The sequence below is a fragment of the Muscardinus avellanarius genome (genome assembly GCF_963383645.1).
Source record: "Muscardinus avellanarius genome assembly, chromosome: 19".
Taxonomy (NCBI): domain Eukaryota; kingdom Metazoa; phylum Chordata; class Mammalia; order Rodentia; family Gliridae; genus Muscardinus; species Muscardinus avellanarius.
Genome location: NC_137805.1, coordinates 32,801,880 through 32,916,955, shown reverse-complemented (window position 1 = coordinate 32,916,955; position 115,076 = coordinate 32,801,880). Strand labels below are relative to the sequence as shown.

Here is a 115,076-nt window from a genome sequence, read left to right as displayed (position 1 = left end):
GGTGGATGGATGGATGGATGGATGGATGATACATACAGAGAGGTCATAAAGGCTGACAGATAACTTCAGGTCCGTATTGCCTCTAAATCCTTGGTATAGTTTTCTTAACTTTCCCCGCCTCATTTTCCCATGTCCATAGGTACAGATAATAATAGCTTTCTCCTTAGGTTATGACAGGAATAAAGTAGATAATACTCCTGGATCCCTTAGTTTGAGGGCCCCCCCCCCTGGCTTGCAGAAAACACTTGGGAAATACGACCTGTGGGCCATCACTATTCAAGGGAAAATTGGATTTGAATTGCATCCTGCCTCCTGGGAGGAGAGGGGGAAGGTAGAGATACCAAGAAAGCAAGGCTGAATGGAAGAAAATTCCTCTCTTAAAATGCAGAAGCTTATAATTTATAATCTCATTAGCATTGATGGAGCTGTGAAACCACCTCCCCCAGCCCCCAGCCCCAGGGACACCCAGCAGAGGCGGGGGCATGGAGTCTGGGAGCCCGCGGCCGCCGTCTGGCCTCACTCCGGAATGCGTCCGGAGTTGACCCTGGGTCTCACGAGGCAGCTCTCACACTGACGGCTGCTTGCAAAACTATCAGCTTCTATTTATTTATTTATTTATTTATTTATTTATTTATTTATTTTGGTGGTACTGGGGTTCCTGGAAGCCCTTCTACCTCCGGGCTACACTCCCAGACCTATTTTTACATTTTTATTTGGAAACAGGGTCTCCTAAGCCAGCGCGCGCGGCTGGCTTGGAACCTGCGCGATCCTCCTGTCTCCGCCTCCCAAGCGCAGGGATGACAAGCGTGCGCCACCACGCCCGGCTAATTATCAGCTTCTTAATCCTCCCAGCGAGAGGTTTAAAATGAAAGTGTGAACGTTCAAATGGGGATTGCAGAGGCATAAACCGGGGCTCCAGCAGAGGAAAAGGCCAAGGAGAGCTGCGTACGGGGAAGTTTCCTCTTGGTAGAGATCCGCCTTCAGTATGGGCGTGAGCTCTGTTTTTCAGAGCAATAAACTGAGAGAAGAAGTGATGGGCACGGGCGTGCAGAGCTGGAGGCCCCAGAGCCAGGATTTGAAACTGAACCCACCCGCGTAAGCCTACCCACTTTCCCTGGAAACACTCAGCCAACAAGCCGGGAGACGCGGTGACAGCCTTGGCCCTCAGCAGCTGTGTGCCAAACGCTGTGTGAAGGAGTGAATGCGTGCGCCCTGGGGACGGTCACGCCACACGATCACAGAGGGCCGGGACGGCACGCAGCGTGCGCACACAGACGCCGCTGGAGCGTCCGCGTGTTCCAACTGGACCCTGCCTTCTGCGCCTCCGAACCGGCTGAGCAAACCTAACCTGAAAACCCAGTCTGAAAAGCTCCAGTAGCCAACACTTTTGGGGGGCAAGATGCCTCCAATTGGAAAAATTGTACACTATGAGGCTTTTCTTTGTGTACACAATTATTAAATATTGTGTATGGCCGGGCGTGGTGGCGCATGCTTGTAATCCCCGCGCTTGGGAGGCGGAGACAGGAGGAGCACGCAGGTTCGAAGCCAGCCGTGCTGGCTTAAGAGACCCTGTTTCCAAATAAAAAGTATAAAATAGGTCTGGGAGTGTAGCCTGGAGGTAGAAGGATTCCATCCCCAGTACCACCAAAATATATACACACACACACACACACACATATACATATTGTATGCAAGTACCTTCAGGCCGAGTGTCTAAGATGTATAAAGCCGGGAGGCCATTCCATCTTGGAACTGGCCGGGCCGAGTGCCAGGGCACCGGGACTGCCTCTCCCTGGCAAAGTGGCTGTGAGCTGTTGTCCCACGACTCCTCCGCTGACCTCAGCCTCGTGGCTACACGCTGCCGTGTGAACCCATCACAGCCTTGACAAGGTTCGTCTCCATCTTCCAGAACAGGTGTGTGTGGGGAGAACGCTGCTCCACTGAGCAGACGCCTGCACACCTGGGGCTCACCTGAGGCGCAGCATAAAGGGCCAGCATCGCTGTCCCTTATCTGGATGGTCCATACAAGGGTCACTTAAGACGGACGACCCAGGAGCTGTGGACAGCCACCATGCTGTGTCCCACCCCAAGCCAGATCCCACGGACGGCCTCAGGCCCGGCTCCTCTGTGCTCCTCTGACAAGCTGCAGGACAACAGCCAAGTGAGCTCCAGGGGCCATCCCTGCATCTGACGGCGCTGTCGAGGCCGTGGATGGTCATTCCCGAGCCTAATAGGAATCTCTGGCGCAGCCTCCGCGCCCCACTGCGGCCCGTCCACCCAGGCGCTGCCCTGCCAGCTGAGCGCAGTGATGAGAAGGGGGTGAAGCTGGCGCCCAGGGGGCCGCTGCACGACACCCCGAGCCTCACCGAAGCCCAGGCCGTCTCCCGCAACACAGCAGCGATGCCCAGCTCCACCTGCCACACGGAGGCTGGCTCTGCCCACGGGGACCACCTTGCCAAGCCCCTTGCTGGGGAGATGATGCTATTTGCCTATGATAGATGCAGGATGGACCGCCAGGCCCCGTGACCTCCGAGGACCGTAGCCCTGAACCAGCAAGAATTCGGGAGGCGGGGGGAGGCAGGCTTTGGTGGCGCAGGCTTGTAATCCCAGCATTCCGGAGGCTCAGACAGGAGGATGGCGGTTCACAGCCAGCCTCAGCTGCTTAGTGAGGCCCTTTGCAACTCAGTGAGACCCTGTTTCAAAATAAAGAATAAAAAAGCCAGCGCTGCGGGTGTAGCTTGGAGGTAGAATGCCCCGGGGTTCCATACCCAGTACTGCAACCATTAAATAAATAAATGAATAAATGAATAAATAAATAAATAAATAAATGAAATTCAGGGTAAGAGGGCGGCCCTCTGCCCTTGACCAAGTCGCATCCTAGGCCCCGAAGGAGAGGAGGAGCCTCCAGAGCTGCGGAAGCCCGGCTATCAGGATCAACAGCGCATCCTCACCAGCCTGACCAGGGAGAGTACAGAGGGAGAGGGAACCCGGGGCCCTTCCGTACATAATGCACTCGTTTCCCAGCGTCTCAATTCGCCCGGGGGTCCCGGGGATGCGAAGGTTAAATGTGAGACAGCAGGGAACAGGCGGAAGACGGTTTTTCAGGAATCACACGGGATGTAAGGCTCCTCGCATGGCGACCGCCCATTTCTCCGCAGCCCTCCTGGGTACCAGGCGGGAAAGGCGCTCGGGCAGCTCCCAGATTCAGGGCTCGGAGGAAGGGAAGCCAGGGCCAGGGGCAAGCATGGAAATCACTGCTGTCACTCCGCGGGGCCGGAAGAAGAGACGCGGCTTCCAACGCGCGGGATGTCAAGCTAGCGCGAGCCCGTAGGAGTTCTGTTTCCATACATTTGGGGTTTTATGAATATTTACGTATTTATTAAAGCAAACGTTTGAAGTGTTTCATGCAGTCATTTACTGCTATCCGCGCCAGAGCCGTGAGCTTTTGCCAATGGTGAGGCCGCCGCTGCTTCAGAACAAGACGCCTGGCCCCTGGTCCTGGGGTCCCGGGGGCGCGATGCTGCGACCCCGCGGGGCCGAGCGCAGGGCACGTGTCCGGGACGCGCCGCTGCTCTGATTTTAGGGGGTTTTGTTGTTGTTAGTGCGAAACATAAGAAATATGTGTTTATATCTCCATCCAACACACATCCATATCTACACACACACACACACACACACACGGCACGTTCTCACATCTATAACTGGACACATTTTACCCAGTTCCTTCCTACTACGGCAGTACACGCTGACATTTTAGATCATATAATAGACAAGGCTCTTTTTTTTTTCAGTACTGGGGATGAAACCCAAGGGCGTTCTACCTCTAAGCTACACCCCTCAGCCCTATTTTTAATTCTTTATTTTGAAACAGGGTCTCTTTGAGACAGACCTCAGGGTGGGAGCAGCCAGGTTCAGAGCGCAGCGTACCCTCCTCCCTCCCGGGTGGCCCCGGTGAGTCCTCAAGCTGCCTGGGCCTCCAGCTTTTCATCCGGGAATGTGATTAGAAGGTCTCACCCTCCTAGGTCTTATATGAATTAAGATAAGTAATACAGCCAGACGTGGAGGTGCACACCTGTAATCCCAGTCCTTGGGAGGCTGAGACAAGAGGATGGCAGATTCAAGGTCAGCCTCAGCAACCTAGTGAGACCCTGTTTCAAGATTATTAAAAAAAAGGAGGAGGAAGAGTAGGAGGAGGGCGGCTGGGGGAGTAGCTCAGAGGTAGAATGCCCTTGGGTTCAATCCTCAGTACCCAAAAATAAAAAGTAATCCAGGTAAAATATTAGGACGGGTGCACATGGCACGTACCAAGCACCCAGCGGGCAGCAGTACCGCCGTCCTCTCTCATCCTCACACGTGCTGTGCTGAGTACTCTTGTCCCGTTGCACGGGAGGCGCTGAGACCCAGGACCTGGGCCACTGCCAAAGTCCAGAAGCAGGAAGGGGCGGAGTAGGAGGCTCACGTGTGTCTCCGAAGTCTCCAGCTCTGAGCTCCAGGCCCTATTCTATTGTTTCTTTTGAAACAGGGTCTTGTAAGTTGCTGAGAGCCTCCCTAGGTTGCTGAGGCTGGCCTCAAACCTGCAATCCCCCTGTCCCGGCCTCCCAAGTACTAGGATTACAGGCATGTGCCACCACGCTGTTTCTCGAGCTGGATTCTATCCCTTGGGGTCCCTTCCTGCACGTGATCTTCCGTGGCAATTGGGTGCTCTTGTGTCCAGCGATTCTCTGTAAGACACTTGCACCTGGAACTCAGGCCTTGTCCTCTGTCTCTGCCTCAACGCCCAAAGCGGAGCCCAAGAGATGTTCCTTCCCTTGAAGTGCTGGAGCCAGCCCCTCCTGAACTCCATTCCCTGGAAGTGGGGACAGGAGGAACCTCAAGGGGCACGGATGTGGGATAATCAAAGCCACCCGGCGTCTCCCAATCTGGCGTTCTTGGGGTTGAACTGAGGCCAGGGAGGGAGGAGCTCTGTCCACGACTGGAAACGGTGGTAGCCTGGTGCAGGCCCCAGCCCACTGCCATCTATTCTAGCCGCGGGCCGGCTCCAGCACACCCTTCCTGTTGCCTGGATTTGGGTTTCTCCACCTGAACAATGGGTGGAGGCGCGGATTCCACTCTTGTGTTCAAAATGTCATAGATTTTTTTTCCCTCGGTGGCACAGAGGAATTGAAACCAGGGGCGTTCTACCTCTGTGCTACACCGCCAGCCCTTTTCTTCTTCTCAGCTTTGAAGCAGGGCCTCGGTAAGTTGTTGAGGCTGACCAGGAGCCCGCCATCCTCCTGTCTCAGCCTACCAAGGACTGGGGTGACAGGTGCACTCCCCACACCCGGCATTCTAGATTCTGTCTCCTTTTATTGAGTACCCGGAGATGCAGCGAGCTCGGGAAGGGCTCTGGACGGCCTAGGACAGAGCTCCGGTGTGGCACCTCAGAGGGGCCCGGCTGCCCAAGAGCCTCCGGCAGCAGCGTCCTCCCTGCCGGGGCCGCGTCTGCAGGAGCCGCGCTTCCGCACAGCCTCGCTGGGAGCCGAACCCCCTCACGGTTTCTCTTTCCCTTCCAGGTGTCTCCAAGCCGGCCCCCCACAGCATACCCCAGCCCTTCGCACGGTGAGTGTCCTGCCTGGTCCCCACCCCTGCTCAGGACCAGAGATGGAGACACCGCCCCTCTCGCAGGGGGCTTCTAGCCTCATGGGGACAGAGCAGGGGCTCGGAGCCACACCACGTGCCATCAGGGCCCAGCACAGGGACGGGCGGACCCTGGACAGACGCAGGAGGCTCATGACGGGCCAGCACCGGGCCTCTGCTTCCGTCTCCCTCCCGGAGCTGCCTGTCCCCGCCGCTGCCGCACACCGGGCCCTGGGTTTTACCCGGCCAGTGCATCCGGAGCCAGACAGCACGCTCCTGGACATCCGAAAACCCTCCCTCCTTCCCACCCAGGAGGAGCCGCTGGAAGGAAGTCGCTTACTGAGCCCGCCCTTGACCTCCAGATGAAGTCTGGGGGGGCTAGGCAGAAGCCCCTGAGAAGGGAGAAATCTCCCTCCTCATGTTTTTTTTTCTTTTTTTTTTTTTAAGGCCTCGGAGTTAGAGTCCCGCCATCCCTTCTCTGGTTTTAAACGTTAGCCCCAGTTGAATCGGAGTTTTTTAAATTGCCTTTGGTGGGAAGCAGGGGTGGAATCTCAGATTTCCACCTTCTACTTTAAGAAGGCCATAGCTTGGGAGAAATTTTTTAAAAAAATAAGGTTCTGGGCCAGGCAGGAAGCCCTGACCCAGCGAGACCCACCCCGCCACCCTGCGGAGCGGGGATATTGCCTGAGGAGCCCCTGCCGGGACGGCTCTGGCGCCTCCAGCTCAGATGGCCTTAAGCATTTTGGAGCAAGTCCCCCCAGTAATCTTTATCACAGTAGCGGAGTCAAAAGGGAAGCAGGGCTCAAGACATCTGTTTGTGATCGTAAACTTCGTGGCCGTCTTACACCTGCCACGAGGCTGTGCAAGGACCAAGCAGGTTTTACGCCTGGATAAAAGAGAGAGAGAGAGGAGAGAGGAGAAAGAGAAAAAGAGAGGGGGGGGGGAGGGCGCGTCCTGGAACCAAATGGGTTTTAATTAAAGTGATGTCATATAATCTAAACCGAGCCAGACGCAGATTCGGGGCTCAGTGTTCACCAGTGTGTTAGGATTGTTAACGTGGCCACGCTGGTTTGCCCCAGCTGTAGAGGGGTGCAGGTGGGGGGCGCTGGAGCCAGGGTGCAGGCTCTGTCCACTGTGTGTTGGGGCCTGATATTTCGTCTCTCTCTACCTCTGTTTTGTTATCTGTGGGGACAAGAATAGTAACTACCTCCAACGGTCAGCAGGGTTGTGGGGTTCAAATGAGCCACTCCGCACAAAAGTAATAATGAGAGCCGGGCGTGGTGGCGCACGCTTGTCATCCCAGCATTCGGGAGGCTGAGACCGGAGGATCGCAGTGGGAGGCCAGCCTCAGCTACTTAGTGAGGTCCTTTGCAACTCAGTCAGACCCTGTTTCAAAATAAAGAATGAAGAATAGGACTGGGGTGGAGCTCGGAGGTAGAATGCCCCTGGGTTCCATCCCCAGAACCACAAAAAGAAAAGAAAGGAATAATGAGGACATAGCTGGACACACGGTGGACTTGGGAATTGTTGGCTGTCTTTACCACCGAGCAAAGTGGACCCCGTAAGGACTGTCAGACAGCGGGCGACAGTCTGGCGGTGTCACTACTATGAGACCCACAGACCCAGGCTTGCTCAAACACCTGCTGTACAAGTCAAGGGGGAGAATAAAAGTACACTCCTGTGTATAATCTCCTGGTTTTAACATACTGACAAGGAATTCTACTTAGAGAGAAAAATAAGTAACTATTCTCCACCAAAGAGACGATATACACGGGCCAGAGACTGCATGACCCCGGGCCGCCACCCCCGTTGTGCTACGACTCGGCCTGGCCGCACTCATCACTGCCCTGGGACGGGGCGCGCCCGCTCCTGTGAGCAAGAAGCTCTGGGCCGGGCGTGGTGGTTCTCACTTGTAATCCCAGTCCTTCGGAGGCTGAGTCAGGAGGATCGCAGGTTTGAGGTCAGCCTCGGCAACTCGGGGAGATCCTGTTTTCAGAGTAAAAAATAAAATAGGACTGAGGATGTAGTTTGGAGGTAGACTGCCCTTGAGTTCAATCCCCAGTATGAAAGAGAGAGAGAGAGAGAGAGACGGCTAGAGTACCTGATGGGATGGGCTCGCTCCCGGGCGCGTGGCGCCGTTGCCAGCACGCGGTAAGGACGCGGCGCTGGGTGCGGCGGTCGCTTTACAGATGTCTTGGGTAAGTGGCCCCCGAAGGCCCAGCCCTGGGTGGGACCTGCTGTTCACATGGAACGCAGAATCCATCTGTGGTCTTTGGCTGCAAAGCAACAGAAATCAACTCCAGCCAATGTTAAGTCTAAAAGGACTTTTCCTGGAAAGATCTCGAAGAGTTTACGGAGTAAACGAAGGGGGAATCATCAGGCCTCGAGGAAGGCTCGGTGCCGGGCAGCTTCTGGGATCCCGGAAGCAGGAAGGACGGGAAGATGGTCTCCGCAGAGCATGACTGTGGAATCAACGTAGTCAGCCCAGGAGTGGAATCCCCAGGGCCGTCTGCTTGGACAGTCCGGGGAGGGTGTACCTGGCCCTTGGCTAAGAGCAGGACATCCTGACGGACAGCCCCTTTAAAGCTGGGAAGGAGTGGACGTGATGGCACACACCTGTAATCCCGGTACTTGGGAGGCCGAGACAGAAGGATCTCAGGTTGGAGGCCGGCCTCAGCAACTTGTTGAGGCCTTCTGCAACTTAGCAAGGCACTGTTTCAAAATTAAAGGATAAAATAGGTCTTGGAGTGTGGTGTGGCTCAGAGGTAGAATGCCCTGGGTTCAATCCTTAGTACAAAAAAAAGAGAGAGAGAGAGAAGGGGTGTAAGTCAGGGTAGGACAGGGTCTGCTGCTGTAACAGAAACCCGGAGGTCTCAGTGGCTTCATATAGTAAAGGATTTGTGTGCTGTTTTCTGTGTGTTTCTTCTGACCTGCTCTGTTCTGTTCTGTTACATGAAGCCCTGTAGGGACCAGGTGAAACGCTAACCTGGAGCTCTCCCTCCGCCAGCAGTCTCAGGGGTCTGGAGTGTGTGTGAAAACCTTCACACCCTTGTCCTCCGCTGTTCCTACCCACAGGGAGAGAGAGCAGGAGGGCTGCAAGCGGTGTTTCTCTCGGTCACCCCATATTGGCTTACGCATATCTGCCCGTGTTCCGTTCGGTTTTGACCTGCCACATCGTCAAATCTTACTGCGAGGGAGACAGGAAAGTGACCTCTCTGATTCCCAAGAAGAGAGAAAAATCAAGTAAACGTAACCCCTAAGTTGCTTTCCCAGGGCAGAGACCTGGAGAAAGATACCCAAGGAAAAATGGCCGTGGCGATGGCAAGATTCAGGGAGGGATGCCGGGCTGGGCGAGGAGGGTTAACCTTCTTCTTTCCTTCCACACAGACCGCGCCCACGTGTCCCGCCCAGCCAGCCTCCCGCAGCCATGGCGGCCTACGGCCAGGCGCAGTACGGCGCCAGTATCCAGCAGGCTGCTCCCTACCCAGCGTACCCGCCTCCAGCCCAAGCCTACGGAATCCCTTCTTACAGTGAGTTCCAGACAAGTCCTCGCTTCCCCCGGGTTCCCCAGCATCACGGTCTGCATTCTTCACCGTCGCCCCAGTCAAATGTACAACGATAAACACGGCCAGACGAGTGCAGATAGAGGGGAAAAGAGGCCATAAACATGTTTCAAGCCGGGTGTGGGGGCACACGCTTGTAATCCCAGTACTTGGGAGGCTGAGACAGGAGGGTTGCAGGTTCAAAACCAGCCTCGGAAGCTTAGCAAGGCTCTCAGCAACCTAGTGAAACCCTGTTTCCAAATAAGAAATGAAATCAGGATAGGGTGTAGCTTGGAGGTAGAATGCCTCCGGGTTCAACCCCTAGTACCCAAAGAAAAAAAGAATCAGGAACCTAACTCAAGATGGTTCAGGGAGGAAGTGGAGCTTTATGATTCACAGATTGGTACATCTGGGGACACAACTGACATCGGGTCTGGCTGGATCCAGGTGCACACAGGAGAATTTCTCCATCTTCAGGTGCTACCCTCTGAGTTGGCTTCAGCCCGGCATATGTCCCCGTGTAGCAGCGGACATGGTGCCTACAAGCTGGGCATCTCCTCAGCCCAACACTCCCAGTGGACAGAGAGTGCATCGTTCCCAGTACTTTCAGGCCAGCCCTCCTGGTCCATGTTGGGCCCCGTGGCAAGGCTTAGTAAAGCCAAGGTGGAGGGTGAGGGAGACAGAGGCCCAAGCGTGTGGCTCGCCCGTGCGGGGGGCATGGTCCTCTCCAGAGAGGACACAGCGGTGCTATCAGAAGAAACACAGTGGGCCCACAGCACTGTGGTCCAGAGTCCTCCCGTCCAGGACCTCCCGTACAGTCCCAGGATGTCTGTGCCTGGACCCTCAAGCCCAGACGCCAGGCAGAGAAGACCGCGTGTTCTGGGTAAACACGTCTGACCACAGGTCCACTCTTGCAGCCGGAGGGCAGGTCGGCTTCACCTGGTACAAGCGATGTGGGTATGAGGGAGGAGGGGGCCGCAAAGGAGGCCCGGGTCTGCTGCGGACGCTCCGGGCTCCACAGCCGCCCATCCACATCCACGGCCGTGCGGGGAACCTAGGGCTGGCGGGGGCAGACCCACCGGTCGGTGCCCCACCGCTCCAGGCCTCCATCTTCTGGCTGTAAAATCAACACATCTCCCCAGGCGTGTCCTGTACAGATGGTGGTCAATGAAGCCTTCAGGGCGTTTACAGTCTAGAACAGAGGGTGAAAACGGAAGAGAGATGGGTAATACAGCCTGTGGGTCGTTTTAGCCTCTTTAATATACATTTTTATAACGAATCGCCAGTTTTTACATTTTTACAATGAATTGCCACTTTTGAAATGGCCGGGGCTTACCCAAGAATTTATCATTCCAACGCCTTTAACCCGTGATCGGGCACGGCGCCGAGTTTTGGGTGCCGGGGGCGTGTGGCTGTGGGTCGGGACAGCCGCCACCCAGCCCGGGCCGCTGCCTCGCACCGTCCACGTGTCCCGGGAAGACGCCGGGGTTTGCAAACCCTGGCCTAGAAGGAGAAAATGAACACATTTAAGTAGTTTTTCTGTGTTTCAAACTCTGATGCGTGATATAAGTGAAGGCAAGGGTCTCCTAAGAAAGGGGGGAACGAGAGAGACCTATGTCAGCTCTGAGAGCCAGGGAAGGCCTTGCAAATAAGCAGCCGGTTCAGTTTCCGGTTCCGGTTCAGTTTCTGTTTCCGTTTCCGGTTCCGGTTCAGTTTCCGGTTCCGGTTCCATTTCCGGTTCCATTTCCGGTTCCGGTTCCGGTTGCCCTGAGACCTGGGAGGTGACTTTGCAGGCGCGGGAGGGAGCGCCTCCGGGCAGAGGCTCCAAGAAGCCCCGGTGGCTGGGGCAAGTGGGGAGGCGAGGTGAGCCTGGGCAGAGCCGTGTGACCCCCAAAAGAACTGGGAGCTATTCCAAGCAAGGCGGGAAGCCATTGGCAAGTCCATGAGCAGAGGGTGGTAGGTCACCGTTTCAGGATTTTTTTTTTTTAATATATTTTTAATTTGGGGTTCTGGAACCCAGAGACATTTCACCTGTGAGCTATAGCCCTTTTTTATTTATTGTTTGGAAACGACGAGGTGGCTGTCTCACTCCATTGCTGAGCCTGGCCCCGAACCTGGGATCTTCCTGTCCCTGCCTGCCAAGGACTTAGACCACAGGCGTGCGCCACCTCGTCTGACTTTATGTCATCCCAGCATTCGGGAGGCTGAGACCAGAGGATCGTGGTTCGCGGCCAGCCTCAGCTACTTAGTGAGGCCCTCTGCAACTCAGTGAGACCCGGTTTCAAAATAAAGAATAAAAATAGGGCTGGAGGTATATCTCAGAGGTAGAATGCCCCTGAGATCTATCTCTAGTACCACACACACACACAAGGAATGCAAAAATAGGGCTAGGGGGTGTAGCTAGGAGGTAGAATGCCCCTGGGTTCAATCCTCAGTACCACAAAAATTATATAAAATAAACTATATCCGCTAATTCCTTCAATCCCTGCCTCAGCCCTACAAGGAAGGTCCCATCCTGATCCTCCCTGGAGGAACAAAGAAACAGGCTCAGAGAGGGTACATAACTTGCCCAAGGTCGCCCAGCTGGATGGTGGCAGAGGCGGAATTAGACCCAGGCAGCCTGGCTCCGGAGTCTGAGCCCTCGGCCATGATGTGACGTCTGTGAGTTCTGTAATCCGGGGGGATTACCTGTGACAGACCTGGGCCAACAGGTGCGGGCATCTTTTTTGACTTTCTGCCTCTCCTGCGCTTGAAGACATGGGATCCGATCACAGTGAATTACCCCGTCTGGCTGACAGCCAAGAAAAACGTACCCGTATTCTTTTTCACATAAAAGAGAAAAGGAGCCCTCGGCCCAGACAAAACACGCCGCGGGAGGGAAATGAATTGGGTTCAAAGTTATTTGGCTGTCTCGGTGAATTTCAAAGTCTGATCCCAGACTATACGGGGTAGGTTATAAGATCACAGGGCCTGGAATTCCACCCCTGCCCTTCACGTCCACCCCTGCCCAGCTGGACCTAACACCTGGGCCAGTGATCACACCTCCCTGAGCCTCAGTTTCCTTGTCTGCGCCATGGAGGTGCTGTTCAGCCTGGCCTTCCCGTGTTTGTGGTGAGGACTAAACAGTCACCTAGCTGGGCTCCGTGGCACACACCTCCAATCCCAGTACTTGGGAGGCTGAGACAGGAAGATCTCAGGTTAGAGGCCAGCTTCAGCAATTTAGCGAGGCCCTCAGCAACTGCGGGAGACCCTGCTTCAAAAAAATATATATATATAATAGAGCTGAGGGTCTAGCTCAGAGGTAGAATGCCCTTGGGCTCTATCCCCCAGTACCAAAAGTAAATAAATAAAACAAAATAGGATCATCTGTCAGAGAGTAAGTAACTTTTTGTCTAGAGGGAGCCAGATAATGATAAAAAGTTTCCACCTTGTGAGACCTGTGGTCTCTCCCACAGTGGCTCTGCTCTGCCACCATAGCAGGAAGGCAGCCAGGCAGTGTGTACACTGGTGGGCGTGCCTGTGTTCTAATAAAGCTTTATTTACACACACAGGTCGGGGGCCAGAGTGGGCCCGAGGACCCTGATCTCTAGGAAGGGCTTTGCTCTCGGGAGCCCCCAGGCCCAGAGTGGCCGTGTCACCCAGGCGGACCGAAACGCCGCTTCCCTTTGTGCCAGAGCAGGCGGTGTTTACTCACCGCCTGGACAAACCCTGCTGGATCTTGTCAGGAATATGTTTTCGTTGCTTCTTGGCAAATAGCCCTCCCTGGCATTGTTTAAACAGCCACAAGGAAAGCACACGGTTGAGCAAAGCAGAGGGCAGGGTGTCAGGCGCACTGAGTCGCTGGTTGTTGTTGGGGTTTTTTCTCTCTCTCTCAATTTATTATGCAATATTGGAGACCTCTGGAAAGGCTTAAGCAGTAATGCTTCCAAGCAGCCATGAGCAAACCATTCAACTGAAAATACTGAAGGGAGGTGGCCTTCCTCCATCCTAAAGATGCCTGCAGCCTGGATTTGAGGTTTCTGAGTCAACCGGATATCTTTATGGGGAACGGGGACCAGCCAACTTTTCCTGTAAAGAATGGGTTAGTAAACAGGTTTTGTCTCTGCGGACCGGCCACGCGATCCCCACTGCCAGGACTCGGCCGGGCTGTCGCCGTGGGAGGACGGCCACAGGCCCCCTGTGAATGAGTGGGTGTCTGTTTCAGTCGCCCCTCGTCGCCAGGCGTGGTGGCCGCACCCTTGTGACGATCCCACTACTTGGGAGGCTGAGACAGGGGGGTCACAAGTTCGCGTCCAGCCTCAGCAGCTTCGTGGAATTCTCAACGCAGAGAGACTCTGTTTTCAAATAAATATTTAAAAAAAAAAAAAAGGTTGGAATGTAGATCAGCGGTAGTATGGAGTATGTCCCTGGGTTCAATCTCCAGCATCACAATAAATAAATAAATAAATAAATAAATAAATAAATAAATAAATAAATAACTGTTCCCTTCCAAAAGCAGCTGGCTGGTTACAGTAGCCCAGGGCCTACAGACTGACCCCTGATGGAGAGTGTTTTAAGTTAAGTTTTAAACTTTATGCTTTAGATCCGGCTACGGTGGCGCACGCCTGTAATCCCAGCATTCGGGAGGCTGAGACGGGAGGATCGCGGTTCTCGGCCAGCCTCAGCTACTTAGTGAGGCCCTCTGCAACTCAGTGAGACCCTGTTTCAAAATAAACAATAAAAATAAAAATAGGGCTGAGGGTGTAACTCAGGTAGAATGCCCCTGGGTTCCATCCCCAGCACTGCAAAAAATAAATAAATAAACTTTATGCTTTAAATATGCATTCTTTTGTTTTGTTTGTCTTGTTTTGAAGCGAGGTCTCGTTGGCTTGCTGACAGTCTTGCTAAGTTGCTGAGTCTGGCCTCGAACCTGCGATCCTCCTGTCTCGGCCTCCCAAGTGCTAGGGTTACAGGTGTCCCCCAGCACCTCTGGCCAGCATGTGCCCTTTTGTGACTTTCTTTTCCCCACCCAACATCATATCATTCCAGCAACGTTGTCCCTACTCCCGCGTGCAGCTACCGCTCACACCCCCCCCCACTACCATAAATTTATTTCTCCAGTCTCCTTTAGACTGTCCTTTAGGATTCGGGAGTTGTGTTTGTTCCCCTTTGCACAGAGGGCCACGGTCAACATCTCTATACATTTCTCAAGTGTGGAGACCTCAGGGTGGAGCTTCCAGGAGCTTCCATTTTCCTGGATAATAGTAAGGCATTCCCATCGCCCGTGGCCACGTTACAGTCATCCCGAAACTTGATGTCTTGACATAACCCTGACTGATTCCTGTTTATGCTTCTCATCTGCTATCAAAGACCAGTTTTTGACTTTTGCCTTAAAATTTCCAATCCATCACATACTGGTACTTTAGTGAAAGAGACGGAAGGGTCGCGGGTTCAAGGCCAGCCGCTGCAACTTAGTGAGACCCTGTTTCCAAATGAAAAATAAAAGGACTGGAGATGTAGCTTGGAGGTAGAATGCCTCTGGATTCAATCACCAGTACCCCCCAAAAATTATAAGTATGAATATAATAGAAATAGTATTTCTATATTATATCTAATATATAGCCTATATACAGAAATATATAACAAAGAATATAATATGTAGTTCTATATGATGTATAATTTCTGCAGAAAAATGTATAATATATATGTTCTGAAGTAATTATATGTCATATATATATTCTGTGTGTGTGTGTGTGTGTGTGTGTGTGTGTGTGTGTGTGTGTGTTACTGGGGATGGAACCCAGGGGCATTCTACCTCCGAGCGACACCCCCAGCCCTACTTTTTATTCTTTAGTTTGAAACAGGGTCTCCTTAGTTGCAGAGGGCCTCACTAAGTGGCGAGGCTGGCCGCGAACTACATCCTCCTGTCTCAGCCTCCCAAATGCTGGGATGACAAGCGTGCGCCCCCACGCCCGGCTCTGCTTATATATTTATATACGTGAAATGGCACAGTTTTAAGTACAGAAGAAGGAAGAACTTCATGATCTGCTGGGAAATGATCATCATCGCATATGAGTCCCATCCCCAGACATAATAAGAGGAAGGAGACTGTGGAGCAGTATGGGGTTGTTCTGGTTTTTGAAAGTGAGGGATGCGTATACTGTCTACAAATACACGCAGCACACGCGAGCCCGTGTACGCACAGAAAGCCCAACGGGAAGGTGTTGCCGGGGTTCCCGTGGGAAGGAGAGCTGTTTTAGGGCCAGGGATGGGGAGAGGCATTTTTCTCTATACTTTCTGTACAGTTTGAATTTTTACAGTACATTCATTGCATTGTTAATAAAAATAAAAGAAATGGGTTCTGGCGATGGGTCCGCCTGCCTCCCTCAACCCAGTTCTTCAGCCAGTTGCGCGTGGAAACGGAGCAGGTGCCTGGCACGGCATGCCAGAGTTTGGCTGGAGCAGAAGGCAGATTTCTAACCATAGATAAAGTCTGGGAATAAGCAGGTCTCCCCAGGGGAAGAGCAGAGTACATCTTATCGTTAAGTGACACCACCTTTGCAAAGAAGGGATGATTTATTTATTTATTTATTTATTTATTTATTTTGGTGGTACTGGGGGTGGAACCCAGAGGCTTTCTACCTCCGGGCTATACTCCCAGACCTATTTTATATTTTATTTGGAAACAGGGTCTCACTAAGTTGCTGAGAGCCTCACTAAGTAGCTGAGGCTGGCTTCGAACCTGCGCGATCCTCCTGACTCAGCCTCCCAAGCGCGGGGATGACAAGCGTCCGCCACCATGCCCGGCTTTATATTTTATTTGGAAACAGGGTCTCACTTAGTTGCCGAGAGCCTCACTAAGTAGCTGAGGCTGGCTTCGAACCATGCGATCCTCCTGTCTCAGCCTCCCAAGCGCGGGGATTACAAGCCTGCGCCACCACGCCCGGTTTAGGACGATTCATTTAACACCCTCACCCAAGATCGTAGTGGATGTTTAAGCCACACGCGGTATTACTCAGTGGGTCAGGGGGCTGCAAACTCGTGTACCCACAGATCCAGGCAGGGCTCACGGCGAGGACTGCTTGTATAAAATGTGAGGCCTTCATGCCAGGCCTTTCCCTTCACCGCTTTTCTTAGTATTCCAGAATATAAAATTATTAATTTAATTTTTTTAAAGTACAACTGAAATGGGGGGAAATCACAGCATATTAACACCAGGCTCAAAGTCACATCCCCGAGCCTCTTACACACAAACGCAGAAGCCTTTAAGGGCAGCTGTTGTCACGCGGGAGCACAGACATGGTGTAGCTGGACCATCCTATAGTCCAAAGACACGGGGCCATATATTTTGGTGAAATCCCATAATCTGTAAAGAAAAGCAACCGATTCAGACCGTCCTTGGAGATATGCAGGCCAAACAGGGCTTGGAGGCGTACACCTTAATCCCATCCTTGGGAGGCTGAGACAGGAGGATCACAGATTTGAGACCAACACACAGTAACTTAGTGAGACCCTATTTCAATTTTTTTAAAGGGCTCAGTGGCTGAACACCCATGGGTTCATTCCCAAGTACCACCAAAAACAACACAAAACAAAAACACAGGCCGGGTGAAGTGCGTCTGAAGGCTCACCTTTACCTCTCCAACAAGTCCTCGTTGGAAGTTGGTAGAATCGTGTGCTGTCTTGACTCAGGGGCTCCCCTGTGGGTGGCAAGGCAGCACCCTAACCCTGTGTCCCTGGTCCTTCTCTCCCCTCCTCCCAAGGCATCAAGACGGAAGACAGCTTGAACCACTCCCCCGGCCAGAGCGGATTCCTCAGCTACGGCTCCAGCTTCAGCACCGCGCCCGCTGGACAGAGCCCGTACACCTACCAGATGCACGGTCAGTGTGGCGCCTCCCGCGGGGCCCAGGGCTCCTGTCTTGGGGGCCAGCTCGCTCACTCACGCTGCAAATTTCCTGAGCGCCTGCCCTGAGCGGCGGAGTGCCAGTGGTGGGGACAGCAGACGTGAGATCTGCCCGCGCGGCAGGGCAGAGAGAGACCGGCGAGAAGCAAGTGGGCAGGTAGACCAGATGGCTCTGGGAGGCGGTGGGCGTGACGCAGTGGTAAGTAGGGTGTTTGGATGGACCACGGTGCGCTCTGCAGCCGTAGATGGGGTCATCGGAGGAGGCTCTTTGGAGAACTGGCATTGGTCAGAGACCCAAAGGCGAGGCGGAGCCAGACGGGAAGAGCATTGCAGGCAGCGGGAACAGCCCGGGGGGACGCTCAGAGGGGAACGTGGCGCTGTGTTGGAGGCACAGAGCCGGGCTGGCGAGGGCCGCGGAGGGAGTCCTAGGGAAAACACAGGGCTGAGTCCTGCTGGGCCCCGAGGGCGCTGGGAAGAAGTTGGCTTGTATTTTAATTGCGATGGGACAAGAAGTCCAGGAGAGCCCGAGAGGCACTCGGAGTGCTGGGAGTACCAGAGCTCTCCTCCAGGCAGCCCGTGGGGCGAGTGGGGAGGGAAGCCCCGGCCCACGTGTCCCTTCGGCCCGTGCCTGACTCCCCACCTCTGCTGACCCTGCTCGGAGCCCCTGGGCAGCGGTGATGGGGGTCCCATCCTGGTGTTCACCCCCATACAAGTGGATAAGAATGGCCATAAGGTTTTGAAAAGTAAAATACAAGCACAAAAGAGTATCAAGGACTTTTCTTGAAAAAAAAAAATCCTGGGAAACATTGTCGCTTCTTTTAGGGGAGACGGGTCCTAGGGGTTGAGCCCAGGGGCATCCCACCCCTGAGCTACGCTCCCAGCCCTATGTCGCTTTGCGTTTTTGAAGCGAGGTCTTGCTAAGCTGCCGAGGCTGCCCTCGAACCTGCGACCCTCCTGTCTCCGCCTCCCGAGGGCTGGGATGGCAGGTGTGCGCCGCCACCACGTGCTTTTTAACTTTGTTTAAATCATATCCAATTGAGATTCCTCTGTTGTGACTTGGTTATTATGTATCTGAAGACTCTTTTAAGTTTTCTCTCCTTCTCTCTTTTTTCCCTGTTCAATTTCTTTTTCATCCTCTAAGGCTTAGTGTCTATATTACGCGCTCTGTGTGGGGGGGTCTCTCTGAGTTGTCGAAGGTCTCTCAAGTTGCCGAGGCTAGCCTCAAACCTGAGATCCTCCTGCCTCAGCCTCCCAAGAGACTGGAATCACAACTGCTACCACACCTGGCTATCTCTTCCTTTTTATATTTTAATTTTTTGTTAATTGCACCAAATGATCTTAGAGATGTGTGTAGAGAAAGGCAGTAAAGAGCATTTGTGGCCCCCCCCCCCGCCCTTGGAATGGCCTCGGGCACAGATCTGTGCCAGAGCCTCACGAGTGACACCATCTGCTCACTTGTCCCAAAGACGGTGTTGCGAGGATCGTCTTATACAACGGTCCTGATGCTCTGAGCACGAGGACTGGTGTTCTTTCTATTTTTATTATTTATTTATTATTTATTTTCCTGGGGATTGCACCCCGGGGGCATTCTACCTCTGAGCTGCACCCCCAGCCATTTTCTCATCTTATCTTTTATATTTTGAAACTGGGTCCCACTAAGTTGCTGAGGGGCTCACTCAGTGGCTGAGGCCGGCTTCGCACCTGCAGTCCCCCATCTCAGCTGTCTCAGCCTCCCAAGTCCTGGGATTACAGGCACGCGCCACCACGCCTGGCTCTTCCCATTTTGCAGAACAGGAAACTGAGGGTGTAGAGGGAAAAGCCATTCGCCCAGCGTCTGGGCCAGGAGTTTAGTTCTGCAGCCCATACAAGGGGAAACGGACTTCGTTGAGCCTCTTGGGGGTGCAGTGGAATCCCAGCCTCACCCCAAGACCACGTCCTTGATGGTAACATGCCCCACCTCTCCTGCGTCTGCTGTTCCTTCTGCCCCCGGCCAGGGCCTTTCTGAGTCCCGCTGGAGGGTGAAACTGCTGGGACCGTCTCTAAACAAGGAGTAAATCATCGCAGCAGTCCCTGTGGCGGCGCTTTGTGAGGACACTGGGGTCGTATTTGGGGCCATCTGGAGCCAGTTTCCTTCCAGCTCTTCAAATAGAATCTGGACTCACTGCCTCGCGGCCTCTCAGGCCGGGAGATCGCACGGCGAATGCGCCCTCCCCATTTCACTCCCTTCCCAGCGCATCTGTGCGCGGTGACCGGCTGAGGCGGACCGTTGCCCCGTTCGTCCACCCGCGTAGCACTGAGCGCCAGCTGTATACCTGGCACCCCTGTAGACACCAGACCACAGGAGTCAACAAAGACAATCCATCAGGGAGACAGAGGCACGAGAGTCAATAACAGATATGTCATTGCAAGGGCTTTGATTAAACCTGGGAAGGAAAAATTAGGGTGTTGGGACGTAGTGATGACCCGTCGACAGAAGGATTGGGGACCAGCTTCAGCCGGTGGAGAGGGGCCTGAGGAGCTGGACACCAGCGTCCAGGTGAGGAGGGGACAGCAAGAGCCAAGGCCCTGAGGCAGGAGCAGGCTCCGGGTGGTGAAGGGCCACAGAGGGACGCGCGACTCTGGAGTGCTGTGGACAGGGGGGCGAGCTTGGAAAGGAAGCCCAGGCCCCAGGGCAGGGGACGCAGAGCAAGGCTTTCTTCTCTGGTCCTCCCAGTAGCCATGAGAGCTGGGCACCATCAACCCGCTTCACAGACGACACACTGGGGCCCAGAGAGGGCAAGTGACTTGCCCAGGGGCACAGAGCCAGTGCGAGCTCAGGGCTGCGGTCCAGACTCCCCTGTCCAGGGCCCCAGGGCCCGGGTTGTAAGCACCATCCAGAGTCTGCATACGCCATCTTCTTGGCCCGCCAGGAGCCTCGACGAAGGCTCTGTTGTTTCCCTCTTACACGTAGGGAAACTGAGTCACAAGGCGGGAGAGTAACTTGCCCAAAGTTGCAGGGCCCGGGCAGGGAGCGGCCACGCCCTCCCACCACGGCTCACAGATCCATCCAGAAGGAGATTCTTGTGGGAGCCTAGAACCCGCCCTCAGCAGCCCGTCATGAACCAAAACCCATCTCCAGCCCCGCTCCCACCCCATGGCATGGAAATGGCACAGGACACACACACACACACACACACACACACACACACACACACACACACACTCTCTCTCTCTCTCTCTCTCTCTCCCTCTCTCTCTCTCTTTCTCTTTCTCCCTCTTTCTCGTTCTCTCTGTCTCTCTGTGTCTCTTTCTGTCTGTCTGTCTGTCTGTTCCTCTCTCTCTCTCTCTTTCTCTTTGGAACTAGAGATTGAACCCTGGGGCATTCTACCTTCAAGCTTCACACACACCCCCCAGCGCTATTTTATTTTTTATTATTTATTTATTTTGTGGTACTAGGAATGGAACTCAGAGGCCCTCTACCTCAGGGCTACACTGCCAGGCCTATTTTATATTTTATTTAGAAGCAGGGTCTCACCAAGCTGCTGAGAGCCTCGCTAAGACGCCGAGGCTGGCCGCGAACCTGCGATCCTCCTGTCTCAGCCTCCCTAGTCCCGGGACGACAGGCGCTTGGGCCGCCACGCCCGGCTCAGGTTGCCTTCTCTTGGTCCCCATGGCCCCGAGGCCAGAGGGCCGGCAGCAGCTGGCCCTGTCCCCACAGCCGGCCTCAGCCTGATGTTGATAGCCACAGACTGCTCTGGACACCGCCCAGACACTCGGAGAGCCTGGCGCTCTCCTCGTGAAATATTTCTTTCAAGCACAAACACCAAAAACGCTCACACACCATGCCCATGTGCTTCCTATTAACGTACTTTTCCAAGCTGCTCCAGAGGAGAACCAAACTCTCGAACAGATCTGAGCATTTTACGAGGAAAGATGTTGGTGGCCTCGGTTGTGCCGAGGAAGACGGGAGCACAGGGCAGGCTGAGGGGGACGAGTCGGGCCCAAGGACGCGCACCTCCTGCCGTCGGTCCGTCTAGACGCTAGGCGGAGTCGCCTTCCTTTCTAGTCATTAAAAACCTGGTCCAGGCTTGGTGGCGCATGCCTGTGATCCCAGCATTTGGGAGGCTAAGACAGGAGAATCGAAGGTTCGAGGCCAGCCTCAGCAACTTAGTGAGACCCTCAGAAAGTGAAAGCATTTCAAAATAAAAAATAACATAGGACTGGGGGGGTGTAGCTCAGAGGTAGAATGCCTCTGGGTTTGATCTCCAACCCCCCAAAAATAAGATCTGATAATTTTTTTTAATTTTTTTTAGATACTGGGGATGGCACCCAGGGGCATATACCTCCAAGCTACATCCCCGACCTTATTTTTTAGTCTTTTTTATCTGTTTGAAACAGGGTCTCACTAAGTTGCAAAGTGCCTTGCTAAGTATGTTATTTGTGTGTTTATTTTATTATGGGCCGAGAAACAAATCCATGCTTAAACTTGGTAGATAGCTCCACATGACCCTCCCCAGGGATTAGACCACTTCAAACTCCCAGTGCCTGCTTCCCTGGGGACCCGCCAGCAACCCAGTGTCCACTACTGGAGCCGTTGCCCACCTGGTACATGAAAAATTATTTCTCAAGCCAGGCATGGTGGGCACGCTGTAATCCCAGCATTCGGGAGGCTGAGACAGGAGGATCGCGGGTTCACGGCCAGCTTCAGCTACTTAGTGAGGCCCTCCGCAACTCAGTGAGACCCTGTTTCAAAATAAAGAATAAAAAATAGGGCTGGGGTATAGCTCAGAGGAAGAATGTCCCTGGGTTCCATCCCCAGTACCACGAAAAGAAAAAAAAATTATTCCTCAGCCTGGCTCTGACTTGCAAGCCCCATCTTGCCAAGCGAGGTGGAGCTTCCTTTTAGATCCTTGACTGGTTGTTTCCTTTTCTGTGAACTAGATTGGACTGGAAAAAATACGCAGAACAAGAATGATCGGGCCTCTTGGCAGAACCGAATCCTAGAGCTGCGGTCACATGCGGGGTGACTGCAGGATGCGTGGACTGACTGACGGTAGAAAACCCAAGTCCAGAAAGGGACGTCACACGGGAGGGCACCTAGCACCCGGCGGAGAGGGTAACCAAGGCCCTGGGGAAACATGGCCCATGTGACGACCAGTACTGGAACGACGGCTTAGCTTTGTGGGAGGAAAATGTTTTCTCTATTACTGTACACCAGATAAAAGAACCCAAGCTGGGCGCGGTGGCGCACGCTTGTAATCTCAGCATTCGGGAGGCTGAGACCCGAGGATCGAGGTTCGTGGACAGCCTTAGCTACTGAGCGAGGCCCTTTGCAACTTAATTTATTTCAGAATGAAGAATAAAAAATAGGGCTGGGGGTGTAGCTCGGAGGTAGAATGCCCCTGTGTTTCAAAACAAAAAAATAGGTCTGGGGGAATAGCTAAGAGGTAGAATGTCGTTGGGTTCAATCCCCAGCACCACACACGTGCACACACACATGCACACGTGCGCACACACATGCACACATGCACACACGCACACACATGCGCACACACACAGACACGCACACATGCTTACACACGCACACACGCACACACATTCAAATGGATCAACAGCTTAAATGTCAAAAGGAAAACCATAAAAATACTAGAACAAGAACAAGCAAAACTTTTATGACCTTGGAGTGGAAAAGTCTTTTCTAACCATGACTTAGAAATCCAAAATCCATAAATGAAAAGGTGGACAAGTTCAACTCTAGAAATGTTTAGGGGGGAGAAGGGCAGGCACGGCAAAGGACCCCAGAAATGAAAGTGAAGTCAAAGAAATAAAAACAAAACAAAGAACAAAGCGGACAGGAACATTGACCCTTCGAATCAAACCACACGGCGCTCTTCTTAAAAGATCCTAGGAGCCAGGCGTGGTGGCGCACGGCTGCCATCCCAGTAGTTGAGAGGCCAAGACAGGAGGGTCGCAGGTTCGCGGCCAGCCTCAGCAACTTAGCGAGGCCCTTCGCAACTGAGTGAGACTCTGCCTGTCATCCCAGCATTTGGGAGGCTGAGACCGGAGGATCGCGGTTCGCGGACAGCCTCGGCTACTTAGTGAGGCCCTTCGCAACTCAGTGGGGCCCTGTTTCAAAAAATAAAAAGACTAAGCCGGGCGTGGTGGCGCGCGCTTGTCATCCCTGCGCTTGGGAGGCGGAGACGGGAGGATCGCGCAGGTTCGAAGCCAGCCGCGCGCGCTGTTTTAGGAGACCCTGTTTCCAAATAAAAATGTAAAAATAGGCCTGGGAGTGTAGCCCGGAGGTAGAAGGGCTTCCAGGAACCCCAGTACCACAAAAATAAATAAATAAATAAATAAATAAATAAATAAATAAATAAATAAAATAAAAAGACTAGCCAGGCGTGGTGGCACATGCTTGTAATCCCAGCGCTCGGAAGGCTGAGACAGAAGGATCTGAGTTCACGGACAGCCTTGGCTACTTAGTGAGGTTCTCTGCAACTTAGTGAGACCCTGTTTCAAAATAAAGAATAAAGCCGGGCGTGGTGGGCACGCTTGTAAATCTCCGCGCTTGGGAGGCGGAGACAGGAGGATCGCGCAGGTTCGAAGCCAGCCGCGCTGGCTTAAGAGACCCTGTTTCCAAATAAAATATAAAATAGGTCTGGGAGTGTAGCCCGGAGGTAGAAGGGTTCCATCCCCAGTACCACCAATCAATCAATAAATAAATAAAAATAAAGAATTTTAAAAATAGGGTAGAGGGTTGTAGCTCGAAGGTCGAATGCTCCTTGGTTCTATTCCAAGACTCGCAAAATAATAATAATAATAATAATAATAATAATAATAATAATAAATAAATAAATAAAAAGACTAAAAAATAGGACTGGGGGTATAGCTCGAAGGTGCAATGCCCCAGGGTTCCATCCCCAGTACTTCAAGAAAAAAAATAAACAAAATAAAAGAATAAAATAGGGCTGGAGGTAGAGCTCAGTAGAACACCCTTGGGTCCAATCCCCAGTAGCACAAAAACAAAACAAATTAATTAGCTAAATTAATTAATTTTAAAAATGATCCTACAGTCCTGTGAATTGAACCTGTTCTGGGAGGTGGCTTTTCTAAATCAGGGCTTCAAGCACAGATAGTACACTGGTCTTGCAGGGACTCTGAAAGAGGGACGCGAGCCAGGTGGGTGTTGTAGGGAGCGGTGGGGACTGCGGCAGCCCCCAGAGGGCATTGCTTGGCTTCCGTCCGCTGCTGCCAACCCACGGTGCACCCAGGCCAGGCAGGTATCCTGGTCTTTCAAGACCGTCCCTAACCCTACGTTTCAGCGTGACACCTTCTTCTTCTTAGTATCAGCAGCTGGTTTCACGGCCGCCTCTGGGCTCTCTCGAGCAGGGCCGCTGTGCCGGGCGGGTCCTCTTACTTACATCTGACAATGTGGCTCAGTGTTCTCCTGACTGGCCTTCAGGGCCTGGGGTCAGCAACAGAACAGGCAAACGACAAGCCAGGAGTGGACCCGGGGAGCCACACAGATGGCCTCTGGGTCCCACTCCCGCGTCCACTCGGCGTGTCCCCGGGATCTGAGCGGCGGCCGGGGCGACACAGGCTGGAGCCCGGTGGCCCGCTCCTGGGGGCGCCCCGTCTGTGTCTCCTGGGCAGCGGTGACTCCCGGACTGGGGCGCCCCGTCTGTGTCTCCTGGGCAGCGGTGACTCCCGGGCTGGGGTGCCCCGTCTGTGTCTCCTGGGCAGCGGTTACTTCCAGGCTGCCCTGGCCCAGCCGGTTTTGAGCGGGCAAAGTCAGTCTGATCTCACTGAGACCATCAAGGCTGGGTGGGGGAGGCCGGGCTCCCCGGGCTGAGGCCGCGTTTCCTGGTGTGAATCAGCGTCTCCAGTGTGGGTCACTCTCGCCCCACGCACCCCCACACCTGGGGGTAGAATGCCCCTGGGTTCTATCCCCAGCACCACAAATTTAAAAAAAAAAGGCTCACAGAGAACTCCATGTTCGCAGGGACTCAGATTCTTAGAACTTGCTGTAGCTGAGGGTTTAACGTCTGTGCTGCGTGACCCGCTCACTATGCCTGGAGATTGGCTGCCACACACCTTCGCCCTGGGCTTGACCTGAATCCTTCCGCCTTTAGGACGCGGGGAGGTCACACGGATGGTCTTTCCTCTGCTTCTGACGAATCTGATTTGCTCAAGTCCTGGAGAGGACAGGAGGAATCAGCCCGGGAGAGTGAGGGTTGATCTGAGCATCGGGGCGCTTCGGTTAACCACTCATTCAGACGATGCAGTCTGATGGAACTTTCCAGATAATGGAAAAGTTCTGCGGCTGCACCCTGCAGTCTGGTGGCCGGCGGCTAGCCTTGGGGAGCCTGCTGAGCACTTGACGGGTGACCCCAGTAAATGAGGCATTGAACTTTAATGGTTTCTCATTTCAGTGAACGATAACGTAAATATGGCTACTGCATTGGGAAAGCAGCCAGATGTGGTTGTGCACACCTATAATCCCAACACTTGGGAGGCTGAGATAGGAGGCTGCAGGTTGGAGGCCAGCCTGAGCCACTTATGTGAGACCCTCAGCCATTGAGTGAGACCCTGTTTCAAAATAAAAATAAAAATAAAAAGGGCTGGAGGTGTAGCTCAGAGGTAGAATGCCCCTGGGTTCAATCCCTAATGACTCTCCCACCCAAAAAAATTTTTACAGTATTGGGGATTAAACCCAGGGGGGGATTCTACCTCCGAGCTACACCCCAGCTGTTATTTTTTATTCTTTATTTTGAAGCAGAGTCACACTAGGTTGCAAAGGGCCTCACTAAGTAGCTGAGGCTGGCCACAAACCTGCCATCCCCCTGTCTCGGCGGATTACAAGCGTGTGCCACCATGCCCGGCAAAAAAATAAATATAAAATTTAAAAATGTTTAAAGAGCCACCTCTTGACTTGGTGAACACTGGGAGGGCAGAGGGTAGCCGTGAATGTGAGGCAGAATAGATCCTCTCGTCATTCAGGACAGACGCCTGGCACCGACAGACGGACGCCCCTGTGTCCCGCACTGACGCGGCCTGAGGGTCCCCGGCAGGTGGCGGGGACCTCGCAGAGCCGGGTGGGCGCGTGGATCGTGTCTGGGGCGCACCAGGAAGCCATGGGGGCTTTAAAACAGGGACGGCGATCTGGTTTGCAGCTTAGAAAGCCCAGCTGCCCGCTGAGCGGTGAGCGGAGGGAACGGGCGCAAGAGCCCAGGAGCGAGTCCTCGGCAGGCGCGACGCTGGCTCACGCCGCCCCTTCCGTTCTGGCGGCACAGAGAGCCGTTCTTGGGCCGCGCCTATGTCAATACCTTCCAGGACCCAGAAAATTCTAGAATCATCCAGCTCATTCTTCCACGCCTGAAGGAACACCCAGGGCCTTCTGTTTATCTTTTATTTTTTATATTTTATTTATTTTTATTTTTTGCGGTACCGGGGATGGAACCCAGGGGCATTCGACCTCCGAGCTATACCCCCTGCCCTAATTTTTATTCTTTATTTTGAAACAGGGTCTCACTGAGTTGCCAGGGGCCTCACCAAGTAGCTGAGGCTGTCCGCGAACCGGGATCCTCCGGTCTCAGCCTCCCGAATGCTGGGATGACCAGCGTGCGCCACCGCACCGGCGAGTGCATTTATTTCTGATGTCTCAATGAAAGAAGAACTTAGCCCACCCCGAGGCCTGCACTCCCAGAGGTGACAGGAAAACACCCGAGTAAATCTCTCCACCTGACGCTGACGGGAGGGGCAGGGCACCCAGAAGACGGAAAACACGAGGAACCAAATGTATTCATTTTTATTAACTAATTTTATTTATTTGTTATTTGTAGTGCTGGAGATTGAATGCAGGAGCATTCTGCCTCTGAGCTACACCCCCAGCCCTGTGCTGCTTTTTATCTTGAAACAGGGTCTCTCTAAGTTGCCGAGGGCCTCACTTAAGTCACTGAGGCTGGCCTCAAGCCTGTGATCCTCCTTTCTCAGCCTCCCGTGTGCCAGGATCACAGGCTTGCACCACCACGCCCGGCAAGGAACCAAATTTGAAAGATAAGGAGGACAAACGCTCCGAAGTGGAGGTCCCGGTTCAAGGCGCAGTCCCTGTCACGGCGGATCAGAAGATGAAAGGAGAGAATCCCGCGCGCTCTGGGCTGTGGCAGCCAAGCCTTCTGTGCAGGGATTGAGAGAAATAATGAAGAGGGCAGGATGGCCCCAGGCAGGGAGCTGCATGCTGGGAGAGAGACAGACAGACAGACAGACACACACACACACTTCGCCTCCACCTCCGTGCAGGAGAAGCTGAGAATGAGCTTTCGTCCTCTCCTCTGTTGGACGGTGGCGACGGGATCGGAGCTCATCAGCCCTGGGCCCTGGACTCCTTGTCCTGAGCCAGGAGACCTGCAGGGAATTTCCGATTTCTGAGGGTGGTTTTATTGTATATTCAGTAGCTTCTGTGTGTCCCAGACAGGCAGCCTGATTCTGCAGACTCAAATCCAGCTGCCTTTTTATACCACTTCTTAAATTTCAGGTATTTATTTTAAATCACGTATGCACATACCTATAATCCCAGTTCTCGGGAGGCTGAGACAGGAGGATCACAGGATTGAGGCCAGCCTTGGCGACTTAGTGAGGCCCTCTGCAACTCAGTGAGACCCTGTTTCAAAATAATGAATAAAAAAGTAGGGCTGGAACGTCGCTCGAAGGTAAAATGCCCCTGCGTTCAATCCCCAATACCACAAGTAGTAATAATAATAATAATAATAATAATAATAGATAAAAAATCAGGCTGGGTGTGTGGCTTGGAGGTAGAATGCCTCTGGGTTCAAGCCTCAACACCACACACACACACAAAAAGAATCTTATATGTGTGTGCATACGTGCATGTGTGCGTGCATGAGTGTCTGTCTCCCTCTGCCAACCAGGAAGCCCTCCAGCTTCTGCAGGGGCCTCGCCAGGTCTGACCAGACTGTGGTCCCTACCCCTCCAGCCCTAATTGCAGCCCCCAAAGCCTGGCTGCTCAAAAACTACACGGCCCCAAACCAGAGCCCAGGCCCCTCCTGGCAGCTGCACCTTTGAGCCCCCGCGGCTGGCCAGCCTTTAGGGCGCTAGGGTCTCTCGCTGATCTAGTGACCCGAAACAGAGACATGGTGTGATAGTGCACGCCTGTAATCCCAGTACTCGTGGAGGCTGAGACAGGAGGATCACGGGTTCGAGGCCAGCCTTAGCAACTTAGCAAGGCCCTCTGTAACTTAGAGAGATCCTATTTGAAAATTTAAAAAAATTCAAAAGGGCTGGGAGTGTAGCTCAGAGTAGAATGCCCCTGGGTTCTATCCCCAGCACCACAAATTAAAAAAAAAAAGGCTCACAGAGAACTCCATGTTCGCAGGGACTCAGATTCTTAGAACTTGCTGTAGCTGAGGGTTTAACGTCTGTGCTGCGTGACCCGCTCACTATGCCTGGAGATTGGCTGCCACACCCTGGAGCTGCTGGGCAGAGCCAGGACCCGGAAGGTCGGCGGCACAGCAAAGGTCCTCTGGTACTTTCATCTCGAGCAGCCTGTGCCATTCCTGCCTCCAACACACACACTTTTACCTTGTGCCTCGAAGTTCAAATTTCCCTCTTCCCATGAGGACGCCCTTATCTGGTCCGGCCTTGTCTCAACTTCATTACGTCTGCAAAGACCCTGTTTCCAAATGAGGACGCGGCCACAGGAGCTTGGGAACGTCTCTGTTCGGGGGACGCAGTCCAACCCGCAGCATCACCCAGCCGGGGTCCCGGGGGGCGAGAGCCCCCGCATGAGGGCCGCGCTCCATCCCTCCTGTGGCTGGGCTTGGCAAAAATTGAAACCACCCAGGCTCAAGGGGCCGGAGAAGGCCCCCCGCGCTCAGCTGTCTCGAATTAGTCTCAGTCTGAGATGTTGGCGGCGGCGCAGGCGGTCCGGACCCGGCAAGTTCAGGGGGAGAGGCCGCCGCCGGCAAAGGTCAGGGCTCCCGCTGTACAGTGAAAATAGCCCTCGTCCCGCCGCCCCTCCCCAAGCCACGCCATATCTCTTTCAAAGATCTCCAAACACGGAGGCCGACCATGGCGAATCGACTTTATTGTTTTTAAAACAGTCCCTTCTGTCCGCCACCGCCGGTCCCCCGTCCCCTGGGGGTGAGGGGGTTCCTAATAGATGTCTCTGCAGAGGACACCTCTGTTCCCCGTGCAAGTGGCAGCCGGGACCCCGAGCAGCTCCGCCTCGTAGTGTGCTGACATCTGCATTGAATTGACAAATATCTAGCGATCTCCAGCTTCATCACAACATGAATCGATGGCCGAGTTAGTGGCAGAAACAGATATCAGAAGTTAAGGATCTGGCCGGGCGCGGTGGCGCAGGCTCGTCATCCCCGCGCTCGGGAGGCGGAGACAGGAGGGTCGCACAGGTTGGAAGCCAGCCCAGCTACTGAGTGAGGCTCTCAGCAACTTAGTGAGACCCTGTTTCCAAATAAAAAATATAAAATAGGCCTGAGCGTATAGCCCAGAGGTAGAAAAGCCCCTGGGTTCCACCCCCAGTACCACCAAAATAAATAAATATACTGCGGCACTGACGGGGCGCCCGGGGCCGGGCCCGCTGAGCCCTGGCCTGCGCCCCTCCGCATGGGCTTCATTTCGCTACTTGGAGCCAGTCGGTGCCATCTGACAGATAAGGAAACTGAGTCTCCAGGGAGGGCGTCACAGAGCCGGGGGGATCCGGGCCGCGCAAGGAGAAGAGGGAACTGGCCCAGGGGCCAGAGTGCCAAAGGTGCTCAGAACTAAGACAACTGTGCTTTGCGTTGTTTTGAATACTAGACATTGAACCCAGGGCCTTCTCCCTCTGAGCTCCACCCCCAGCCCCTTTTTATTTATTTTTGTTTTGTTTTTTTTGAAACAGTCTCACTGGAAGGTTGAAAATAGAGTCAGAGAGTTGAGGAGGGAGGCGAAAACACCAACCGGGTTATCAGAGACCGCTGTTTTATTCGGGCCCGACCCGGCACCTCCAGAGAGTCAGCCGGCCGTGGCGGAAGGGACTGACGGGCCACGCGTTGGAGAGTTGCGCAGAGTCAAGTGGTGGATCGGAGGCACCAATGTTTTATAGGCATGCCGATTCTCTCGCGGCACCTGAAGTCTCGCGATATCTCTGCCTCTGGCTTCCGGGGTCCCGCCTCCTGTTCCCGCTGCGAGATCACATGGGGGAGGGGAGGGGCCCGACTTATCACTCAATAAGTTGCTGAGGGGCTCTCTGAATTGCCAAGGCTGGTCTCGAACCCGTCTCAGCCTCTCAAGTACTGGGATTACAGCCGAGCATCACCGTGCCGGGCTGCACTGCACTCTTTAAAACAAAGTTAGCAGCCAGGCGTGGTGGCGCACGCTTGCAATCCCCGCGCTTGGGAGACCAAGACAGGAGGATGGCGCAGGTTCGTAGTCAGCCGCGCTGGCTTAAGAGACCCTGTTTCCAAATAAATAAGAAATATAAAATAGATCTGGGAGTGTAGCCCAGAGGTAGAAGGGCTTCCAGGAACCCCAGTACCACCAAAAATAAATAAATAAAATAAATAAAAAATAAAGCAAAGTTAGCTGATCGTGGGAGAGCAGACTTAAAATCCTAGGACTTGAGAGACGGTGGCAGGAGGATCACAGGTTCAAGGCCAGCGCACGGTAACTCAGCGAGTCCTTGTTCCAAAACAAAGCAAAACACAAGTCCAGGGGTGTAGCTCAGTGGTAGCGTGCCCTGGGTTTAATCCCCAGTACTACAAAAATAAATAAATAAAAATAAAATAATCAAAGTTAATGCAGGAACTCCCCGATGACCAAAGAATCACATTTTAAAATAAAGACAGGCTGTTGGTGTTCCGATGTGTTACAACCCCGTGTTATTACAATAGAGAGAGCCATTTCCAATCACCCCTCTGTTCCCGGGCATGTAGCCATTGTGTCTCTGCCAGAGGAGGCCAGGGAGCTGTGCAAACAGATTTAGCAATGCAGGGCTTGATATACAGTCATGTTTTTTTGATGAGAGAGCTTTTAGTGTGTGTGTGTGTGTGTGTGTGTGTGTGTGTGTGTGTGTGTGTTACTGGGGATTGAATACAGGGGCATTCTACTTCAGAGCTACACCCCCAGCCCTATTTTATTCTTTTATTTTGATACAGGGCCTCGCTATGTTGCTGAGGCTGGCCTCAAACCTGCGATCCTGGCCGGGCGTGGTGGCGCACACTTGTAACCCCAGCATTGGGGAGGCCGAGACAGGAGGATCGCGGTACAGCCCAGGACTCTGCTCCAGGCAAAGTTCTTGTCTTTATTCCCTTTCAGTGGGCTCTACAACTTTGCACGCCCTACCGCAGGTCACCCGCGTGCCCAGGTGGCCTCTGAGCCCGCTCACCTGAGGGCCCCGGCTCTGTCGGCTGCCTCAGTATCCACGTTTGTCAGATGTGGGCGATAGGAGCCCGCCACCTCGCCAGGAGGTAACAGTTAGCAGTCGCACCCCTAGAGTGTCACCCCTCCCTCCCTGTCTGGAGCCAGCCTCCTCCCCCACTTCTAAACCCCCCGTGATTGAGTGGGGCCCGCCTGCGTGCGCCAGGATGCCCACGCTAGCTAAAGGTCAGCTGATCGGCCACCCCAGTCCCCTCTGCCACTGGCCCTAAGATAGTCACAGCGCAGGGATGCAGACGGGAGGGCCTGCCCCAGTGACACCCCCTCCAGCTGTCCGGTACCAACTCCCAGCATCCTCTACGCTCTGGTTCACAGGGCTGCGGCAGAGACTAAACACATAAACTCTGTACTTACAGGGCTTACATCCTCGCAGAAAGATACATGAGGCCTGTGATGTTTAAAATTGAGTAAAATCCATGGTGTTTCAGGCAGTGGTGGAAAGACGGAGGGTGCTACTTGGCTCGTGGCCATTGGGCACCTCTCTAGTCTATAGCACCAGCGAGGGGCGGGGCCAGGTGCAGCGGGAGCAGGAAAGAGGCTGGGAGGGGAAAGCGGCCAGGAAGGGCAGGAAGGGCATTTCAGACAGGAACAGCCCCTGCGAAGGCACCGGCTCTGAGGAGCAGCAGAGACCAGGGCAGCGGAGCCGAGGGGACCAGGGAGGTGTGGGGCCAGGCGGACAGTCGGGCGGGCCTGCCACTCTCTGGCCTCCAACTGAGAAGGGGCGGGAGGACCAGGGCAAGAGGATTCTCTGAACTGCAATGACAAGCCCCCCACACTGAGGGGCTTAAACTCACCGTCTGAGAGGTCACAGATGTGAAGTGGGGCAATTGGCTTAGGGACACTTGGCTCCAGCCCCGGCCTGGTCCCTACCCGCCCTTCTCCTGTCTGGGTCTCACGCCCAGCTTACCTCCAGCCTATCTGTTTATTTGTTTATTTGTGAAACAGAGTCTCGATAAATTTCTGAAGCTTGCCTCAAACCCGCAAGCCTCCTGTCTCAGCCTCCCAATACTGGGAGTACAGTCCTGCACCGCTGCACCCGGCCCAGGTCCCTTCTCCAAGCCGTGATCCAGCCGAGGGTCCCACCTGGCTTGTGGCCATCATGTCTCTCTCTAGTCTTCGTCTGCCGCACCTGTAGGCTTCCTCACTGCTCACGGCCTTGACGTGTGAGATCAATGGTCGGCTACTTAGGGATCTGCTCCTCCATTCGGGAATGTCTTCTGATGCCCCCTTGTGATTAGCCTGAGCTTGTGTGTAATTTTGGACCAGAAAGTCACGTGGGCGAGGTTGGGCCCTCAGTGAAGAGTTCATCTCTCTCGGGCTCCACAGTGCAGAGGTATCTTATCACCAGTGGTGTGGTCCTCAGCGGGCAGGGCCTGCCCCGAGCCCCTATTTTAACTGCTTTCTTCATACAAAAAGCAAATAGCTAATTTTTAAATTTCATTCATTCATTTACTTATTTATTTATTTATTTATTTATTTATTTATTGTGGTGGTGGTACTAGGGATTGAATGCAGGGGCATTTGACCTCTGAGCTATACACCCAGCCCTATCTTTTTTTTATTTTATTGGTACACTGTATTTATACATCATAATGGGATAAAAAAAAAAAACTTTTGTAGACATACACATCGCCCAGTTAGCCCCTACCCAATCCCCACCCCATTCCCTCCCCATCCCTCCTTCCCATGCTTGGCTTGGTGGTTGACATCTAATATTATAGCAATTTATCCAAAATTAACAATGGTAATCTCAAATAACAGATTCCTTTGTCTGATATCAAGCTTTTTATCACTTAGAGATAAGATTTCAATATTTCTTTTTGCTTTCTTTCTTACCAGATGATATTATTTTCTTTTTTTTTAAGGTGAAACTATCATATATTTATTTATTTTTCAGAAAAAATCTATCCTAACCTGATATATGAACTCTAAATACCCAAAACAATCTCAAAAAAGAACAAAGCTAGAAGATGTACATTTTCTGATTTCAAACCTTATAAAGCTATAATAATTGAAACAGTGTAGTACTGCTATAAAGGCAGACATATAAACGAGTGGAGTAACATAAAAAGCCTAGAAATAAATTCTTCCATCTATGGTCAAGTTATTTTTGACAAGATTTCCAAGAATGTTTGGTGAAGGAAATAATAATCTTTTCACTAAATATTGTTGAAAAATAATAATTACATGAAAAAGAATAAAATTGGACCCTTACCTAACACCATATACAAATATTAACTCAAAATAGATAAAAGACCTAAATGTAAATCTTAAGACTATAAACTTTTAGAAGAAAACCTGGGACGTAAAACTTCACAACATTGAAATTGGCAGTGATTTCTTGGATATGATTTCAGAGGCACAGGCAACAAAAGAATAAACAAACTTCCTAAAAAATAAAAAAAAAATTGTATATCCAAAGACAATGTAAACAGAGTTAAGTTACTGATAGAATGGGATAAAATATTTCCAAATGCTATATCTGAAGGTATATTAATATTCCAACTAGAAATCCTAAAAATTAACAACAATAAAGGCAAACAATACAATTTAGAGATAGGTAAAAGACTAACATAAATAATGAGTCTCCAAAGATAACCAATCTTAGTTGTCTGCTGGATGGAAAATCTTGTTTCTCTGGTTCTGGTGTGTGTTACCTATTTCTTCTTTGTAGTTAATCTCTTTGAGTATTTTCTCTAGCGCTGGTTTTGAAGACATAAATTCCTTCAGTTTCTGTTTGTCATGGAAGCTTCTTATTTTCCCATCTAATTTGATAGAAAGTTTTGCTGGGTAGGAAATTTTTGGCTGGAAGTTGTTTTCTTTCAGAGTTTGGAATATGTTACTCCAAGCCCTTCTGGCTCTCATGACTTGGTTTGGGAAGTCTGGAGTGATTCTAATTGGTTTGCCTCTGAATGTCACTTGGCCCTTTGTTTTTGTTGCCTTTAAGATTCTCTGCTTGGCTTCCACAGTGGTCATTTTGACAATTATGTGGCGTGGGGATCCTCTTCTCCGATCCTATCTAAAGGGAGTTCTATAAGTTTCCTGGACCTGTGTATCGACCTCTTGCTATATGTTTGGAAATTTTTCTGCTATTATTTCTTTGAAGAGATTGTTGATCCCTTTGGTTTCACCTTCTTTTCCCTCCTGTATTCTGATTATTCTTAGGTTAGCTCTCTTAAAATAGGCCCATATTTTTTCAATGTCAGATTCCTGCTGTCTGATTTTTTTTTTAAGTTATAAATTATGTGTTCGTTTTTGGAGTGATCATCTTCTGGGAGCCAGATTCTATACTCCATGTGGTCTAATCGATTGTTTATACTTTAAATTGAGGCCTTTACCTCAATGATTGCCTCCTTTATCTTTTTTAGACTCTCTCTAAATTCTTTTTGAAGGTCCTGTATTATTTCTACTGTTATATTCCTGACTTGATCTTCTGGAGATCTCGGAAATTCTGTGTTATCAGGTTCTGATAATATGGGGTTGTGGGCATTCATTGCTCTATTGTTGTTCCTCTTTCCCATGATTTCAGAATTTTGTGCCTTCCCTGGGTCACTGAGACTTCACTTAGGGTGCTCTGGATCTCAAGTTTGTGGTAATCTCAGCTGCCACTACTCCTTTACTGTGTTGTATCACAAAGTCTCAGACGCAGGGAGTTAATCGAGGCTGCGCAAGACCGTGGGGGTGCCAGGCTGGGCGTTTTCCCACGGGGAGCTGCGACTAGGGTGTGGTATCTCTGCCACTGCTACTCCTTCACTGGGTTGGACTGCAAAATCTCAGACCCAGGGAGATTATCAAAGCTGCGCAAGTCCCTGGGAGTGCAGTGTTGGGATTTCTCCTTTAGGGGCCGCAATTACACTCACGGTTATTTGCGCACTGATCAGGAGCTGTCATGGTGCGCGGTAAACTCGCTGTCCGTGCTGGCAATATGGCGCCGCTACCACGCCCTCGCCCGTGAGGCTGGCGTATTTCTTTTCTGGTTTTGAGCTCCATTCTGAGTCCCTGGAAGGCGTGATGAGCTTGGCCACTGAGAGTTTTAGGCATTCTTTGCACTTAAAGAACTGCTGAATTAAACCCGAATGATCCGCAGCTGCTCACTTCAGCTCCTTGTTTACCTTTCCTCTCTGGAGCCTGGTGCTGTGAGGGAAGATGGTGCCGGCGCGACTCTGCTGCCACATTGCAGGCTTGATTTCTTTTCTGGTCTCTGGTTGTTCTTCTAGTCGTTTTTTCTCTGTCCCTTGTGTTTACATTTTTTATTTCTCTGTTGCAAGTGTTTTCTGGCTATAAAAGAGCTGATTTTGTGACAACAGAGATCGAGTTTTAGCAGGACTCGTAAACGCTGCTTTTATCAGTCGCCATCTTCCCCAGCCCTATCTTTTATTCTTAATTTTGAAATAGGGTCTCACTAAATTATGGAGGGCCTCACTAAGTAGCTGAGGCTGGCCACGAACCTGCGATCCTCCTGTCTCAGCCTCCCAAGTACTGGGGTTAGAGATGGGCACCGCCACACCTGGCAGTTAATTTTAACATTGAAATTAGGTCTCTCTGCCGGGCGTGGTGGTGCACGCTTGTAATCCCCGCACTTGGGAGGCGGAGACAGGAGGATCGCGCAGGTTCAAAGCCAGCCGTGCTGGCTTAAGAGACCCTGTTTCCAAATAAAAATATAAAAAATAGGTCTGGGAGTGTAGCCCAGAAAGAAAGAAAGAAATTAGGTCTCTCTAAGTTGCTGAGAGCCTCACAGAGTCGCTGAGGCTGGCCTTGACTATGCAATCCTCCTGTTTCAGCCTCCCAACTCCTGGGATTACAGGTATTCACCTCCCACCACACCCTGTACAATGTTAAATATCACAAAGTGACCCAGTATCTCTGATGAACGCAGCAAATGCAAACACCCCTCTTAATTATAAGAAGGTTTTTAAAACACCCTCTACTGATGGCTGAAGTGGAGGGACACCCCAAATTCCGGGACTTGGGGAACCATTTACTCTATGAAGTTTGGAAGAGGTGACCAGAGAAGGGGAAATAAATCCAGCAGAGATGAAAGCCGAGGTCCACAGCTGCTCTGACCATCAAACCTTTAAAAGCAAGGTGAAGTTTAAGGGCAAGGAGTGGGTTACAGCTGTTAGGACCCAGGACGAGAAGGCTTTGATCTGGACGGAGGAGACCGCTGAGGGGAGCTGCGGCTCGTGCATAAGCGAAGTCCCTATCCTCCTGGGTGCATTATCAGACCCTTTTGGAATTTACAGGCCTGTGGAGAGAACATTATTCCTAATGGTAAACAGTTGGAAGGAGCGACTCCCTGGCGGAGACGGCGAGCCGTCACTCCCAAAGCCGACCTGAGCACCGTGCAGCCTTTTGGGCTCCTCGCCCGGCCGGGGTGGACAGATGGGAGATTTGTGAGCCTGCAGGGCGTTCACGGTTGCCGTGGGAGGTCACTGTGGTGAGCACTTGACCTCTCTCTTTGAAAAAGTATCGATTTAGAGAAGGCTGTCTTTACTGCCAGGAAACTTTAGACCAGAGACCGGATCACAGCTTTTTGGACGGCCACCCCATCGCCAGCCAGATGTCGGCCTCTGTCTGCCCCAGGGTGGTTCCTGGCCTCTTTGCTGAGCATGGGCTTCTGGGGAGTCATGAGAAGGCACCCCGGGGGCTTTGCCAGTGCAGCACAGATGCAGGCACGTGGCTGGTGTCCCCAGATGCCACCCCAACCAAACGCCTGCAGCGCTCTGATGCCGGGAACCGGAACCCAGTGCTTCAGAACGAAGTGGAGAGGGGAATTCTAGCTAAGTCAGATCAAACACCTCTCGAACTGTTCTCGAGCCTCTCAGGGGGATGAAATGACAGCTGGTTGGAGGAAGGAAAGATTGAAGATGAGATCCAGCAGCCCCGAGACAGACGGTCCAGCCTCAGACGCCCGCTCTCCCCCTCATGGTCCATGAGTTAGGTGTTCCAGTGGCCTCCAGGTTCTTCTCTCCGGCCAGTCCTTAGACGAGGAGCCTCCCCAGACACCTGCCCGCACCCCAGCTCTTCCAGGTGCCTCTGCGTGCCGCGGTTGGCCGCAGGTCTTCACCCCGACACATCTCTGGACCTGCTGCTCATGGGCCCTTCCTGCTCGGCATCCACGCTGCAGAGCAGAGATGTCTGCTGTTTTGCACATTGCCCTGTCCTCAATGTGTTAGAAAGACCAGCACGTAGTAGGTGCTCAGGAGACATCGCCGAAGCCTTTTCAAGAGAATCAACTTCTGACGTTTTCCTGGTTAAGTGGAGGGATGGTAACTGCACAAGGGCTCAGCCCAGCGCCTGGCACACGGCGGCTGTCCGGCAATTGGTGACCATCGTTCAGAGCAAGTCATTCAGCCGGACACGAAGCCTCACACCTGTGATCCCAGTACTCGGGAAGTTGAGGCAGGAGGATCGCAGGTTCAGGACCAGCTTCAGCAACTTAGCCAGACCCTCAGCAACCCAGCAAGACTTGCTGTTACATCTGGTGCAGGCACAAGAATTTGTGGAGTCATCTTAAACTTAGCCAGTGAACACAGCGTGTTACAATTTATTTATTTGTTTATATATGTGGTACTGGGGATGGAACCCAGAAGCTCTCTACCTCTGAGCTACACTCCCAAACCTATTTTCTATTTTATTTGGAAACAGGGTCTCACTAAGTTGCTGAGAGACTCACTAAGTAGCTGAGGCTGGCTTCGAACCTGCGCGATCCTCCTGTCTCAGCCTCCCAAGCGCAGGGATTACAAGCTTGCACCACCACGCCCGGCTGTACTGGTTTATTTTGAAACAGGGTCTCTCTAAGTTGCTAGGGCTGGACTGGAACCTGCCATCCTCCTGTCTCGGCCTCCCAAGTGCTGGGATCACAGGTGTGGGCCGCTGCACCCGGATTTTAGAAAGATCCCCTGCCCCAAAAGCTGAGTTGAGAATGGGTGCTGGCCAGGGGAGGAGAGAGATGCCGGACAGAGGCCATGGGAGCCGAGGACCTTTGGACGTAGGGCCAGGAGCTTAGCCTGAGCCTCTGCAAGATGGAGTTGACGTGGATGTCGCAGAGAAGAGCAGACAGAGGTCCCAGAAGCTGGAAAGGGGGGAGGAGAGACCGAGAGGGGATGAAAAGTGGGTGACAAAATGCAGCCAGCCGAGGAATGAGTCTCAGCGTTCTGCTCCACGGCGAGCGGCTCAGAGGTGCAATGCCCCTGGCTTCTATCCCTAGTACTGCAAAAAGGAAAAGAAAAGCCTAAATTCAGGGTTTCCCACTGCAAACAGAAATAAATCCCGGTGTCTTGCTGTGACACACCTGTCTCCACCAGGCCCTCCATGAGACTGAAAAGAGACTCAGCCCCTGCCTCCTCATCCCCTCTGCCTGTGGCCTCAGGGCCTTTGTACTCACCATTCCCCCTAACCTGGAGTGGGCTATCCCCACCTCTGTATGCAGCTGACCCCCCCCCAGGCCTTCCAGATGTGTTAATCCTCTGATTAACTGAAATGAGCAGAGAGCCACGCCCAGTCCTGTGTGAGCCCAGAGTGGCCTCCCTGATCTGCGACAACGCTCATCCAGGCACCTGCACTGCCTCTGGGACGGCTCTGTCCCGGTGCGTGCCGCCGCTGGGCGAGCGCTGGCTTCCTCCTCGCCGCACACCCCTCGGAGGCCCCTCCTGCCGGCATCCTGCGGACTTGTGTGGCAGAGACAGCGTGGCAGGGTGGCCCCTCTGGAAGGGCCTTCCCAGGAATGCGGATTGTTTTATGACCAGTTAAATTTGCTTTCGCTACCTGTGAATGAGGCCTTTGTGACATGGAGCTACTCCTTTGATGAAACCCAGATGTGAACGGGGCGCACGTGGGGCCGAGGTGCCCGCTCGCGGGCTGCGGTGCGCGGCGACTCTGTTCAAGATGGTGAAAACGGGCTGGACACCCCGACTGCAGCCAGGACGGCTCCCGCCCGGGCTCAGGGCCTCGTGGCCCTGCCGGTCCCAGAGCTGACCTCTCAGTCGGTGTGTCCACGAGGCCCTGTTTCCATCAGCTTCTGCCGATTGGCGCTACCCACGTGGGGCTCTTGTTAACCCTCTCAATGCTTTTATGCCCCTGAATTTCCCCAAATGGCGGATCCGTGAAAGAGGAGTGTTTTGACATCTCTGTTGGCAATTCTTTTTTTTTTTTTTTTTTTTTTGGTAGTACTGGGGTTCCTGGAAGCCCTTCTACCTCCGGGCTACACTCCCAGACCTATTTTTACATTTTTATTTGGAAACAGGGTCTCCTAAGCCAGCGCGCGCGGCTGGCTTCGAACCTGCGCGATCCTCCTGTCTCCGCCTCCCAAGCACGGGGATGACAAGCGTGCGCCACCACGCCCGGCCTCTGTTGGCAATTCTAAACACACACAGAGTGTCAGCCGATCCTAGCAACCACTTGTAGATACTCTAGGCCTCGTAGCTAGGAGTGTGTGTGTGTGTGTGTGTGTGTGTGTGTGTGTGTGCGTGTGTGTGCGTGCGTGTGTTACAGGACATTGAACCCAGGGGCATTCTACCTCTGAGCTCCACTCTCAGTCCTCTTTCATTTTTATTTGAAAATGGTCTCGCCAGGTTGCCGAGAGTCTCACGACTTGCTGAGGCTGTCCTGGAACCTGCGGTCCTCCTGTCTCAGCCTCCCGAGTACCCTGATGGCTGGCGTGCGCCACCACGCTCGGCCTCTTTGTGCGTTTTTATCGTGCATCTCACTGAGTGCTCAGCAGAAGCCAGATAAATACACTGTGCTTAGCGCCGTGTTGCAGACGGGGAAACTGAGGCTGAGGACATTCAAGCGCTGGTCCACAGTCATCAGGGAAGAAGATATGGATCGTGGTGGGGTCTCCGCTGTCTTCCGCCCCTTCCCAGGCTCTCAGATCCAACACAGTACGCAGCTCTGCCTCAAGATCCTACACGGCCCGGCGTGGCGGTGCAATCCCTGCGTTCGGGAGGCTGAGCCGGGAGGAGCCGGGTTCACAGACAGCCTCGGCTACTGAGTGAGGCCCTCTGCAACTCTGCCTCTGGCACTTTGTGTTCTGGGTGAAAGAAAGAAAGAAAGGAAGGAAGGAAGGAAGGAAGGAAGGAAGGAAGGAAGGAAGGAACGAACAAACAAACAAACAGAGAGATGGCCCTGCAAATCCCTTTCTGGAATTTGGGCTGGGGCTGGGCACCTGAGTGGGTGGAGCGTTTACGTATTGACTGATGACTGGCCAGGTCTCCCACGGACCTCAGGCCTTTAGCCCTCAGGCCTGGAATGCTTTCACAATTATACCTTAGTGGCAGTGGGATAGCTTTTTTGTAGCTGTGACCTGACAACAGAGGGAAAGGTTTCTCTCTCTCTCTCTCTCTCTCTCCCCCCCTCTCCTCTCTCCTCTCTCCTCTCTCACCGCTCTCTCTCTCCCCTCTCTCCTCTCCTCTCTCTCCCCTCTCTCCCCCCTCTCTCTCTCCTCTCTGTTCTCTATCTCCCCTCTCTCCTCTCCTCTCTCTCCCCTCTCTCTCCTCTCTCTCCTCTCTCTCCTCTCTCTCTTCTCTCTCCCCTCTCTCCCCTCTCTCCCCCCTCTCTCTCTCCTCTCTGTTCTCTATCTCCCCTCTCTCCTCTCCTCTCTCTCCCCTCTCTCTCCTCTCTCTCCTCTCTCTCCTCTCTCTCTTCTCTCTCCCCTCTCTCCCCTCTCTCCCCCCTCTCTCTCTCTTCTCTGTTCTCTCTCTCCCCTCTCTCTCTCCTCTCTATCCTCTCTCTCCCCTCTCTCTCTCCTCTCTCTCCCCTCTCTCTCTCCTCTCTCTCCCCTCTCTCTCTCCTCTCTCTCCCCTCTCTCTCTCCTCTCTCCATCTCTCCTTTCTCTCCCCCTCCCTCCCTTGCTGCGTCGGGGACCAGGCTCTGCACAGGAGCTGCTGAGGATGTTCCAGCTTCAAACCATAACAAGCATCAGAGCGACTGGGGAAGGTGGGAACCCACATGCTTGGGTGTCGCCGTGGACCCGGCCGTCAGGTCTTCACTGTGGGGAGCAGAACTGTGACACGGATTCCCAATGATGACAGGGTCCCTGTGATCGGGATTATCCACGAGGCTGTCTTTGCCCTGACTGGGGTGCCATGTCAAATCTCTAGATGATGAGGATACTTTTAGGTCAGTCAAGAAGGGCTGCAGTGGGCACTGGCCTGTGCCAAGTGCCCCAGGGGCTGGCTGAGCGCCCGGGCTGCGGGGCTCGGCTGCGGGCTTGAGCCAGCCTTGCGGTTCCCCAGGAGGAACCCCTCCTAGGGCGAAGTGGGGAGGGGAGTCACCCGGATAAGCCAGATCAAGTGATTGGCCTTGGAGAAGGTGGGAGAGCTCGATCCTGGCATGGTCGCCTCGTTGTCATTTGCCTGATAAGGCTGATGCTCATAAGGGAAAAGCTTCCGGGGTTTGGGTGAGTCAGAGTTGGGCCTGGCTCCGGAAAGGGAGAAGGGGTTTCTATGGTAACCCTCAGCATCTCATTACAAAGAAGGAATCAGGAGGGCACCAAGCCCACGAAGGGATGTCCAGAGTCACCAGCAAGCGAGAAACGTGAATTTAAACCAGAAAGAAGATGTTGTGTTAGTCCTAGGACGGCAGAAATCAGCAGCAGGCTCTGCCGGTGCTGGTGAGGGAGGACCCAGGAAAGGACCGTGCACAGGGCAGGTGCGCTGGGGTCCTTACCCCATCCTCAGGGAACTTAGTTCTGAACAATCTGGGGACTGACAGCCCCACTCCTGGGACTGTATCCTGAGGACACCCACACACAAGCTGGGGTGGGGCTGGCAGGAGGATGTTCACCGCAGAGATGGGGGCCACACCGAGGCCCTCCCTGGAGCCTGGGTAGGAGCTATCTGAAGAAGGCCCATGGCCAGGGACCAGGCACCTGCCAGAGAAGCAGACATTGGGAACAAATGGGGCTTAACAACCTTGTGCTGAGCCACGCGTGGTGGCGCACACTTGTAATCCCAGCATTCGGGAGGCAGAGACAGGAGGATCGTGGTTTGTGGCCAGCCTCAGCTACTTAGTGAGGTCCTTTGCAACTCAGTGAGACCCTGTTTCAAAATAAAGAATAAAAAATAGGGCTGGGGTATAGCTCAGATCAGAAGTAGAATGTCTCTGGGTTCCATTCCCAGTACTGCCAAAAAAAAAAAAAAAAAAAAAAAAAAAAAAAAAAAGCTACATCTGGGGTGGTTTGGGTGTGGTTTGCGCCCCAGAGATTCACATGTGGACAGCTTTGAACCTGGGATGGTGGTTTGGGGAGGTGGTGTTGCCTTTAAGAGATGGGGCCCAGTGGGTCCTTCGGTAGTTGGAAGGAATTAAGGTAATTCTGGTGAGGTTCCTGGCTTGGTTCTCCTGAGCGGGTTGTTATAAGAAGAGAAAGCGTGATCCTGTGCGGTTTTTTGGGTGTCCTCTCTGGCATCGTGATGTCGACCCTGCTCACACATCTGCCTTGATCTCATCACCAGAGGCCAAATGGAAGGGGTGGAGGCCTGTCAGCCTCCATATCTGTGAGCTACACAAACGCCTCTGCTTGATAAAGTTAGCCTAACTCGGGTCATTTACCACAGTACTGAAAAACAAACCCATACAGCATCCGTCACACCAGAATCATTGCAGCCCAGGGAGCAACAGAGCATAGAAGTAACAAGTTCAGCCGGCCATTCTGCAGACGACCGGGGGTCGCAAAATGAAAATAAGTGAGAGGCTATTTTAGAGCAGGGACGAGACTGTGGCCTGTGTGTTTCCAACCCTGCATCATCACTCAGGAAGTTGACAGGAAAGAGAAGCCCCAATAGAAAACACGGCTTCCGGGGGTCGTCCTGGGGATGGTGGGCCCCAGAGCTTCAGCAGGCGGGTCGCCATGGTAACCAGGACCAAACAGGGGACCTTGAATGGACTAGGCTGGGCCCGACCTCCTGCTGAATGCACCACTGAGGACAGAGCAGGATCCCAGCGTGCCGCCCCGGGGCGGCCCTTCTGTGGTCTCTGGGCCTCGGCTAAGCAGCCGTGTGATGGGGATCGGGAGAGAAGGCCCGTGCGGCCGTGTTCCTGCTTCTTGCGCTCCTTGCCTGGCTGGCCCCTCTTTATACCCTGGAGGTTAGTTTAGATGTCATTTCCTCCAGGAATTCTTCCCTGACCCCAGGCAGCATTCAGGACCCTTTTCTGTGCCCTCAAACTCCCTGGGAAAGCAACTTACCAGAGCACACACCCGAGATGAATAGAGTTTATTCAGCAGATTTGACTTTGGAACCAGGTAAATATTTTATAGCATCACAAAACACTTGAAAAAGTAATTCCTTTTTTTTTTCTTCTTCTTTTTTTTTTTTTTTTTTTTGTTACTGGCGATTGAACCCAGAGGCATATTACTCCAAGCTACACACCCCTAGCCTGATTTTATTTCTTATGTGGAAACAGAGTCTCACTAGATTGCCGAGAGCCTCAGTGAATGACCGAGGCTGGCTGTGAACCTGCCATCCTCCTGTCTCAGCCTCCCAAGTACTGGGATTACAAGCGTGCGCCACCACGCCTGGCTGAAAAAGTAACTCTTAAGATTTAACAGCAACAGGAAACAAACAGCCCAACTGTGTACAGAGCTGCTCCATGACCAGAGAGAGGAACCACCCTCAGTGACTTCCGCTTTGTTTTGTTTTGGTGTGGGGAATCGAATACAAGGCCATTCTACCTCTGAGCTACACCTCCAACCCAATTTTATTTTTTCTTTGAAAACAGGGTCTCACTAAGTGGCTGAGGCTGACTTCAAACCTGCAATCCTCCTGCCTCAGCCTTCTAGGTACTAGGATCACAGACGTGCGTTACCACTCCCGGCTCAAGGTTTTCTAAATTAATCTCCTTTCTATTTTAAGAACTCTTGGTGCCTTTTTCCCCCCTTTGGAAACAGGGTCTCCTAAGCCAGCACACGTGGCTGGCTTCAAACCTGAGCGATCCTCCTGTCTCCGCCTCCCAAGCGTGGGGATTACAAGTGTGCGCCACCGCGCCCGGCTCTTGGTGCCTGTTCTTTAGGTGTGCTGTAACAGGTTCTTTTAGTTTCCCTTCACTGGAGAATGCCCTGATTTTTTCCCTTCAGTTCTGATGTATAGTGTCTCAGGGTATAGAATTCTGGGCTGATGGTTCTTTTCTTAAAGCGCTTGAGAGAAGTTATTCCATTGCTTCCGGACTCCATGGTTCCAGATGAGAAATCTGCTATCTTAGTGAAACCTTGTCATCACTTTCTACTCGGAGGTGAAATGCCTCTGCGTTTAATCCACAGTAACGCATGCGCACACACGCTGGTTAAAAAGGTATTATTTCATGACATACATTTCACCACAATTTCTAAAAATAGTTTATTTTTAAAAATACACAATCTAGCTGGGCGTGGTGGCGCACGCTTGTAATCCCCGCGCTTGGGAGGCAGAGACAGGAGGATCGCGCAGGTTCGAAGTCAGCCCCGCGCGCTGGCTTAGGAGACCCTGTTTCCAAATAAAAAAAAAATGTAAAAATAGGTCTGGGAGTGTAGCCCGGAGGTACAAGGGCTTCCAGGAACCCCAGTACCACCAAAACAAACAAAAAAAAAATACACAATCTATATTGAATGTTATTTTATTTATATCTCACCCTAACCCTTTATAAAAAGATGTTATTTGAGCTGGACATGGTAGCGTACGCTTGTAATCCAGCATTTGAGAGGCTGAGACAGGAGGATCGTGGTTTGCGGCCAGCCTCAGCTACTCAGTGAGGCCCATTGCAACTCAGTGAGACCCTTTTCAAAATAAAGAATAAAAAATAGGGCTGGGGGCATAGCTCGGAGGTAAAATGCCCCTGGGTTCCATCCCCAGTACTGAAAAAAAAAAAAAAAAAAAAGATGCTATTTGTTTTCTTGTTTTGAAGGTTCAGAGATTTGGTAACCAAAGTCACAGAGTCTACCCCAGCCTCAGACCTCAAAGACCCCAGCTGCTGTTGTGTCCGTCTCCTCCCTTCCCCCTCCAGGCATGAGAATCCTAACCTGTGCCCTGTCCTCCCCCTGCAGGCACAGCGGGGCTCTACCAAGGAGCCAATGGACTGACCAGCCCAGCGGGATTCGGGAGTGTGCACCAGGTAGATATGGCGCCCTGCCCGTTCTTTTCTTTGCTTGAACATTCCCCTCCGAGCAGGGCAGCCACAGCACCTGCTCACACACAGCCCCCACTAGAAACCCAGCCTCTGATTCTCCGGGCTTGGAGAGTACGGGGGGCAGTTGTGCAAAGGGCCCCTGGAAAGATCTTAGAAGATTCCCGAGATGTCATGGAAATACAGACTCAGTGCTGACCCCGGGCCCAAGACACCAGTGACTGTTGAATGCAGACGTGTACGCTTCTACCAGACCATGAGCCTCTCAAAGAGGACAAAACCAGCTTCCAACCTCAACATCACTGGTACCAAGAGCCCAACACATAGTGGGCACTTCATTAATGCTTCCTAAAGCAAACCAACACAACTCTATGAAGATTTTTTTTGTTTTTTTTTTTGCAGGTCTGGGGATGGAACCCAGGGGCATTCTACCTCCGAGCTACACCCCCAGCCCTATTTTTTATTCTTTATTTTGAAACCAGATCTCACTGAGTTGCAGAGGGCCTCACTAAGTAGCTGAGGCTGGCCGAGAACCACGATCCTCTGGTCTCAGCCTCCCGAATGCTGGGATGACAAGCGCGCGCCACCACGCCCGGCTCAACTCTACGAAGATTAATGTGGGCTGATATTAAGATGTTCCTAGTTTCACTCAGAAAGTTTCCCTTAGGAATTATTCTGCTAAAGATATTCAGGACCTCTGTGTACCACCTACATACCTGTCCTGTAAATCTAAAATTCTTTCAAAACATAAGGTACAATGGCAGAGTAGATGGGATTTTAACATCTTTAAATACATGAGAAATACTATTTTCTCTTCAGTGAGCTGAACCAAACCATCTAAATCCCTGAAGCTTGGAAAATACAAAAATTGTTTCACATGTTTTTGTTTATTTCTAGTGAACTATAAACATAGATAAAATATTTGTAGGTAAAACAGTATGGGGGGGGGAGAGGAAAGAGAGAGAGAAGGAGAGGGAGAGGGAGAGGGAGAGAGAGAGAGAGAGAGAGAGAGAGAGAGAGAGAGAGAGAGAGAGGACTGAACCTAGGAGCTACAACTCCAGACCTATTTTATTTTTTATTTTGAAACAAGGTCTCACTAAGTTCTTGAGGGCCTTGCTAAGTTTCTGACACAGGCCTTGAACCTAAGATGCTTCTGTCTCAGCCTCCCAAGTACTGGGAACCTTTAATGTGTAATTCTTAGTTCTGAATGTTCGTCCAGGTGACCATGAGAACTTGTCAAAAACTCAGACGTAGCCGGGCGTGGTGGCCAATGCTTTTAATCCAGTAATTGGAAAACGGAGACAGGAAGATCGTAGGTTCGCGGCCAGACTTCAGCAACTTAGGCCCTCAACAACTTAGTGAGACCCTGTTTCAAAATAAAAATAAAATAGGGCTGGGGGTGTAACTCAGAAGTAGAATGCGCCTGGATTCAACCCAATACACCCCCATACACACACAGCTGAATATGGTGGCACACACTTGTCACCCCAGTACTTGGGAGGCTGAGACAGGAGAGTCACAGGTTCAAGGATAGCCTCAGCAAGTAGTGAGGCTCTCTTCAACATAGCGAGACCTGTTTAAAAAATAAAATAGGACGCCGGGCGTGGTGGTGCACGCTTGTAATCCTCGCACTTGGGAGGCGGAGACAGGAGGATCACGCTGGTTTGGAGCCAGCCGTGCTGGCTTAAGAGACCCTGTTTCCAAATAAAAAAATAGGTCTGGGAGTGTAGCCCGGAGGTAGAAGGGCTTCCAGAAACCCCAGTACCACCAAAAAATAAAAAATAAAATAAAATAAAATAGGGCTGGAGGTGTAGCTCAGAGGTAAAAATGCTCCTGGGTCCCATCCCCAGTACTACAAAAAAAAAAAAAAAAAGACTGACTAGAGTTGGTTAGTAAATACCCCAGCCCCCACCCCCCTGCGGAGAAGTAAATCTAAGGTGGGGGCTTCATACCATCTCAGCTCTTCCCCAGTGGGATTCCTTTCCAGCCTCCCACTGCAGAGGCCAGAGCAGGCCGCCTCCGTTGCACCTGCAGCCCCCTCCCAGGGTCTCCTCCACTTTCCACAGGAGGACACTCCCGCTTCAGAGAGTTTTTATCACGATCAGACAGCGCTTGGGGCTGACTGGCGGGGACGCTCCTCACTCACACCCTGGTTGGTTTTTTTCTCTCTCTTCCAGGACTACCCTTCCTACCCCGGCTTCGCCCAGAGCCAGTACTCCCAGTATTACAGCTCATCCTACAGCCCTCCTTACATCCCCGCCAGCAGCATCTGCCCGTCGCCCCTCTCCACGTCCACCTACGTCCTCCAGGAGTCGTCACACAACGTCCCCTCCCAGGGCTCGGACTCACTGGCTGGTACGTAGGTCTGGTGGCCCCTATGCGGCCATTTGCGCTGTGGGCTGAGGACAGTTGCGATAGACCAGCTCGGCCCGAGCACTGGGACCGCTGAGACAGGGTTCTTGAAAGGTGGGGCAAGGATTCGGCCGTTTTCTGCAGCAGCTTTTTCTGCAGCAATTTCTCCCCCTTATCAAATAAACTCCTTTAAGTCCCTGTTCACGGCGCTAAACGTGGAGATTCCTCTCCAGAACTTGGGAGGGAGAAACTTGAAATGACTGACCCGGACAATTGCCTCTCGTGAAACTGACAAAATTTACTACAAAATTAGTAGGAAATAGATCAGTAGGAAATAGAGAAGAGAAAAAGGCAGCGTGCTGACCCGCATGCTGGGGAGCCCGAAAATGGAACTCTAGCCCCTTTTAGGGACCCCAGCCCTTAAATAGATTTTGTATTGGTATCTTTCTCATCAGCGTTACCAAGGCAATGGGCTAGTTACTTATTCCTTAGCCAGGTGGTGCCTCTTTGTCTCTGGACAGTGCACTTCCTAAGTGCGAGGGTCAAGAATCTACCTGGCCCTCGGCTCTATTGTATTGGGCGGTATTGGTTGCTCATCAACTAGGGTGCTTTGAAGCCACACACAAAGTTTACCTTTCCTATGCCCAGGCCGGATCCCAGAGGAGAGGAGGTAAACAGAGGCACCGGTTGCCTCTATTGCAATTTAGGGCTAATGGCTTCAGTTGACTCTAAGGCTTTTGCTATAGGTTAATGATTAGAATGAAGGGCAAAGACAGAGAGGACCTCTGCACTGTAATCATAATCACTCCCTGCCTGAGTGCTTGCACAGCACCTAAGCTCTGATTAGATTTTACACTTTGGAAATTATTAAAGCAGTTTTCTAATACCAGCACATTAATACATTTTGATGCCTCTTTCCAATACTGGCACATTTCCCCCTCTGTCTTCTCTAGCCAATTTTATTATAGCTTGGAGCCAGGCAGGGGGCATCTGAGGGCCCAGACATATATTACCAGAAAATTTATCTTCCACGGAATCAGTTTCTCCCACAGTCCTGATTCTGGGACCTCGTTTTACATCACCGGAGCCATATGTGTGAAAAGTTAATAGGGTCATTACCAAAAGAACAATCGCTATGAAAGAACATCTAAGAGCAAAGAGTTGTCCCGCGAGCAAACCCAGCTTTTCCGCAGGGCTTGCCCCCTTGAGGTTCGTGCCACGTCTCGCGTGCAGTGATCGCGCAGACCCCACGGGAAGCAGGGCCCTGGCAGACAGCATAGAAAGGAGGGACCCGGATGTAGGTTACTGTTGTAATGAACGGACTAGCCAAGGGCTGAACACAGGCAGGTGTGTTTTGACCTTTCTCTTTCTCTGTGTGGGTGTGTATGTGTGTGCACCCGTTTAATTACATCCATATTTAAAAGTATGCATTTTGAGCCGGGCGTGGTGGCGCACGCTTGTAATCACAGCATCTGGGAGGCTGAGACAGGAGGATCGCGGTTCACGGACAGCCTCAGCTACTTAGTGAGGCCCTCCGCAACTCAGCGAGACCCTGTTTCCAAATAAAGTATAAAATAGGTCTGGGAGTATAGCCCGGAGGTAGAAAAGCCCCTGGGTTCCACCCTCAGTACCACAAAAAATAAAAAATAAATAAAAGTATACATTTTTCCTAAAAGTAGCTTTTCTCAGTTCCACCACCCGAGTCATATTCTCGGGGAACAACGCTTGGTTGAAACTAAGTATTCTGCCTGGTTTAGAAAGAACACACCCCATACCCGGCATCTTAGCTCAATTCATTACCTGCCTGGCCCGTGTAGGCCTTGGAGTTTGTGAGCCGTGGTCCAAAAAAAGAGGAAACCAAGCCGGGTGTGGTGGCGCAGGCCTGCAATCCCTGTCCTTGGGAGGCTGAGACAGGAGAACCACAGATTCGAGGACAGCCTCAGCAAGTAGTGAGACCCAGTTTCCAAATAACAAGTAAAATCAGCTAGGGGCGTAGCTTGAAGGTAGGATGCATCTGGGTTTAATTCCCAGCACCACAAAAAATAAAAAATAAAAAGGAAAGGAAGCCATATTAATTACCCATCTGATATGTGTCAAATGCATGCACACATACATGTATATAATCACTTATGTATTTATTAAGAAAGATTTATTTAGCACCTACTGTTTTCCAGGCACTCCTCAGTTTAGGGAAATTATAAATAAAAGGCAGTATAGACTTGATCTTTGCAAACAGTAATCAAACAATCACCCAGGTACATATCTACAAACTATGACAGAGAAAGCCATAATCCTCACAAAAATACGTTTTATTATTTATTATTTATTTATTTATTTATTTATTTTGGTGGTTCTGGGGATGGAAACCCTTCTACCTCCGGGCTACACTCCCAGATCTATTTTTTTTTATATTTTATTTAGAAACAGGGTCTCTTAGGCCAGCGCGGCTGGTTTCAAACCTGCGCAATCCTCCTGTCTCCGCCTCCCAAGCGCGGGGATTACAAGCGTGCGCCACCATGCCCGGCATAAAAATAGGTTTTATGTTATCTACCCACCTGCCCTTTTCCAGATAAGAACAATGGAGATCAGAATAATAAGTAATTTGCTGGTAATTGGTGGTGCCGGGACTTGAACCCAGACCTTTTGGACTCCATAACCAGTGCTCAAGCTAGTCACTGAGCATGTACAGTTGAAAATATGTTGCATAAAACACATCTGAGAGCAGGGCCTTCAAACGTTGGTCTGTCTGTCTGTCTGTCTGTCTGTCTGTCTCTCTCTCTCTCTCTCTCTCTCTCTCTCTCTCTTTTATTTTTTCCAGTACTGGGTATGGAACCCAGGGCCATTCTACCTCTGAGCTACACCCCCAGATTTACTTTTTTGTTCTTAATTTCTGAAACAGGGTCTCACTGAGTTGCAAAGGGCCTTAGTAAATAGCTCAGGCTGTCCTCGAACTGCGATCCTCCTGTCTCAGCCTCCGAAATGCTGGGATCACGGCGTGTGCCACCGCGCCCGGCTGGTTTTCTCTCTTTCTAAGGGGGGTTCAGATACTGTGACTCGTGGACCTCAAGAACTACAGAATCTTTGACACAATCCTTAAGCATATTCATTTTTTTCTTTTTAAAATATTTAATAAAATGAAGAAAACAGCAAGGCATCCACGCAGGGGAGGGGTCCCCAGAAGGGTCGCCCAAGCATTGTTTACTTCTAATGGCACAAGAGTTTTAGGGAGCCCCTGTGTTAACCAGGACATTGTACCTTTAGAGGATAAGGAAATCTAGTTTAAACAAAAGGGGGGGGTTGAGGCATTTATGACCAAGAGGTACAGCGTTCAGGGGTTCCGACAGTAATGTTGGGACTAGTCTCTTCCTCCAGCCTTGGTTTCGCTGGGTCCTTTTCATTCTGAGGCAGGCTCTTCCCCCAGGAGCCAAGGAGGACTCCTCCCATCCGCTGAGGGAGGTCCTCCTCCTGACAGCTCCTGCAAGAGCCTGGGAAGCTCCCATTGGCCCAGCCTCGATCACATGCCCTTCCCCAGACCAATCCCTGCAGGATGGCATGCCGGGACTGCATCGCTGGGTCTTGTACCTACCCCTGGAGCTGGCACTGGAGTCAGCCCCACTGTGACTGCGTAGATCAAAAGAGAAGGAGGTTCCCAAAGAAACCCAGGGCCCCACAGCCAGAAAAAGACCCGGGAGACCCCGGGTGGACAAACAGCAGATTCCACAACCCTCCCGCGGACCCCAGTCGGTTACCAGCAGCAGGCGGCAGGGTGCGGTCCCGGCCCTGGTGTGGTCAGAGTGCGGGGCCCTCTCACCAGCCTGGGGAGCCATTCATTCACTCATCCACTCATCCATTAATTCATTCACCATTCCACAGCGCTCTACGCACGCGTCTTCTCTTTTATAAGATGGTTTGAGCTCATCGACCTTAAGCAGCATGGCAGAGGTGAACGAGAATGTCCAAACGCGACGTAGACCTCGTGGAATTTTGTTCTTTATCTTCTTCTCTGAAACCTCCTAATGTTCTGGAGCTCTGTGGCAGCTAGGCTAGCACGATGCTGTGTGGGCATGGGTTAGAAAATACTCCATGGCTAATGGTTAAGCAGTGACCACTCGCAAAGGCCACCTCCTTTCTTCCTGGGGTGCCTGGTGTAACCACTGCCCTGCCCCTGTACTGTCCATCCATGTGGGGGGGGGGGGTTTAATCCTTGATTTGATGGTGTGGGGACGTTGGTTAGTAAATTTTCATTGGCTGATTAAACAGTGACCACTCGCAAAGGCCTCCTCTTTTGTTCCTGGGGCACTTGGTGTAACCATCGGTCCTGCCCCCACATGGTCCATCCCTGGGGGCGGGAGGCTAATCCTTGGTATGGTAACAAATGGAGACAGCATGGCCCGGCATCTTTAAGTCAGCTTTCAAGGGAGTATAGGGTCTAAACATCAGTTTCCATCACTGTGATCTCATCCCACGGTACCTACAGGATGCAAAATACCACTCCAGCAGCTTCCAAATTGCCTTCTCCAGAGGGTATAAAAACTATTGAGTTTTTCTTCTCCATCACTTTGAATTCTCTCTGGCCCTCCTGCTTCTCAAAGTGTGCTGTCTGGCCGGGCGTGGTGGCGCACGCTTGTAATCCCCGCGCTTGGGAGGCGGAGACAGGAGGATCGCGCAGGTTCAAAGCCAGCCGCGCTGGCGTAAGAGACCCTGTTTCAAAAATATAAAATAGGTCTGGGAGTGTAGCCCGGAGGTAGAAGGGCTTCCAGGAACCCCAGTACCACCAAAATTAAAAAAGTGTGCTGTCTGTGATCTGACTTCAGCAAAGGAGGAAAAGAGACTGATAAGTGCGGGAGGAGAGGAACTATAAACAGAGACTTCAAGCAGACGCCGCAGTGTGTCCGCAGTGTGTCCACACTTCCAGGGTAAACTGCACCCTGAAGACTTCTTTTCCAAGAATACGGGTTATGCGGCAAGGTTATCTCTGCTCTCCGTCAGAAGTAAGCATTAGGATGCACTTTATCTCTTTGAAATGTTTTATCACTTCCCGCTGTTCTGCATTTATCCCTTGGTCGAAGTTCCAAAACGAAGTGGAGGAGATGGCTTTCACTGTGTGTTTAACAAGCTCACATAAAATCTAATGATAAAGAATTGGCGCCTGTAACCGAGGTCTCTTGCCTCTTTTCTGCAGCATCGGTTATAAGAAAAGAACATCTAAGACTGTGGGCGTGCTCTCTCTCTCTCTCTCTCTCTCTCTCTCTCTCTCTCTCTCTCGCACGCACGCACGCACGCACGCACGCACACCCACTCATGCACTCTTTAAAAGTTCCCCATAAAACTTCACTTTTGAAACTATCCAGGAAACACTTGAGTGGCCGTTCCCGCGGCTCCTGTGTGTCACACACTGACAGGGGCTGGCGCTTCTGTGTTGCCTGGCAACCGTGTTCCGATGCTCCCCGCCCGCCCCTGCCACAGGACACTGCACTGCCGTGGACCGGCATCTGCATTCTACCTCCGAGCTGCACCCCCAGCCCTAGTTTTTAATTCTCATTTTGAAATAGGGTCTCACTGAGTTGCAGAGGGCCTCACTAAATAGCTGAGGCTGTCCGCGAACCTGTGATCCTCCTTCTCAGCCCCCCAAGTACTGGGATGACAAGCGTGCGCCACCATGCCCAGCTGGGCTGCAATATTTTAGTGTGTTAGGAGGATTAAGTTTAATTACTGTGCAGTGTGGTGACTCTAGTTAATAATGTATTAAATGCTTGAAAATTGCTAGGAAAGTAGATTTTAAGTGTTCGCAACACACAAAAAAGGATAAATGTGTAAAGTAATCAATGTATTAATTAGATTGATTTAGTTATTCCATAACATATAAATATATTAAATGTCATGTTATACACTACAAATACATACAAATTTTATTTGTCCATTTTTAGAAAATCATAATCATATCTGTCTTAACTATTCTAGTTTGGAAAAAAACAGGTGGCTTGCAAATGATTAAGTAACATGCAACTGTAAATGGTGATTATTTAAAAATGTACTGAAGCCGGGCGCGGTGGCGCACGCTTGGAATCCCAGCATTCGGGAGGCTGAGACCAAAGGATCGCGGTTCGCGGCCAGCCTCAGCTATGTAGTGAGGCCCTCTGCAACTCAGTGAGACCCTGTTTCAAAATAAAGAATAAATTATAGGACAGGGGCTGTAGCTCGGAAGTAGAATGCCCCTGGGTTCCATCCCCAGACCCCCCAAAAAAAAAAATAAAAATGCATTGAAAAGCCAGGTGTGGGTGGGAAGCTTAGAGGAGAGGGTCTCTGTTCGTGGACAGCCTCAGCTACTACTCACTGAGGCCCTTTGCAACTCAATGAGACCCTGTTTTAAAATAAAAAATAAAGCCGGGCGTGGTGGCGCACGCTTGTAATCCCCGCGCTTGGAGGCAGAGACAGGAGGATCGCGCAGGTTCGAAGCCAGCCGCGCGCGCTGGCTTAGGAGACCCTGTTTCCAAATTTAAAAAAATGTAAAAATAGGTCTGGGAGTATAGCCCGGAGGTAGAAGGGCTTCCAGGAACCCCAGTACCACCAAAAAAAAAAAAAATAATAATAATAATAATAATAATAATAATAAATAAAATAAAATAAAAAATAGGGCTAGGGGTGTAGCTCAGAGGTAGAATGCCCTTGGATTCCATCCCCAGAACCACACAAACAAAGGCTTTTTGAATAAAAATAAAATAAAATGCCTTGAAGCCGGGCATGGCAGCGGGCACTTGTAATCCCAGTACTTGGGAGGCTGAGACAGGAGGATCACAGGTTTGAAGCCAGCCTCAGTAACTTAGCAAAACCTGTTTCAAATAATAAATAAAATAAATAATTAATTAATTAATAAACAAATGAATGAATGAATGAATGGCTGGGGGAGGATGTAACCTGAAAATACACAGCCCCTGGGTTCAATATTCAGTACCAAAGTGAATTACTCACTGTTAAGATAAGTGAGTAACTCCCCGGTGAGAACCTTAAACTGAAATTCCAGGATGCTCTCAAATCTGCAACTCCTTAAGTACCAGCTGCTCCTCAGTCTGGAGTTCTGGAGCAGTTTAGATTTCAGACATTCAGAGTAAGGTCGCTCAACCAATAAGGTCTACGCAAATATGCCAAAATTCTAAACATTTCACAATCTTGAGACACTTCTGGTGCCGGCTAACCATCAAAGAGGGGACGCTCAACCTGACCATCAAAGAGGGGACACTCAACCTGACCATCAAAGAGGGGACACTCAACCTGACCATCAAAGAGGGGACGCTCAACCTGACCATCAAAGAGGGGACGCTCAACCTGACCGTGGGAATCAGGAAGCGAAGGAGGGCGGCGGCTGCAGAGAGGGGTCAGCTGCTCTCTCCTGCGACTTCTGACTGTGACCGTGAACCTTGACCTTCATTCTTGAGCCCGGAGCCAGCTGGGGCTGGGGCTGTAACGCAGTGGGAGACTGCTTGTCTAGCATGCTCGGAGCCCTGGGTTCAATCCCCAAACTAAAAAGAAAAAAATAGAAATAGAATATGTTTGGACAAAAAGCTACTATTTTCTTCTTTCTTTCTTTCTTTCTTTCTTTCTTCCTTTCTTTTTCTTTCTTGGTGGTATTGGGGCTCCTGGAAGCCCTTCTACCTCCGGGCTACACTCCCAGACCTATTTTTACATTTTTATTTGGAAACAAGGTCTCCTAAGCCATTGCGCGCGGCTGGCTTCGAACCTGCGCGATCCTCCTGTCTCTGCTTCCCAAGTGCGGGGATGACAAGCGTGCGCCACCACGCCCGGCTGCTATTTTCTTTTCTTTCTTTCTTTCTTTTTATTTTTTTTTAATTTTTTTTTACATCCCTACTAAGTTGACTTCACCCTCCCACCCACACATACCTTTTTAAATTTTTTTTTACTTTTATTTATTTATTTATTTTTGCAGGTCTGGGGATGGAACCTAGGGGCATTTGACCTCCGAGCTACACCCCCTGCCCTATTTTTTATTCTTTATTTTGAAACAGGGTCTCATTGAGTTGCAGAGGGCCTCACTAAGTAGCTGAGGCTGTCTGCGAACTACGTTCCTCCGGTCTCAGCCTCCCGAATGCTGGGATTACAAGCGTGCGCCACCACGCCCGGCTTCACACACCTTATTTTTAGACATTTGTGAGGTAACTGGCGTTTACACACACACACTTTGTGTGTGTGTGTGTGTGTGTGTGTGTGTGTGTGTGTGTGTACCAGGGATTGAACCCAGGGGCATTCCATCCCCAAGGCCCAGCCCTTTATTTATTTATTTTTTAAACAGGATATCGCTAAGTTGCCAAGAATCTCACTAAATTGCCAAGGCTGACCTCGAACCTCAGTCCTCCTATCTCAGCCTCCCAAGTACCGAAATTATAGGATGTGCCGCCGTGCTCCACACACACATTTACCCCCTTTTTACATAGTTGTCTGGATTTTAATGGGGCAACATACATTTTCTTTCTCAGCCCCAGTAGACTTAAAGGACCCAGTGGACTAGGAAGGCCCTTATATTCTTCGCTCATGAGCCTCTGTGGGTTTAGAAGGAGTTTGCTGAAGAAAGTTTTTGCTAGCTCAGTGTTTGGGAATCTCTGTTGCTTTATCCTGAAAATGCCGGAAAATGTATTCTAAAGCACATCTGTAGCCAGGCGTGGTGGCACACGCCTATAATCCCAATACTTGGGAGGCTGAGACAGGAGGATCTCAGGCTTGAGGACAGCCTCAGCAAGCAATGAGACTCTCATCAGCCTCACAAGACCCTGTTTCCGCATAAGAAATAAAATCACGCCAGGGGTGTAGCTTAGAGATAGAACGCCCTTAGTTTTAATCCCCGGCATCACAAAGAAAAGAAAGAAAAAAAGAAAGCACATCTATTCTGATGCCCTTCGTCTGCTAAGATGCTTAATAAATACTAAGGAACAAAACTAAAAAATCGGGAAAAAAATTAAAAATAAATAAATAAATAAATAAATACTAACTAAGCAAAGTTGACCCCATGGGGTTTGGGGGGAAGTAGTCCTTCCAGGGGAGGACAAAGAATCTGTCCATCACCAGATTGTGGAGACAGAGGCATTTCCCCGTGGCGATCCAAGAAGCGGTGATGGGGAAGCAGAGAGGGGTCTGCAGGACGCATTTGGCTGAGGCGGGATGGGGACGCGATGCCCCCCGAGGCTCCGCGCTGGCTCGCAGCTCTGCCACTTTTTGGCGACAGAGCAAGGTCCAGATCTTACCACTAATTTGTCCAGCTCCGCAGGCCGGTCCCCTTGCCTTCACTAAGTCCCCTCCTTAGCTCAGCACAGATGGTGAAGCCTAAGGAAAAGCTTGTGTATGTAAAACTTCTGCACTAGCCAGGTGTGGGGCGCCCGCTTGTAATGCCAGCCTTCGGGAGGCTGAGACGAGAGGATCGCAGGCTAGAGGACAGCCTCAGCAACTTAGCAAGGCCGCTTGCAGCTTGGTGAGACCCTGTTTCAAAATAAAAAGATCAAATAAGACTGGGGCGCAGCTCGGAGGTGGTAGAAGGCTCCTGAGCTCAACTTCCACGCCAGTGTCGGGGCCTCAGCCCTGGAGAGCAGCTGCTCCTCTTCTGCGGCTGAGACTGTCGCCCATGGACACGGCACAGCATGGCGACTCTTGGTGCCGCCATGCCCAGGGGCCGCCCTCGCCTGCTCCGCCCCTTCCTTCTCATTTGGTCTAGCCCGGCTGGAAGAGAACTCGCCTCATGCTGGCGCGATGGCGCCACCTGTAATTCCCGTACTTGGGAGGCGGAGACGAGAGGACCGCAGGTTGGAAGCCAGCTTCGGCGGCTTAACAAGACTCTCGGCAAGTTAGCAAGACCCTGTTTCCAAATCAAAAATAAAATAGAGCTGGGGTCAGAGCTCCGAGGTAGAACACCTCTGGGTACAATCCCCAGTACCACAAAATAAAAAAAATAAAAAAGAACTCAACTCAAATCTTCTTCTCTTTGTCAGGCCTGCGCTACTTTTACATAAACAATCTTACTTGCCGGGCGCGGTGGCGCACGCTCGTCATCCCCGCGCTTGGGAGGCTGAGACAGGAGGATCGCGCGGGTTCGAAGCCAGCCTCAGCTACTTAGTGAGACCCTGTTTCAAATAAAATATAAAAAAGGTCTGGGAGTGTAGCCCAGAGGTAGAAAGCCTCTGGGTTCCACCCCCAGTACCACCAAAAAAAAAAAAAAATCTCACTTAATTCTCATATCCACAAAACTCTCGACAGGTAAAGCTTAAACGACTTGCTTTTCATAGAGAACAGAGCCGGTCCCATAGAGAGACAGCAGAGGAAATCCTTCCCACCCATCCCCATTTACCACGAGGGGGCACTTTCTGAAAAGTAGACGTAGTCGTCTTTTTTTCATTGCTACGACAAATTCCCTGAGACAGACAAAGTTTACAAACAAAAAGGTTTATTGCGCTCACTCACAGTTCTGAGGACTCAAGGGCTGGGGGGCACTGGCACAGGCTCAACTCCGATGAGGGACTTGTGGCTGGCGGCATCAGGGGACAGAGCGCGCCCAGAGGCAAAGATGGCATCCCAGCCCGAAGCCAGGGGGGCCGAACCCGGCCCTCCCAGGGCACAGCCCCTGTTGACCTTGAGACTTCTGGCTGGGCCCTGTCCATGTGTGTACGTGTGTGTGTACCTGTGTGTGTACGCGCGTGCATGTGTGAGTGGTACTGGGGACCGAACCCACAGGCATTCTACCTCTGAGCTACGCCCCAACCTCCATTTTTTTTTTTTTTTTTTTGGTGGTACTGGGGTTCTTGGAAGCCCTTCTATCTCCGGGCTACACTCCCAGGCCTATTTTTATATTTTTATTTGGAAACAGGGTCTCCTAAGCCGGTGTGGCTGGCTTCGAACCTGCTCGATCCTCCTGTCTCCGCCTCCCAAGCGCGGGGATGACAAGCGTGCGCCACCACGCGCGGCCTATTTTTTTATTTTTGAATTTTTCCCTAACTTAGGGTCTCCCTAAGTTGCCGGTCCTGCGATCCTCCAGTCTCAGCCCCCCAAGTCCTAGATTACAGGCGAGGTTCACCACCACCTTCTCTTACGGCTCCCACTCTCCCAACACCACCATCTGGGGATCAAGTCCCCAACACGTGAATCTTTGGACGGGGGTACACTTAAAATAGACTCAAACTCTAGCAGCAGAAACCCTGGGTGCCCGGCTACTGATAAGTATATATTTTCTTCCTCTAATCAGAGCTCCTCCGGGCAGCGCCCCCACCCCAGCCCGCACCTCCTTCAGGTCTCGGGCCAGAGTCCCCTCGCCCACGAGCCCCAGGAACCTGAGCAACCCTGGGCACTGCCGCCCCCACCCCATGACTAATTCCCCGCAGCACGAGGCCTCGCCCGCCACGTTCAGATTCACTTATTTGTACGAAGTCTCCTCTCACTAGGGCGTTTAAGTGCTGGGAGAACCAGGACGAGTCCCCCCGTCCCTGGGACAGCACTTGAATGGATGTAAGACCCCGAGTGTTGGTCATCAGTGGACAGTTTCAATTCTCTGTCCTCTGCCTTCTTTTCTTTTTTTCCTTTTCAGTACCAGGAATTTGAACCCCCAACTCTTTTTTAATCTTTATTTTTTATTCTGAAACAAGGTCTCACTACTTTGCTGAGGCTGGCCTCGAACCTGCCACCCTCCTATTTCAGCCTCCTGAGTACTGGGATTGTAGGCATGTGCCACCTGCCCAGCTGCCCTCCACCTCCCGTGCTTCCCTGGGGTTTCCCCGGGGCTGCCGGGGCTTTTCCTGGGAGGAGACGTCCAGCATCGCTTCTGATCCGTCCCGGGTCCCTCTCTCGCTCCAGGTGAATACAACACACACAACGGGCCTTCCACCCCCGCCAAAGAGGGAGACGCAGACAGGCCGCAGCGGGCCTCGGATGGCAAGCTCCGGGGCAGGGCCAAGAGGAACAGCGACCCGGCCCCGGCTGGGGACAGTGAGATCGAGGTGAGCCCGAGGGCCCGCGTGGGACTGGCGAACGGAGTCAGGGCAGGACTTGCCCTTTGGGTCAAAGCTCAGGTGGTCGCAGGGAACACTGCTGGGGGGCCAGGGCAGCAAGGACAGCCTGGAACCAGTATAGACAGGTCCTTCTAGAAGCCCTGCAGCATCAGAGGCCCCAGGCAGCGCTGGCTGCTCTCAGTTTGGGAGCGGTGGGGAAGAGGACAGGGTCCAGGAGTCCGCATGCCCAACAAGTCGCAGGGAATGCTGAATTCCTGGGTTGGGGCCGCACCCTGAGAGTCCCAGGTCAGGACGACAGTGATCGGGGGCCTCAGTGTGGATGAGAGTGGTTCCTACCCCTGGTGAAGGGCAGGGCTGTCAGGATGCCCAGCCCCGCTCAGCCCCAAGTGGAGTCCACTGGGAGTCGTTTTAAAAGTCGTATCTGGCCGGGCATGGTGGCGCACGCTTGTAATCCCCGCACTTGGGAGGCAGAGACAGGAGGATCGCGCAGGTTCAAAGCCAGCCGCGCGCGCTGGCTTAGGAGACCCTGTTTCCAAAATGAAAATGTAAAAATAGGTCTGGGAGTGTAGCCCGGAGGTAGAAGGGCTTCCAGGAACCCCAGTACCACCAAAAAAAAAAAAAAAAAAAAAAAAAAAAACAGGGCTGCTGCGGGTGTAGCTTGGAGGTAGAATGGCCCTGGGTTCAATCTCTAGTACCGGAAAAAAAAAAAGTTGTATTCATCTACCGGAGGCAGGACACACATCAGAATCGGAAGGAAGGAAGGAAGGAAGGAACGAAGGAAGGAAGGAAGGAACGAAGGAAGGAAGGAAGGAAGGAAGGAAGGACGGACGGACAAATGGACAGACTGGGGAGTGTAAGGAACATTTAGGGGCCCACCCCGCCAAAGAGCAAACCATTTTAGGTTCTAGTGCCTTGGCTCAAGGTCATGTTCAAGGAGACGGCATCCCCCGGGCCTGACTTGGCGCAGAGGCTTGCCCTTCAGTCGACAGCTCCACAGAGACGGCCCACAGGGAGGGAAGGAAAATCAGGGCACTCTTTTCAGAAGACCTGGGGGTGGCTGGTGGGGGGCCCAGCCCACTACGAAGGCGTGTGTTCTTAAGCCCGCACCCACTCTCCTGGCACACTGGCCGTGGCTGGCGTCTCGTCCTGGGATGGACCACACGGAGCGACACCCTGTCCCCTGCAATCGGCCGCCCCCGAGGCGTCCCGGCTCCTTTGTACCGAGCACACACGTCCCTACTGTTCCCAGGACCGGCCTCCGCCCAGGACGTTCTGGCTGTCTCTGGTCTCCTCTGTCCTCTCACACTGCCACGTTAGATAGGCCATCTTGGTGCTAGGGATGAAGACTAGAGATGGACTTGTCTTTCCCCCTGGTTTGTGGACTTAAAATTGGTAGCTTTTCCTTTCATTCTTTGTTTTGTTTGTTTGTTTGTTTTTTGGTGGTGGTGTTGTTACTGTTGTTGATTTTGTCTTGGATTTGTTTGCCTGTTGGTTTTTTGTCTTTGCTTATTTTTGAGGCTCGGGCTGGCCTCAAGCCATTCTCCCACTGCGCCCAGCTCCCCCTCCCTGTAAAAGCTGCCCCTGTCCCAAATTGAGGAGACTGCACAATCCCTTAGTAGATTTTCACCTTTGCAAAAGGCTGGAAGAAAACCAACTGGCTTCAAACTGGCTTTGCTGTGGGCCCTCCGACATTCCTCACGGTTCCTACCAGCTTGAGGTGCAGAGGTATAGAAAACACAGGGAAAGCCGGGCGCGGGGGCGCACGCCTGTCATCCCAGTACTTGGAGGCTGAGACAAGATAATCACAGGTTCGAGGACAGCCTCAGCTACTTAGGGAGGCCCTCAGCAACTGACCAAGATTCTGCTTCAGAGTAAAAAATTAAAAGGGCCAGGGGTGTAGCTCGGAGATAGAATGCCCCTGGGTTCAATCCCCAATACCACACACACACACACACACACACACACAGAGAGAGAGAAAGAGAAAAAGAGAGGGAGGGAGGGAGAGGGTGAAGAAAGAGTAGGAGGAAGAAGAGAAGAGAAAAGATAGGAAAAGGAGGAGGAGGAAGAGAAGGAGGAGGAACTGGGCGTGGTGGCACACAGGCTTGTAATCCCAGCATTTGGGAGGCTAAGACAGGAAGATCACGGTTCTCAGACAGCCTCAACTATGTAGCCCTTTGCAATGCAGTGAGACCCTGTTTCTTTTTCTTTTCTTTTTTTTTTTTGGCAGTCTGAGGATGGAACCCAGGGGCATTCGACCTCCGAGCTACACCCCCTGCCCTATTTTTTTTATTCTTTATTTTGAAACCGGGTCTCACTCTAGTCTCAGCCTCCCAAATGCTGGGATTACAAGCATGCGCCACCACGCCCAGCTGAGACCCTGTTTCAAAATAAAGAATTAAAAATAGAGCTGAAGGTGTAGCTCGGATTAGAATGCCCCTGGGTTCCATTCTCCAGTACTGAAAAAAAAAATTAAAAAGAAGAGGAGGAGGAGGAGGAGGAGGAGGAGGAGGAGGAGGAGGAGGAGGAGGAGGAAGAGGAGGGGAATAATCAGAGAACACATACATTAATATTTTCTAAAAAAAAAAAAATATTTGGGCACGGGGTGGCGCCCGCTCTCCGTGGGGGCAGTACGAGTGGAGACCATGCTTCCGTGAACTGGAGCAGGGCTGTGGCATGGAAGCCAGGGGGTACAGGCTGGTGTTATTCTGGGAACCTCTGCTCGCCGTGCCGGCTGCGCCCGGCTGGGCGGGTGCGGGGAGGGGTTGAGGCGTGAGGCGCCCGCCCTGGGCTGTCAGAGGGGCCTGGGTCGCACCTCTTAAGTCTTTGGCAGAGCTGTTCATGACTGAGACAGAAGCGGTGTGGAAGTGGGAAGGAGGGAAGTCTGGGAGAGCTTTAGCTAAAACCCCGCAGCTGCAGGTGCCAGGAACCAAGGCGAGCTAGCGTGAGAGGAAACGCAGCTTTATATTCCGGGCCCCGGGCCTTTAGGACTCGAGGGCGGGGGTGCAGCAGGTATCAGCGGGCCCTGGAGCCGGCTGGGGGCAGACGCAAGGGGAGCCGGGCACGCCTTCGCATGCCGGGAGCCGTGGGGATGGCCTCTCTGCGATGCCCACCGTCCTCCAGGCAGCCCCGGGAGAGACTGGGTTCCCCTTCACCTCGGTCCTTCTCTCGCTGTGGACGGTCTTCTCTCCTACCTTTAGACCGCATTATGACCCTGGGCCAGCAGCCCCCAAGGACAGTGACTTTCTGTCTAGTTTCTAATTTTATATTCCCCAAAATGACTTTTTTTTTTTTTTTTGGTACTGAAGATTGAACCCAGAGGTAATTGACCTCCAAGTTACACCCTCAGCCCAGTTTTACCGCTTATTTGGAAACAGGGCCTCACTGAGTTTTAGAGAGCCTTGCAAAGTTGCCAAGGCTGGCTTCGAACCTTCGATCCACCTTTCTCAGCCCTCCCAAGTACTGGGATTACAAGCATGCACCACCACACTCAGCTAAAATGACTTTCTTCCTAGCTCCCAGTTTTATTTTATTTTTTATTATTTATTTATTTATTTATTTGCGGTACTGGGGCATTCTACCTTCGAACTACACCCCCAGTCCTATTTTTTTTTTTTAAATATGGAACGCTTCACGAATTTGCGTGTCATCCTTGCGCAGGGGCCATGCTAATCTTCTCTGTATCATTCCAATTTTAGTATATGTGCTGCCGAAGCGAGCACGCTATTTTTTATTCTTTATTTTGAAACAGGGTCTCACTGAGTTGCAGAGGGCCTCACTAAGTAGCTGAGGCTGTCCGTAAACCGCGATCCTCCTGTCTCAGCCTCCCAAATGCTGGGATTACAAACATGCACCACCACGCCTGGCTTATTTTATCTTTTGTGTGTGTGTGTGTGGTACTGGGAATTGAATCCAGGGGTATTCTACCTCTGAGCTACACCCCCCGCCCTATTTTTTATTCTTTATTTTGAAACAGGGTCTTATTGAATTGCAGAGGGCCTCACTATGTAGCTGAGGCTGTCCGCGAACCGCGATCCTCCTTTCTCAGCCTCCCAAGTGCTGGGATTACAAGCGTGCGCCACCACGCCCAGCTTAGTTCCTAATTTTAAGTTCCCCCAGAAAGACTTTGTTTTTAGTTCCAAATTTTAAGGTTCCCACAAAAAGATCTCTGACACATCTGGGATTAGGAACCCACTGTGGTTCAAACTGTGGGAGCCGAGGGAACAGAGTCACCTGCACGATGGCCACAGGCGCTCATCCACTGAGGGTCCAGGGTGGGCCCGAGGGTGAAGGCAGGAGGAGCACGGCCCTTTGTCAGCGTGGATGCTGAGGATGAAGGAGCGGTGTTCATGCTGAACCTAAAAAGATTTACTGATTTTTTTTAGCTTATTTTTCTATAACTAAGCCGGGAGTGGTGGCACACGCTTGTAATCCCCGCGCTTGGGAGGCGGAGACAGGAGGATCGCACAGGTTCGAAGCCAGCCGCGCTGGCTTAAGAGACCCTGTTTCCAAATAAAAGAATATAAAATAGGTCTGGAAGTGTAGCCCTAAGGTAGAAGGGCTTCCAGGAACCCCAGGAACCCCAGGAACCAAAAAAAAAAAATTCTATAACTAAGCAGGTATGGTGGTACATGCCTATAATCCCAGTACTTGGGAGGCTGAGACGGGAGGCTCACAGGTCCTCAGCAATTTAGCAAGACTCAGCAACCTAGGGAGGCCCTGTTTCAAATCAAAATATGAAAAAAGGGCTAGGGGTATAGTTCAGAAGTAGATTGCCCCTAAATTCAATCCCCAGTGCAAAATAAATAATAAATAAATAAATTCTTTTTTTTTTTTTTTTGGTGGTACTGGGGTTCCTGGAAACCCTTCTACCTCCGGGCTACACTCCCAGACCTATTTTATATTTTTATTTGGAAACAGGGAATCTTAAGCCAGCGTGGCTGGCTACGCCCCGCTAAATAAATAAATTCTATAACTCAAATTGAGTTCAGGTAAATTAAGAATTAATATCTTCAGGGCCGGGCATGGTGGCGCACGCTTGTAATTCCAGCGCTTGGGAGGCTAAGACAGGAGGATCACACAGGTTCGAAGCCAGCCTCAGCCCCTGAGTGAGACCCTGTTTCCAAATAAAATATAAAATAGGTGTGGAGGTATAGCCCAGAGGTAGAAAAGCCCATGGGTTCTACCCCCAGTTCTACACACACACACACACACACACACACACACACACAAAGAATTAGTATCTTTGAACCACAGCAAGCATTCTCAAAAGCAGTAGCGTGCAGACATTTTTTACCGCGAACCATAATACAGCAGAACACTTACTACTGTGGCCCAGCACACACTTACACATAAACATAACTGGGCCCAGAAAAATCCACAAAACACTCTCGGCTCTGGTGATGGCTTCAGAAACCTGTGTACGAGGAAACCTGGAGGGCTGATCTGCCGTCCTCACCCCGGATACTTCTCTTTACTTCTAAAGGCATGGCAAACGCCTCAGTGCACACGGCCAGTGGCCTCCAGAGACTTTTAAAGGGGCGGCCCCTTTGCGATGGCAAATGAGAATTAGGTGTATGCGCCTCTCCTAACACCAGACACAGAGATTAATATTATATAGAATATAATATATCCATAAATATATACATAATCCATAAATACAATAAATATAATATGTACATATGTATAATTAAAAATTCTTAAAAATAATGGCCAGCAGAAAAATCAGTAGTAGAAGAATCAAACAGAAAAGAACTTAGAAAAATTCTGATTGGTTTTCTCGTAAAAATTCAAGGAGATTTTGCCTCTGCAAAATAAGAAGGGAAGCCACAAGTGGTGGCACATGCCGGGAGGCTGAGGCAGGGGGATCGCAGGTTCGAGGACAGCCTCAGCAAGTAGTGAGACTTGCATCAACCTAGTGAGACCCTGTTTCAGAAATCAAATAGGGCTGGGGGTAGAGCACAGAGGTAGAATGGCCCTGAGTTGAATCCCCCATGACACACACACACACACACACACACACACACACACACACACACGTCTACTGGGAAGGGAATATCCAGAGGAAAGAAATGGTCATTGGAAGTTTTAAAATGACTGCAAGAATCAAAAGTTTAATGGGCAGGTAGGAAGAGAAAGTTTAAGAAATCTCCCAGAATAAAGCCAGGCAAGGGGGCACACACTTGTAATCCCATAGAAAATATTGTTTAAAAGAAGAAACACAGCCGGGCGTGGTGGCGCACGCTGGTCATCCCCGCGCTCGGGAGGCGCAGACAGGAGGATCGCGCGGGTTCAAAGCCAGCCGCGCGCGCTGGCTTAGGAGACCCTGTTTCCAAATTTTAAAAAAAAAAGTAAAAATAGGTCTGGAAGTGGAGCCCGGAGGTAGAAGGGCTTCCAGGAACCCCAGTACCACCAAACAAACAAAAACCAAAAAAAAATAAAAGAAAAGAAAAGAAGAAACACTATTAATCCAAAATTTTAATCTGACTATTGGGAATCCCAGAAAGAGAGAACAGTAAAAGATTAAAAGAGATAGAGCTGGTTTGCTGGGAAGCAGGATTCACAGAATGTGAAAGCTGGCGGTTTCCAGAGTACGGAGGAAGGTGACCATCAGCGGAACCTTCATCTTTTCACGCCGTCCTCGTCAAAAGCAACCGCCACGTTCTCAGCAAACCAGTGAACAAAGGTGTGTAAGGAGGTTATGTGGAATGATGGCGGCCGTCACCTGACCTACTGAAACCAAGAACGGCGAGAAATAGTTGGGCCGATGGGAAACAGCGGATTAAAAGGGTCGTTTTTAGGTTGTCGGATGAGTTACATGCTTCTCGTTGTTTGGGGCGCGAACACCTCCTTCTTGGAGTCTTTTTGTGGAACACAAGAACAGCCTTAATGATTCTCGCCTCTGCCGGTTTGATGGGAGCCCCAAGTTGGCCGCCAAGAGCCGCGCGCACAGCCGAGGCGGCCGGGGGCCGGGAGCCACATCTCAGACCTTCGCCATGTTTCCGAGTCCCTCCCTCCGCGGGCTCGACGTCCGCAGACGCGCACCGTCTCCACGCTCTCCCTCTCTCTCCTCGCAGCGAGTGTTCGTGTGGGACTTGGACGAGACCATAATTATTTTCCACTCCTTACTCACCGGGACCTTCGCATCCAGATACGGGAAGGTAAGACGCTGTTCTCTTTCTTTTTCTGCTCTCCCAACATTACTTTCCGTCCAGCCCGTTCATCCTGGGAACCGTGGGTGCCGTTCCTGAAAGGGTTTCGCCAACAACACCTGCCCCTCTTGCTCAGCCCAGAAAACTCCGGGGAAATTTTCCTTGGATGTGTGAAAATGTAATTAGCGCCCCTATCTACTGTCTCTTGTGCCTTTTTGCCAACATGTGAAACATATAATATAACCTTAATCGTCGGCGCCCTGCTTTCTGGGAGGGCTGGGATAGCTGTGGCCAGGGGGTCATGGTAATTAAATTGTTCTCTGTGTGTGTATGTGTGTGTGTGAGTGTACCCACACATGTGCACACGCATGCACCCATGCGTGATATTGGGGATTGAACTCATGGACATTCTACCTCTGACCTACACCTCCCAGCCCTATTTTAGTTTTAGTTTTTGTTTGTTTTTTGAAACAGGGTCTTGCTAGGTTGATGAGAGTCTCAATACCTGCTAAGGCTGTCCTCTAACCTACGATCCTCCCATCTCAGCCTCCCCAGTGCTGGGATCACAGACCTACGCCACCACGCCCAGCTAGAGTCATCCCGGTTAGAAAATGAGGTCAGAGCCCGGCGTGATGGCGCACGCTTGTCATCCCAGCATTCGGAGGATCGCCGTTCCCGGCCAGCCTCAGCTACTTAGCGAGGCCCTCTGCAACTCAGTGAGACCCTGTTTCAAAATAAAGAAGAAAAAAAGAGGGCCGGGGGTGCGGCTCGGAGGTGAAATGCCCCTGGGTTCCATCCCCAGACCCGCAAAAAAAAAAAAGAGGCCAGATGTTTTCTTCCCCGCGTCTCCGGAAAACGAATGCAGCGTTCCTTCTGTTTTCCTGCTACAAAAGGGAGGCCCTGAGCCGGGCGTGGTGGCGCACGCTTGTAATCCCCGCACTTGGGAGGCAGAGACAGGAGGATCGCGCAGGTTCGAAGCCAGCCGCGCGCGCTGGCTTAGGAGACCCTGTTTCCAAAATTGAAAATGTAAAAATAGGTCTGGGAGTGTAGCCCGGAGGTAGAAGGGCTTCCAGGAACCCCAGTACCACCAAAAAAAAAAAAAAGGGAGGCCCTGTGAACCGCAGCCCAGACCTCAGCAAATTCTGGCCAGTGCTCTCAACCCGTTGACGGTGAATAGGAGAGTTAATGACACAACAGTGAGCCCAGTCACCAGCGCCCAGACCTCGCCAGACCTCTGCATCTGTGCCAGGGACCGCCTAGCCAGCCACAGCCCAGGGGTCCCATGGAGGCTGGCTTACGAGGACCGCCTGGAGCTGGGCGTGGTGGCACATACCTGTCATCCCAGTACTTGGGAGGCTGAGACAGGAGGATGGCAGGTTCAAGGACAGCCTCAGCAAGGTAGCGATCTGAACAACCTAGTGAGATCCTGTTTCAAATTTTTAAAAAATAGAGACGCTTGCCAGGCGTGGTGGTACACGCTTGTAATCCCCACGCTTGGGAGGCAGAGACAGGAGGATCGCGCAGGTTCGAAGCCAGCCAGCCGCGCTGGCTTAGGGGACCCTGTTTCCAAATTTAAAAGTATAAAAAATAGGTCTGGGAGTGTAGCCCGGAGGTAGAAGGGTTTCCAGGAACCCCAGTACCACCAATAAATAAATAAATATAAATAAATAAATAAATAAATAAATAATAGAGAAGCTTGTAATCCCAGCATTTGGGAGGCTGACACAGGAGGATCGCAGTTCGAGGACAGCCTCAGCTTCTTAGTGAGGCCCTTTGCAACTCAGTGAGACCCTGTTTCCAAATAAAGAATAAAAAATAGGTTTGGGGATGTAGCTCAAAGGTAGAATGCCCCTGGGTTCCATCCCCCGTACCGCCAAAAAAATTTTTTAAATAAATAAAATAGGGCTGGGGGTGTAGCTCTGAGGTGAAATTTTCCCCAGGATTCAGTCCCCAGCACCATAAAAAAAATAATAATAATAAAGTAAGAGCATAGCCCTGGAGCACCTCGGCATGGTTGACGGGCCGCAGGCAGATGCGTCCACGCGTGGTGGGGACCCAGAGACTCTCCAGCGCCTGGAAAATAGTTCTCTTTCTGTTTCGAGAGCAGGAATATGATTTGACTCCCCCTCATGGCTTTTCCAGCTGCTCGTGGTCTTTCTGGGGGTCATAACAAGCTGGGTGTGTAGTTAGCGAGGTAGATTGATCGTCTGCCGTTACGTTGTAAGGGATATAAAAATGGTGTCGGCGGCCCAGAAATCTCTCGCGTAACAGGAATGCCGTTCATATGTCGAGCGGGGCCGTGGGAAAACCCTGCGTGCATCTGGGGGCTGTGCGTGGCGCGGGTCAAAGGCGGCGGGGTGGGGAGAGGCTGGAGGGGCGCAGGAGCGCATCTGGTTGTCCCTCCTGCCCCAGAAAAGTCACCCCCAGAGACCTCTGCTCCTCTGGTCTTTCAAGAGACTCACTGTGACATCCCATAACTCCCTGCCGGGGCTCACTTCAGCCTCAGGGCCGTGACCGTGGGTAAGATCGTGTATGTACCTCTCCACCGCTCCCCAAGAATTGAACGTAGTTATCTGGGCACGGTGGCGCACACCTGGAATCCCAGTTCTTGGGAGGCTGAGCCAGGTGGATCGCAGGTTCCAGGCCAGCCTCAGCAATCTAGGAAGACCCTCTGCAACTCAGTGAGACCCCATTTTAAAATAAAAAATAAAAAATAGGGCTGGAGGTGTAGCTCAGAGGTAGAATGCCCCTGGGTTCCATCCCCAGTACCGCAAAAATAAATAAATAGATAAATAAATAAATAAAATAGGGCTGGGAGTGTTGCTCAGAGGAAGAACACCCATGGGTTCAGTCTACAGTACCACAGATAAAAATAAGCCGGGCTAAAAGTCGGGCGTGGTGGCGCACGCTTGTAATCCCAGTATTCGGGAGACAGAGACAGGAGGATTGTGGTTCGAGGACAGCCTCAGCTACTTGGTGAGGCCCTTTGCAACTCAGTGAGACCCTGTTTTATTTATTTTGTTGTTGTTGTTGTACTGGGGGTGGAACCCAGGGGCTTTCTACCTCTGGAATATATTCCCAGGCCTATTTTATCTTTTATTTGGAAACAGGGTCTCGTTAAGTTGCTGAGAGCCTCACTAAGTAGCTGAGGCTGGCTTTGAACCTGTGCGATCCTCCCGTCTCAGCCTCCCAAGCTCGGGGATTACAAGCGTGTGCCACCACGCCCAGCTGAGACCCTGTTTTAAAATAAAGTATAAGCCGGGCGTGGTAGCGCATGCTTGTAATCCCTGCGCTTGGGAGGCTGAGACAGGAGGATCGCATGGGTTCGAAGCCAGCCTCAGCTACGTAGTGAGGCTTCCAGCAACTTAGTGAGACCCTGTTTCAAAAAAAAAAAAAAAAAGGTCTGGGAGTATAGCTCGGAGGTAGAAAGCCTCTGGGTTCCACCCCCAATACTACCAAAAAAAAAAAAAAAAAAAGAATAAAATAAAATAAAGTATAAAAAATAGGGCTGGGGATGTAGCTCAGAAGTAGAATTCCCCTGGATTCCATCCCCAGTACTACAAAAAATGTAAAAATGAAAATAAGCCAGCCATAGCGGCACACACCTGTAATCCTAGTACTTGGGAGGCCGAGATAGGAGGATCATAGGTTCAAAGCCAGCCTCAGCAACATTGCGAGACCTTGTTTCAAAATAAAAAAACATAATAAAATAAAAAAGGGCTAGGGGTGTAGCATGGAGGTAGAGTGTCCCTGGGTTCAATTCCCAGCACCACAAAACTAAATGCGCACATACATACATGCATACATGCATACGTACATGCGTACATACAAAATAGGGCCGGGAGTGTAGCTGGGAGGTAGAACGCCCCTGGGTTCAGGGGCCGGTACCGCACACACAGAAAAGGAACAGGGCCCAGAGGTCCTTCCTGGGCCCGTGCTGCGTCCCTCATGGCCAGCGCCCCCTCCCCGCCCAGGCCACCCACCCCCAGGGCCCGGCACCTGCGCCCCAGCCTGGCCTCCCTTCTGGCGCCCCAGGCCCCACTCAGGCTCCTGACAGCCGGCAGAAGGACCGCGCCACGTGCAAGCTGGGCCTCCCGCCCGCCCCGACCCCAGCCCGGCCTAAGCGACCCCGGCTGATCTGGGAGGCGACCCCAGGGCGCCCTGCAGGGTGGGCTGCGCTAACAGGGAGCCGGGATGCGCAGACACAGGCTCCCGCCATCGTGGTGGGCTGGGGGGGCTTCTCCCCGCGCTCATGTGAGCCCCTGGGTGCCAGCCGCAACACGCCCCGCGTGCACAGGAGTGGTCGCAGCTGAGGAGACATGGGGAGGGGGCCACGCTGGCAGCCTTTGCTGTGATCTAGAACATACTTGAATGTTCTGTACAGAACTAAATATTTTTCTTCCTCTTCCTTTCCATTTATTTATTTCTGTGTTTATTTATTTATTTTTGAGAAAATTAAAAATTTTAATTTTTAATTCACTGTGCTGGCCAGGCTGGCTCAAGAGTTGACCCACCTCACCCTCCCAGTACCAAGTAGCTGGGACTACAGGTGCAGGCCACCACACCCAGCTTCCGGTTTGGGTTTTTGTTTTATTTTTTTTGTTTGTTTGTTTGTTCGTTGGTACTGGAGATGGGATCCAGGGACATTCCACCTCCAAACTACATCCTCGGCCCTATTTTACTTTCTATTTTGAGATAGGGCGTCACTGAGTCGTTAAGGGGCCCCACTAAATTGCCGAGGCCAGCCTCCAACCCGTGATCCTCCTGTCTCAGCCTCCTAAGTCCTGGGATTACAGGCGTGCGCCACCACGCCTGGCCCCATCTTTATTTTCAATTCAGCTTCTTTCCTTTTCCAGCCACTTCTTCCCCTCCGTCGCCTCTCTTCCCCCCAACGTTATTTTTCACCTGTATCATAATTACGTACCGAGTGTCTGCCTCCCTTGCAGACTAGAGGCGCCACAGGCCAGGGACCATGCACATTTTTTTTTAAATTCTATCCAGCTAACCGCAGTACCAGGCAGAGAACTGCCCAGTAAATATTTGTAGAATGAATAAATCAGAAGAACCCCCCAGAATGTTAAGCTGCCGCGGAAGGACAGGGCTTTTTTTTTTCTCTTGTTTTGTTTATTGCTTTTCACGCAGCGCATAGAGCAATGTCTCCCACTTGGTAGTTGTGAAGTGATTAAACGAAGAAAGGAAAGAATCAGAAATTTCTCCCTGGTGGCCACCGGCCAAATGCAGCCTACCGATTTTTTTTTTTTTTTTTTTTTTTTGGCCCCCAGAGCTTTTGAAAAAAAATGTGAATTTGTCGCCAACACTTAAAAATCAGGAGATTGCGCAGACCGAAACTGTCTAGAGTTCCAGCTCTTCTTGAAAAACGAGGAAATCTGGCGTGGCCGTGTCCCCTCGCGGCAGCGATCAGCGAGCCGCTGGCGGGGGCCAGGCGGCCCGTTGGGGGGGATTCTCTGGCCCCAGCAGCATCTGAGTTTCAACATCCGTCCTAGAATTACTAGACTCCCCGAAGGTCAGCGCTGGAAGGACAAGAGAGGATGAGGCGCGGACTCAGGCTCAGCCGCCTTCTCGCGTGATCTCTGGGCATCTATGTTCCTCTTCTAGAATCTTCTAGTCCCTCCTCCAGGTGACGTGGGACATGAGTTGGGGTTTTGGCTTTCTTGTTGATTGGTTGGTCCTGGGGATTGAACCCAGGGGAATTCTACCTCCCCCGCAGCCCTTTTTATTGATTTATTTTTTTGACACAAGGTCTTGCTAAGTTGCTGAGGCTGGTCTCCAGCCTGTGATCCTCCTGTCTTGGCCTCCCAGGTACTAGGATTACGGGCGTGTGCCCCCACACCCAACTGAGAAATGAGTATTTTCGCAAGTACTGAGACTGGGTGTCACTGTCTTGCCCGAGCTGGTCTTGAACCTGTGGGCTCAAGACATCCTCCCGCCTCAGCCTCCCGAGGAGCTGGGACTCCGGTGCACGCCACCACCCCAGCTTCCATTCTCATTTATTTTTATTTTTATTTTTTTTTCCATTCTCATTTTTAATGTAGTATCTCCCCGTGCAAATGTGTCCAAGTTGTAATTTTTACAACTATTTTTTTACAGATGACAGGGTTTTTTTTTTTTTTTTTTTTTTACTAGTAATTACAGTCCCAATGCCAGCTGTTAAGGGAGAAGTCCTACTTTCCAGATCCCAGCACGTCTATGCTTGAATCCCACTGCCCAGACGGGATCACGGGCCGTCCGGACGCCAGCCTCTAGGCCCCAGCGGGTGAGCCTAGATCAGAGACCACTCCCAGGAAGGTGGGTGGAGAATCGGTTACCGCCGTATCCACCAAAGAGAGTCGCTCAGTGGGGGAGGGAGGGCCCCCCCAAGGAGACCAAAGAGCTCTTTCTGGAAGAGCATGAGAACCACGGGTGTCCAGTGACTTGGGCTCCGGGGGCCAAGCCCCCCTGTGCCTCGTGGCCACTATGCGATGACCCTCTGCCGAAGGCAGCAACATCAGGGCCCCAGGCAAGGGAGGATTTGCTGTTTATTTAGAGAAAGAAGACCCGCGCAGCGCAGATGATTGGGGAGTGCTTCAAAACAGGGTGTTTGAGTTTCGAAACAGAACTGGGCTCCCTTCCTGTTCCCAGTCAGGGGAGCTGCTGCTGGAGGCGGCCTCTCCTGACGCCCTTCCTCCACGGCGCCCCAGTGGCACCGCGTCTCCGGGAATCTTGTGGACGCATTAGACAGTCCCCGGAGGGCGGAGCAGCCCGAAGCCAGGTCCCTTTTCCCCCCCAGCCTTTCTCTCCTGGTCTCTGAACTCCGGTGTCTGCAGCTGGGATCAGCCAATCGCAAATTGGCCAGGAGTGTTGCCTGTGGCCAGGAAGGGATAGTAAGAGGATTAATCATGGTCCTCTAGGGATTCAACGGGCGTCTGCCCTGTCTCCTCCTTCCAGGCAGCTCCGTGCTAATTTAAAGCTCAACTCTCCGCTGGGTGTGGTGGCGCACGCCTGTCATCCCAGTAATAGGGGGCTTCTGAGTTATACCTCCTGCCCTATTTTTTATTCTTTATTTTGAAACAAGGTCTCACTAAGTTGCAGAGGGCCTCACTGAGTTGCTGAGGCTGGCTGAGAACCTGTCTCAGCCTCCCAAGTACCGGGATTACAAGCACGTGCCACCACGCCTGGCTTAAGGCAGTATTTTAAAAATCAATTATAATGCCCCAAAATTGATAATGAGAGAAAATCAAAAGTTCCATAAAAGTAAGTTGCTGTTGCCTATTCCACAGCCCCACAAGCCTTTGCGACGGAGCCCTTTCTGGGGAGCCCGATCTCCGGCCCGGCGGCCCGCACCTCTCCAGGGGGCACGTTTAGGAGTTGACGAGCATTACCGTGCCGGGAACACTTGGGTCACAGAAGGCTTTACATGTAGTTATGGTTTTACTGTAGAGCTTTTATTAACTTTTTCCACTTCCTTCAAAACTTAGGAAAAGTTCTGATAAGTTTGCTTTCGCCTCTGGCCGGTCTGGCCAGGCACCGGCAAGCGCCCCGGAGCCTGGAACGCGGCCCGGTGCACAGTAGGGGCCTTATAAATTCACACCAATGTGTGATTTTCTTTTAAACCCACGCGTACTCTCCTGCCCGCCCTCGTTTGACCTGTAGCCTCTTGTGCGTTTCCCGTAAACGTGGCGCCATCTCTCTGTGCCCGTCTTCCTCCCGCGTGTGAATGGCATCGCCCAGGTGCCCCTGCGCCTCATTCCTCCCCTGGGCCAAGGCTTCCCACCCTCCCAGGCGGCCGCGCCTCCAGCGGCAGCTCCAGCGCACCCATCACCCGGAGGCCAGTCTGCGCCCCGGGGGATCTTGGCCGTGGCTTGGACGTTTCCGGTCGTCATGATTGGCAGGTGGGGTGCAGACCGTCCCCACAATAGTCTCTTGAGAAGCTGCATCTGCCGGCCGCGCTGAATGTCAGGGTTCACGTCTTCCTCACCCCTCATCCCCGCAGGGAGGACGCCCGGCTCCCCCGCTTCCTTCACGGCGGCTCCAAGCCTCACGCCGGTTCGGTCCACGTTCTCACCGCGCTGACCTAAATCCCCGACAGCACGGCCGAGACCAAGAAAAACTCGTAGGGGGCTTAGGCTGTGGAGGTTTGCGCCTGTGTCAGGCAGCTCGGCTCGTGTCCGTGGCCCTCAGGGCCCGGCGGCAGGAGGCCAGGGAAGGGGACGAAGGATGCATATAGTCCCCAGGGCCACGGCCCAGACGTCGGCCTCCTCCAGCCACAGCTGCCTGCCTAAAAGGCCACCATTCAGATTTTTTTTTTTTTTTTTTTTGGTACCGGGGATGGAACCCAGGGGCATTCTACCTCTGAACTACACCCCCAGCCCTATTTTTGTTTTATATTCTTTATTTTGAAACAGGGTCTCACTGAGTTGCAAAGGGCCTCGCTAAGTAGCTGAGGCTGTCCTCGAACCGCCATCCTCCTGTCTCAGCCTCCCAAATGCTGGGATTACAAGCGTGCGCCACCATGCCCGGCTACCATTCAAATTATTAATCTATCCATGGATTTATCCACTGATGAGACTAGAACCCTCATGATTCAATGAATTCCACTCTGAATTTTTTTTTTTTTTTTTGCATTGCCAATACAGGAGCCTTTGCAGGGGACACTCGCTAGCCAACCCTCACACGCCCTCTCTCTCATGGAATTGCCGCCAGCGAGCTACAGGTGTTGCCGCTCCCTGTCTGCTTGTCTCAGGGGAACCTGAGGCTCAAAGAGGCGGTGTGACCGGCCAGGGTCACCCGGCTTAGAAGGGATGAAAGGCGAGAGATGGCCCGCCGCTTTTGCCCCTGTGGTGCCGCACCGGTGACCTGCCACCTGAGCGCTGGAGGTGGAGAGTAACAGCTACTGGCAGCCGGGCGTGGTGGTGCACGGCTGCAAGCCCAGCACTTGGGAGGCTAAGACAGGAGGGTCACAGGTTTGAGGCCAGCCTCAGCAACTTAGAGGCCCTCAGCAACTTAGCAAGACCTTCTTTCAAAATAAAAAAATAAGCCAGGCGTGGTGGCGCACGCTTGTAATTCCATCATTCGTGAGGCTGAGACGGGAGGATCAAGGTTTGTGGCCAGCCTCGGCTACTTAGTTAGGCCCTTTGCAACTCAGTGAGACCGTTTCAAATTAAGAATAAAAAAATAGGGCTGGGGGTGTAGCTCAGAGGTGGAATGTCCCTGGGTTCCATCCCCAGTACCGCAAAAATAATTAATTAATTAATTAATTAAAAAATAAAATAGTGCTGGGGGGGTAGAGCTCAGAGGTAGAACTCCCCTGAGTTCAATCCCCAGTGCCACCACACATACACGCGTGTGTGCTGGTGTGAGCTCTTCTGTGAAACCCTGGAATCCAGGAGCACGGGGACGGGGTCTGCTGTGTCCCCGCCAGGCCCGTGCCTGGCACCTCTGCTGGACACGTGTGTTGAATAAATAACTAGCTCATAAGCCGGGCGTGGTGGGCACGCTTGTCATCCCAGCATTCGGGAGGCTGAGACAGGAGGATCATGGTTTGCAGACAGCCTCGTCTACTTAGTGAGGCCCTCCGCAACTCAGTGAGACCCTATTTCAAAATAAAAAATACGCCGGGCGTGGTGGCGCACGCTTGTAATCCCCGCGCTTGGGAGGCTGAGACAGGAGGATCGCGCAGGTTCAGAGCCAGCCTCAGCTACTGAGTGAGGCTCTCGGCGACTTAGTGAGACCCTGTTTCCAAATAAAGCATAAAAATAGTTCTGGGAGTATAGCCTGGAGGTAGAAATCCCCTGGGTTCTACCCCCAGTACCAAAAATTTTTAAATAATAATAATAATAATAATAATAATAATAATAATGAATAAAAATAGGGCTGGGGGCAGAGCTCGGAGGTAGAAAGCCTCTGGGTTCCACCCAAAGTACCGCAAAAATAAATAAATAAATAATAACTAGCTCCTGAGTTGGGGTCTTCAGCGTGTCCGATGGCAAACACAGCAGAAATGAGATTCTGGTGCCCGCCCTCCCGGAGCACGGAGCCACGTAGGGCCCGGCCGGGCCTGTGTCCTCCGCCCAGGGTGAGACACTCGGTCCTGCCCAGCCCACTGCACCCAGAGCTGGACTCCACTGAGGCCGTGGAGTGACCAAGGGGGCCTCGAGGGGCCAGAGACGCTTTGGCGAGTGGGGGACCGGGGCGGGGACCAGGTGGCAGGGTCGGCCGCCCAGGTCTGCCTGAACAGAATCCTGTCCTGGGCTCCCTTCCCACTGTGGGTCAGGTCCTGCTCCGGTCTTCAGATTAAAGGATTCCAAGTAGCAAACTGAAAGCAGAATCTGATTTGGCCCAGCCCTGGTGTTTACATTTCAAATTCATTGCTGATATTTAAAAATCTGGATTGCTAGGGGGTGCTAGGGATTGAGCACAGGGGTAGTCTTCTACCTTTGGGCTCCACCCCCGGCCCACTTTTATTTTTTAATCTTAAAACAGTCTCACTAGGTTGCTGAGGCTGTCCTCGAACCTGCAATCCTCCTGTCTCAGCCTCCAGAGTACTGGAATTACAGGTGTGCGCCACCATGTAATCCATTTTCATTTTTATATAAAAACCTGAATGCCTGGCTTCTCTTGAACAGTGGTGAGGGAAGATTTGCAGGCGGCTTCCTCTCAGCAACACGCCGCTTCCCCACCGCCGCCGCCGCCCATCCGCGTCATTGGTACTTCCTGGGACGGCCTCCCAGGTAAACACTGGCACCTGAATCCCGGGCTTTGAAAGTCAGCTTTCTGGGAGACCGTCATCATCAAGGATGTGCCGATGTTTGGACTTCCTCGTGGCGGGTTCTTGTGGAATCCAGCCTCCTTATTTCTTCTTCTTCTCTCTTTTTTTTTTTTTGTTTGTTTGTGTGTGTGTGTGTGTGTGTGTGTGTGTGTGTGTGTGTGTGTGTGTCTGTGGTACTGAGGTTCCTGGAAGCCCTTCTACCTCCGGGCTACACGCCCAGACCTATTTTATATTTTTTATTTGGAAACAGGGTCTTTTACGCCAGCGCGGGTGGCTCCGAACCTGCGCGATCCTCCCGTCTCAGCCTCCCAAGCGCGGGGATGACGAGCGTGCCCGCCACGCCCGGCCGACCTCCTCACTTCTACAGCCCCGCAGTAACTCAGGCCTGCCAGAGACCCGCAGAAGAGCCTTACTAGGGATGTCGGAAATGCAGATTACTAGGCCAGGTGTGATGACGCGCACCTGTAATACCAGTACCGAGGAGGCTGAGACAGGAGGATCCTAGGTTCGTGACCAGCCTCGGCAACTTAGGGAGGCCCTCGGCAGTTTAGCAAGACCCCATTTCAAAATAAAAATAAAAGATGGCTGGGGTTATAGCCCAGATCAGAAGTAGAATGCCCCTGGGTCGGGTGGAAGGAAGGATCCAAGACCCAGTCAGACCCAGCCCGCGATGCGTGGCTTGCTTGTTTATACCTGCTTTACAGACTGCAAAGAAAAATATTTTTAACCCCTGGTTTTATGGCCCAAGAGTTAAAGACTATTTGTAGAAGTTTTTAAGGCTCAGATCCCTCCCCCCGAGGCCCACCGAATTCCGAGGACCCCGGATTCTGGCCCTGGCCTGCTCTCTCCCCTACCCACCCCCCAGATGTGGTTCTAATTCCCCGGCTGCCTTCAGACATCTAGAGCTTTCTGTCCTTGGACAAACACAAGGCAAAGTGCTTAAGGACATCTGTTTATTTTATTTCTTTAATGAGAAAACCTTCCCGCTCCTCCCGAGCTCAGCTGTGTTTATTTGTGCTCGGGCGGTCACGTGAGCGGGGCACCTTGGGTGCTCAAAGGCCCGGGCAGCGGCCTCCAGGTCTCCAAGCAGAACGTGGACGCTGCCCAAGCCAAGCAGGGCCCCTGGAACTCTGTAAGATAGATTCTCAAAATAAATACCGCCTGATTCACTCGGTAGAGGTGGATTAAGTCAAGATAAATACAATATGCAAAGGATTTTCTGGGGGAAGTCGGAGATTTCTTTCCTCCACTGTGGGGGAGGGCTAAACTCTGTATTGCAATCTCCCCTCCCCCGCCCCCCACTCTCTTTTCAGCTAAATTAAAGGGGTTGGGGCTCTTGTGGTTAATAAAACAACCATGGTTCAGATGAGGTTTCCCTTTTTCCTTTTTTTTTTTTTTTTTTGGTACTGGAGATTGAACCCAGGAACCTTCTACCTCTGAACTACACCCCTGCCCTATTTTATTTTTTATTTAGAAACAGGGTCTCACTGCCTGCCGAGGCTGTCCTCGAACCTGCGATCCTCCTGTCTCAGCCTCCCAAGTACTGGAATTACACGTGCGCACCACCATGCCCGGCTTGGTTATCTTCTTTGCGGGGCGAGGGGGAGAAGGCCGGTGGCTTCTACCAGGCTCTTCCTTCCATCCCCCAAAGACAGTGAGCCACAAACATCTGTGTCTGTCATTTTGGTGGAGGTGAACCGTGGAGAGGCTGGAAAGGCTTTGAAAAGATGTCGTGGGGTGAATGGCGGAGCGGCAGGCAGGCAGGGGGCGGCACCCTCCAGGGACTTAATCCTACATAATAGTGCTGCTCTAAGCCAGGGGCCTCCATGCCAAAGGCCTCTGCCCAGGCATTGGGAGCATTAAAGGATTATTGCTAACAGAAAATATATTTTAGAGATAGTTTAGGGTTGTCAGGAACGTGCTCATTAGCAGAGACTTTGAAGCCCCGTGGGCTCTGCCGCCTCGAGAGGGACTGTTTCTTCATGGGGTCGCTAGACCCGGGCGGAGGGTTTAGGGCTGGCTGAATCCCCCGTTCGGCCCAATTTTCCACCCATGAATTTAACAAATGCTGCCTTCCCGCCCTAGACTTCTTTTACCCATTTCTCCCCCTCTCTTCCCCCAGCTTTTAGCCAGTGCTTGAGGACGAGAACGGGGCGGGGGGCAGGTCTAAATCCCTATAACAAATCGTCGGTGGGTCAGGGCGAGTTCCTTTGTCTTCTGTAAATATAGGGTAGCAGCTCACAAAAAAAATAAAAATAAAAAACCCGGGCACCCTGGGAACGGGGAGAGTGGGAGCGATTTTCCTTTACGCTTAACTAGCAGGTTGAGGGGCCGACTCCCCAGCTCCCCACCTGGGCCTTTTACGCTACTTAGGGCCCAACAATAGAGGTTTTGAGCTCGTTATCTAAAGCGTGCCGCGTTCCACGAGCCTCTGATCAAGAGATGTCACCCCGAGTGGCAGGAAGGTGTCGACGCCCATCACATTTGGGGTCGACACTGACAGGTGTCCTGCCTCCCCGCTTCCTTGGTAAACCCGTGAACTCTTGGGCCTTTCCAGTGATGGGGTGGGGGGCAGGGGAGAACTCGGATGCAAGTCCACCGCTAGGTCCCCTAATTCGGAGTAGAAATGTACAGTTTAAGGTTCTCTTTGGAGACCACCACCCACAGAGGACGGGAAAGAAAGTGTTGGATAATCATACGGTGGAATATTACTCATCCAGGAAAAGGAATGGGGTGGTGATAACCCGTGACGGCACGGATGCACCTCTGGGATGTTAGACCAAGAGAACGGAGCCAGGCCCGAGAAGTCATGCGCCATCCGCGGGCTTCTAAGAAGTGTCTAGAATGGGTCAATCCCTAGGGACGAGGGTGGCTGCCAGGCCAGGGCTTTGGGGAAGATGGGGCAAGGGTTTCATGCGGGGTGCCTTTTCTTCTTGGCTGGTGAAAGTGAAAACTTGGGGGCTGGAGCGAGGCGGTGGCAGAGCTTTGGTGCTGGATGCCGCCGACTCGTACGTGTTAAAATGGCAAGGGTTCTGTGGTGCAGAGGGAGGTTCTCCTTGAGTAGCAGGGTTTTGCCAGGGTCTCGGGACGTGTGGCCGTCCCTCACACGCCCACTGGAATGGGAAGGCGCCTCCGGCTCTGTCTACTGTGCCGTCTCTGGTTGGAATCCCAGGGGTTTGTGGCCAGATGTCAATCCCCCCCACCCCACTCCCCTGTGCTGGTGTCTTTCTCTAAGAAGAGTTAGGGGGAGTGTGTGTGTGTGTGTGTGTGTGTGTGTGTGTGTGTGTGTGTGTGTGTGGTGGTGGTGTTATTGTTGTTGCTGGGGATTGAACCCAAGGGCATTCTATCTCTGAGCTTTACCCCCAGCCCTATCTTATTTTTTATCTTGAAACAGGGTCTCATTAGATTGCCGAGGGTCTTGCTAAATTACCGAGGCTGAGCCGGGCGTGGTGGCGCACGCTTGTCATCCCCGCGCTTGGGAGGCGGAGACAGGAGGATCGCGCAGGTTCGAAGCCAGCCGCGCTGCGTAAGAGACCCTGTTTCAAAAATATAAAATAGGTCTGGGAGTGTAGCCCGGAGGTAGAAGGGCTTCCAGGAACCCCAGTACCACCAAAAAAAAAAAATTACTGAGGCTGTCCCTGAACCTGTAATCCTCCCGGCTCAGCTCCCAGGGTAAGGGGGGGGGGGGGGATACTGGGATTACGGGTGTGCACCGCCACATCCAGCTCTAAGGGGAAGTTTAACTATGTCTTGTATCAGGTATGGGGAAATTAAGACCAACAAGGCTGTGTGCCTCACGAGTGCCTTTCGATGGAAGCCCTTGGTCTTATGAGAACAAAGCCAGAGCAGACAGTGGCACCGACGTGGGCACGCCAAGCCCCGCGGGGACCAAAGGCCTGTGTGGTCGCACCCAGCACATAGTAGGCGCTCAGTAGAAATTCAGGGTTGAAGCCGGGCGTGGCGGCGGACGCTTGTAATCCCGGCATTCAGGAGGCTGAGACAGGAGGATAACCATTCACGGACGGCTTTAGCTACTTAATGAGACTCTTTGCAACTCACTGAGACCCTGTATGAAAAAATAAAGAATAAAAATTATGGCTGAGGATGTAGCTTGGAGGTAGAATGCCCCTGGGTTCCATCCCCACTACCGCCAAAAAAAACAAACAGAGAGAGAGAGAGAGAGAAGAGAGAGAGAGAGGGAATGAGAATAAAGAAATAAAAAATAAAGGAAAGAAAGAAAGAAAGAAAGAAAGAAAGAAAGAAAGAAAGAAAGAAAGGCAGGCAGGCTCAGGGTCGTAGTGCAGTCCTCTGGCCCAGCGGTCGGGACCCACGTCCTCGATGTGGCCCTGCACTCCCCAGCCTGTGACCCGTGCCCCCTGCGGTCCCGGCATCGCCCTCTCCCTTGCCCTCCTCTGGGGCCCTCAGATCTTCCACCCTCCCACTCCCAAGTCGCGCCTGTGCACTCCTGGCTTCCCCCTCCAGACGCCCGCATGGCCTCCTCCCTCTCCCACTTCTCATCGAGGCGCTCCCTGACCGCCCTGGGAAGCTGGGACGCCCCCCCTGCGGCCCACGCCACACCGCATCTGCCTGCGGCTCTTCTGTGGCGTCCGCCACTCCTGGCAGGGCGGACTGTGTCACTGGCCATCTCTAGGGAGCGCCGCACTCGTGGCGGTCCACATAAATGGTGCCCGGAGTTGTGTGGTCCTCAGCCCCGGAGAAGAGAGAGGCCCGGTCCTGGGACGTCCAGGCTGGGCACCGGCCGAGCCTCAGACCCTCGTCTGTAAAATGGGTCTGAGGGCAGTCGTCCCTAGGCCTGTGGATAGGGTAAGCGGCTCGCGATGTATCCAGGGGGTCAATTAAGGATAGAGGTCAGGTCTTGTTTTTTATAAACCCCCCTCTTCCATTAGAACATAAGCTGTAACCCAAGCATGGGGCACACGCCTGTAATCCCGGTACTTGGGCTGCTGAGATGGAATGAGTTGCAGGTTCCAGACCAGCTTCAACAACTTAGCATGACCCTATTTCAAAAATGAAAAAGTCCGGCGTGGTGGCACACGCTTGTAATCCCTGCGCTTGGGAGGCAGAGATAGGAGGATCACGCAGGTTCGAAGCCAGCCGTGCTGGCTTAGGAGACCCTGTTTCCAAATAAAAATGTAAAAAAAATAGGTCTGGGAGTATAGCCCAGAGGTAGAAGGGCTTCCAGGAACCCCAGTACCACCAAAAAAAAAAAAAAAAGAAAAAGAAAAAGTCCGGCATGGTGGCACGCACGCTTGTAATCCTGGCATTCGGGAGGCTGAGCCAGGAGGATTGTGGTTTGCGGACAGCCTCAGCTACTTAGTGAGATCCTTTGCAATTCAGTGATACCCTATTTCAAAATAAAGAAAAAAAAATAGGGCTGAGGGTGTAGATTGAAGGTAGAATGTCCCTGGGTTCCATCCCCAGTACCGCAAAAAAAAAAAAAAAAGAAAAAGAAAAAAAAAAAGAAAAGAAAAGAAAAAAAAAAAGACGGGGCATGGAACAAACTTGTAACCACAGTACTTGGTAGGCTAAGACAGAAGGATCACAGGTTCTTGGCCAGCCTCAGCTTAGTAAGGGCTCTGCAACTTAGTGAAACCCTGTTTCAAAATAAAGAATAAAAAACAGGGCTGGGGGTGTAGCTCAGAGGTAGAATGCCTCTAGGTTCAATCCCCATTAAAAATATATATATATTGGCCGGGCGTGGTGGCGCACGCTTGTAATCCCCGCGCTTGGGAGGCAGAGACAGGAGGATCGCACAGGTTCGAAGCCAGCCGCGCGCGCTGGCTTAGGAGACCCTGTTTCCAAATTTTAAAAAAATGTAAAAATAGGTCTGGGAGTGTAGCCCAGAGGTAGAAGGGCTTCCGGGAACCCCAGTACCACCAGGAAAAAATATATATATATATATTTTTTTTTTTTTTGAAATGCTAAAGCTGCTGTAGTATCCTTCAAAGGCTAAAACAAGGCTAAGAGGCTGCGTCACCGCATCAACCCCTCGGCGCGCTCTCTGCGACTTGACCCTCGCATCGTCCTTTGCCCTCGGGTTGGCCCTTTTGATCCGCCATGACGGAACTCATCCTGCCTTCCGCGGAAGCTCTTGTCAGTACAAATAGACCCGGCCTCGAGCTCAGAGGAGCTTTCCCGTCCCTCTCTTCCCCTCTGAAGCCGCCAAGGATGCCAAGTCTTTTTTTTTCTTTTCTTTTAACTTCACTGTTGAAACCTGCGCATCCGTCTCCTTTTTCTTTACCACCGTCATTTTCTTGTCTTCCACTAAAAAAAAAAAAAGTTGTTTTCGTTCCCAACAAGTTGATCTGTTGTCTAGGAGTTTCCAAGTAATTAAACTCAATTAAAACCATTAAATTCTTTCTTCTAATGACAACTTGATTATTAGAAGCTCCCCGCAGGAGGAGACTTCAGTGGTAAAGCTCGCCATTGTGCGCTAATCCGCCCCTAACCCCTGGCTGACACCTCCGAGAGAGAGAGCCCACAGAACAGGGAAGCCGCTTAATGAATAGCTTTAATTAATACCTCTCTTCCTGGTGGCTGGGGAATTATTTGTTCAGCTTGTAAACGGCTACTTGGCGGGGATATTAGAAAGGCCCGGTCGGCCTGGACGGTGCCGTGGCTCTGACTGGCTTTGTGTGTTTGTGTGATTTCTTTTCTTTAGAGGAGAGGGAGGGCAGAGATGTCCCTTGCAGAGTAGGTTAGGAAGTGCATTGTCCCGCCTTTGGGATGTCAAGGTAATCGACACAGAAGGAAGGGCTCAGGCTGCCAGCGCTGGTGAGCAAGTCCGCCCCGTGCAGTGGGAGTGTGCAAGCCCAGGCAGGGCCCTCCACACACAGGCTGCCTCCCAGGCAGACGGGTGCTGACAGGAGAGGAGAGGTGGGCCACGCCAGCCAGCCCCCTTCCCTCCAGGTGACACCCCAGAAAGGGGCAGGCAAATACAAATGACGGTGTGACCAGGGGACCATGGTGCACACTTGTAATTCCAGTGCTTGGGAGGCTGAGACCTGAGGACGGACGGAGGGAGGTTCAAGGCCAGCCTTGGCAACTTAGAAAGACCCTCGGCAACTTACTGGGACCCTGTTTCAATAAAATCATAGAAATTAAAAGGACTGGGAATGTCGCTCAGAGGTAGAACACCTCAGGTTTGATCCCCTGAACCAAAAAAAAAAAAAAAAGGACCAATAAATTGATCTGTGAATAATAATGACACACTGGCTGGCTGCCCACCAAGCCTCCTGCCGAAGGTCCATGAGCACCAGCAGCTCATCGGCGCCTCCAGCAGGCAGGTGCCCTGGGGACCCACATAGGAAGAGGGCGCCCCAGGTCAAGTGGCCTGCCTGCCCAAGTCACCTTCTAGTAGTTATTTAGGGCCGAGCCCTGGCCCACAGCCAGCAACGGGGCTGCAGGGTAGGGCTCAAATGCCCGCCATTCTAGCCCTGGGAAGGCGGTGGCCCTCCCACTTGGCTGATTGAAGACTTATTTTTTCCTTCTTGGTAATTTAGATCATCACTTAAGAGCTAGTTTTGGTAGGGGGGAACGGAAGGGCGGGTATTGGTGATTGAACCAGGGCTTTTCTATCTCTGAGCTACATCCCCAGCCCTATTTTATTACTTATTTTGAAACAGAGTCTCACTAGGTTGACGGGAGTCTCACTGTTCCCTGGGGCTGTCCTCGAACCTGCAATCCTCCTATCTTAGCCTCTAAAGTACTGGGATCACAGGTGTTCACTACCATGCCTGGCTTGGTTTCTTTTCTTTTTTTTTTTTTCTTTTTTTTTTTTTTTTTTTTTTGGTGGTACTGGGGTTCCTGGAAGCCCTTCTACCTCTGGGCTACACTCCCAGACCTATTTTCTGTATTTTTGAAACAGGGTCTCTTAAACCAGAGCGGCTGGCCTCGATCCTCCTGCCTCTGCCTCCCAAGCGCAGGAATTACAAGCGTGCGCCACCACGCCCGGCCTTGGTTTCATTTTTAAATTTGCCTAAACTGGGCAAGGTGGTGCACACCTGTCATCTTCGTACTTGGGAAGCTGAGACAGGAGGATCACAGGTGTCAGGCTAGCCTCGGCAGTACAGCGAGACGCTCATGAACTTGTGAGACCCTGTTTCAGATTTTTTAAAAAGGGCCGGGGGTGTACCTTGGAGGTAGAATGTTCCTGAGATCCATCCTCAGTACCATCACACACACACACACACACAGAAATTAAAAGTTGCCTACGCCGGGCACCAAGGCACACATCTGCAATCCCAGAGACTCAGGAAGCCGAGGCAGGAGGATAGAGTTCATTGCCAGCATCAGAAACATAGTGAGACCCTCGGCAACCTAGCAAGACCCTGCTTCAAAGTAAAAATAACCAGGACTAGCCGGGCGCGGTGGCGCACGCTTGTAATCCCAGCATTTGGGAGGCTGAGACTGGAGGATCGCGGTTCGCGGACAGCCTCAGCTACTCAGTGAGGCCCTCTGCAACGCAGTGAGACCCGGTTTCAAATTAAAGAATAAAAAATAGGGCAGGGGGTGTAGCTGGGAGGTCAAATGCCTCTGGGTTCCATCCCCAGACCAGCCAATAAATAAATAAATAAATAAATAAATAAATAAATAAACCAGGGCTGGGGGTGTAGCTCAGAGGTAACAATGGGTTCAACCCCCGATGCCGAAAAAATAAAAAAGAATGAAGAGACCAGGCCCGGGCCGCACCTGGGAAGCAACGCGGCCCAAGCGTGGCGGCCAGCTGAGACCTAGACCGGACGCCTCCTCTTGTTTTATAGGTTCCTTTGTTTTTATGAAAACCCTTTCTGGAAGCATTGCCTTTGATGACACACACGGATGTAAAGGGGCCGTAAAGCTGGTTACCAAGCTGAGTCCCCCAGGGCACCGCTCTCCTTGGCTCCCAGGAGGACACCCAGAGCGTTTCGGGCTGGCCGGTGGGAAGGGAGCTGCTCAGATCGGGGCGGAGCGGGCTCCGTCCTTTGGGCCTGCGTCTGGTTCCTGCTGAGCGCCTCCGGCCTCCCGGGAGCTCGGGAGTGGGGCAACCCAGAGGAGAGGGATTTACCAGTTACCTTCGCTTTTCCAGAGCGAGTCCAGGAAATGAAGGGCACAAATTCCCAGAAGCAATAAGGGGGAGCCTTTCCCGCCCAAGGGCCTCCCGGCATCCCTCGCGAGGCCCCAGGCGTTAGGATGGAGCAGGTGCGGTGACTGGATGGCTGCTCTGGGCAGTCTGCCATCCTTGCAAGGGTAACTTCATTAAATTAACTTTTTATTTCTCCAAAGTAGACTTCAGCTGGCGTGGTGGTACACACCCCAGTCCCAGTGACCCGGGAGGCTGAGGCCGGAGGATCGCAGGTTTGAGACCGGCATTAGCAACTTAGCGAGGTTCTCAGCAACCTAGTGAGACCCTGTTTTCAAATAAAGAAAGAAAATAGGCCTGGAGGTAGAGTTTGGAGGTAGAATGCCCCTGGGTTCAATCCCCAGTACCACAAAAAAAAAAAAAAAAGGAGAGAGGAAATAGAAAAATTAATGGATCATCTGCTGCCATCCCAGCTCCGTTCCAGGTCAAAGAGCCGACACCATGGCTGTCATGCAGTATTGCCTCCTACTCTCAAACAGGGTCTCCCTAGGGTGCTGAGAGCCTCAATAAGTTGCTGAGGCTGGACTCAAACCTGCAATCCTCCTGTCTCAGCCTCCCAAGTACTGGGATTACAGACATGCAACACCACATCCAGCCATCTATGCTTGTGTACGTGTGTGTGTGTGTGTGTGTGTGTGTGTGTGTGTGTGTGTGTGTGTTACTGGGGATTGAACCCAGGGCACTATACCTGGGAGCTACAGGCTCTTTTCTTCTTGAAGCAGGGTCTCACTAGTTTGCTGAGAGTCTTACTAAATGGCTGAGGCTGTCCTCAAAATTGTGATCCTCCTGTCTCAGTGTCCCAAGTACTGGGACAATAGTCATAGCCCACCACTCCTGGCTGTCTGTGTTCTTAATTATCATTAACTCCGTGTTTTTAATTTTTTTTTTTTTTTTTTTTTGGTGGTACTGGGGTTCCTGGAAGCCCTTCTACTTCCGGGCTACACTCCCAGGCCTATTATTTTTTATATTTTTATTTGGAAACAGGGTCTCTTAAGCCAGCGAGGCTGGCTTCGAACCTGCACGATCCTCCTGTCTCCGCCTCCCAAGCGCGGGGATGACAAGCGTGCGCCACCACGCCCGGCTTAAATTTTTTTTTTCACATGGCCACAGTAAGCAATACTTTTTTTGTGTGTGTGGTACTGGGAATGGAACCCAGGGGCATTCTACCTCCGAGCTACATCTCCAGCCCTATTTCTTATTCTTTATTTTGAAACAGGGTCTCACTGAGTTGCGAAGAGCCTCACTAAGTAGCTGAGGCTGGCCGCAAATCTGGATCCTCCGGTCTTAGCTTCCCAAATGCTGAGATTATAAGCGTGCGCCACCACACCCAACAGCAATATATTTTAGAGTAAGACCCAAAACACACACACACACACACACACACACACACACACACCAACTGAAAAGGAAGTTTACCATTACTGTGTATAATGGACTCCAATATTTTGTCGATTTTAGAAATTGGCAAACTTTTCCATAAAGAGACAATAAATATTTTTGCCTTCCAGTTATGGGGTGACTGCCAAGCTCCAGCACTACAGTGTGTAAAGGGCCAGAAATGGAACATGTCCAAATGGGCAGGGCCATGTTCCAATAAAACTTTATCAACAAAACCAAGCAACAGACTATGGTTGACTGACCCCTAGATTCTATTGTATTTTTTCTAGTCTTTTTTCTTTCCTGGTCCTTAAAATTGTGTGTGTGTGTGTGCCAGGCGTGGTGGCGCACACTTGTAATCCCCACGCTTGGGAGGCGGAGACAGGAGGATTGCGCTGGTTCGAAGCCAGCCTCGCTGGCTTAAGAGACCCTGTTTCTAATTAAAAAATATAAAATAGGTCTGGGAGTGAGTGTAGTTCGAAGATAGAAGGGCTTTCAGGAACCCCAGTACCACAAAAAAAAATTGTGTGTGTGTGTGTGTGTGTGTGTGTGTGTGTGTGTGTTACTGAGGATTGAACGGGGAGCATTCTACCTCTGAGCCACACACCCCCAAGCTTATCTTTTTTATTTTAATACAGGGTCTCCTGAAGTTACCAAGGTAACCCTCGAACCTATAGTCTTCCTGTCTCTGCTTCCCAAGTACTAGGGTTACAGGCGTGCACCACCCTACCTGGCTAGGTCATTAAATTTTCACTATAAAAAGTCTTATCACCTACACTTCAGAAAATTCATCTACTCTTCATAGCTCTCAAGTGAGTGAGCTCATTGACAGATGAGCAACTCAGGCACACAGAGGTTAAATAACTTGTCTGAGCCAAGCGTGGTGGTTCACGCTTGTAATCCCAGTACTCGGGAGGCTGAGACGGGAGGATCGCAGGTTCGAGGACAGCCTCAGCAAGGAGTGAGAGGCTTACCATCCTAGTGAGACCTTGATTCCAAATAAGAAATAAAATTGGGCTGGGAGTGTAGCTCAAAAAGAATGCCTCTGGGTTCAGTCACCAGTACCACACACACACACAAAAGAGTTTTTAGCCAAATATGGTGGCACATGCTTGTAATCCCAGTACTTGGAAGGCTGAGACAGGAGGCTGGCAGGTTCGCAGCCAACCTCAGCAACTTAGCGAGTCCCTATTTCGAAATAAAATAGGTCCCAACTTAATGAGTCCCTATTCCAAATTAAACAGGTCTGGGGTATATCTTAGAAACAGAATGCCCCCGGGTAGAGTCCATTCCCCAGTATTAAAAAAAAAAAATTATCTGAAGTCATCCCCCTGTATAAAGTGGACCTGGCCTTGATTTCAGGGTACCTGGCTGAGAGGCAGATCTTTTCACCTCTATTCCAAAGCGTTCAGTAAAGGTAGCGTATCATCGTCATTGAACGAGGACTGTGAGGGACCCAGCGGAGCTTAGCCGCAGGAGCCAGTGTCAGGCTGAACCCAGAGCTTGCCTCTCTTTCATCCAGAGTTGTGATGGGAGACCTTATTTTGAAATAAAAATTTTAAATGGCTGAGGCTGGGGCTCCCATGTAGAATGCCCTGGGTTCAATCCACCAAAAAAAAAAAGAAAAATGGTACCACCAAAAAAAATTAAAATAAAAAATGCCGGGGGTAGAAATAAAATAAGCTGCTAACGAATGTTAGGTTGAAAATAGAGTTGGGGGTTTAGGAGGGAGGTAAAAACACCAACCGGGCTATCAGAGACCGCTGATTCGGACCCGGCCCCTCCGGAGAGTCAGCCGGCCGTGGGGGAAGGGACCGACGGGCCACGCGTCTGGAGAGCTGCGCATAGTCCTGATCGGCCGCTGAGTCACGTGACAGATCGGAGGCTCCGATGTTTTATAGGCATGCCGATTCTCTCGCGATATCCAGAGTCTCGCGATGTTTGGAGTCTCGAGGCACCTGGAGTCTCGCGACTGCTTCTGGCTTCCAGGGTTCCGCTGCGAGATCACGTGGGGGAGGGACCCAACTTATCTCCCAGCCTTTTGGTGATAATGGGCGGAGATTCGAATCTCAAGCTACTTCCTGCTGTCAAGGGGCATCGTAAGGGGTCCCTGGGCCAGGAAAGGTCGGGTCCTCCAGAAGTGGGCAGGTGGGAGGATGGCTGCAGCGTGAGTCGGAGGTTACCCTGGACAGCTTGGTGATGTGCATTGGAGGAGACTTTAACAGCCAAGGAACTATTAAAGAAAAGGCAAATCGTGAGAGCAGTGAGTGGGTTTGGGTCAGTCTGGTCATATGAAAACATGCTATTGGGTCAGGAGCATCAGTAATGGATTTTAGGGAGTTTAATACTTATGGCTGTTTGGTATCTGGAGAGGGAGAGCATCATACTATGTAAACGAGTGGACCTGCTAAAATAAAAACATCAGCCGGGTGTGGTGGCGCACCCTTGTAATCCCAGCACTTGGGAGGCTGAGACAGGAGGATCGCGCAGGTTCGAAGCCAGCCTCAGCTACTTAGTGAGGCTCTCAGCAACTTAGCGAGACCCTGATTCCAAATAAAATATAAAATAGGTCTGGGAGTGTAGCCCAGAGGTAGAAGCCTCTGGGTTCCATCCCCAGTACCACCAAAAATATAAATAAAATAAAATAAAAACATCAAAGAGAATTATGCCGAGAAAAAAGAAGCTTAGTGGCCCCAAAACCGTGCAAGACAATTTGTCCTGAGGCTGTTGTGGCGGAGCCTTTGTAGACTCTGCCGAGCTTCAGGCAGAGCAATCTTCTCCTGTAAAAGAGGGCCTGTAGTGCATGGGCAGGAGAGCATGCCGTCAATCCCCTGTACCGGGATTGGAAAAGGGAAAACCAGAACCTGAAAGGATGGGAGCACTGAGCAGGCAACCAACAAGGAGACTGGCTTGCCCGCTACCGGGAGAGCTATCCTGGGCTGGCAAGGAGGATGGAGCATGAGGGACCCAGGAGCCGTCAGTCTTCGGCGAGGATGACCTGGGCATCCGGAGGGTGGTCCCAGTGGACCTGGGGACAGTGGGTCACCAAGCGCTTGGATTTTGGGGTCCCAGAGGACCAGAAGACCCAAGTCTGGAATCTGCTAACCAAAGGAAGTGGAGGGAGCTTACCAGAGTGAAGTGTTGCCGGCCAGCGCCGGCTGCGGCAGAAGCGCTGAGAAGCTGCTGGGGGCGCGGTGGAGCCGGGGTGGCGCTGGTGCCTGTGCCTGGTGTGGGCGGCACTGGCGGCTGACGCAGGCGGAATTAAATGGTGGCACTCAGGCGGTATGGCTTGCCGGGCCCGCGGCGTGTAGACAAAATGGCTTCCAGGCACAGGGCAGATGCTGAGGCCGGGCCATGGGGCACACCGCCCAGCAAGCCTGTCTTGAGGGTGGAACGGAGCGGCGGCAGCACGTGGAGCTACGCCTGCAAGTCAAGCCTGGCGCGGGTGACTGTGGCGGACACTGTAACTGGGCTGTGCACCGCCCAAGGAGCCTGGCTCAGGGTGGGCGGAACAGAATGGCCAGAGGTCCCGGCGGTGACCGGAGTGCAGAGCCGAATGGCGGTTGTGGGAGGTCCAAGCGGCGGGCAGAGGTCCTGGCCCGCGCAGGCAGTCAGCAGGCAGAGCAGGCGCCAGCGCCCCCCAGGAAGCCTGGCTCGGGGTGGGTGGAACTGGTGGCCTGGCAGCCAGCGGGGCCTGCACGCTGCAGCGGGTAGAGAGTCCGGGGCTCCAAAAGAGAGATAAAAAAAGAGAAAAAAAAAGGGGGGAAACCCCAAAATCCTCCCGGATTTCGGCATCAGCATGTTAGGTTAAAAACAGAGTTGGGGGTTTAGGAGGGAGGCAAGAACACCAACTGGGTTATCAGAGACTGCTGCTTTATTTTGACCCGGCCCCTCCAGAGAGTCAGCCGGCCATGGGGGAAGGAACCGATGGGCCACACGTCTGGAGAGTTGCGCATAGTCCTGATCGGCCGGCTGAGTCACGTGGGGGATCAGAGGCACCGCTGTTTTATAGGCGTGCCGATTCTCTTGCGACATCCAGAGTCTCGCGATGTTTGGGGTCTCGAGGCACCTGGAGTCTCGTGATATCTCCGTTTCTGGCTTCCAGGGTTCCACTGCGAGATCTCCTGGGGGAGGGACCCTGCTTATCAACGACGTGGTTGCTCGTGCCTGCTTTCTCTGGGTTGAGCACATTCTAGAGCCATCTTCTACAAGAGTACTATGCACTTAAAACAGAAAACTTGGAAACGCAAACCAGGAAATTCTTTAATGAACAAATCAAGTTCTGACTCATTAAAACAACTTTTGGGTAAAGACTTGGACTCCTTGTTTTGAAAGGAAAGCAGTTGCCTTCTAGATGTGGCTTAGATGGAGAACTTGTAAATATAAAACAAACTATCTTTAATCCGGGCGTGGTAATCCCAGTACCTGGGAGGCTGAAACAGGATCACAGGTTCAAGGACAGCCTCAGGAAGTAGACTCTCATCAACCTAGCCCCTATTTCAAAATTTAAAAAGAAGCCGGGCGTGGTGGCGCACGTTTGTAATCCCAGCATTCGGGAGGCTGAGACTGGAGGATGGCGGTTCGCGGACAGCCTCAGCTACTTAGTAAGGCCCTCTGCAACTCAGTGAGACCCGGTTTCAAAATAAAGAATAAAAATAGGGCAGGAGGTCTAGCTGGGAGGTCGAATGCCCCTGGGTTTCATCTCCAGATCCGCAAAAAATAAATAAATTAAAATAGAAAGCCAGGCGTGGAGGCGCACGCTTGTAATCCCAGCCTTGGGAGGCTGAGACAGGAGGATCGCGCAGGTTCGAAGCCAGCCTCAGCTACTTAGTGAGGCTCTCTTTCTAAATAAAATATAAAATAGGTCTGGGGTAGAAACCCCCTGAGTTTCATCCCCAGTACCACAAAAATAAAATAAAATAAAAATTAAAACTTTAAAAAGCAGGGCGGGGGGTATGTGGCTCAGAGGTAGAATATACTCCTGTGTTCAATTCCCAGCATAAAAAGAAAAAAGAAAAGAAAGCAACTGTCTTTATAACCCGGAATAGCTTCGCCGTTCAGATTCAGATTCTGAAATCTCCCGTACCCACAGGCCATTCTGTCTCTCGCTTGTTTTACACCACACTGATTTTGTTTTAGGAAAGACGTTTTTTTTTACGCTCCTATCCTCCAAGACATACAACCACACATCACAAGATAATTCAAGCGATCCACCAGGCTGCTCTCTGAGCAGCCCCGTGATGAAAGACCCAGCCACCCTCCTCTCATTAAGAGAATTTCGTCAAGAAGGCATAATAATTGGGTTACAGCGCTGCCATCCAGGGCCCCAGCATCTGCCCTGAGGGGTGATTCCGAGGCGCAGTCTCTGCAGGCCTGCCTCGCTGGGGCCATCAAAGCGGAGCCCCGCAATCTGCTGCGCATTAGATCACGCTGGAAAAACCCCAAGTGCCTTTGTCTTCTCCGGGCCTCGCCTTCCCTGCGAGAGAACCACCCACACACTCTCCAAGCAAACAAATCTCACATTCCACGCTCCTCCCAGCCCCAGCCCGGCCCTTCCCAGGCCCGGTGCACGTTTTGGAAAAACTCCCCCTCCTCAATCCCTCAGTGCTCCATTCTGGTTTAAATTGATTTTTTTTTTCCTCTCCCTTGAAGCAAACCACTTGTGCTGTGGCTTGTTTAGGAAATTAACCACTGATTCTCCTTTAATCCGGAGGGCCTGTAATGGTTAGGAAAATGTTTTTCCCGTGCGCCGCATCTGACAGACTTTGTCTCCAGTGTGATTTCGGGTGTTCCTTCTGGAGTGACACAGATTCTTTGCTTAATTTGCAAGGTAGGGTTAGGGTGCCGGTAACCAACACAGCTGAGCACCTGCTGCATACCGGGGCCTGGCGAGGTGTTCACGCGTGCTATCTCACTCGAAACCCTTGCTGCACCCAGAGGCGCTGGACGGATGGAGCGGAGTGAAGGGGCCAGCGGCCTTCAGGTAGCCAGGAGCCTGGCCGGAAGGTGCCCGTGCTTTTTTTTTTGCTTTTTTTTTTTTTTTTCAGTACTGGGGATGGAACCTAGGGGCTTTCTACCTCTGGGCTACACTCCCAGACCTATTTTCTATTTTATTTGGAAACAGGGTCTCACTAAGTTGCCGAGAGCCTCACTAAGTAGCTGAGGCTGGCTTCGAACCTGTGCGATCCTCCTGTCTCAGCCTCCCAAATGCTGGGATTACAAGCGTGCGCCACCACGCCCGGCTGAAAAACATTTTCTACTTGGATAAGTAGCCTGGTTTAGGGCAATATTTGTATTACCTAATTGCTAGGACAATTGTGCCTTTCTAGGGAGTAATTCCACACCTACCTGCACCTGCACAACTAGATTATATCAAGACCCCACCACTGCCAGGCTTGGGGGTGCACACCTGTAATCCCAGTACTTGGGAGGCTGAGATAGGAGGATTACAGGTTCAAGGCCACAAGGCCAGTCTTGGCAACTTAGCAAGACCCTGTTTCAAAAAAAATTATATGTGTGTGTGTGTGTGTGTGTGTGTGTGTGTAGCTGTATAGCTGGGGGGTGGAGCTCAGAGGTACAATGCCCTGGAGTTCAAGCCTCAGTACAAAAAAAAAAAAAAAAGTAAAATTTCCACTTAACTCATAATCCAGACATCCGCCCCCCCAGGGGGAGGGTTGTTACCCCCTGGCATCTGGCATCCTCCTATAGAGACAAGCCACTAGGGCGGGGGAACCAAAATAAAGAGAACAGGACTACAGTCGGCCATGTCAAGTATAGAGAAAAGAGCCGGGCGCGGTGGCCCGTGCTTGTAATCCCAGTACTTGGGAGGCTGAGACAGGAGGATCGCAGGTTTGAAGCCAGCCTTAGCAACTTAGTGAGGCCCTCCAAACAGATCCTGTTAAAATAAAAAATAGGCCAGGCGTGGTGTCGCATGCTCATAATCCCAGCACTTGGGAGGCTGAGACAAGAGGATCGCTGTCCGCGGACAGCCTCAGCTACTTAGTGAGGGAGGCCCTTTGCAATTCAGAGAGACCCTGTTTCAAAATAAAGAATAAAAAAATAGGGCCATGGTTGTAGCTCGGAGGCTGAATGCCCCTGGGTTCAAGCCGTCGTAACACACGAGCACACACACACACACACACTGACTGCACATTTGTTTCACACATCATGCAGGGGTGTAACCTGTTCTTTGAGTATTGGGGGTTGAACCCTAGCATATTCTACCTCCGAGCTACACCCCAGCCCTATTTTTTAGTCTTTTTTTTTTTTTTTTTTTTTTTTTTGGTGGTACTGGGGTTCCTGGAAGCCCTTCTACCTCCGGGCTACACTCCCAGACCTATTTTATATTTTTTTTAAATTTGGAAACAGGGTCTCCTAAGCCAGCAAGGCTGGCTCCGAACCAGCATGATCCTCCTGTCTCCACCTCCCAAGCGCGGGGATTACAAGCGTGCGCCACCATGCCCGGCTTGTCTTTTTTATTTTTGAAACAGGGTCTCACTGTGTTGCAAAGGGCCTCACTAAGTAGCTGAGGCTGGCCGTGAACCAAGATCCTCCTATCTCAGCCTCCCAAATGCTGGGATTACAAGTGTGCACCACCACACCCAGCTTGATTTTTAATTTTGAAACAGGGTCTTACTGAGTTACAGGGTTGCTGAGGCTGGCCTTGAGCTTGCATTTGGGAGACTGAGACAGGAGGATCGTAGTTCGCGGACAGCCTCAGCTACTTAGTGAGGCCCTCCGTAACTTAGTGAGACCCTGTTTCAAAATAGAATAAAAAATAGGGCAGGGGGTGTAGCTGAGAGGTCAAATGCCCCTAGGTTCAACCATCCTCAGACCCGCAAAAAAAAAAAAGAAAAAAAAATAGAAAATAGGGCTGGGGCTGTAGCTCAGAAGAATGTCCCTGGGTTCTATCCCCAGTACCACAAAAATAAATAAGTAATTAAATAAATAAAAATAAAAATAAGATATAGGTCTGGGGGTGTAGCTCAGAGGTAAAAATGCCCCTGAGTTCCATCCCCAAAGAAAAAAATAAAATAAATGAAATGAAATATAGTTCTGGGGGTGTAGCTCAGAGGGAGATGCCCCTGGGTTCCATCCCCAGTACCAAGAAAAAGAAAGAAAAAAAAAAAAGACAGAGAGAGTGGGCACGCAAGGTGCGGGCCTCACACGAACGGTGTGAGGAGGGGCCGGGGCTGGACGGACGCCCGGGGACCGCGGAGGCCGCGCCTGCATGGCTCTGTCCCTTCTCTTCCCACAGGACACCACGACGTCCGTGCGCATCGGGCTAATGATGGAAGAAATGATTTTCAACCTCGCCGACACACATCTGTTCTTCAATGACCTGGAGGTTTGCAGTCGCTGATTTCGTTTACTAGTTTATGTTTAATCACCTGCATCTAGTTTAAGGGAGGGGAGGCTAGATTTTTTCTTCTTCTTTCATTTCTTTTTCTTCAGGAGGCTTGAAATGCTCCCTAGCTCCCCCACCCCCTCCAAGAAGGTACAAAACCGACCGGGGAGGGTTTATTGGAAACACCTGGCCGCACGATCGCCCGGCTTTCCCGTGTGGCGCATGGGCTTTTCTCTGCACTCCGGGGCTGACCACTGGCGGCTCTCCTAATGCAATAAAGACTGTGTAGTTTCTTCCTCCTGAAATTTGCTATTTAATAAGTTTATTAAGGAAGGTAAATTAGCGCAGCCCCTCTTGGGTCAGCAGTAATTAGCAGAGGGCCAGGATGGAAGCTTTTACAAACCATTTACATTCCCCCCAAAGCATGTTTTACAAAGAGAGCGCGCAGAGGGAACACGCTTGCCGAGCGTCTCCGCGGCTGGGCCCCTGAGCGAGCTGCAGGAGCCGGGGGAGAAGGCCTCGCGCACAGGTGCGTTCACCTGTGTGTACCCGGCCGGCGTCGGAAAGGTCTGGGGAGAATTCCAAATGGAAAGCATATTTTAAATGGAACTATTAAAGCAAAGAAAAAGGGGTTTTAAAAAAACTGCATAACAAATAAGGGTAAATAGTTGTGCCCATAAAATGCAGACTCAGAGCCGGGCATTGTGGCGCACGCTTGTAATCCCCACGCTTGGGAGGCCGAGACAGGAGGATCGCACAGGTTCGAAGCCAGCCTCAGCTACTTAGTGAGGCCTTTTGCAACTCAGTGAGACCCTATTTCAAAAGAAAAGAATAGTGTGGTGGTGCACACTTATAATCCCAGTGCTTGGGAGGCTGAGACAGGAGGATCGCACAGGTTCAAAGCCAGCCTCAGCTACTTAGTGAGACCCTGTTTCCAAATAAAGTATAAAGTAGGTCTGGGAGTGTAGCCCGGAGGCAGAAAAGCCCCTGGGTTCCACCCCCAGGACTACCAAATAGATAAATAAGAAAGAATGAATGAAGAAAGAAAAAAAGAAGGAAGGGAAGAAAAAAAGAAAGAAAGAAAGATAGGTAAGGCTGGGGTGTAGCTGGGAGGTGGCTGCAGCCTCGGAGGCTCCCCAGGGGGCCCAGTGGAACCAGGGAGCCCACCTCCTGCAGAGGCCAGCTCTGGCCAGGTCTGTCTCTCCCCCAAGCCCCAGTGCCTTCTGGGAATAAGGGGCTTCACTCCAGCCTCCAGCAGCTTCCCCACGGAGAGCTTAGCACCCCCCCCCCAAGTGCTGCGATTCAACCACACAAAAGACACGGCAAGAGGGAGGATCGCAAGTTCAAAGCCAGCCTCAGCAACTTAGCAAGACTCTGGCACAAAATAAAATAAAAAGGGGCCAGGGCATAGCTCAGCGGTAGAGGGACCCTGAGTTCAAGTGCAGGGTAGGGGTTAGGGGAGGAGGCCCTAAGCAGCTGCGTGGATAATGTCATGCCAGTTGAAGGAGACTTGACCAAGCGGGGCAGCCCCGCTGAGCAGAAGCCTGCAGGAGGTGAGGGAGGTGGGTGGGGCTTCTGGAGGAAGAGGGGGCCTCCGTGCAAAGGCCCTGAGAGCGTCCAGGTGTGGGGAGGATCCCCAGGAACTGGGAGGAGCCTGGAGCAGCTAGAGAGGAGGGGCTGGAAGGACTGGGGGGCCTCCGGGCCACTTGGGGGCTTAGGATCCCTTTCAGGGAGCCCCTGGAGGCTTTGGCGTGACATGGCGTGGTTCACAGGCTCACTGTGGCTGCCTGGTGTGGAACAGGCGCGGGGGGGGGGGGGGGGGGTGGCGGCAGGGGTGAGCGGCCCAGCTGCGTTTCGCCTTTCAATAAGATGCCAGAGCTGGGCGTGGGGGCACATGCCTGTAATCCCAGTACTTGGGAGGCAGAAATAGGAGGGTCACAGGTTCAAGGCCAGCTTTAACAACTTGTCAAGGCTCTCAGCATCCTAGCGAGACCCTGTTTCAAAACCAAAAATAAGCCGGGCATGGTGGCCCATGCTTGTAATCCTAGTACTTAGGAGGATGAGACAGGAGGAGCACAGGTTCTCAGCCAGCCTCAGCTACTTAGGCCCTCCGCAACTTAGTGAGACCCTGTTTCAAAATAAAGATGAAAAAATAGGGCTGGGGGTGCGGCTGGGAGGTAGAATGCCCCCTGGGCTCAGTCCCCAGCACCACAAAATAAGAAATAACGAGGTTGCTAGTGACAGTGTTGTAGGTTGCACTAGGTCGGGGCCCACCCCGGAGGCGCGCACCTTAACCTGATCACCCGCAAAGACCCTCTTTCCAAATAGTCACACTTGTGGTGCAGGGTTGGTTGGGGCTTCGACACAGGCGCGGCGCCCGCTCCCTCTGCGCCGCGGGCTCCCCCACAGGCGGGACAACGGCCCAGCCCTCCTGACACCTGCAAAGTGCTGAGCGCCAGCCCTGGCGCGTCAGGGGCCTTTAACAAATGCCGGTCTCTCCAACCATGTTAGAGCTTCTCCCTAGTGAGACATTTGAAATTACATTTGCAAAGCAGTATACAAACATATTATTCGTGTGTGTGTGTGTGTGTGTGTGTGTGTGTGTGTGTGTGTGTGTGTTGCTGGGGATTGAACCCTGAGCTACTCCCCCAGCCCAACTTCCTTCCTTCCTTCCTTCCTTCTTTCCTTTCTGTATTTTATTTATTATTTATTTATTTATTTATTTATTTTTGTAGTACTGGGAATAGAACCCAGTGGCCTTTTACCTCCAGGCTACATCTTTAGCCCTATTTTATTTTTTACTTGGGAACAGGATCTCTCCCTAAGTTGCTGGGACCCTCACTTACTTTGCTGAAGCTGCCCTCAAACCTGCAACCTTCCTGTCTCGGCCTCCCCAGTACTGGGATGAGAGACGGGTGCCACCACGCCTGGCTCCTCCATGCACCACTCTTTATTTTGCTTTCTTTCTTCGTGTTCTCAGCTGTTTGGAAGCATCCCTGTGTGCTCACATAAAGATCCATCCACCTCCATCCAGGTATGGTGGCAAATCCCAGCAATCCCAGTACTTGGGAGGCCGAGGCAGGAGGATCTCAGGTTCAAGGGCAGCTTCAGCAAGTAATGAGATTCTTGACAACTTATGGGAGACCCTGTTTCAAAATAAAAATCAATAGGTCTGGGGGTAGCTCAGAAGTAGAATGCCCCAGGCTCAACCCCCACTACAACAACAGCAACAACAACCCTCTCATTCTCTGAGTGGCTGAGTAGGAGTCACTGAATGTCTGATCTGCTGTGCTCTGATCAAGGGAACAAAGGGCATCTTCATTTCTCACTGTGTTGATGGATGTCCTTAAACAAGCTCTTTGCAGGTGTTTCTCTGGGTCAGAAAGTGGAAATTCCAGCCAGGCGTGGTGGCGCACACTTGTAATCCCAGTACTTGGGAGACTGAGATGGGAGGACTGGAGTTCCGAGGCTAGCCTCTGCAACTTAGTGAGGCCTTGTTTCCTATAAAAAAATAAAATAGTATGCCACCTTGCCACCTGTCCCTGCAGGCCTGTCCTGCTCGGTTTCCCCAGAGTACTAACACTTCGGCCCTCGAGAGACCAGAGGCACCCACAATCCATGCAGACGTTTTAGAGGCCTGCCCCCCAGTCCTGGGGGAGTAGCGGCAGAGTTAGGGGCATCGATTCTCCTCCCCAAAGCCCAAGCCGGCCGCCCGGCCTCTGCTGGTCCTGGTCCCCTCGTTGCCGGCTGGCGGTAACTCGATCCGGGTCAGCTGCGGGGTATGAGGTAGCGTCTAGCTGAGTGAGCTTCATGGCGTTTTATAAAGTCCGAAATGTGATCGCTACTGTTGCAACACTTTAGCGCCCCAACAATCCCCGCACAAACGAAGAAAACAGAGCCTCCCACATACCTTTCCCCTGACGTCGAGGAAAACCCACGGAGCCCAGCCCGGGGCCCAAGCTCGCCGGACCCCAATGGGAAGGATTTGGGGGGCCGGGGAGGCGCTTTTCCAGGGCACTGGGGCGATCTCCTGTTCATTTTGTTTTCATCGGGGCACTGGTCCTAAGATCCTTCCGTCCATATGAAAGGGCTTGAATCAGATCTCCAAGGCGGAGGCCTACGGGACCCAAGTACCCCGCGTGAAGCAAGCCCGCAGGCCGTGGGGAGCTGCAGGCGCCGCCCGGGCTCAGCTGCAGGCGGCCGGCAGGGTTCGGGATGCGGCTCTGCTCCACACGAAGCAAATCCCTAGGAGAGGCTGGAAAGAAGTCCAAGAGACCCCAAGTTTACATATTGGCCATTCTTTCAAACTGTATTGTGCAGTAGTGTGGGCTAAATAAATATGTCTCCAGACCAATTTGCAAGCTTCTCCCTAATCGAACGTATCAATCTAGTAGAGATGTTCCCAGCCTAGTTCCTTCGTCCCTCGAGAGCCGTGCTGTCCATGGGATTTTCTTTGGTCATGGAAGTAGGTGCAGCCTCAGGAACGGTGCTCCCCAGGGACGGTGCTCCCCAGGAACGGTGCTCCCTGGGTACCTGTGACGGGAACTCGAGCACCTGAAATAGGAGTAAGGAAGGAAAGGAAAGGCAGCCGCGAGGCTCCCGGGTGGTGGGAGCAACATGTCCTAGGTGTGCACAGAACAGCAAGGCCCGAGATGTAGTAAGTGTTCAATCCAGTCATGCACAGCCAGGCACGCCGGCCCATCCCTGCAATCCCAGGGCTGGGGAGGGTGAGACAGGGAGGGCCACAGGTCCAATGCCAGCTTCAGCAATTGGATGAGACCCTCAACAACTCAGCAAGACCCTGTTTCTAAATAAAATATAAAATAGAGCTGGGAGTAAAGCTCAGAGGGAGAATGCCCCTGGCCTCACTCTCCTGAGCCAGCAAAAATTTTTTAAAAAGAGCAATGCACACAGATCGTGGGACACAGAAGGTGACCTTCAAACACTCACACTGGAAGCATAGAGGGCTCCCCTCCTGGTTAGGTCCCAAGCAGAGGAGACCCTTCGAACAAAGTAGCTGTTACTTTTTTATTTGCTTACTGTTTTTATTTGTTACTTACTTTTTTATTTGTTATTTTTTTATTTTGTTACCGTTTTATTTGCTTCCCACTGGGATGACGGACTGCACAACAGCCAACATGCTCATTTACATGTGAAAGACCCCCGCAGAGGGGAGACCCTCAAGCCTTGGGATTAGAGACGCCAAGTACCCACGAGAGACTTATCCTTGGTGCAATGAGCAAAAGGTTTATTAAGGAGCCAGTGCACACTGGGGTCGTCTCATGACTCACACAGGAGCTGAGATCGACCCCGAGCGCTAGGGGCTGGGATTATTTAAAGGGAAAAACCGCAAGCTGGGGAGGGGATTGGGCCGGATTACATGCGTCAAAGGAAAATTACAAAACCATTTGAAAAGCACATTCTGGGGTCAAACGTTGGACAAGATGCTAGGTGTGTCCATCTTGTAGTCAGCAGATTTCTGGAACAAGGCAGGCTGACCTGGGGGTCACATTTTTTTATCACTGTACCCTTAATCATGATGTTTCCTAAGCTTGTACTTTTCAAACTGCAGCAGAAATATATCCTAAGCTTGCACTTTTAACCCGTAGCAGAAAGATTTCTCCAATCTGCACTTTAACAGGAATGAGGAACTATTTGCTAGGCCTTTGGCTAGTTGCTAGGGGCTTATAATTTTTCATTAGGGTCTTACACATGGAGACCCAAGATAAAGGAATGAGGCCTAACCCAGGGAGCGTGGACCTCGAGCAACAGCGTCCAGATGAGAACTCGAGGCTGCCCATGGCCCCGCAGCCACCTCTCCAAGGCGACATCAGATTTATCCGGCACGTTTCTTTATTTTTTTTCTTGTCGCACTCTCTGCAGGACTGTGACCAGATCCACGTGGACGACGTCTCCTCAGATGACAATGGCCAAGACTTAAGGTAGGAATTTGGGTTGTCAGATTATCTCTCCAAGCCGAGCGGGGTGGCGCACGCTAGTTCGGTACAGAGACGGGAGGATCGCGGGTTCAAGGCCAGCCTCAGCAACTTGGGGAGCATCTCGGCAACCTTGCAAGACCCTGTTTCAAAATAAAAATTTTTGCCGGGCGTGGTGGTGCACGCTTGTCATCCCCACGCTTGGGGGGCGGAGACAGGAGGATCGCGCAGGTTCGAAGCCAGCCGCACTGGCTTAAGAGACCCCGTTTCCAAATAAAATATAAAATAGGTCTGGGAGTGTAGCCCAGAGGTAGAGGAGTTCCATCCCCAGTACCACCAAAAAAATTTAATAATAATAATAATAATAATAATAATAATAATAAACATTTTAAAAGGGCCAGGGATGTCGCTTGGAGGTAGAATACACCTGGGTTCTATCCCTACTACCAAAAATAAAAAAGTCTCTCAGTTGGTTGATTACCAAACTCACCTCTTGCCAAGAAGATGGTGAGACCAAGACAGGAGGGCTTGGTATCAGGACAAGCCATGCCTGCCTCAGTCCAGGACTGGAATCTGTGCCTCTCTGAACTCAAAAATCCTAATTCCTCCCCCTCTCGGCTTCCTTCCAACATAATCACTGGCTCTGCTTATATTTACTGCTCTCTGAGTTTTTCCCTGCTTACTGGACTAACACATGCATATCGTACAAAATTCCAACACCACCTTTGACCTCCCCAAATGGCTACCACTGAGTGTTTGGTTTAAGACAGAAACGGTGGAGCCTGTGATCTGGTGCTTAGGAGACTGAGAGAAGAGAACTGCAGACCCTCAGCGACCTAGCCACACTGTTTCTAAATAAAAAACAAAAAGGTCTGGGGGTGTAGCTCAGAGGTACAGTTCTCTTGGGTTCAATCCCTAGTACCAAAAAAAGAAAAAAGGAAAAAAGCATTCCGTTCTATATTCCTCAAAGGTTAGATTGTGCATATATTTTCAATACAAATATTGATACAGTCGATACTCAAGAAACATTTCCTGCACATTGCCTGGTTTCCAAGGGAAAACACTCCTAAGATCTGGTTTCTGGAAACCAGGTAACTAGCCGGCTGCCTTCAGAAGAATGTGGCTGGAATGTTCCAAGCCTGCCCCTGGGGGAACCTGAGAAAAACAGAACTGGAGTTAATGTGCGCTTATCCAAAGTGATCGCAATTCAAGGCCCCTGGGCCCATCAAGAACGTTATCAAACCAAATAACGCGTTTCTCTCTGGTTACGGGACCCATCGCTATTGTAATTTCACTTAGCATCCGCTTCCTAGGCGTGTCTCCAGCTGAGTCCAAAGCCAGAAATCGCAGTGTGTGCTAGAGAGCGCTGCGGTCCTTCCGCAGCCCACACGGGCGGGGTGAGGGGCAGCAGGTGCCACCTCCCGCTAATGAGAGCCATCCAGAAAGTTCCTCCGCTGGCCAGCTGGCAGGAGTGGGGATGGAGGAGCCAGGGCATCTTGGCTTCTGGAGTAAACAAGGCCCCGCTCAGCTCAGGATTAACTGTGTTGCTTCCAAGAAGTCATGGCCCCCCTCTCAGGGTAGCAAGCGACGGAGGAGGGCTTTGTTTTTCACAGTTACCGCAGCAGCCAGCTGTCCTGGAATACTGAGCTGCATTCCCCTGAACCTACCTCATGTGGTGCTGCTGGCACCTGGCTTTTTTTTTTTTTTTTTTTTTTTTTTTTTTTTTTTTTTTGGTGGTATTGGGGTTCCTGGAAGCCCTTCTACCTCCGGGCTACACTCCCAGACCTATTTTTACATTTTTATTTGGAAACAGGGTCTCCTAAGCCAGCGCGCACGGCTGGCTTCCAACCTGCGCGATCCTCCTGTCTCCGCCTCCCAAGCGCGGGGATGACAAGCGTGCGCCACCACGCCCAGCGGCACCTGGCTTTTGACAATCCGCGGTTCAGCCGTGTTCTCCCCTAGAAATCAAATTCCCCACGTATTCACTCAAGAAATATTTATTGCCAGGCGTAGCGGCTCACGCATGCCTTTGCAGTCCTTGGGAGGCTGAGGCAGGAGGATTGCAGGTTTGAGACCAGCCTCATCAACTTAGTGAGACTCTCAGCACCCTAGGGAGTCCCTGTTTCAAAATAAAATTTAAAAAATAAATGAAAAGCCGGGCGTGGTGGTGCACACTTGTAATCCCAGCATTTGGGAGGCTGAGACTGGAGGATCGCAGTTCAGGGACAGCCTCAGCTACTTAGGCCCTTTGCAACTCAGTGAGACCCCGTTTCAAAATAAAGAATAAAGCCGGGCGTGGTGGGCACGCTTGTCATCCCCGCGCTTGGGAGGCGGAGACAGGAGGATCGCGCTGGTTCAGAGCCAGCCTCGCTGGCTTAAGAGACCCTGTTTCCAAATAAAAAATATTAAAAAATAGGTCTGGGAGTGTAGCCCGGAGGTAGAAGGGCTTCCAGGAACCCCAGTACCACCAAAAAAATAAATAAATAAAGAAAGAAAGAAAGAAAGAAAGAAAGAAAGAAAGAAAGAAAGAAAGAAAGAAAGAAAAATAGGGTTGGGGTGTAGCTTGGAGGTAGAATGCCCTGGGTTCCATCCTCAGTACTACAAAAAAAAAAAAAAAGGAAAAGGGGTGGGTGTAGCTCAGAGGTAGAATGCCCTGAATTTGATCCCCAACACCCCCAACCCCCAAAAAAACCACACACATCTTCTAAACAAAGTAAAAATTTCTTTTTCTACTCTTAAACTCATAATAGAAAACGCAAGCCAGGTGTGGTGGCGCACGCTTGTAATCCCAGTGCCTGGGAGGCTGAGACAGGAGGATCGCAGGTTCGAAGCCAGCTTCGGCTACTTAATAAGACCCTGTTTCCAAATAAGAAATAAAATAGGGTTGTGGGTATAACCTGGAGACAGAATGCCTCTGGGTTTCATCTCCAGCACCACAAAATAAAAAAGAAAATGTAGAAACAAGCAAAGAGTACAAGAGGAAACAGCCAATGGGCCTCACAGGCAATGGCTCTTCTGAGGCGGCCATGTTGGGTGCACCTGCTACACACCTGGGTCAGGTTCTCCTTGTGACACTGAACCCAAGAGTCGCTCGGTGATGTGAGCCCAGAGCAGAGCTTCTGGGGAAGGCAGGCAGGAAAGGGTGGCTCTGCAGCGCCCTCCCCGCTCCCTCTTCTCTGGCTCCCAGGCACCATTTACAATCCTCAGCGCTGCCACTGGAGCGCCCCATCCATACGCAGACCTCTGTAGCCCAACATGCTTCTTTTAGGATCAAGATTTATATCCCGACCAGTTGGACAGTGGGCGGCACCTTTTTTGTGTGCTAATAGTAGTAGTAACCCAGAGGCATTCTACCTCTGAGCTGCACCCCCAAACCTAATTCTTTTTTAATTTTGAAAGGCCTCTCTAAGTTCACTGAGGCTGGCCCGGAGCCTGCAATTCTCCTGCCATAGCCTCTCAAGTACTGGGATCACAGGCATGCACCATCGTGCCAGGTTGCATGGAATTTAAGAAATAAAAAAGTGAAAAGCCGGACGTGGTGGTGCACGCTTGTAATCTCAACATTTGGGAGGCTGAAACAGGAAGATCCGGGTTCGAGGACAGCCTCAGCTACTGAGTGAGGCCCTCTGCAATTCATTGAGATCCTTTTTCAAAATAAAGAATAAAAAACAGGGCTGGGGGTATAGCTCGGAGGTAGAATGCCCCTGAATTCCATCCCCAGTACTACAAAAAAAATTAAATTAAATTAAAGACTAAAAAATGGGGCTCAGGTGTAGCTCAGAGGTAGAATGTCCCTGGGTTCCATCCCCAATACGAAAGAAAGAAAGAAAGAAAGAAAGAAAGAAAGAAAGAAAGAGAGAAAGAAAGAAAATGAAGGACTTCTGTAGAAAGGTGGGGAGAGGTAAGGGGCCAGGCCTCCGCAGAGACGGACACCCAGGCAGATTTGGGGGAATCAAAGTATCCAGAGGAAACTGACATTTTCTTCTGGACTCTTCTTTGGGAATGTTCTGACATCAGCTACGTTTGTAGAATTCGCTCTGAGCTCAGGATTTCGGAGGACGAGAACAGGAGACTTTCCAGGTCTCAGCCACTGCTCATGGGCAATGGTGGTCCCCAAAAAAACTAGAGGTGCTATTTGATAACAGAAGAGAGAAAAGTAGGTGCAGGTTGGGCCCGAGCCAGAGGCCGGCCTTCTCGGGGAGATACAGGCTGAGCTCCTGCTCTCCACAGATGCACCCCACGCGGGTCCAGGGGGCCCGTGGACCCCCAAAGGCACCCAGGAGCCCCAGCAGGCCTGCGCTCTGCTGCAGGGACCGCAGCGGCACTGACTCCCTCTCTCTGTCCTGTGCCCAGCACGTACAACTTCTCCACCGACGGCTTCCACAGCGCGGCGCCGGGGGCCGGCCTGTGCCTGGGCGCCGGGGTGCACGGCGGCGTGGACTGGATGAGGAAGCTGGCCTTCCGCTACCGGCGGGTGAAGGAGATGTACAACGCCTACAGGAACAACGTGGGCAGTGAGTGCCCCGCGAGCGGGAGCACCCAAGAGGGGCCCGAGCATGCCAACAGGGCACCCCCAAGCACACCAACAGGGGCCCCTGAGCACGCCAACAGGGGCACCCCGAGCACGCCAACAGGGACACCCCGAGCATGCCAACAGGGGCACCCCGAGCACGCCAACAGGGACACCCCAAGCATGCCAACAGGGGCCCCCCGAGCACGCCAACAGGGACACCCCGAGCACGCCAACAGGGTCCCCCCGAGCACACCAACAGGGGCCCCTGAACACGCCAACAGGGGCACCCCGAGCACGCCAACAGGGACACCCCGAGCACGCCAACAGGGTCCCCCCAAGCACACCAACAGGGGCCCCTGAGCATGCCAACAGGGGCACCCCGAGCACGCCAACAGGGGCCCCCCGAGCATGCCAACAGGGGCACTCCGAGCACGCCAACAGGGACCCCCCAAGTATGCCAACAGGGGCACCCCGAGCACACCAACAGGGACCCCCCGAGCATGCCAACAGGGGCACCCCGAGCACGCCAACAGGGGCCCCCCGAGCATGCCAACAAGGGCACCCCGTGCACGCCAACAGGGGCCCCCCGAGCATGCCAACAGGGGCACCTCGAGCACGCCAACAGGGACACCCCGAGCATGCCAACAGGGGCCCCCCGAGCACGCCAAGAGGAGCCCCCCCAGTACGCCAATAGGGGCACCCCAAGTACGCCAACAGGAGCACCCCGAGCACTCCAACAGGGGCCCCGAGCATGCCAACAGGGCCCCCCCCGAGCACGCCAAGAGGGGCCCCCTGAGCATGCCAACAGGGACCCCCCCCAGGACGCCAGCCGGCCCCACACACCCCGCACCCCGGGCCACTCGCAGGGTGGGGCAGAAGGGTTTGTCACGGCGCTTTGAGCCTGGGAATAAACCTCAGCATAATTTGGAGATAGAATGTCCCTGGGTTCAATCCTGAGGGAGGGAGGGAGGGAGAGAAAGAGGAATAAAAGGAGAAGAGGAGGAGGGAGGAATGAAGGATGGAAAAAATTAGCTTAAACAAGACAGAAGTCTTACTTTTCCCTCCCATGTGAGAGCTGCCATCATTTGAGATAGAAAGTAGCATTCGGGAGGCTGAGACGGGAGGATCGTGGGTTGCGGACAGCCTCAAGCCCTTTGCAAGTCAGGGAGACCCTGTTTCAAAAATATAAAGAATAAAAAAATAGGGCTGGGGGGGTAGCTCAGAGGTAGAATGCCCCTGGTTCCATCCCCAGTATCACACACACACACACACACACACACACACACACACACACACACACAGTAGCCCACAGTGCTGAAATCCAGGCGGCAGCCCACAGTCAGAACTCAATAAATGTTAGCGGTTACTGTTTTTTATTTCCTCATTGTTTAGCCCCGCCATAGGAGCACAGGCTCTGTAATCTGGATGTTTTATTGATCTCTGTACAGTCGCATGCGCAGAGAAGGCACTCCTAAGATTCTCTTTGAATGGATGGGGATGGGTGGTCGTTCAGTGGGTAGATAGATAGGGAGGTGGGTGGGTCATCGGTGGCTGAATTCATCGCCTGACCAGTTGATCCCAGGGTAAGATTAAGGACTGCTGCTGAGCCTGAGCCGGGCGTGGTGGTGCACGCTTATAATCCCAGCATTCGGGAGGCTGAGACGGGAGGATTGTGGTTTGTGGCCAGCCTGGGCTACTAAGTGAGGCCCTTTGCAATTCAGTGAGACCCTGTTTCAAAATAAAGAATAAAAAATAGGACTGGGGGTGTAGCTTGGAGATTAGAATGACCCTGGGCTCCATCCCCAGTACTGCAAAAGAAAAAAAAAAAAAGAAGAAGGGCTACTGGTAGCCAGGCACGGTGGCGCACGCCTGTAATCTCAGTACTTAGGAGGCTGAGACAGGCAGGTTCACAGCCATCCTCAGTAATTTACTTTTTTTATTTTAATTTTAATTAATTTGTTTATTTTGCTATACTAGGGATGGAACCCAGGGGCAGTCTACCTCCAAGCTACACCCCCCAGCCCTATTTTTTATCCTTTATTTTGAAACAGGGTCTCACTAAATTGTGAAGGGCCTTACTAAGTAGCTGAGGCTGTCCTCGAACTGTGATCCTCCTGTCTCAGCCTCCCAATTATTGGGATTACAAGCGTGCGCCACCATGCCCGGCTCCCAGCCTCAACAATTTAATGAGGCCCTCTGCAACACAGTGAGACCCTGTTTGGAAATAAAAAATAAAATAGGGCTGGAGGTGTGGCTCAGTGGTAGAGGGCTCCTGGGTTAAATCCCCAGCACCACAGAAAGGGGGGAAAAAAATCCAGAGGGGCCACTGGGCTGAAGCTGCCCCGGGGCATGGCGTGGTCTGAGCTCCTGGCGCTGCGGGAGGCTGCCTTCCCGGCTGTCCCCAGGCTTCCTCGCGTGTTGTGACAAGCACAGCTTTCTTTCCTCTGCCCACAGGTTTGATAGGAGCTCCCAAAAGAGAGACCTGGCTCCAGCTCAGAGCCGAGCTGGAGGCCCTCACCGACCTCTGGCTCACCCAGTCCCTGAAGGCACTCAACCTCATCAATTCCCGGCAAGTGGGGCCTCGTTTTCCGCGGTACCCTTCAACTCTCCCCCAGAGGCGGTGGCAGCACCTCCGTCAGCATACTCAGGAGAGCTAGACTCCCCAATTCTCACTTCCAGACTTCCCAGACCTTAAGTTTGCTCTACAGAGCGAAGCAGAGAGCCAGCTGCAGGCACTGTGAGGCCTCCGGGTCTCCAGGTCCCCGGGCTCCCTCCGAAGATCAGAGCTGGCTGGGGGCTACGGCACAGGCCTGGAACCCCAGCTACTCAGGAGGCTGAGGCAGGAAGACCGCAAGTTCAAGGGAAGCCGGGCAACTCAGGGAGACCCTGTTTCAAAAATAAAATAGGAGCCGGACATGGTGGCGCACGCTTGTAATCCCCGCGCTTGGGAGGCTGAGACAGGAGGATTGCACAGGTTCGAAGCCAGCCTCAGCTACTTACTGAGGCTCTCAGCAACTTAGCAAGACCCTGTTTCCAAATAAAATATAAAATAGGTCTGGGAGTATAGCCCGGAGGTAGAAAGCCTCTGGGTTCCACCCCCAGTACCACCAAAATAAATAAAAAAAATAAAAATAAAAATAAAATAGGAAAGCCGGGCGCAGTGGTGCACACTTGTAATCCCAGCATCTGGGAGGCTGAGACAGGAGGATCACAGTTCATGGACAGCCTCAGCTACTTAGTGAGGCTCTTTGTAACTCAGTGAGACCCCGTTTCAAAATAAAGAATAAATGGGATGTAGCTCAGAGGTAGAATGCCCCTGGGTTCCATCCCCTGTACCACAAAAATAAATAAATAAATAAATAAATAGTAAAAAAAAATAAAATGAGAAATGTATTCCACCCATATTGAATGTCAAAGTCAGACAGCTTCTGGATTAAAAGAGAGGACAACTAGAGGACCCTTGGGCCCCCCGCTCAAGGAAAGATGACCCGGCCTGGGGCCCGCTCCCACAGGACTCCTCGCACGCGCGGTGACCTGCCTCCTGATCTGTCTCCCTGTCCTCAGGCCCAACTGTGTCAACGTGCTGGTCACCACCACTCAGCTCATTCCTGCCCTGGCCAAAGTCCTGCTGTATGGGCTGGGCTCGGTGTTCCCTATCGAGAACATCTACAGCGCTACCAAGACAGGTGGGCGCCGGCCTCGGGGGCGCGGGGACTGCGGGGTCCATCCTGGGGATGGGACAGGATGCCAGCCCTGGCGGGTTTACTGACCTCGTCCACAGACACGACGCAGGCCCCCAGACGACCCTCCAAGGCCTCTCGTCAGGCTCGAAGGAGCCAGAATTGCATAGGTAGACACTAGTCACATAACTACACTCTTGAATAACTGAAAATCAAGAACTCTGTTCGCAAGAGTTCCCCTTTTTTGCAGCACTGGGGATTGAACCCAGGGGCATTCTACCACTGAGCTATACTCCCAGCCTTATTTTTTTTTTTTTTAAACAGGGTCTCACTAAGTTGCAGAGGGCCTCACTAGGTAGGCGAGGCTGTCTTCAAACCCGCGATCCTCCTGTCTCAGCCTCCCAAGTTACCGGGATTACAAGTGTGGACACCATACCTGACTTCATTAATTCATTCATTCATTTTCACAACTGGGGACTGAACCCAGGGGTATTCTACCTCTGGGCTACACCTCCAGCCCTATTTTTTATTTTGAAACAGGGTCTCACTACGTAGCCAAGAGCCTCACTAAGTATCTGAGGCTGGCTGTGAACCTGCGACCCTCCTGTCTCCTCCCAAGTACTGGGATTACAAGCCTGTGCCAGCCCAGCACCTCAGTTGTTACCTTCTTTTTTATGGCTAGGAATATTGGGTTTTTTGCTGGGCATGGTGGCACTGGCGTGTGCCTATAATCCCAGTATTTGAGAGGCTGAGACAGGAGGATCACAGGTTTGCAGTCAGTGAGGCGCTCAGCCACCCGGCAAGACCATTTCAAAACAAAAACTAAAAGGGCTGGAGTGTAGCTCAGACGTAAATACCCCTAAGTTCAATCACCAGTTCCCCCCAAAAAAGAAAATTGTTTTTTTTTTTTTTTTTTTTTTTTTTTTTTTTACTTGGGGGAACCTGTGGTTTTTTTTTTTTTTTTTTTAACTCTTCTATCACCTAAAATTGTACAAAACACAGCCAAGCGTGGTGGCTTGTGCCTATAATCTCAGTACTTGGGAGGCTGAAACCGGGGGATTGTAGGTTTGAGGACAGCCTCAGCAAGTAGTTAGGCTCTCATCAACCTAGTGAGATACTGTTTCAAAATAAAAATAAAATAGGGCTGGGGTGTAACTCGAAAGTAAATTGCCCCTGGGTCCAATCCCCAGTACCAAAAAAAGAAATTAGAAAATAAATCTAGTTAGTTGAAATGTTTTCAGTTAGAAATATTTACTTTTTTCTGGAGCAAAAAAAAAAAAATTTTTTTCTAGTACTTTGGAAGCATTTTTTAAAATGTATTTATTTCTGTGGGGGGGGGGGGGTACTGGGGATAGAACCCAGGGGCATTCTACTTCTGAGCTACTCCCCAGGCCCTATTTTTTTTTTTTTTTTTTGAAACAGGGTCTCACAGAGTTGCAGAGGGCCTCACTAAGTAGCTGGGGCTGTCTGCGAACCGCGATCCTCCGGTCTCAGCCTCTGAAGCGCCAGGATCGCAAGCCGGCGCCACCACATTCTGCTTGTATCCATTTATCTAAGGAAAAGCATACCACCCCCGGGTCTCACAACTGCGGAGACTTGGGGCGGGGAGTGTGTGGAGGGGCTGTTCTCCATCCTGGGGGCCTCCTTCCTGCTGGACCGCCTGGGTAGCAGCCCGACGTCCCTGGCCCCCTCCGCCTTCATCCTTCACCTGGGAGCCCATAGGCCTGTCAGCAGCATCACGCACGCGCGGGATACTGAGGGATGCTGAAGGAGGGGCCGCTGGTCCTCACCGACCTCTGGTCCCCTCTCCGCGCAGGCAAGGAGAGCTGCTTCGAGCGGATCATGCAGCGATTCGGCCGGAAGGCGGTCTACATCGTGATCGGCGATGGCGTGGAAGAGGAGCAGGGGGCCAAAAAGGTGCGTGGGCCCTGGCGCCTCGGCCGCCACGGTCCTCCAGCTGCTTCCCAGCCCCCCTTGCAGGCCCTCTGCTGGCAGGCCCGTCCGTTCCCATTTGCAGATCGCAGAAGCATCCTGAGCAATTTCCTTCTGCAAATCCCCGCCTGCCTTTGGCGGCCGCCCCTGGTAGCCCTGGATTGTTTCTGGGACGCCGAGGGACCCCAGAGTCGCTCTGGCGGGCGGGCGGGCCGGTGGCAGCCGGCGCACGTGCATGCCTTTTACTTAAGGCTCGCTGGTCATATGTTCCAGGAACCCTTCCCAGTTAATAAAGACAGCATTAAGCTAATGAAAAAGAAAATCCTGCATCTGTGATCTGGGGCGAGGGGAGAGGCAGGGGGCTCTGGTGGCCGCAGTGCTGTTCTTGGAAAAGAAACAGCTGCCTGGGTCCGGGGTCTGGACCTGTCAACGGCGCCCCAGGGAGCCCGCCGCCCCCCACCCGGAGGCCTGGGAAGCCATCGTTAATGTCACAGGGCTTAATTCGGGGCACCTGATCTCTGCCTTCCTTCCCTGGCAACAAATCCCAAGGAAATGTGAAAATGTCTAGGGTCTCAACGGATGAAACTCAAAAGAAAAGGCCCCTAGGGGGCCCGGGAGAGCTAGGGAGAGGGGGGCCGCTGAGCCCTAGGCAGGGGCTTCCCGCCCCCTGACTCGCCCCCAGGCTCAGCGGCACTTCCAGGAGATAGAACTCTCCAGACTGGTCAGAGAGGCTGCTGCCCAGCCCAGGTAACCATGACTTGGGTGATGGGTGCTTAGTGCTAGGTACTCGAGCTGCAGTGTAAAGCGTGTTAGCTGAGCACCTACTGTACACCAGCCGCTGTTCTAGGCCCCCTGGATCCTGCGGTCAACACTCACCCCTCACCCAGGCCACAGCGGGGGATAAAGAAATGGAATCTACAAGTCTGTCCACCTGTGAATGGACTGACCCAGCGCTCTCCCCACCCATCGCCTCTGACAGTTCCCGGACAGGTCCCACTTGGCCGTGTGTGTGTGTGTGTGTGTGTGTGTGTGTGTGTGTGTACTGCAGATTGAACCCCGAACCCAGGGCATTCCACCTTCAAGCTACACCCCAGCTGTTTTGTTTTGGTTTGGAGCAGAGTCTCCCTAGGTTGCTAAGAGTCTCATTACATTGCGGAGGCTGTCCTCGAACCCGGGATCCTCCTGTCTCAGTCTCCCAAATCCTGGGATTCCAGGCGGGCCCCCCCACCGGGCCCTGCCTGGTCCTGTTCTTAATCCCTCCCCGCAGGGATGAAGTTTCCAGTTTCAACAGTGAGCCCTGGGGGGCACACTGAAACATTTTCAAACAGGAGGAGCGTTCGCACCAGAAACTGATGGAAACTGTCCACGCCGGGACCACTGGAGGGGAGGGGTGGACGGTGACAGGCCGGGCAGCCCAAAAGGAGCCCGTGAGGGCGGGCCCTGGGGAACAGAACCCACCTGGCCAGGCTGGTGGGCGCTGGAGGCCCACGTGGCAGCGCTGGGGCGGCACCCACGCACCCACCAGCTTCAGGCGACCAATCCTGGACACGGGCCCCGACGGCTGCGGGAGGCGCGGGCGCCGGGCAGACTAACCCCGTCTGGTTCTGTTCCAGCACAACATGCCTTTCTGGCGGATCTCGTGCCACGCTGACCTGGAGGCGCTGCAGCACGCCCTGGAGCTGGAGTACCTATAGCAAGCCGGGTAGCCTCTCCACCGGCCGCACACGCCCGGGACCCTCGCCTCCCCGCCCTGAGCCTGGAGCTGGACACTGGACAGCCCACTGCACAGAGAGGACGCGTCCATGGCACCTTGCAGGCTGCCCGTCCAGCCCACAGGAGGGGTCCGAGGAGCTGGACGCTGGCTCGGAACCTGTGACCCGAGGGCGAAGGCCCGGGCCTGGAGCCCAGACTCTCCTACCAGCAAATCGCTGCTGATGGGGTGGGGGGACGGCAGGCGAGGAGGAGGGAACAGGGTTTTTATTGTTGTTTTCTTTTTAATTTATGGACCAGTCTTGTTGCCCCGATGTTACGCTCTTGTCCCTGTGTGGTCGGTGTTCTTAGTGGTGGGTTTGGTTCGCTGGGCTGGCGTCGGGGGTCCGCGGTTCTAACCTGAGCGCGCCCTTCTCAGCCTGGGCTTTGGGGGGTGGTCATTCTTCCACCCGGTGTGAGGGAGGCGGTTGGGGGCTGTCGGGGAGGCCGCTGCTAACGTTTTTTTCAGGACGTCAGGCACACGTGCACACGTGCACACGTCGGGCAGCACACGTGCCTTATGCCGCCATCTTGTTTCTTAGGCAGAGGGGGACTCCGGGAAGGAAGCAGGACTT

General features: G+C 52.0%; 1 protein-coding gene across 1 annotated transcript; it reads left to right on the top strand.

Annotated features, from left to right (window-relative positions):
• Nucleotides 1-9,007: 9,007 nt before the first annotated feature.
• Nucleotides 9,008-114,446, top strand: EYA2 (EYA transcriptional coactivator and phosphatase 2; the record flags this gene model as incomplete). The annotated part of the gene is made up of 13 exons (XM_080716254.1): nucleotides 9,008-9,146; nucleotides 16,901-17,023; nucleotides 45,491-45,552; nucleotides 47,742-47,919; nucleotides 59,758-59,900; nucleotides 66,986-67,069; nucleotides 96,602-96,691; nucleotides 102,575-102,633; nucleotides 106,981-107,141; nucleotides 109,595-109,709; nucleotides 110,705-110,826; nucleotides 112,637-112,737; nucleotides 114,366-114,446. The coding sequence occupies exons 1-13, from the start codon at nucleotides 9,044-9,046 to the stop codon at nucleotides 114,444-114,446; spliced, it is 1,422 nt and encodes a 473-aa protein (XP_080572380.1). The 5' UTR covers nucleotides 9,008-9,043.
• Between the last annotated feature and the right edge of the window lie 630 nt (nucleotides 114,447-115,076).